Below are 144179 nucleotides of genomic sequence, written 5' to 3' on the forward strand. Positions count from 1 at the left end.
TGCATTGGTCACTGAGTCAATTTTTGTGAGTAACCATGAACAAGTATATTCATTATTTTTTAGGTCTTGAGAGATAACAGTACTTCAAATCCATCCTCAATAAAGGCAGAGTTTCATATACTGAAGTCAAGGAAAGGTTTCTCAAACCCCTCAATGAAACCTGGTCTTAAACTCTTTGACTTACTAAAGAGCAGAATAAAGGAGCATCAGTCCAAGCATGAGCTGGATACTAGGTCTCATTTTCTACGTATGCTGTGTTGTTGCGCCTGAATTTTCTGAAATATATTTTTTGAAAGGGAATTGAGCTGAATAGTTTGATTAATTACTGAAAATTATGCATCAAGTTTACTTGCCAGTGTTTCATTAGTATTTTTCCTGAAGCTCACTTTGAGCTGCAACTGTCTATAAGCATAAAATGGTATCAATAAGGTTGGTTACTATAAAAGTGGAATCGAATCCACTCATGATAAGTTTCCTCCACCTAAGTAATATTTTGAATTGGTTTTGGTTTATTGATATTTTTTTTTAAATATTTAACCTGAGTGCCACTGTCTGTGACACAATGTTTAAATAATTCAGCAAAAAAAATAAACATCTGTTAAAACAGCAATCACCCAGCTGGAGACATTAAAGCACTGTTATGGCACTAGACCTAGGAAAAATAAACAATCCACCTAACTTTTTATCTCAAAAGCTGAAACAGACAGGAGGAGTCTCATGGTCTTTCAGTAATGTATGTGCATTTTTAGGCAAAGGGAAAAAAAGCCCCAAACTGGTAATATTTTGTAGACCCTGTTCTGTAGTGACAGAACAAAAGTTAAAAAGAAAATTGTTCTCTGGGTCTGTCTGAGACCTTGAGCTATCTGAACTCATCCCAGCACCAGCAGCACCAAAGATACCAAAACAGCCATCCAAGGCACTGATACATCTAGTGCTGGCATGTGCCATGCTGCTTTTTTCTAACTGAAGAGACCTCAGTTCAGGGATTGCTAATGATGGACCAAAAGCCCAAAAGGAATTTGTACCCCCAGGACTGTCGGAGACCTTGAGCTGTCTAAGCTGGTGACAACACCAGCAGCACCAAAGGTGCAGAAGCAGCTGTCAACATGTGGCTGGTGCTGGCGTACCCTCATGCTGCTTAGTTCAAGCCCTACCTGAGCTATCTTAAGAAAAAAAATTTCAAGAATGGAATTTTTTTTTTTTAGTCTATAGATGAAGATGATGGCTTTAGCGGGGAGCTTTGCCTCCAGTGCAGCTCCAGTGGACCTAAATGATTGCTTGGATCAGCAAAAACCCTTCAGACAGGTGAGGTATGTTGGTGATGGGAGGAGGAAACAAAACAGAAAAAGCACTTCATATGCTGAGTACTTTTCTAAAGCACTCTGTTACATTAGTCACCTATGGGCTGTACAGAAAGTAAGCTGGGAGTTAAAAACAACACAAAAATAAATCTACTCTAGTAAAGTCCATGTATGATAAATGTATAATAGTTGGATATAGTGGGCTTGAAAGTACTCCTACCTTCAAGGAAGGAAAACCTCTCTGTCCAGCTCTAGCTAAGAGGAATGTGCCATTGTAAAGAAAATAAGTGTGTAAATTCACAGTATCCTGCAGGGAAGAAGAAATGCCTTGTCTGGCACATCTTCCTCTTGCTGCTCAGAGTACTGTCAGTGGGCGGTCAACGCTGTGACCTCTTTGCTGCTGGGGCAGGAGTCTGTGCTGAGCTTCTGGGTAAGGGGATGGGCTTCCCGTGTTCAGCCCAAGGAGAAAGCAGACTGAGCCCCTGAGACCTGCCCTTGTTCACAGCGTTGTCTCCATGCCCCCACTTTGCTGGCAGCCCTGCCAGTCCCCTGGCACAAGAGTGAAGGCTGAGGCTCAAGTGGTGTGGAGCCAACGCACAGCCAAGGTATACAGTCACAAACACCCTGGGGAGGTGAGTGGGAAGGTTTCTGTTGCAATGGACACATTTTAGTTACCTAAGTGAGCGTATCTGGTGCAACCTGAGACACCCTGCCAGGTGCTGATGTTTGGGTGACTGAGTCAAGCTGTAGATCAGTGCATGGGAGATGCTTGCTCAGCAACAGTAAAAGGAGCCAAAATACCTGTAAGATACCTGCAGAAGAACAACAGTTTGCTAAAGTGCGTGTGATCTGCCTTTGGGATCATGGTATGTCTAAACATGCCAGTAAACAAGTGAACAGGAGTGTGATCCCTAATCAGCGCAGGGGCCAGGGGATGTGATGGTGTAACCTCTCCTGTATTCTGGTGTCTACTCTCCTCGTGAGAGGTCTGTCTTTCTACAAAATCTCTGATTCTGCTCTGCAACACAGTTGCAAGAAAATGCCTGACGGAAGTAAGAAGGATTTCGTTCAATGAAATAGTTTGTTCATTGAAATAGTGGAAGGTGTCCTAGTGATTTATCTGGAATTTGAGCCAAGCTGCCTCTGTGATGCTGGTCTAGGGCTGGGAGTGATCAGAAGTGTGTGGTGTCAGACTGTGTGCGAGCATATTTGCTGTTTTCAGGTTTTTCTGCACTTGGAAGGAACCTACAGCTTTTTTTTTTTTTTTTTTCCTCCTGTTATAGTCTTGTAGTCCTTTTTTCATCTATGCAAACAGTTTTGTGAACTTTGAGAACAGTCCTCTGTGCATTAAAATGTATTTGCTGTTGAAACGTTAAATCAAACAGTAGCCTGAATGTTTTTAAAGGTCAGAGTTACTGAGGCAAAATGCACATTGCATACACCTTTTTGAATTGGGTTTTTTTTGGTGGTTTTTTGTTTTGTTTTGTTGTTGTTGTTTGTTCTTTTTTTTTTTTTTTCTTTTTACATGGAATCCTGCAGTATATAGACAAGGTTGCAACTAAAACGTGTAGAGTGAAATCTAGTTTTGTCCTACAGGAATTAACAAGCATGATGAAGTTTGCATCTTCCATATACATTTCATAGGTGATTAAGAAGACTACCAGAAAAAGGGTAATGGTCTTTTCTAGGAAAAACCCAGGACAATTAGTAATTCACCTTTCCAGTATTTTCTGCATCCAGCAGCATGTCTGGGGGAAGCGCACCAATGGTTTAAATGAAAGCTGAGGTAGTGCAATTCTGCAACCAGGGCTGAATGATGCAGCAGCTTCTGCAGCTGTGAGGCTCTAAAAAAATGCTTTGGCTGTTATGGCAATAAAACATATTAAACATATATCAGATAAGCAGGCACACTGCAAACATACGTTATTATCTTACATTGGGATGATTCTGGTTTTAGTTATATTTTGTCGGGGGGCTACAGTTAATATGGTACATAACATCTTAATTTGTCTCTTCTGACTGCAAACTATATGTAGATGTAAGTATTTATAATATTTACAATAATCCTAAGTATACATCTGTTTATAAAACAGTAACCAGTAGAACTGAATGGAATTTGAAACTGATGTTTTGGGTATACTGTGTTCTTACTGTACATTCAGGATACAGAATTGCATGCTCAAAAGGGAAAACTGATTCAGTGATAGCATCAGAGATGCAATTGTCCTAGGTATTGCTACTCCAAGTGACAGATACAAAGGCTGAGAGAGTATCAGAGAATTTAATAGCTTTCGCTCAGGGTCAGGTCTTAGCCTGGTAGAGAGGTGTTCAGCTTTTCAGCATGGGGGCACTGATAGCTGCAGGGCTGGCATTGCTTCTCCTTACTGGAGTTCAATTGTCCTTAGAGTGTCGGTTCATAGGTCCATCATCGTCACAAACGGGGGTGGTGGTGTTTATTCTTCTGTTTAATGACCGTTAGCTCCTAGCTCATCAATTTTAAGACCAATCCATCCATCCATCCTGTGTACATTGTATCACAGATTATTTTTTTTTAATTTTCCTTCTTCCTTTCCCTTATTTGCTAATATAAAACAGAGATGATGGTGCAAGGTAATGAATTTGGAGCTTAATATCATAAAAAAGCACTTATTTGATTTTTCCACTGTAGTGATGCAATTAAAAACTGAATCTTTCCTGTACTTGGGAGGGAGAGGATTCTTATAATTTGCATAAGTTTACATTACCAAAAAACAAGACAAAACCTTTAGAATTTAATGTAGATTAGGATTTGAAAAGGATTCATTTTATTTCTCACAGGGATGAACACAGCATGCCATGCTACATGATCATTCACTATCAGCATCAGCAGAGGTTCCTCCAGTTGCTGCTGTGTGTTACTGATAGTAGAAACTATCCGGTGGAGCCGAGTCCTGCAAAATGCTGGATGTGTTCCAGCTCTCCTTTGCTCCCATTGCAAGAAGTGCTCAGCACCTTATGCATCTCAATCAAATTGCTTGTAATTAAGCACTTAGGTCTGTGTCCCACAAGTATTTTAGTTATTTGCTTGCTTTTATTTTGGTTGTTTCTACCTGAAACAAACACAGTATGAAAGAGCAAAAGTTTAACCCATGCCTAAGAGAAGCTGCATTCTTTCTATTAGCCCCTGAATGCGTTATAACTATCTGCTCATAAGTCTTTTTCTAAACTAATATTTCTTTTTGTGTCTACGAGGAATTCATTAACATCCTTATGCTCTGAATCAAAATCATAAAAGAGGCCAGAACCCACCCCAAAACCACAACAAGGCTTTGTGGTGCCACAAATGACTGAGTTATGATTTATTGATTTGGCAGACTATCATCTAGGCCATGTCCAATTTTGTAATTAGAAGTTCTGCAGTATAAGCATCTGATAAGAGCAGAATGTTGATATGCATATGGCGGTGTGCGCAGGGTGTTTCAGCAATTCAGAAAAAATGGTGTGTAAGTCATCTGTGAGGATTCTGGTGGAAGCAATCAGGAGTAAAACCACCATTTGTTTCTGCAGCTGTGAGGTGGTTCATTCATCAGCATATTTTCGTTCTCTTAAAACACAGAAATAATGCATTCAAATCTGAGTACCTCCTTGACTCTTTTAAGAGTGTTTTGCAGAATTTGGTGCTATGGATGATGTATAGATGCATAAAGAATGATGTGATTTGCATGTTTTATGCATGATTGTGAACAGCAGGACTGGTTAAGAGAAATTAACTGCATGTGTTTTTAAATAGACATGAAACATTGGGAAAGCTTTCTTAGAATACTCATATGCTTCACATGCAAAATTTTTTTCTGAAATGTAATTGAAATTGTAATGATTTAAAATTTCACTGAAAGGAGAATGCTGAACAGCCTTCTTAAAACTGAAAATAATTTGTCATCATGGTGAAATCCATTAACTTGATGAAGTGCTACAATCTGGGCAATGTCAAATTATTGTAATTAGCACTTCTGTGATGTAAGCACCCAGGAACAACTGAGCCTCTGTGTTTTGCCTGTTTCTCTGCATTTTTATTCATTTATTCTGCTGGATGAGACCCTCCAGCTCTTATGAATGTCCACTGTAGCTCAACCCCCTCAAAACATTATTGTGCAATATTTTAAAGTTACATAAAGTCAAAATGATACCCAAACTGTACACCAAAATTTATGAGTGGAGAGCCAGAACCTCTTGTTGTTGAAACTTCGTGTGTCATATGGGGCAGCAAAATGAGTCATGTGAAATGCCTTTCCCCTCTGCCGTGGGTTCTGCACAACCTGTGCTGCTTCTGTCTGCTGGCGGTAAAAGAGAGGTCGTCGGCAAACCAAACCTTGTGGCTTGTCACTGTGGATGAGCAGCTTCCCTCTGTGTATCACAAAGGAGCTGAAACCATTGGTGCTGTGCACCACAGGGCCTTGACTCTTCGTATGCCCGGTGGCCATATTGCACGATCCCAGGGGAATGAACAGACGTTTTAAACCTGTTCACTGTAAAAACATATGGGGTGAGGTGTAATGCAGAAGGCAAAATATTTCAGTTCCAGTTAGCCCTGGATTAAGATTTATGTGTGTTATTAGAGAGCTGCTGAGAGCACACAGCTTTTCTTTGAGGCAGGGGGGCAGCTCTCGTTTTACCATGAATACGTGTTTGCCAAGTGAGGAAGGCAACCCTTGCCTGTTTTTATCAGAGTGGGTTTTGCTGAGCTGAACTGTCCTGAAAGCCTGAATAGGGCAAACGGCAGCTGCTGTGGCTGAAGCCAAAACAGCTCATTCAGGCAGGAAGCACAGGATGTTTTAGAAAACTGAGGGCTTCTTGTAGCGTTTTATTCATGATTAAGAGCTAGCTTGGAGAGGAGGGCAGAGTAAATAGGGTGCTGCTGGTGGGGAAATGGGGAATAATGCGACTGCAGAATCATTAGGAGACAATTTAGAGACCTTTATGTAGGCAGTGGTTCCCCCTCCTTCTCAAGAGATACGTGCACATGTGCCACAACCTTGATTAGCCTTGATGATATCTTGCCTCCTTGGCATCATGCCTTAAAGGGGAACAGAGGCTCTCACCTGGGTGGCTGAGGCACTGGGAGCAGGTTGGAGACATACCCTAGCCCCTCATGACCCATCGCTGTTTGAGCAAGGCACGCACTACGCCCACCAGCACGGCAGGTCTGGGTGTGCTGTGCCCACACGTGCGTGCTGCTCCACGTGTTTCTGCACCCCAGCAGGCTGCCAAGGTGTTGGTGTGAGTTGAGGACCTCAGCCTGGTCATTGCCTCCTGACCAAAGACCCTGGGGCAGAGGCAGAGAGAAGCAGAGGCCAGCCCTTCACAGGTGAGCTTGCTGTCCACCTTCTTAACAAGCTGTCCCCAAAGCCATGGCTGTGACACGGAGAAGTTGTCACCTGACATGCACCCAAACCCCGCAGGGGCACAGAGCACACCCCTCAAACCTCCCCTCACGGAGGAGGATAAATAGATACACAGAGGCGAAAGGATTTTACTAATCTTTAAGAATATCTCAGTGTTCTTGGAATTGTGTGTGTTGTCAGACTTAAAATCTTTAGCAGAGGAATGGGTAGGCAGTAAGATTAGGGTATTCACAGGTTTCCCAGTGGCTTCTGTCAAAATAAACATTATTTTATTAACAGAGCAAGCAGTAATGCCTACGTATTGTATAAAAAAATGACTATATTTTCCCTGTGTATTGCGACAACTTTGAGGTAAGAACGTAATCATTTAATTACATATATATTTCTTACAGTAAATAGGTTACGTTTTAAAAAAATCCTAAGTGACTTATGGATCTAGATTTACTTTTGTAAAACCTTAAGTATTAGAAATGTGAGTTTCTTTGGAAATCAGGGGTATTTAGGCTCCAGAACTACTTACATGCTTCTAAAATTGTATTTAATGATTTGAAAGATAAGTGGTTTACAGATAAACTATTAATTCTGAATTGAACAGCATTTTAGGCTAATGTTAAGATTATTATGAGGTGTCCCTAAATCTAATAAGGTAAATAAGTTTATAATTACACCCATGATTATCTTGATATATTTACATAAATATGTGAAGTATTTTAAATGCCCATTATGGGTTATGTTTCCAGTGTCCTTAAAAAAAATATCTGATATATTCTAACTATGTACTGTCAGAACTACTCTCAAGCACTCATACCCATACACACCATTTCACTAAATGCTTTTAATGCTGTTGTGAAAAGCTTCTTTTTAGGAATTAAATATGTTCTTATTCTTCACAGGAATGAGCCCTTCCCCTTCCTAGGCAAAAGATGAAGCTCGTAATCCGAAGGTTGCTTAGGAGGTTTTTTTTTTTCTGTTAAAAGCCTTTTTTTCAGATCAGGTATGTAAAACACTTTCTCATGGGTGTGGTTAATGCTCTAATCATGGGGACCTTCTCAGGATCTTGGTCATGCTGGCATGGAGAAGCTGAGGGGCCCCCTGTTCTGCAGCTGGATATTCCACTGGGAAACTGCAAAGTCTTTCTCCATGATGAGTGTTACTTAACTTGACATATTTCTAGGAAAAATTTTGGAACAGAAACTTTCAAACAATGCACTGGAGAATCTGCAGCCAGTGTTTGTAGCAGCTGCTGTTACCACAGCATTGCCTGCAAGCCCCACATCACTTCTAACATGCTCAGATGCTCTGCACAGGGGAGAGTCCTTTCCTTGGAGGATCTTTCCAGGGACTGGAGAAACAATCAAAAGGCAGTAGGAGCAGAGCCTGGCAGCAGCTTGGACTGCTGGTGTGTGCCAGGCTTGGACCTTACTTGTTATGTTATCTGCAGAAATTACTTGGGGAGCCATAGGGAGCTTCTCTGCACAGAACTGAGAAGTTTTGTCCTTGCTTTTACAGCACTCACGCATTCCCCTCCTCACCCATACCTTCACAGTGAATATTGCAAAGTCCAAGAGGGGTCTTACAGATTTAACTGTCATTGCAGGGGCCAAGGGCCAACATTTAGACACTGGTGTTGCATTTGTTTTATGCCTGTTGAGCAGACCATAGCTAGGTGGTAGCTAGTATGGTTGTTAAACCAGGTCTACCTTGCTTGTGGAGCTCAGTCTGATGTAAAAGTGAATATTCTTTTCCACCTACAAAAAGTGATCTTAGAACATACTTTCTGAGACTGCAATACTGTATGCATGTGTCCATTAGATCCCCCAAACAAGTGGATAAGGTGCTTCTTGGGCTGGAGGGAAATCTTTTTCCATTCTGCTTGATTTTGCACGAGGAACCGATTTCCGATCTGTCTCCTAGGGAAACGTGACAACTACAGAACTACTGGATACTCTGTAGGGAGCCTCTGAGTCTGTTCTGCAACTGTCCCACTCACTGCAACAAGTATGTGAACATAAATCTGCCACTTCCAAGGTGAGTACTTCAGGCTTTTGAGAGGATCATTTTCATGCCAGAAATGTTTCATGGCAATACAGAAAGAGATACTGTAATTTAGAAAAGACAAGGTGCTATTTAATACAAAATATGTCTGCCTTTAATCACTTTAAAATTGAAATCAGAATAATGGATATTACAACAATATAATATCTGAATATTACAGTAATAGCTCTGTATGTTCTGGGTTATTATCAACTTTCATGAAATACAGAAAAGATAATATATTTATAGATGAAGAAATATAATTTAAAATGCAATTCTAAACAACATTGTGGGGTTGTAAGTTAAAGGAAGACAAACTCAATGGGTTACCAGATCATTATTTTGAAATCGAGCAGAAGTTTCTAAATCTTTTTCATGCTAACTGAACCATCCAGGGTTCAGCAAGTCCAATGTCCACAGGGATTTACACTTGTGACCACCTCTTACATATGCATGAATATCTTAAAAACTTGCAGAAGCTTGCTCATGAGTGGTCACTCTGTGATTGCGAGGTCAGGCTCCATAATGAAGTTAATGGGCTTTTAGCTTGTGTATGAGGCGAACTACACATTACCCAAAGGGTCTGTGCCTTGTTCCGATCCACAGGACTCAAGACCGTTCCTGACAACGATGTGCCCTGCTGGGAAAGGCTTAGGGGGGGATCAAGATCTTAAATGTATCTTTGTGAGTTTCCGTTGCTCTGACTTTTTGTGATAGGGCTCTATGGGTTCCAGGTGGCTGATGGACAGCCTAGTCCTGGGGCTGGGTGGATGATGCCCACCAGAAGTCATAGCCTGTGCAAGGATGTTGTGAAGATGGCCACAGGAAAAAAATCCCTGTCTGGATTCTGATATTTCTAGGTGTTATGGGAATTACATATGAAAACAATGACTTCAAGATGCTGCTGTTCAACAGCAGATGGAATTAGCTTTCATTTATTTATTTTCACTCATAACACTTCATGACAAATAGACTTGCTCCCTCTCCAGGGCAATTTAGAAATAATGGAAAAATCCCACTCCTCATTTTCTTCTTCTTTTGACTGGATATAGGTCTGGTAAGTTAATTTTTGATAGTCACTGTCATTACACTGAACTCATTGTATCAACTCATAGATCAGATTGGATTCTTGTATGTAGATGGCACTCTGCTTTAGTCAAATAGATTTTTTAAAATTTTTTTAAGATAATTTCTGAAGCTATTGCCCAAAGAAACATGTCATATGTGTTTTTTTGGTAAGAAACATTCTAATAAATTGAAACACAGATATATCTTCAGAAAAGGAAACTTGAACAAAACCTTTATCTCACCATGCAGTAAGCCTTCCTTTCAAATGCAAACGTAAGTTCATCAGTTACAAATTAGCTGTTATTGCACAATTTATGAGGTAAATAAACATGAAATTAAATAAAGTACATAGCTTGTCTAAGTTATTGTCAGTACTGTCTTTAATAACTAGCAGAAGAGAGATGCAGTTTGCAAATCATAGATGCTATTCCATTATAGTGTTCGGAAACTGTTTTTTTCTACTCCTCCAGAGGCAAGAAGTTTGGTTCAAAAATAGAAGTGGAAAATTGTTCTATGACAGAGGGCACAAGAACAACTTCCCCTGGCAGGTCCAGCTGATGCTGCAGTGGTTCAGTGCAGGTCCTGCTGCAGGGCGGCTGTGTGTCCCCTGGGAACCCATCCCTTGTCAGGCTGAACAGGGGTAGGGCACTGGGTGGACTAGAACTAAAAGGCTTTGATTGTGTGGTTATGTGAGGTTTGAGGGGATGTACCCCATTGCGATTCTGCAGACAACAGAATATAATATTTTCATCTGGAAGGAACCTACAATGATCATCTGGTCCAACTGCCTGACCAATTCAGGGCTGACCAAAAATTAAAGCCTGTTGTTAAGGGCATTGTCCAAATGGCTTTTAAACACCGACAGGCTTGAGGCATCGACCACACCTCAAAGGAGCCTGTTCCAGTGTTTCACCACCCTTTTAGTAAAGAAATATTTCCTAATATCAAGTCTGAATCAGAACCAGAGTAGCTCTCTGACAAATCCCATGTCATCATTGCCTCTTATGCATCTATAAAAAGGGATTTTGAGTTATAATTCAAGCATACACATGAAATGGCAACTGAAATTCTGCTCCATCAAAGATGACAGGAAAACTCTAGCAGTGAGAAATCACAGACAAAAAGGACTGTTTTCTGAAAGAATGAGATATTGCTCCCAGGTAACTCCATAGGATTGCTTCAGTGGTCTTGCAGGGTTTTTCTGGTAAATATATTTCCTTCTGTGAAAGTGCAGAACAGAGGCCATGGTGTAAATACATATATATATATATATATATATGTATTTTTATTTTTATTTTTTTCCCCCTCCATAGAGACTGGATGCTGGATTTTTTACACTGACAGTGCTTTTTCCCCCGGGGAGTGCCAATTTTATCTTCTGGTATAAGGTGAAACTGTTTTGCATTTTTGAATTAGGCTGAATATGAATCAGCCAATTTCGTGTTTCAAGAAAATTTTGCTTGGTGTTGCCTGCTTGTATTTTAGTCCTTAAGTTGTATATTTGCTTTCTGATGCTTCCTAAGCTTGGAAAACTCCCTTATATACCTTGCCTGTGTCTCCTTTGCATCTAAAGAGCTCATAAGCTTTGATGAGCTCTGTAAGGAAGTTACTGAATGTCACCCTGGGTATTGCAAAATCACCACATATAAGACAAAAGAGTTGAGAAAATCTGTAGATTTGACAAAATGTCCTTTATCTTGCAGCTGTAAGACTCTGTTGTAGATGATGACTGTTGTATGTGTTTGGAGTATGCTTCCCACCCTTTCACTTAGCCACACTCTTGAACCCTATTGCTGTATTCTGGGATCCTCTTTGGGTGGTGTTATATGAAAGCTTGACCTTCTGGATGGACTTTGACCCCTTTTTCTGGGTGCTGTGGCTGTACACAGACCTTTGGGCTTGTGTGAGGTAACTAACAGCTGGAGAGAGCATCTGAGCCCTGGCATCCCACTCCTGTAATTTGCCATCTCCCTGTTGAGCTGGTATCTTACTGTGCTTAATCTGTTTCTCCCTGGACATCAGAGTTTTAGCTCTGGCGCTGGAGGCTGGGTTAACATAGAGGGGTACATCTCATTTCTGTACTTTGAAATCAATCTCGCTACTTGTTTGGGCTTATGAGACCTTTCTCTTACCTGACCTAATATGCCTGCAGCCCTACCCACCAAGTGGCTTGTCTTAAAATAAATTAATTCATATCAAAAGCACTGAGATCTTCCAAATGTGGTAGAGAGCAGCCAGACACACACAAGGGCAAGTAGTGTCTGTCTGGGGGGAAAACCTTCCATATGTGCACTTAACATTCCTTTGGAGAACGGGGTTTCACTTTCAAGGGTGGAAGAGGCTATTTGAATATTTTAAGGATAAATCAGAGAGGTGCAGGTCTGGACCTTATCATCCTAAGTAACTATATCACCAATAAGAGGGGGAGAAAGTTTTCTATCCATGAAACAGTAAAGCAGGGGCTACACTGCCTTGCTATCCTTGATGCTTCCAGTAAGTGTATTATGAGCTTCTGGTAAGGTTATTGCAATATTAATAATGACATTTGTTTAAACATATCCTGGTGCAGTGCTCTGTGCTGATTAATTCTGATCTCTAGTGTTGCTGGAAAAGATCATCACCAAATTTCCTACTTGATCTGACTGAGGAAAGGCTGAGCCAGACAAGTCTATACTTATAAGCTGTAGAAGGACAGTCTTTTCATGTGGAGATTCTTTGGAAACAACAACAAGAGAAAAAGAGAAAAACCACATTTTATCCTCCTTTTTTTAAATACAACAGGAACTTGGTAAAACATTCAATGTTGTGCCCAAACTGATTTTCTGCACTGCTAATCCCCTTCCTTAAGGGGTTGTGTCTAACAAGCACATCATGGCCAAGGAAAGCTCATGAGTATGCAGGATCCAGGTGATGTGAACCAGACACCAGAGTATGAGTGTGTAACCGAGAAGCTCACAGGATAGCCTTGTTTCTGAAAAATAAACACATTACTGGTGCTAAAATGGCCTGACTACACTTCTAGCACGGATAGCTTGGCTGCTTGAAATCTCTACATTTTCATTACTATAAACCCAAAAATTTTCTTAGAGCAGTATGAATTGCCATCCTTTTGCATTTCTCAGTTTCTTCTTCGGAAAGTTGTTCAAACTTTAATTTGACTACGTAATTAAAGCAAGCACTATGGTATTGAAAAGAAACTTTTCATTTGCCTTTAAATTTGAAACTGGAAAACAAGTGAGCATGGAACAAGATTACCCTTTGCAAAGTTAAAGCACTGGTAACTTTCCAAAGGAGTAACAAATTTAAGAACTTTTTGACAGGCAAAGAAATCTAATTTCTTCATTTCAGTCGGTGACTGTTCCCTCATCCTCGGTTTGTTCAGCTCCATTTTTCATCTACTTCTGCCATGCTGTTTGTTGCTAAAAACATTCTTTTATTTGAGAAACACCCTTAAACAGTTCTATGGATCTACCAGTTGTGTTGGGTCTGTCTGAGCCCCTTAGCACCCTCCTAGTGCTGCGCTTGTGTTGGTAGCTGGAAAGGTGGTGATAACGCACCAGTGTCTTGGCTACTGCAGAGCAGCGCTCGCACAGCATCAGGGCTGTCTGCCCAACCTTCCCCCCATCCTCACCAGCAGGCTGGGGGTGGGCAAGATCTCGGGAGGGGACATAGCCAGGACAGCTGGCCCAAAGTGACCAAAGGGCTATGTCACACCATATGATGTCTGCTCAGACATAAAGCTAAGAGAAAGGAGGAGGGGATGGGGGGATGGGGCAGTTGTTATTTATGGTGTTTTTCTTCCAGAGAAACTACTACATGTACTGAAGCCCTGCTTCCCGGGAAGTGGCCAAACATCATCTGAAGATGGGAAGTAGAGAATAACATCTTTTCCTTCACTTCTGCAGACATGACAATTGCTATTGCTTCATTAAACTGACTTTATCTTGTCCTTGAAGGGTTTTTTTCCATCTTATTTTCTCTTCCCCGGTTCTGCTGAGCAGGGGAGTGGTGGAGCATCTTGGTGGGCACCTGGCATTCAGCCAAGGTCAACCCACCACACCAGTGAACATTAAAAGCATGCTGGGACAATCCTCCTATTTGTAGATGTTCAGAGTGTTTTTCTGTGGCATGTACTCTGGTACTGTTTTTCAGGCTTAAGATAAAAGGTCTGCAATTTTCTGCCAAAATAATTCCAATCTATTTCAGTGTAATTGCATCAGGAGTTGGTAGCTTGAGCATAGCTGTCTGCTCAGGCCCTTTTAGCTAGAGCAGATTTTAGAGCAGTGATATTCTTCTGGCCTGAGGGTTATTTCTGGTCTAAAAGACTTCAATAAGTCCTCTGAAAAGACTACAAAACTGTTAAAAAAACCTATCCCACCCTAAAAAACCCAGAACACTGATAATCCCCATGTAGGTATGCATGAATAAGGTAAATAGGAAGGAAATAAAGTTCATCTGAATGAAGGATTAGAATTCAACTTAGTTTTCACCTGTTATAAATTAAAATCGTCATGGTATCAGACCATGGGACGGCAGCTGGATTGTCTTTTAGAGCAGTCAGGTAGTTCTTAGGTTTCAAGAATACTGAGGAACGCTGTTGTTGGGCACTCTTTTTACGTGTCCTTCTCGGTGAAGGTTGGAAGGCAGCAGCTTTGCCAGATGTGCTGGGCTGTGCATCATTGCAGGATTTCCTCCTGTAAGACATTGCTTGCTATGGAAGGACATGACCGCGTGGCAGTGGTCTGCAATAGTTACTCTTCAATAACCTTTCAATAAGTTGACTTTCTTCAATGAAATCAAATAAAGGGGCCATTAGCGTGTCAAACCGGAGTGGAGGCATGGGCAGGGGAGCTTGATACTCATTGCTTAATGTGCTTTTGTTTCACACCTGAGGGCTTTTCTTCTTTCCCCTTGACAATGGTTTCCCTGGGTAGGCAAGCCCCCATTCACTGCCTCGGAGGTGGCTGAGCTGAGCAGCTTTAGGAAGTCTGGTCTCATCTCTCTGATGAGAACTGGGACTGGAAATAGAAAGGAGCTGCTTCAGTGTGCGTGTTAAATAGGTGTCTCTAAAAAACCTTTTCTGTACTGGATACCTCAGTACATGCCTGGAAACTTTATCCCTTACCAGCCCTCCCACCTTCCCCAAGACTGGCACAATATTGAAAAGACTCAACAAATCCTGGGTCCTAGGCCAGCTGCAGGAGCTCTCCCATCCTTTCATCTTAGTGGATTTTTTTACTTTTTTGGGAATGAAAAATGCTTGTGTCTAACTTCGAGTAGGGGAGACTTTGTACATTCTGCCTGTTCATTGTCAGAAGTACTTCTGCCATACCTTGTGACTGCTTTATCCTAATGGATATCATCATGTTGTGTATTGCCTGAAGCTCTTCTATCTTGGTTATCAGCATTGTTATAGTCCCTTTCTTTTGTAACTGTTTTGTTGTTGCTGAAAAATGAAGATGCAGGACAGTGACTGAAAAGTCAGTTGCATTCAGGTCTCCTGATGATTATCTGTCTTCAATTTTGTGACTCAAAAAGTCTTTGCAATCTTGCAGCAAACTGAGCTTCCATGATTTGCACTGTGATCATCTTAACAGAGAAGCATAGTCCATGTTCTCGGTGTGGTCACGGACTCTTTTTACAAGGGCCAGAAAGCAGAAGATAGCTTGTTTTTAAATTGTTTCAGACATGCAGAACAATGAGCCAACTGATTAATAAAGTTCTGGTTTGTCTCTCTGAGACCCCCTGTCCCCACAACAGAAACCCCACACTTGTTCCTCTAAAATGAATCTGGAACAAAAGCTTGAAACGATATTTTATCTCAAAATTGCAAAGGGGTTTTGAAAGCTTGCATTAAAGTCCCTGTGTGTCTCTGGCTTACCAGGCTGTAAAGGCAGCTCTCCAGCCTCCTATATCAAAGTCCTGAAAAAAAGATAATCATAAAGCCTTCCCTCTGCCATCCATAAGTGTTCAAACACATTGAGGGAGCCATCCTAAAATTTCATCATACACTGTTTTGATTGACATGACAGGCTGTTTAAAGTTAACAAAAGTTTGTATGATTTTAATTTTTAAAGGAAGCTGAACTGGTCAAAATCTTTTGAACAATTTTTTGTCCTCCTCCCAAGTTTGGTCAGAAAATGTCTCCCAAAGGGTTTGTGTCTGTGTCTCTGTAGAATAGAATAGGTTAAACTTGTCTCTAAAAGCCTGTAAAATTCAACCTGGAGATCGTGGTCAGGTTCAGGAGAAGATTTACTTGCCCCAGAATAGCAAATAGGACAGTGGGCTGGGGCATCAGCTGTACCTGCAGCCAGCACCGCGGGCTTTTGAGGCAGAAGAAAGGGCTGAGTGTGGGTATTTTGTTTTCAACTTGCTATGATGATGGAGGCAACATTGTTTACGTCTGTTTTAGATTGGGATTCCTGCTCGGGCTGACAAGGCCTGTTTGGTCTGGAAGGGAGAATATGGACCCATCCTGCATGGATTTGGGATAATGTTTTCAGCCCTTCATAATACAGATAAATGGCTCTTAGTCACTTTTGGTTTTCTATCTGAATGTCTGCTGTGGGCCTGCTCTCATACTGCAGTGTGGTGGTTCCCTCACTCACCTGTTCCTTTAGTTATGCTCTGAACAAAATCTCCTTTTAACAATATTTGCCTTGGGCATACTGAGCTTTCATCTCTCCCTACAGTGTAGAATCAAGGGTTTCTCTAGGCTTTAGATATATTACATGCAGAGAGATAATGCTAGCTCCATGACAACACCAAGCATTTACAGTCTCAGAGGAACTGATCTTGGTAATGCATCAACTTGGGCAGACAGCTGCGGCGTTGCAGCAGGAGAAATCCCCCAGGCACACAGCCTCGTCCGTCCCCACAGCTCCAGTGAGACATGCCAGCAGCCTGTGGGTGTTGCAGAGTCAGAGCTTCCCACAGCTGTCTTCCTGCGGTTACAAGCCCACAAATAAGGTCCCCCCAGGGTCTACAGAGCTGCCCCAAGTCTTTCACATGCAGCTCCTCAGTGTGAAGGAAACCATCTCGGTTTTGGAAAACTTCTCTCTAATCATTTCCTTCACACCCTCAGTAAACAGCTTCACATTCAGGTGTCTTCTTAGATGTTTCACTGCCTAATATATTTTCTTTTCTCCCCAGTGGTAGAAAAATTAATGGACTGATGCTGGGATGGTGCTGGTTACTGCTACGCATTGATGGGTGGCCACAGGGGAGAAGCTCTTTTCGTCGGAGACAGATGCTGCCTGTGGGTGCATCCTCAGGGAATAAGGGATGGAGGGGAGCGCAGCGGAAATGCAGTCCTGCTTCTGCTGCATGTTCAGAAATGAAGCATTGAAGTCCTCCCAAATGCTGAGCAGGCATTCTCTGAGCTGTGATGCTGCTTTCTTGCTGAACTGAGAGCAGCAACGTATGTTCATGTGTAGCTCAAAGTGTTGATGCATCTTGCTGGATTAGAGCAAAAGATGTCTCTTGTTTCTGCTTTCTTTTTTTGTCTTTTTCCTTTCAGTTTGTCTTGAATGCCATGGGTGTAAAGACCTGTTGGTTAAGAATGCCATGCGCAATTTTTTCATATTGATTTATTGTTTTCCTTTCTTTGAAGAAAAGTGACAGAAAACCCATGTGAAGAATGAGGTTTCCATATAGCAAAAATTGAATGCTGTTACACTTTTGGAAGCTTTAAATACACAGAATTACGATACTTGCCTGTGTAAGATTTACTGTTGACTCTCTACTCCCTCTCTTATGACACAGAGGCAAAGCCTCATAGACCAAATATCACTGAAACTGTATCCTTGGGTAACTTTGCTGTTTACGTAAGCACATTTTTAAAGACATGCTTCAGACAGTAATGAGCATTACAGTACATCTCAGAGCACAGGATAATTCTATTTTAATTACAGAGGGTAGTTCTTCATTACTGAATGCTCAGAGAAAAGTGCAAAAGAAATCTGATTTTCATGCTGTTATAATTAAAGGAAATACAAAATTAAAACCAAAACCAAACTACATAATCACAAGTTTGAATTAATAGCAAGGGAAATATTTTGCTTATTAAAAATAAAAAAGACTGAAATACCAGAAATGAGACAATGCACCCTGTAAAGAGCTAATATATGAGGAGACAACATGAATGGATGTCCCTAGTTTTGTTTCTTTGTCTCTTTTTTTCTGTTCATCCTGCTTTTCCCTTTCCTTCTCACGTATTTACTATATGAATTGTCTCTTTGTAGTCAAAAGGATTTGGAGTTAAATTGCTTCAACAGCAAAGTCATAAATTGCACTTAAGTTCCTGTGCAGTGGGGGGCGGCTTGCAGAAACAATGTCTAATTTTTGTTCATCACCTTTAGAATGTAAAAGGGACAGTTTATGCAAATAGTGCTTTTAGTTGGTCAAAATACTGCTTTTACTAATGTGCTTTTCTGTTTTCTGCAGTTAAAGCATTGACTGTCCATATGCTAAGTGCACCACTATGTCTGAATGTCCTACTTTTAGAAACAAAAATTTTAGTGCTACAGACTGTAAAGTACAAATTTCTGTTGAAGTATTTCTTAAACTGAATTGATTTTTAATTTTTTGATTAGATCTTATTCTTCTTCAGAATTTAGTAAAAGTTTTTCAGTCAATCGTAAGAACAATACTGACCTAGATACGGTCCTGCTCTTTGATTGGTATCATTGCATGTAGGTGTACAGGGATATTACAGGACTAAATAATTTGTTTTTAACTTAAAGCAAGTGAGCTGAACTTCTAGCAAGAAAAATGACATTGCTCTGTCTTTCAAGTTGTTTTATACTATTCCTTTCTCTAGAAACATTTGGGTGTTTAGTTTGTCTGGTCTTGAATAGGTTGTTTCAGAAGAAACTTAACTCTCTGTCTGGAAGTTGAATTAGACTGTCTGTAGAGCACTTGTGTCTGAATTTTTGCTTATTTTAAAGATAAAGAAAACTTTTCCCACACAGACTTTGCACAACAGAACTTATGGTAGAAATACCACCTATGCAAAAATGTATTAGCAGCGTAGTTCCAGCCAGTCAGACTTATGTAGCACACTTACTGCCCTCAAAGCAATTTCTTCATTGTGTTCACCAAATAAAGCAGGCATCCTGAGGAGAATGCAATTGCATTACTTAAACACATTAATATGGTACCCAGGAGGCTTGCCTGGAGACTATATAGGTCATCTCAATTTTGGCATTTTTGATGTTGAATGATTGGATCTGGAAACTAAAATATTTTTATCTGAATTACTCTATGTGGAGTTATTACTACTATTGTTCTTATTATCTTTAATTTATCAAGGAAAAAAATTCCCAAGGTTGGCTTTTCCCTCTGTTTCACCAAATACATCTGACACTCAGGTAAGTGTAAAAATGTGGTGGGGATGACAAATGGACTGCTCTTACTTTGCATTTTCGAGGGATTTCTAGGAGGGATGGGCTGACTAAGTTTCTTCTCCATGTGATATCCTCAGCTGAGGACACTGGGTATGTGTGCAGGATTTGGTTTCCATCCCTCTTCTCCATCAGGGTGAGCATTATATACACAGAAAATTACTCCTGTTTTATGTATATCATGGCTGCATGTGGTGGTGCTTGGCATTCTGGAAGATCTTCTTCATGATTTAAGTTGCCTGAAATCAACGACTTTCAGGTTTCCCAGGAAAGCTGCACATTTGCTCCCACTGTTCCCTAGATGATAATGGAAGTAAAACAGAGAAAAATCCAATCTTTTCCCAGCGCTCATTTTGCATGGAAAAACTTTATTTCAAAATTCTTGGGAAACCGTGGACACTTTAATTAAAAACAAACCAACCCAAAGCAAAAGCACATATTAGCTTAATTTTTAAGTGTGTTCTTTCTACAGCTGATGGAAAACAGGCTTCCCTGTTGAGGAACTCCGCTGAAGTTATGTTTTTGCACTGAGTTGGCCTTTTTCTTCCTGGTAGAAAAAGACAAGGAAGGTGAGTTGATCTAGACCAAAATCAGTGTTTAGGGTGCTTCCAGGCTAACTGTTTTAATTCAAAATGTTGAAAGCAGTAATCAGAGTTGATTTATTTGTTTAAAAAATGTAACCTACTTGACAAAACTTCTCTATTTTGGGGGTCAGAACAATATTTGGCCTTCTTCCAGGAACATCTTGGAAGCAGAGAAGAAGGGAGAGTTTTTCTCTTCCTCTAAATATTAATGTGTGAATTACTAGTGGTGTGAAAGATCAGTCTGCATGTCTGGTAGTCTTATTACTTCTAAGTGTTCCTGCATGGCAATTAATTTATTAATTGATTTACTGATGCTTTGTGTTTTGGGACCTGTATTGTGAGTAGCAGAGAAAATAAATCTGTTGGTAGCACATGGCCAAGTTGATTTATTTTGTTACCTTAACCTAAAATGCTACTTTAAATGAACTGCCTGCTATCACAGACAGGTATCCAGCCATAGCTGGGTGCTTTTTGGGTTCAAAAGAAAGAGCTTCTGCAGGCTGTGAAGGATTCAAGACTGTCCTTGCCACCTGTGGTGAGTTGACTTCAGTAGATCTAGAGCCTCCAAGCTAATGCTCACTTGAGAGCCGAGTTGTTTGCACCAGGGAAGACCTGAGCAAGGGAACTATCAAATCACTGTGGTACAAGGGTAAGGGTGGTCATTGGTACATGGCTTTGTAACAGCAGTTGTCTCTCCCCTTTGTGCGATATGGAGCTTTTTCCAAGTAAACCTCCTTGAATTTAAACAAACAGCAAAGGATTTACCTGCATCTCCTGCATGTGCCTTCCCTTTTATACTGCTATGATGTGATGCAGGGCCATATTCCCTTGCCACTGGGGCCATGTTCAAACAAAATGTGTATGAAAACATGGGGCTGCATTAGAGCATCTTGCGTTTGGTGAATCTGATCTATCAGCACAACATAGCTTGATTTTTAGAGCAAGAAATCTGAAATTAAAATGGCTTATTGATTCCCTGTGGCTTTCTTAGCCAGGCTAATTCTGATATGCACCACAATTGTCCCCCAGGGGTGATTTTAATTTAGGTCAGAGTACCTACAACTGCAGGACAACACTGTGGTGTTTATGCAGTAGACAGGGATAAGGAAAATCTGGCAATGTCTCAGTAAGCCCCAAGCTGCTGGCTTGGTAGAGAAGTGCTGTACAAAATTAGCTTTGCACCATCCAGGGAATTTTCCTGGGACTTAGTCTTCCAGAATTTTATCCCATCTTAATGAGATAAACCAATATAAATGAATTTAGCATAGAATTTGATCTGACAAACCCTGGCTTGAACAGCTGCTCCAGGTAACAAGCAATGAGGAATCGGAGCGGGGGACTTCTGAATTTGATCTCCCCTCTCTGCTAAGCCATCCCCAACTTGTATATCTGATTGTCCATGAATTATGGCAGTTGATATCTAATGGTCTGGGACAGGCATGGCACAAAAAGCTGCTATTTGTCAAAATCCACAGTCCTTCAAGCTGCGGAACTCCTGTTCTTGTGACAATTCTGAATATGAAAAGATAGATAGGTTCTGCTATAAAAATCTTGGGGCTGGAAAATCTCAGCACTCTGGAAAAAGAGGTTAATTGTCTGTATAGTTGTCACGTCCAGCTTCCCTTTGAACTGGCAAGCTTGAGTGGAAAATTTAATAAACACTTTGAATCCTGACCAGAATTACACATTTTTGTAGGTATCAATAGGAATACTAGCCTTCTGTATTCTTTGAGAATGATAAAATATAAAAATGTCTGTTTAGAATGAACTGTTAAATAAACCAGCCACATTTCTTGAGTCCTTTACAGGTTTCTGAGGTGCACATTCCTGTTCCCAGCCTAGGTACTCATTTACCCAAATAACCAACATTTAAAAATGGATGGTGGGCTTTCTGAAAAATATTTTTGTGAATTTTCTCTGAAGTTGCACGTCATTTACTCCTTTTATTCATCTCATTAGTATAATGGCTTCTCCAAAATACAAGTACATACCCCTGACAAGGGCATACCCCTCACAGAATTTTTTTTTAGATTTGTTTTTAAGGTGCTAAATTTAGAGATAACAAAGACCAGGGGTGGGAGAAGAGTGGGAGGAATAAAACTCAAGAAAAACAAGTGAAGCACAATGCAATCACTCACCACCCAATGACCAACGCTCAGCCAGTCCTCCAGTTTATACACTGAGCATAAGGTTCTATGGTATGGAATATCCCTTTGGCTAGTTCGGGTCAGCTGTCCTGGCTCTGCTCCCTCCCTGCTCCTTGTGCACCTGCTCACTGGCAGAGCATGGGAAACTGAAATGTCCTTGACTTAGAGCTAGTGTGTTATTAACATTATTCTTGTACCAAATCCAAAACACAGCTTTGTACCACCTACCAGGAAGAAAACTAACTCTATCACAACCAAAACCAGGACACTTATTAAAACCAGCTTCAGCTGCTGGGGCTTGCATTTGGTAGACAGGGCAATATCCTGCAGCTGTGCACAGGCTGCACCAGCCGCTCTGCTACTGGTGCCGCAGCCACACAGGGCTGGTGAGGAGCTAACCTCTCACATTGCTGGTGCTTATCTGGAGGTGTCCCCACTCCTAGTTCCTTCCTCCCTGAGTAAAGGGAGGGCTGAGACAAGTTGCCTTGGAGTTGTAGTTTTTTGTTTAGATGTTGTTTTCCATATTGCCTGAGTGACTCTAAATTATACATATACATCTTGTCTGTGAACATGCCTTTTCAAGAGTATGACCAAACACCAGTGTCTGAACCTGCACTGCAGCTGGGCGATTCCCCCCTGGCCACCATGAGTCATGCAGGCTTTAGCTGTGCTTCCCTGCTTGCTGTCTTCATGGACAGTGGTCGTGCCTGGGGTATTTTTTCCTTGATACTGTTCAAATTAATTTTTTTTTTGTATGTGTTAAAGATAAGTGACATGTTGGGAGATCTCAGTCTGATCTGAAGTCCCAAGCAAGATATTTGTAAGGGTTGCAGCACATGCCTGCTGGGTGCAGACTCTAAAGCTACTGTTAGAAACCATTAAAATCTGAAATACTCCAGGCAGTTTTTCTTCAGTGGCATTTCAAGGTGGTTATAATTGTTGTTCTGACATCTGTTGCTGAGATTAGCAGTAATCTTTCTTTCCTGTTTTCTGTATGACATACTAGTACACTCCTTATAAAGTCTGTGTCACTGCGGGAATATCAAGTACTTTAGAAATTATTTGGTAACTGAAGTATTTAATGGTAATCTGTGCATTTGTTAAATTTACAGGTGAGGTGGTACAGTGTAAATAATTAATCTGGGGAGAGAACAATGTTTATCAAGGTTTCCCTTTCCTATTTACAAAAACATGCTTTCCTCAGGAGAATGCAACTCTGTTGGCGAGAGGCATACCAGATACTAAACTCACTTTTGAAGACAGTCCCTGCTCTCCAGGTTCAACTGTAGTGGATGTTTAAGCAGAAACAGTTAATTTTGAATTGCTGCTGAAGTCTTTCTCTTCAGGTTCTTTAGCTTGCTCATATCAAAAATGTGTTGATAATTATTTCAAAATTCTTTTATCATCAATACTCCCGTCAGTAAGTCAGCTTCACTGGGGGCCCAGCTTCAGTGCTTCTATGCAAACACATACTATAGCATGGGGAATAAACAAGAGGAGTTAGGGAAATGTGCATGCCCATAGTGCTATGATCTTACTGGCATCATGGAGATGTGGTGAGATGGTTCCTGTGACTGAAGTGTTGGGTTGGAAGAGTACAGGCTCTTTAAGAAGGACACACAGAGGGGGTGTAGTCCTCTAGGTCAATGACCACCTGGAGTGCGTGGAGCTCAGCCTGGGGATGGATGGGGAGCCAACCAAGAGCTTATGGGTCAGGGTGATCAAACGGACAGCATGGACAAGTGACATTATAGTGGGAGGGGTCTGCTACAGGCTGCCTGACCAGGAAGACCAGGTGCATGAGGCCCTTTTACAAGCCCTGATCCTTATGGGGAAATTCAACCACCCCAGTATCTGTTGGAGGGACAATACAGTGGGGCATAAGCAATCCAGGAGGTTCCTGGGATGTGTTGATGATAATTTCCTTCTTCAAGTGGTAGAGGAGCCAATGCAGAAAGGTGCCTTGTTCTCACCAACAAGGAGGGCTTGGTGGGGAATGTGAAGCTTAAGGGCTGCCTTGGCTGCAGGGACCATGAAACAGTGGAGTTCAAGATCCTTAGGGCAGCAAGGACGGTGCACAGCAAGATCACTACCTTGGATTTCAGGACAGCAGATGCTGGCCTCTTCAGGGATCTGCTTGGTAGAGTATCATGGGATAAAGCCCTGGAGGGAAGAGGGGCCCAAGATAGCTGGTTAATATTCCAGTATCACCTCCTCCAAGCTCAGAGAGATGCATCCCAACAAAGAGGAAGTCGGACAGAAACACCAGGAGGCCTGCATGGATGAACAGGGAGCTCCTGGAAAAACTCAAACACAAAAAGGAAGCCTGCAGAGGGTGGAAGCAAGGACAGGTGGCCTAGGAGGAATACAGAGAAATTGTCCGAGCAGCCATGGATCAGGTTAGAAAAGCGAAAGCCCTGATAGAATTAAATCTATCCGGGGATATAAATGGCAACAAGAAAAGCCTCTATGGGTACCACAGTGATAAAAGGAAGACTAGGGAAAATGTGGGCTCTTTCTGGAAGAAAACAGGACACTGGTTACCTGGAATACAGAGAAGGCTGGATACTCGATGACTTTTTTGCCTCAGTCTTTGCCAGCAAGTGCTCCAGCCACACTGCCCAAGTCACAGAAGGCAGAGGCAGTGACTGAGAAAAGGAAGAACCACCTGCTGTAATAGAAGATGAAGTCTGAGAACATGTAAGGAACCTGAAGGTGCACAAGTCCATGAGAGCTTATGAGATTCATCTGTGGTCCCGAGGGACCTGGCAGATGAAGTGGCTAAGCCACTATCCATTGCATTTGAGAAGTTGTGGCAGTCCGGGCAAGTTCCCACTCATTGGAAAAGGGGAAATGTAACCCCCATTTTTAAAAAGGGAAAAAAGGAAGATCTGGGTCAATCAGTCTCACCTCTGTGCCCAGCAAGATTATAGAGCAGATCCTTCTGGAAACTATGCTAAGGCATATGGAAAATAAGGAGGTGATTTGTGGCAGCCAGCATGGCTTCACTAAGGGCAAATTGTACCTGAAAGATTTGGTGGCCGCCTTTGATGGGGTTACAGTGTTGGTGGATGAGGGAAGAGCGACTGATGTCTTCTACTTGGGCTTGTGAAAAACATTTGACGCTGCCCTACACAACATCCTTGTCTCTAAAGTGGAGAGATTTGGATTTGGTGGATATCCAGGATAAGGAACTGGATGGATGGTTGCACTCAAAGAGTTGTGGTCAACAGCTTGCTGTCTGTGGAGACCAGTGACAAGTGGTGTTCCTCAGGGGTCCATACTGGGACTGGTGCTGTTTAACATCTTTGTTGGTGACATGGACAGTGCAATTGAGTGCACCATCAGCAAGCCCACCACCACCAACAAGCTGTGTGATAGTAGACACACTGGAAGGAAGGGATGCCACCCCGAGGGACCTTGAGCAGTAGACCCATTTGAACCTTGTGAAGTTCAGCAAGCCCAAGCGCAAGGTCCTGCACATGGGTTGGGGCATTCCCAAGCACAGATACAGTCTGGGCGGAGAACGGATTGACAGCAGTCCTGAGGAGAAGGACTTTGGGGGTGTTGGTTGACAAGAACCTCAAGATGTGATCGGGCAATTAATGTTTGTAGCCCAGAAAGCCAACCATATCCTGGCTGCATCAAAAGAAGCATGACAAGCATGTTGAAGGAGGTTGCTCCCCCTGTCTACTTTGCTCTTGGGAGATCCCACCATGAGTACTCTGTGTTCACTTTGGGGCCCCCAACATAAGAAGGACATGGAGCTGTTGGAACAAGCCCAGAGGAGGGCCAGGAAGACGATCAGAGGGCTGGAGCACCTCCCCTGTGAAGACAGACTGAGAGCGTTGGGGTTGTTCAGCCTGGAGAAGAGAAGGCTCTGGGGACACCTTATAGCAGCCTGCCAGTGCCTAAAGGGGCCTGCAAGGAAGCTGGAGAGGGACTTTTATAAGGGCCTGTAGTGACAGGACAAGGCGGGGGATGGTTTAAAACTGAAAGATGGTAGACCTAGATCAGATATTAGGAAGAAATCCTTTACTGTGAGGGTGGTGAGGCACTGGGCCAGGTTTCCCAGAGCAGCTGTGGATGCCCCATCCCTGGAAGTGCTCAAGGCCAGGCTGGATGGGGCTTGGAGCAACCTGGTCTAGTGGGAGGTGTCCCTGCCCATGGCAGGGTGTTGGAACTAGGTGATCTCTAAGGTCCCTTCCAACCCAAACCATTCTATGATTATGTGATTCTATGAATAAGTCTTTGTTGTCATACATTTAAAAACCTTTCTGTGACACCTTAAATTTCAGGATAAAATTGCGTCAGAATAATCTTTTTCCTTTTTATTTTTTTTTCCCAACTCTGGTTGCAGTCCTGTAAAAAAGTTATTGAAATATATTTTTTAAATCCGTGATCATACCCCTCCAACAGTGTAATGACAAGGGCTGATTAAAGGGACTAAATCTCTGTAACCAGATATGTTTTCTCACAGCTCTTGTTTACTGGACCAAGTTTTTTTGCACTTAGCAAGGGTGCAATAATCTATAGTAAGCGAGTTGCTCTGATTTAATTTCCCTGATGATCACTCTGAGTATGCACTAGCTACAAGGCAGCTTCCCCTCTTTTTAAAGGAGAACAAAATCCCTCACATGATGATGCTCTTGGGGTTCACGGGCACAGTCAAACTAATCTGCTTTAACACCCTTTTTTGTCAGTTGAAACCTAGGTGTCTAAAGAAAGTTAGATGCCCAGCCTCTCTTGGTAGCTAATAGAAAGATTCCTCTACCTTTAATTTTTGGAGGACATAATTATTAAATCCTTAAAACTTAGATAATATTTTGATGTTGTGAGATACTCAGGATACTTCTTTTATTTTAGGGGGACATAATTATTGAATCATTAAAGCTTAAGGGAATAATATTGTGATGTTTTAAGGGAAAGTTTATAGTTGTCCTGAAAAAAAAGCAAATATTAAAAGAAACTGAGTATGTACATACATGTGTGACTGAATTTGAATGCAAGATCTAATTTAAATTCAGATATCAACAACACTAACACCTTGCTGCTAATTATAGCTTTTCTGTATTTAAACCTTGTGGTAGCATATGCTACTGATACACTCTGTTTAAATACAGTAAGGTCTGTTGGGAAAGACTCTACTTTTAGGATGTTCATTCTGTTCAAGCTGTAGGAGAAAAAACAGTCTTTGCGATGACCAGATGAAAGTATTATTATTATCATCATCATTATTAGCATCATATCCATCATCATCACATAGTAATTGTGTGAGGGGTCCTGTTTCAATGAACACTTTCCATCAGTTGGGTTCCTGAACACTTCACAGAAAGGCCCGTATCGCAGTCACACCTATAAACCTGGGCACCTTAAGCAAAGTGTGTGGGAAGTGAATCGTGCAAGGCCATTAAGCTGGCAATTAAAATGAGAATTCATACAATTACGGCATTGGATAGTGCGATTGTCCTCAGTCCTGTTTTGATGCAGAAAAGCTACTCAGGGTAGTGCTGTCTGCATAGCATGGTAATGCACCATGTTGTCTCCTCTGTCCAGGAGCTTGTCAGCATTGCAGGTGCAGAAATACAGAAATGAGTTTGAAAATCCACATTTTCTGATGTTTTTCAGTAAATTAGAGAGGATCAGGAAAAGATACCTAAAATAAGGCAGTAGTGCAGACATAATCCTGAGAATGGTGTTTTTGAAGCATAGGCTTGCTCCCTGGTCCCTCTTGCACAGGCAGTGGACGTGCAAGCTGGGTGTCTCAGGAGTAGCAGCAGCACGAGGCAGGGTCGGAGCGGCTGGCTGGCCATGGCAGTGGTTTTGGCTCTTCCTCCTACCTGTCCATCTTTGCTCAGCATTGCTGCCTGCCCAGGCTCTCCCAGCCCAGGAGGGCCCTATTAGTTCAGGAGTTCCTCACCAGAGAAATAACTGATGAGGTCTGTGAGAGCGCAACAATCTATTTTGATTCCGTCATAAGAAAAATACATTTTCTAACAAGATTCAAGGTTTCAGTATGGAGTCTGCTTCTTTAGTTGTCCTTTTCTCTTTTTTTGTTGTTTTCACAAATTGTATTATGTTTAGGTAATTCTCTTATGGGACAGAGAGAAGAGTAGACTTTCAATTTATTCAAATTGAAGTGTAAACTTTGCTTTGTAATGTAGATTTTGTAGTAGTCTTTCACAAACATTCTTGCTTACACAGATACTGAGTGTCATCTCTGTGTCTTCGCACCCTTACAGTAAAGGTGGTGCAGCTCCATGGAAATGAGTGGTGCTCAGCAGTAGAGGGGACAGTCTCCCTTCAGCTCCTCCTCTTAGACCCATAACCTAGAGTCATTTCAGTGACACCAATGAGTCCATGCTTTTTGACTGATCAAATATGTCACATGGAGGATGCTCCTGTGAAACTGCTGAGGTAAGACTAGATATAGCTCATCTGCTTGTAGCATCACATTATTAGCTGTGAGGAACAGTTGTTCCATATTCTGTTTTATATGTATTAGAAACAAATATTCCATATACAGGAAAAAGAAACAAGATGCATTGAACAAATGATTTGCTTAATTATACTTAATAAGTTGTTAATGTGCCTTCTGGGCCAAAGCTTTAGCTAGCTCTTCTGTCCATCTTTATTTCAGTCAGTGAAAATCTGCATCTACCAATAATTACATCCCCAGCATTTGCATTTGAAGCAGTCTAGATAAAACTGACGCATGCAACTAATAAGGGTCACTGAAGGTCACTTGTCTGCCATTAATATTTAGACGGCAGCATTTTCAAGATGAAAAAATTTTACTGCGTGATGGTAACAGGCACATACTCTAGTATTTATGTTGTATATTTACGATTACTTTTATTGTGGACCTAAGTTTACAAGCAAATGTTGTACAAAGGGAAAATGTCCTAATGCTCAGTGCAGTGGGCTGCTTGTTCCGCGCACAGCAGTAACCAGGTGACAGAAAGGGAACATACTATTTTTGAAACAAAAAAGCAGCAGAATTATCTGCAGGATGTTAATAGAGAATAGGCGGATCATCAAATCTTTCCTAATAGATGCAGAATCCTTCCCAGTGAGAGAAGGCTCCAGGAAGATCTAAGTGCAAACAGTCTCACTGGAGCTTAATCATTCAACAGGTCAAAGAAGATTAAAGCAGATGCTGAATATAAAAGGTAAAATCTCCCTTCCTCCGTGCAACATCTGCTCTTTTTTTTTTTTTTTTTTTTTTTTTTTTTTTGCCAGAGGTGGCTACTCTGCTGCTTCCCCCAGCTAATAAAATTAGCTAAATCAATTGAAAAAGTTTGCTGCAATTTTTTCAAATATATGTATTTTAAAAAATTAAAACTGTATGTGAATGACATGCTGAGAATGAATTTCTGAGTACATATTTATTTGGAGGCTCAAATTTAACATTTCCTGTATAAAACCTTGTTTGCAAAGATGAATGTGGAGGATCAGCAGGTAGATGAGGAGAAGAGCAGATAATAAATAACAATTTAAAAGAAAATTGCTTGATGAATTAAGCTTACTGAATTAACTGTAGTGAGTGGTCCACAAAATAGTGGTGTTGCCCTTCTTTCAGTATTTATACTCATTTGGGTATAAATACTTTTTCCCTCACTTTTTACAGGATTGTATGTAGAAATGTGTCTTTACATCTTTCAATCAAAGTTGATTGAAATTGCCAGATGTGTTCCCTAGTTATTACAATGGACTGACCCAACACAAGGCTCAGGAATGTGTTTCTAAGAAACTCAGTCTTGGCCAGGAAATCTTCACCAATTCCAGGTTACAAAACCTGGAGGGGATTTGTACGTTTGTAATACCAAAGATATAGCACTTGTACAGTGTTTCTAAACTGGAGACCTCTAGAAGAAGCTTCAGATGGGAGGACACTGTAGTTTTTCTGATTCATAGCACTGGAAGTGAAGGAAAATGAAGGAATGGGTTGAACTGAGACAACAGGGAATTCAGCCACAGGACACTGGATTACAGTGAAATTTTGAAGTATACAGCAACTCTGAATGCTAATCCCATGCATCTTTCTACAAAAAAGTTTTAAGAAATATCTATCTATATGCGCACATATATACATACCCCTTAAATTTATATAACAATCATTGTTTATTAATTATTAGGATTTACATAAATATTATGTATAGTATATCAAAATTATCTTCCACTCTGTGTGTATATTTATAGAAATATCTAAAAGTGTAATTGAGGAATAAACTCCCAAAATTTGGGAGGTAAAGGAGGAAAACTGATAATATTCTTTCTGTCAAAGAAACATGAGACCTAATAAAAGCGAGGACACAAGCTAATAACAAAAATACTTTTTTTTTTTTATTATTGCTCCCTAACCTTCTGGGTTTATTGCACTCAGAGATGCAATGTTTCTAGGGCAACAGCAGCATTTTCCAGTTCAACCCTGTTAGTGTCGTAGCATGTCAGGACAGAAGCCTGACCCTTTCCTTTTCTTTTCTTTTTTTTCCCCTCTCCAGAAACATGGCAACTGTATTAACATTAAATAAAGCTATAGCTATATTTTTCCCCTAAAGTATTTGGTTTATTCATGGGAAATGTATCCCTTCCTCCAGAAAGGTTCCTCTGAAAACCATGAACCACTTCTGGGCGAAAGTACTGATTCACTATATTCAATCCCATCAGAAAAAAAATAATTTTTTTTTTTGGAAAATGACTCCGTGTTCATGAAGTCCTGTTACTCACTTCCTTGCTGTATTGCTTTTAATTTCTTTCCCAGCAGTTTCCAGTTCTCACTGAGATAGGATAGTAGGATGGATAGACGGTGGACACTCTACTTTTGAAGGGTGTAAGGAGTGATCTGTGGAGAGACTGACTCTTTTCACTTCTGCCCTCCCCCGCCTTGTGTCTAATAATGGAATGTCTTACTGTATTTTTTTATTAACCTGAAAACAGAGACATGCATGTACAGCTGGCCAGACTAAATAAATCTGCAGTTAGCAACATCTCTCTCAGTGCCACTTTCCATTGCATGCAGCCTTTGTATACTTTTGCTCAAGATGGGAAGAAACAGATTAATGCAAATCTTGAGCTTCCTCCAGAAGATGGTTGCTATTTGAGAAGCTGGCTTGTGTGGAGGAATCTACACAGCCTTCCCTTGAAACCCTGAGCCTGTCAGACAGCTGCAAGACAGGCTGGTGAGCTGAAAGGAATAGATACAACTCAAAGGGAAACTGTTGACCTTAAATGTAATTTTTCCAAACTAGCAGTAGATGGACACAAGATCTGCTGGAGTCCAATGGTGACTAGATAAAATCATGGCAAGAGGACTGAGGAAATATCCAACTGGATGCCAAACCATCAGTCATTCAGAAGAGCAAAAGTTAGGGGGTCATGGTTGGGGAGGTTCCTTCAGACACCCTTCGTGGTATGCCCAAGGAAGAGAAGTGACAGGCACAAACCCTGGTCAAATAAGTTGCCCTGGATCAGAGTTTGTCACCTACCATCACTGGCACGAGTACCTTCCATAGCCACCACCAGGGTGGTGGGCCCAAACAGGACTTCCCAGGGTGCTTCCCTGTGGAGCTGGAAATGGAAGAAAAAGCGGTGGGCTATGTGCCAACAGGTAGTTTAGTGTATGCAGTTGGTGTTTGGATGGTTGCACATGCCATTGCTGTGTTAGGTCACAGAATTGTTCAGGTTGGAAGGAACCTCCTGATCATCTACTCCAACCTTCCCCACTCAGCCTGTTTCTTCATAAGCAGGAGTCTGAAAAATGTGCATGTGGGAAGAATAGTGCATTTATGAAGGGGAATTTGGGTGGCATTTTGTGCTTTCCCACAGTTAAATGGGGTACATTGGCAGTAAAAGGGAACAAGCTCGCTGATACCTGCTAGTTGCACACCAGGCTTTTGTGTTTGATCAGGGCAGCTAATGCCCAGCATGTCTAAAAGCTGGGTCCTGCAGTGTGGTAAATGGTGAGCGTGATCGCCGTGCTTTTAGTGTTGAATTTTCAGTGTTGCTCCAGCACACCTTGGAGAAAACCACTACAGTGCAGAATGGCTTGGAGCTGGGCATGGGACAGGAGGGTACCTGCTCCCATACTAAGCGGAGGTTGAGCAGGAAGTTCATTGTATGGGGAGATGACTGCAGTAAGCTCTGTGCATCACCTGATACTCAGAAATTGATGCCTTGCTCCCTGGAGACAAGATATTTCTGCAAACACACACTTGGAAATGTGTTTGTCATAAGATGAATACATTTTATTTATTGAGCAGGTTCTATATAAGCTAACATTTTTACAGTAACATTGATTTTTCCAGATTCCAGCTTAGATTCTCGGAGTAAATCACTGTCATTTCAAAGGAGCTACCTACACTATAGCTTCACTTGCCTTCAAATGAGCAACTTCAGTTTATACCAGCTCTAGAATAGGCTAGGAAGTTAGGAATTCTCAGTGCTATTAATGTAAATTTACTTGATTGTTGTGCTTTCTCTTTTAAGTGGGAAGAATGATCTTAATTACCTTATCTCCTGCCTTTCAGCATTCTTCTGGGAAGAAGCAAGCAGCAATAGCTCTGCAGAAGTGGTAGACCTAGAGCTAAAATTGAATGCTGTATTCAGGAATAACAAAGGTGGAAGCATTGGACTGACTAGTGGAAAAATGGACTGACTAATGGATTAAGTAGGCTGGAAAAGATCTTTAAGATTATCTAGTCCAACTGTAAACCTAACACTGCCACGTCCACCACTAAACCATGTCCCATATAGCAACAACCAATCTTTCAGCAATAATCGATATAACAGCAACAACCAGGTAGGTGTATACTATTGCAGGTTAGTACAAACTTACCATTAGGGCGGGAACTTACCCTCAAAACAGCAGCAGATATACTGATGATAAGTTACTTATTTGGCTATATAATACCAGTATAAAGTGAATATGTATGTATATCTTGGTTATGTAGCTTCTTGAAGCCGTCTTTGTGGGTGAGGAATAATCAACTTACCACAAATAACGCCACCTTATAAAATATTTGTAATGAATTCTAAATAACACACTATGCCTAACAGTGTGAGAACAGTTAATTTCCATTGACAGAGTTAATAACTAACGACACTGGAGATACTTGTTCAAAAGCTCCATGTTTCCTCATCTTCCTGAAGCCTATTTGAATAGTCACAGCCCAAAAAGGTGCCCCAATACCCTGTGATCAGGCTGTTCAGGGGGGCATTCGTTGAGAACTGGAGCTCCTGAAGGTGCTATGGGCTGAGTTTGTTTGAAGCTCTGCTCAGCCCAGAGCAGATGGGTTTGCTATGGGTTTGGGAGCCTGGCTGGGTGATGTGTTTGCCTGCAGCATGCCTGACCTGCTGTGAGCCCCTGTGCTGGACACGGGACTCTGCTACACGAGCCCCTGTGGAGGACATGGAGAAAACATGTTTTCTGTGGCCAACAGTATCAATCCAGTCACGAAATGGGAAATGCAGCACTGACTTTATCTTGTGAGAAGGCAGAAAGATGCAGCAGAAATCCATACAAAATAAATTCACACTGACCCAAGGCCTAAGCACCAGCTTATGTGACTGAAAGCTGAGGTGACACAGCTAAAGTGATACTTTTATAAACTAGTTCCATAGCCTCCAAACACATTTGGTTGCTTTAAAATCCCTTTTCCAACTGAAATGATACATTAATTGTGTTACGGGAGAACTTTACGTTCAAGACTTGTGGAAGATGTCAGAATGATAGTACTAAACCTTGGAGTCTGCTTCCCTTACCAAGCTTCACTTTTTGTATTTTTTTTTAAATTTAATATATGCATATATATATATATAAAATCAGCTCATATGTGGAACATACAGATATTTTGGAAATTATAGTATGTTCACAACGCATCCTCAGGAGTAACAGCCTGCAAAAGCCATACAGATCAAAACAATAACTCTGTGCTAGCTAGACAGATTTGACTTGGAGATAAAACACTCTAAAAATCACATGCAAATTGAAAAAATGCAAATTAGGGTGGAAGGGAGGTTGGAAAGTTCCATACAAGGCACAAACCTTGAAAAATATATCAAAAAAACTCAGGGTGACAGTGGGCAGCAGATTAGCTATCGATGGTGACATTTGTAACCCTTTGTAATCCTGTGACAATTGCTTATGACAAACCATATAAATACAGAGGAAAACCAGACAGGTTTCTGCTGGTCTTCAGGTACAGGAAAATACTATCAAGGGATGTGGATGTTTTCACCACTAACCAGATCTGGAAATGCAGTATGCTTGACTGTCCCAAAGAGTATTTTTTAGAAAACAGGACGGAAGGAAGGACTAATTTGCAAGTACAAGCCATCTTCATTATTACATGTACAGCAAAACTTGTTCTTCAACCTTGTGGTAGCTTTATTTCAATTAAAATTGGATGGGTTTTTCTGAAGGTAAAAATGCAGATGCCATCTGTGGTTTGACTGCTTATGCACTTCATTATCTGTAATAGAGTTTGATGATTATTTTAGTTTAGGCTACAGCATGTTTTTAGCTTTTGTTTGGTCTTAGGTGCTTGTGATGGCAGCACAGATGTACCATCAGAGACGTGAAATGCCTGCTTCAGAGAGATTGTCTTCTAAACCTTATAGAGATTTTTTCCTGGGTCTTAGCAGTGCCAGGGGTGCCTGGGCAAAGAGCAATTAATTAGTATTGTGCCTCCAGGGAAGCAACATTTCCAGTGAACAGGAAGGAGGCCAGAGATACTGCATTCATTAATTTGACCCTTGGGATGTCTGGAGTTGGAGAGTAGGTTCTGTGGGTGGAAACCTCTCTGAGCACCAAGGAAAGCTATGGAGTAGCTCCAAGACACAAACCCATTGGTTTCATGATTATATGTGGGTGTAAATAAGAGCGGTAAGCTGTTTTGCACTAAAAGAAAAAAATGTATGCTGGATCTCAAAAGAGCTGTGTATGGTGGAAATTGCACTGTTCAGACTTCTATAATCAGAGCAGGGAAATATTCCAGAAAACTATCCTGCATCAAGAACTGTGTTGGGTGTATAGACTATTGCTTGATTCATTTTGCAAATAAAGAGGCAGTTGTTCAGATTAAATGCAGGTTCTACACTAAAAAAGAGAAACTTGAGTGGTACTGAAACAAATCAATAGAAATCAGGAACTAGAGTCTTGTTATCATTGTAATAGCAACACAGCAGGTCATTTGAGAGGTTTGGACATACAAGTTGCATAGCAAGAGTAATGCTGAGTGATGAGATATGCTATTCTCTTCCAAGGAGGTCATCAAGTTTGTAACACCATGATACCAGTTTGCCCTTGCAGATGAGAGAATAAAAGCCTTGGAACTAGGAATTTGGAATGAGATCTCTGCTTGGCATGAAATTTTGACATATACAGTCAGAGCTACTTATTTTTAAAGCCCTAAATTCATCATGTTTATTTTAACAGGAGCTGAAGCTATGTGTGGGTGTGAATGCTCATTTCTCTGCTTTAGTCCCATATCCAGGTATTGACTTGGGCAGGATTCTTCTCCCCAGGTAAGGCTGACAGGGACCTTTAAAGAGGGGGTGGGGGCACTATCTTCTGAAGCTTGGGGACTGGTAAGATCATGGAGCTAAATGCGTTTTTGAAAGAAAGGCCTGAACATCGGAAGCAGCATGCTCTCTAGCTGTATTAGGTGTTCGTTTGGAGGACTGGAATATCTGGTGATTCCTAATAACCACTGACGTACAGAAACTTAGATTACCCAAGTTATCTTTATACACATTTATAGAATATCTAAAGACATGTGTCTGCACTATCACAGGAGCATGCATATCATCACTATGTAGTGCTTTCAAAACTTATGCGCAGAAAGCTTGCTACTGCTCTGCTGTGAAATCAGGAGGCATCCATGTGTTTCAACAGTGATTGACTGACACAGTCATCGACCTCTGTAACTAGTGATCTGATGTTTCCTGTGATTAATCCCTTTTGGCCAAGCATAACTGCTATTCTTATAGTGCTGTTGTTGATTTGGCACTTATACTTCATCGACAGCTGCAGATGCAACCATAGATATTTTCTTTTTCCTTTAATTTGCTGTGGAAAATTGGCAATTTAAAGTCTGAAGACCAGTAGTAGAAATAGCCCAACTATTCCATAGGGTTCAGGCTAATATTTCTTTCTCTTCTGTTTTTCAGTGGTCTTTTATAGTTTTTGATTCCCTATACTGGTCTCCCATGGATTATTGGTCACTCTTCTCTCTTTCTTGTCTGAATGTGTGTTTTATTGTTTTAGAGCTGTGAACACTAACAGGGTCTGGCACAATGTAAATAGTCTCATGTGAAAAGAGCAAGTCTGTTTAATTTGATTTTTCTCTTTCTGTGACATCTGCAAGATGCATATACTCAGGGAAGAAACCTCAGTTAGGAAAAAAAACTTTCCATCAGACTGGGAGAGCCAAAGGTCCAGCATGGTCAACAGAAGTGTGTTAATTCCTTGCTTGGCAGAGAGGTGTTTCCCTGGCACTGCCAGGCCCTAGAAACTGGTTGGGGGTTTGGGCTCAGACAGTGGTTGTTAATGAGTCATACTCTAACTAAAGGCTGGTGAGAAGCAGAGCACCACAGGGCTCTATCCTGGGGACCTCTTGTTTTATACCTTTACCAATAACCTGGAGGAGGTGACATTACACACTCATCAGATGAGCAGATAACACCTGAGGGGACCAGTCAATATGCTGAAAGGCAGAGCTGACCCATCCAGAGGGACCTGGACAGGCCAACACTGAACTTACGAAATTCAGTAAGGGCAACTGCAAAATCCAGGCCCTGGGAAGGAAGAAAGGCTGGCAGTGATGTAGGATGAGGACAGACTGGTGGGACAGCAGCTCTGTTGAAGAGTTCCCGGGGATCATAGCAGACAGTCAGTGGCCCATGAGCCCAGTGTGCCCTGTTGGAAAGAAGGCCAACGGCATCCTGGGTGCTGTCGGCAGCAGCACAGACCGTAGGTTTAGGGAAATGATGGTTCCCTTTCACTCAACACTCTTTAGGCCATGTCAAGATTCTGCATTCAGTTTTGGGTCACCCAGCAAAAAAAACAAAGACATCGATCAACTGGAGCAGGTTCAGCAGAAGGCTGTTGAGGTTGTCAGGGACTGAAGCACTGTACCTGTGAGGAGAGGCTGAGGGGATGGGGTCTTGTTTGGCCTGGAGAGGAGGCAGCTTTGGGGGCACCTAACAGCAGACCCCCAGTAGCTATGGGGAGGTCATCAAGAAGAGGGAACCAGGCTCTTCACAACAATGCATGGTGGGAGGAGAAGATAGAACAGGCACAAACTGAAACAAGAGAGGTTCAAACTGCATACAAGGAAAACCTTTTCTCCATGAGGACAGTCAGACAGTTGTACAGTTCCCATCCTTGGGGTTTTTCAGGACCTGGCTGGATGAAGCCCTTAGCAATGTGAGCTGACCTCATGGCTCAGCCTAGTCTGAGCAGGTGGTTGGACCCCTGCAGATCCTTCTAACCTGAATTTTCCTGTGATTCTCTGGAGAGATGGTGTCTGTCACACAGCAATTTGCAATCTAAATCGAGACCAAAGATGACCACAGGGGAACACAAAAGATGTAAAAATACTATAAAGCATTCTGGATCAGTGGGAAACAGTAGCTTTGGCATCCAGTGGTTTTACTGTTTTGAAAATTTAGACTAAATGTGGTGTGGTAATGTCAAAAAATTGTGGTAACTATGACCCATAAAGACTGTGCATGACCTTTTCTTGACAAAACTCTGTCAAACCAGTCCTGTCTGAAGGAGCATTGACTATAAACACTGGTGCCTCCGATGTGTTCCAGTATAGGGATGACTTTCTATCTGGAAGAGGTCAGTGAGAAAAATGAGTCACAGTTGCTTTCTTGGGAGCTTGCCAGTTTCAGACCAGGAGGAAAATCCAACATGGAATATATCTATTTTTCAGTTCACCCTTTTCCTGATTTTTCTTTTTTTATGCAGATCAGACTGGGCTGCTTAACATAATGATGAGAAATCTGAATTACTCTTGTGTCTGGATTTTGTATTACTATGTCTGAGTTTTCTAGTCCTGTGGACTCTGGTTTAAGTGTTCTGTTTAAAAGTATGCTTCCTAGATAAACAATGACTGCATACAGCCTACAAAGTGAATGTGACTTTTATAAGCCCTTCATAGAATGCTTTAAAGATCAAAAAAAGAAAATGATCTGTTTGTATATGTGGTATTTGTGTACACAAAATTGCAACCCATCTTTTCAGTCAGAAAGGTTTTGTCCATTTAGGAGGATTAAAAATTATACTTTTTCTTTCTATCATAACTCTCAGTCAAGATTTCCATTTAAAATAGCAATTTGCAAAATTTCACGTTCTTATTATCTCATTGCTTGTCATCTGCCTCTCTCCAAACATATTTTACACTTCCTCAAGCAGAAAGTGCAAAAGATGTGCCCAAATCTGTTAACAATAAATGTACAAATCTCTTTTGCCTGTGTGAAATGTATTCACTGTCATAAAGATCAATTGATGTTTAATTCATACCTTAAGTTTTTAATCTGCTCATTTGACCTTTTTGATATACTGTCAATAACACTGGTGCCTGAATAATGAATTTTATCTGTTCTAAGCACTAGACTGCTTTACTGCCTTCACAGCAGGTTTTGAAAAGTGTCATGTCATTCAAGTGTTACTAAAAGTGAACGATGCAGTGTTATGGAAGAAAATGGTAAATATGGCCTTTAGCAAATATTGGAGGTATTGGAGCATGCAATTTGCAAGAAGATTAATGAAATATTTCTCTCTTTCCTATATAGGGAATTCTTCAACAGCTTTTTCCAAGGACTCCACACCTTTTTAGGAATATTGTTTCTTTTCTCATTGTTTCTCATGTATGCAGTGGAGTCTGAGGTGCCCCAAAGTTTTGATGTGTTCATACCAATGGCCTAGTGTGAACCAGTATTCAGAGTCAAAAAGATGCAAGAAAGCCTATGAGACTGTATTTATGTGTCAAGGTTTTGGTATGGAGAGAGGCTGCAGGGATGGTCTCTGTGAGAAGAGATCAAAAGCTGTCCCCATGTCAGAGCCACTTTCAGGTGGTTCCAGCATGCCCCCACTGCTGCCCAAAGCTGCACCCATCAGCTGGCAGTGCCTCTGTAAAAGATATTGAAGAAAGGGTAAAAAATGCTGTACAGAAGCTGTGAGAGAGGAGTGAGAAAATGCGAGAGAAACAGCCCTGCAAAGAGTAAGGTCAGTGCAGAAAGAGGGAGAGGAGGTGCTCCAGGTGGCAGAACAGAGAGTCCCCTGCAGCCCGTAGTGCAGACCATGGGGAAGCAGATTGTCCCCCTGCAGCCCATGGAGGACCGCAGCAGAGCAGGTAGCCACACTGCAGTTTGTGGAGGATCCTGCACTGCAGCAGGTGGATGTGTCCCCTGCAGCCCACGGAGAATATGTGCAGGAGCAGGCTCCTGGCAGGACCTGCAGCCTGTGGGAAGGAGTCCACACAGGAGCAGGTTTTCTGGCAGGAACTGCAGCCTTTGGTAAGCAATCTCCCTGTCCTTACCTCAACCCATGAACTTTCCCATCTCATTTTCTCCTTCTGTGCTGCTGAGGATGGGGAGCGAGAGAACAGCTGGGTGGGCACTTCGTGGTCAGTGAAGGTCAGCCCACCACAGAGACACATGGCATACAGACACCATTTAAGAACCAGTTGGGGGTAGGGGTGAAGATGAAAATTTAGAAAATAAAGGTAATTTCAGCCTGGTTCTGGACTGAGGGATTTCTCATCTGAGCAAGGCCGGAAGTGAGTGGATGTTGAATGGATGATCAATGTATATGATTTGTTCATCTTTTTTCCTAACCATGGAGATAAGTAATTGTGATAGTTGGTAAATTAGTCTGCAATGAGAGGCACAGGCTTTATGTATTTATATGTACCCCAAGCTCAGAGTGGAGAGCAGTATTGCTACACAGCCCATACAACCTCTTATTTCCACTCAGGCTTGAATTAAGACTTTATTTCCTTTTACAGCTTTTCAGTTGTAAGAAAATGCTTACATGTAGCAAGATGCTATTTAATTCAACCTTAATGTGTCATTGTGAGGTTGAGGAATATTGCTGCCTTCTTAACAAATCTAATACCCGGCATGACTTGTTCAAGATGACAAAGAAATTTGCGGTTGAGATTGAATTGGAACTTGAACTCATGCAGGATCCCACAGCTGCAACAACAGCATTGGGGTGCTCTTGGCACCAGCTCACACTAATCATGACAAATAAAGCTGTACAGATCTTTTCACTACATCTCTCTGCTGAATGTGTTCCCTGCATGAGGCAGAAATCCTGAATGTAACAAAACAGTTAATCTCCTTTAAAATCTCCATGGTAATGCCTATGCACATGATGGACAGTTGCGCAGATGAAATCAAGTTAAAACCAAGCATTCTTCACTCTGCCTTTTCTGCTCCTTCCATGCCCAGCCTGGGGACCTTCCCACACTGAAAATGTTGCACTTATATAAGTAAACTTCAACCATGGTCATTAAAGATAAATATTATTTCCTCAGTAATCTGAAAAATTAAAGCGGACATAAACACAGCACAAGTTATCTTTAAAGATTTAAATCAACTGTTATAGTTGTGACTCTGCATATTTATGTTTATACCTATGTATACATATATATCTGCGATAAAAAATATTAAAGTTTAGATCAGAATTAAGGATCTTTGAGATGAAACTTTTTTTTGGTGTTCATTACAAATATGTATGGACACTACAAAATACACAACATCCTTCATGTTCTACTACTTTGTTTTTTGGTGTTTGGATTGAATGAATGCTGTGGTAAGGTTTTGTGACAAATGTTTATTCAAGCATTTGTTCAAATTGAAATTGTTTTGTATAAGACACAAACCGGAAATGTTTAGCATTTGTATAAGACACAAACATTTTAAGGACAAGTTAGTCTTCAGTCTGGACTTGATTTTTGATTCCCAGTGAGATTTCAAGAATAAACCAAATAACTGCAGAAAACGGGTTGGCTAGGTTTGGAGGTATTTGTGTAATGGTAATAGCACTGACAGATATACATAGTGTCCTGCTGGACCAGTGTCTTACCTGTTTTATGCCAATAAGTTGTGGTTGATAGGAATTCTGGTTTTTAATGTAAATGTCAGATGATAGATGGCACTATTGGTGGTAAAGTTTAAAAACATTGAGATAAAATCCCTCTTAAACCCTTTGTGTTCATTCTCAGGATTTTGGGGTTGGTTTTTTTTTTGGATACCTGGTGAGCTTTGCAACATTGGTGTTTGTGTAACTTGGTCTCCGTAGCATATGGAAGTAAAAGTCACACTTCTGTTCCCTGAAGCAGCACAGGGCTAAGGCAGTGCACGGTGCTGGGCTGTGCTGGCAGGGGTCTTGCTGACCACAGCGAGGGAAAACATGCTGCAGACCATGAAGGCTTCAGCATGCTGACAGCAGGGGAATGAATGCTCCCACTGGCATTACAGACACAGTACAGTGGTCAAGATTTTACAGTCCTTGTGTATCTAAATCATCTTTTATATTTTTTTTTTATGTAGGTGCAAAACATTTTCATTTTAAGTCCTAGCCTACAACCAGCTGGATACTAAAGAGCAGCATGAAGTTTGTTGGTGCTACAGATACCTTGTTTACAAGGTTTAAAAGCATAGCTGGGTTATATCAAAGAGAAGACATTTATATAGTCTCACCAGAGAACATTCTCCTGAAGCTCCTGTAGCTGCTTGGAAAACTGCAGCCTGGATTCCTCACACCCTTTTGCTCTTACTAAGCTGAGACAGTGTCAGAAATGACAGGCTACAGCTGACAATTTTGGATACAATCAGACTGGGTTTAGTGAGGCTAGACTTTCAACCTCAGGCTTTCTTACAAGGAAGAAAACGTCTGTTAATTAAAACAATCTAATTTAAAGCATATTAAAAACTGTCTTGCCCTTGCCTTAGATAATGGCAACTGTAGGGAAACAAATTAGCTGTTTATAATTACCTGTTTTATCATCCTCAGAAATTCCCTGTTAGAAAACCCAGGGACTCCTAGGGTAAACCTTGATCAGATGAAACAACCTTTTGATGATGTTTGAAAGCTTGACTGTTCTCATTGAAGCAAAGCCACAGTTGGTGTCACACCAAAGAAATACCAGCTGGTATGATATGCACCCTCTGCTGAAGGAGATGATGAGCTGATGCATCTTGCTGTACAAGGTGTGATAGTGTTACAGCTGTCTCCAAAAAACAGGTGATAAAGACATTGCAGTTGCTGAAATATAAGCAAGGGTAAGATTTTGTCTACAGAATGTTTATTCCTGGTCATAATGGGAAAATAAAAAAAATCATAAAATCCTCCTAATCTCCTACTTTGTGTTGTCTCTGAGGTGCGGATGGTTAGAAGGCTGCCTTTGTATTGCTAAATTGATATGTACTTTATTGAGACACATCAATGATGTCGCTCTTGCAGTACCCTATGGGCTGGAGTAGTACTCCAAATACAATGAAAGGAAGTAACTGTGTAGATATTTTATATTTTTTATCTCCTAGGGACAAAAATGATTTTAATTTAAAATTCTCCTTTTTACATTCAAGTGTAGATATGTACTGACACAATAGAGGAATAAAATGTTAAGCAATTTCAAAGTAAATTTTGTATCTAAAGATGAATTTTCAAAGAAGGATAATCAGAAGCAAGAAATAAAAGGTCCACACAGTTAAGTAAGTAAAATAAGAGTGGAATTTAGTACAATAATCACAGTCAACTTTAGGTCAGGAGACCTTCCTTCATTGTCTCCAGATGAAATATAATCCCACCAGAGAAGGGAAAAAAATAGCTGTCTGTGAAACTCCAATGATTTTTTCATGTCTCTGTAGGATTATAATCTCCTTAGAGCAGCAAAGATGTTCTGAACTTCTCGTATGTAACACCGGAGTCTAACATGTATGAATCAATTTGAATTTCTTTGGGATGGGGGGTGGAATTCTCAAGAATTTTCCTTCTGTATTAAAGAATAACTTTCATATCATGCTAGAGAATAACAGTAGGAGAATTTTTAGGCATGAAGTATTTATCTAATCAAATGGCACAAACCATTTGAACTATGTGGTTGTAAAAACTATTAACATTTTAAATGAAGCAAGGAATAAAGCCTGCTTACAGTGGCTGTAGACTAATTTATTCATCAAGACTTAATAGCAATTTCAAAGCTAATGACTCATTTTATTGACCTCTTAGCAACAGAAGTAACGTCAAGCATTCTTTGGAGAACATTGTAGTAGAAATTTGGGGTTAGCAACAATACTTTCTTTTAGAAGAGTTAGTAATTCTGTTTGTAGCTATGAGTATGATTTGGGCTTTTCTTCAAACTGATTTAACGCTTGGACTGATTTCACCTCCGAAGCACACCCTGGAAATGAATGACATGATTTGAGATACTCATTTTTTGTTGTTTTGGATTTAAGAGCAATAATCTGTGACAACCTGATCTAGTGGCCACCCTCAGCACAAGCTCAGCCCAGCCTCACTGGTGCCCACACCAGGTGTGGTGAGTCTCTTCCACAAACCGTAGAGAAAACTTGGAGGACTAACTCTGAGCAGACAGCAAATGCTTGGTGCTCTGAAGGGAAGCCCCAGCCCTGCGGGTGGGCTGCCTGGTCTTTCTGGTGTGTAAGCAATTTGAAGCAAACAAAACCTGCCACTGTCTGCGTGTAGGAAGCTTGTTAATAAAGGATCTTAATTTGGGGTTGTGCTAAGCATGCCGCTAACAAGCACCAATGCTACAATGGATATGGAATAGGGACCTGGCGATGGGCAATGTTCATAATGCTGCTGTGAACGCAGCCCATTAAGCTCTTCTCAGTGCAGGGATTGTCTTGGCTGTGGGTACCAAAACTTGGTATGACTGTGAGCTGCTACCTGCCCTGAGCCTCTTATAGCACTCCTGTCTTGCAGGAGACAGGCCTTGGTATTTCTATCCCATTTGGAACTAAAATTTGGGATTTATTTAATTCCTTTGTGTTGGGGAGGTGGTGACTTAGTGACTACTGAAGTAGTGTATGCTAAGCAGAGATAACGAGTTTTCTTGCTGTCTGTGTAACGGCAGCAGTGTGAATCCCTATGGATATTAAATGCCTCCCATTGCATTTATCTTTTAATTGAAAATTTACAATATTGAAGACAGGTTAGCACAAAGTAATTTTGGAAGCTCCTGGCACATACATGTTAGATGAGAGATCTAAAATGTTAGAGAGACCTTGATTTAAAAATAAAAATAATGCAAGAAGAGCTGTGTGATAAAGTCATACTTTGAGGAAATAATACAGTGGATAGCTAGGTTAGCAGAAGGAATGCTCCCATCATTTACCCAGTTGGCTCTAATGTGTCTCTTACCACCAAGAGCAGCAAAAGTAGTTTGTGGGTAGATGAGTATTCTTCATTTTCCCTTTAACTTCTGATACAGTAATTAAAGTCATGCTGTAGCAGATGCCAAACATGAAGGCATCTAAATATAAGGTCACTATAAGGTTTTTTCTACCCACTTTAGGGCAGCATTATTTCCCATGTCAGAACTATCTGCAAGCTGTTGTGCCTGGCTAAACGTTCCTTCTGCCAGGCTCATGGGCATCCCATAGGCATTTTCCTTCAGGGCCTCCTAAGCTGTGCTCCTGCCCCACGCACGGGCAAGCGGGCAGGACTCTGACCAGTGCTGGCCATGGCAGAGGGATGTCTCCAGGGTCTCCATTTCTCTGGGAGCCCCAGGTGACCACATCTAGCAGAGCTGTGAGAACTTTCCAGGCTCTTTAATCCAGCTACTCAAGAATAAAATTGGTTGCCTCAGGACCAGGTGTGCCTGATTCAAGGATCAAAGTGTCCTGAGTTAATTTCAGCAATTTCCTTTTTGGAGAAATTTGCCTTACTTCACAGCTTATGTTAAGGACCAAGATCTCTCATTATAATTTTCTTTCCAGAATATTTTGTAGGATATATTTGCTCTGTTTTCTTTTGCATACATTACCCTTTACAAAGAAAAATTTCAGTGCAAGTCTACTATCATTCATGAGGATTACTCCCTTTCCCCTGTGATTTAAGAATGTCCCAAGATTTCTGCCTGCTTTTGAAATGTGTTTTTCTAAAAACACTTCAGTCTATATTAATTTCCATAACTAGAAAAATTCTGTAACTAATCTACCCTGTTACTGATTAAAGTTTTATGAGTGCTGTACAAAGAAAAAACCAGTAATCTACTTTTGCCAAAATTATTTCTCTGTTTCAAACCTTTGTTTCCTGTTTCCTACGGATCTTGAAACTTATTTTTTCAAAGTCTTTATTACATTTTGTAAATCTTTTGCAAGCCTTTCAGAGATTTAGTAAAAATAATGTATGATAAATGTGACTAAAATAAAAAGTCAATTGCAAGCTTAGTCCAAGTACTACTGATCCTCTCAACTGTAGAAATACAAAGTATGCAAAACTAATGAAGTTGGATCAATGTTAACTTACATAAAAAAACCCAACATGATGTTGATTACTTAGAGTTTAAACAAAGAGGCAACTATAAAATAATTATTGAACTTAAAGGAATCGACATCATGCTGTTTTGTGAAGATATGATATTTTAATCTGCAGCCAAAATTAAAAGTTGTAAGCTGCCTCCTTGGTTTCCACACACAGCTTTTATTCAAACCACCAACTTTGTAAGTGCTAATCCAGCCAGTAGATAACTAACAATATAACGCACCTACCAAGGTATGACAAGCTTTGCAAATTCAACTTCTTTCATTGGTAGCTTAAATGGTAGTCCAAATAAGAGACTGATGGAGAAATGAGTTTATACATGCTTATCTATCTGTCTATCTATTTATGCACTTTGGTGGCTTACTTCTACATAAAATAGATGAAAATTCTGGCCTCAGAAACGTCTGTGTGGTAATCAGGGTCTCGTTCTTCTGTCTTTAAAATAAGGGAAAGGCTCCTTGTTTTGCTTTCTCATCTATTTCAAATCATTTGGCTACGTGTCATGGACCGTTGCATTTCCCAACTGCAGAGACCACAAGCATTGTTATTGTTGCACTTCCTTCTCCTAATCACCAATCTTCTTCCAGGAAAAAAAACCCAAAACCAACACCAAAACCCAAAATCCATTTATTTCTAAACCCCTGGTATTTTCCACTCTTAATGTTTACTTTCTACCTAATTTTGACCTTTTCAGTATGAGCCAGCATGCCTGTTCCTTCACTAAATGAGCTTTGGCTGTGCTTCAATGACTGTGCCTCATGGCAATGTAGCTGCAATATCCGAGGAAAGGATCTCTTTCTCTAGTAACCACAGATGACACTGGGGTTCTGAAACCCCTTTCTTCCTGATAAAGACTTTCATTTTTATGAACAATGCTTGTAGTTTTCTTCCTTTCTTCTGGAAACTGATTTTTCTAAACAGATTGTTGTTCATATTGATTTTCATTGATTACAGGTAGCATGTTTTAATCTTATAAACCTTGGATAATACATTTGATTCATATTGAACAAGCAGGTTTCATTATTAAATTAGACTTAGATGGGATAAAAAGTATAGAATCATAGGATGGTTTGTATTGGAAGGCACTTCTAATGATCATCTAGTTCCAACCCCACTGCCATGGGTGGCAGGGACACCTTCCACTAGATCAGGTTGCTCAAAGCCCCATCCAGCCTGGCCTTGAACACTTCCAGGGATGGGGCATCCACAGCTTCTCTGGTCAGCCTGGTCCAGTGTCTTACCACCCTCACCATAAAAAATTTCTTCCTTGTGTCCAATCTAAACCTACTATCTTTCAGTTTAAAGCTGTTGCCCCTTGTTCTGTCACTATGGGTTTTGGTGAAAAGCCTTTCTCTATCTTTCTTATAAGCCTCTTCTAAGTATGGAAAGGCTGCAGTAAGGTCCCCTCCAGCCCTCTCGTCTGCAGGCTGAACAACCCTAATTCTCCCAGCCTTTCTCCATAACAGAGATGTTCCATCCCCCTGATCATTTTCATGGTCCTCCTCTGGACCTGCTCTAACAGGTCCATGTCTTTAAAAAAATTCCTGTTATGGATTTTTTGTCATGTATAGGGTTTTTTTTGTTGACTTTTTTCTTGTAACTGAGCTCATATTCAAAGCCTTTATTCATTCCATGGTGTTTTTTTTTTTCTTTTCCTCCGTGACTCTCCCTTTCCATTTTCCTTGCTTCGTCATTCTTCATCTTCTGTGGCAGCTAATGTCATCTTCCTCTTCTGGCAGACGGAAGCAGTGGATCAGAAATCATGTTGCCACCTTCGTCATTACTTTGTACCTATCCAGAAAATAGATTAGATGCTCCTTGCTGGAAGACAGTTCTTTCCTTCTGCTGTTGCTACAATCCAGATCTTCTGTGCATTCCACCATAAGGGCTCATTTTTCTGCATCACATTTATCTTGAAACAGGAGAAATTTCTATGCATCTTTAACTTCTCTGAGGTCAGTTCCTACTTATAAAGTATCACCTTCACTGGAACTGGAGGGCAGGACAATACTGCTTTCAGAATGCTCTTATATTAATCTCCAACCATAGAAAATTTGTTAATTTTGAAGTGAAGGTATGCTGTGACTGGCAGTGCCAGAGTCTTATTGTGCTGCATACAGAATGCCTACAATTCAGAAGGTATCAAATTACATTACTTGTGTTTAGGTAAAAAGAACAAAACTAAATGTCACATGTATCTTTTGGTCTGTCTCTCCTAATGGATTTTAAAATCATTGGTTAATTTTAACCCAGCTTGTCAAAAGAATAATCAAAAGGATTTAATACATGTGAGATGAGTTTAGCAAAATGGTAACATTGGATGGAGAAGAGAGTGCACATTGGAACCCCATATGAGGGAGAGGCTGAAGAAGGCGTTTTTAACTAGGACAGGAATTGTTCCAGTACTGCTAGGAAAACTTACTTTATTTTTAAAGCATTTACGAGTTCTTAAAGGTCTCCATGATGACCACTGACCTGGCTTGGCTTAGATAAGTTGTCTGGGGCACAGTGCCCTGTTTTATTATTTATATCAGGAAAGTTGAAACAGACAGAAGTAATGTACACCTAATTCCTTCCAAAGCAAGTACACTTAAAAACGTACTATATGATGAAGTGTTTAATAACTTTGTGTTTTCCAGACGTCAGTGTGAGCATCATTTATCCACTAGAAACAGTACATTTTTGCCAATCCATTATTATGTCTATGTCTGTGATCGAGTGGTCCTCTGGATATAGCATATTGATTAATGTCAGCAACAACACGTTCTTAATTTTGTTCTAGACTGGAAGCGTTTCATCTCTGTAGAACGTATACAAACTAGATAGACTATCATGTTGGTTTATAGCTTGCATTCTAGATTAGCCTTGAAGATTACATTAACCTCACTGCAAAATAAATGTTTGTTATCTGTACATTTTTTTCTAGTATTAAAAAATACCACTTGATATTCATCCTCTTTCAAATATTAAATACTTTAACCACGTTCATAATCAAAACAGGCTTGACAATTAGAAAAAAAATGCTTTCATACTAAATTAATGTTGTTTTCCTTAGACACTTATGCAAGATGATAAATTTATGTAGATTTGTTTAGAAGCACTTAAATGCCAGCTTAAATATCCTTCCAAATTCAGATTTGTTTATTAACAACAAAGAAGCAATTCACCAAATTCTTCTTGTGACAACTTACATGCAGAGTTTTCTGTGTAAGAGCTAGGCGAAAAACTGTCTAAAGATTTTTTTAAAAGGCAGGAAATGGAGTTAGGAAGAATTCAGTGTAGAAAATTTCTGTCTTTCATGTACTCAAAATTTCCTTTTTTATTTTTTCTAAAACCCATAAGTACTGGAAATTGCAAGTACAGTCTTGACAGTGAGGTAGTCAATGAATGTTTTTCTTTTGACTGGAAAATGGTCAGGATTTTCTCTCTATTTTTACTCTAGCTTTTATTGCCTCAGTTTTATTAGTCCTATTGGCTACTGAAGTACCTAGCTGGTTTGTGGAGTAATGTCTGTTTTTTTTCCTCCAAATACATTCTTGGACCAAAGGGTTTGGAGGGGAGAAAACTGAAAGGGAAAGACAGCGGAAGGGGAATTAAGCCTTTAACCCAGGGCAGATTTTCTGCTGTTTTGAGCAAATCTTTGTTTTCCTAATACCAAAAAAGAAGCTAATTTCATAGTGGTGGAGCTGAAGACATTCACAAGCAACAAATATTTATCAAACTGATGGTCCTGCCTGAGACAGTGTACTCTCATGACTGCAGAAGGTTCTTCGTATCAGACTACAGAAAAGCAGGTAACAAGTGGGGTAACAAAATGACCCCACCAGGTAACACGGATAGTACTGGTTGCACTACAGAGTACCTGCAGGCAGCAGGGCAGTGAAATCACTGAGAAGCGCAGGACTTCAGAGGATCCTTATTTTCAAGACTAATTTTAGTTTATTTGGGTGATTTATTTCCAAACATCTTTTTTTAATAGACTTATTAAATATGATTGTAAAACAGGTTAATTTTTTCATCCACCTTATGATAAGGTGGAAAAGAAGTAGTTTTATGGTATTTCCTATGGAGTCCTGAAGTAAATAGGCAACATGGAGGAAAGCATGAAAATAATTATTGAATGTTTTTGCCTGGGAGTTGCCCTGGTGGACATTGCTTGTAGAAGAAAAGGATAAGCAGTAAGTAGTAATTCCCTATAGTAACAGTTCCCATCTGACTTGGAGAGCCTTGAGACCTGGGTTTCCTCCAGGCCAGATGAACCAAAGCTTCTGAAAGTTACTGGCTGTGTTTTGGAAAATTGTGGGGAGTTATCATTCAAATCTTTGCATTTTCAGCTGGATTTATTCTATGCTATTCATTTTTTTGTGTGCTGACTGGATATATTATGAAAGAAATGCTGAAGTGGAACAAGTAGAAAAAAGCATTCAAGTGACCAAAACTATAATGTTTAGTGTCTCTATTCACAAGCTAAAAAATAGTCACAGGCTATTTTCCTAGACTGCACTGTCCCTGCAGAGATTAGAATTAAAAATCAGTTTTTCTGTGTATTTTCTACAGTTCTTATGTCTTATTCTAAGTAAAAGCCGTAGGCAAACAGCCAGCTGCTTTGCCCACCTCTACTTTTTCTTTGTCCAGTCTCTCTGGCCTTATAATCCTCCTCTCCTTCCTTTCCCTCTGTGCCTCTCTTTCTTTTCCTCTTCACTGCTTCAACACTAGGGTGAGATCTGATGAACGGAGATTGTTGTGTTCAGTTGGAGTCAACCTGCTCAGGGTGAGCAGGCTATGGACGTGTTGCTTTCCTATGGTCTGACAAGTCTCCTCAAGGCACTTACTAAATGAGATTATTCAAAAGCTTTCAACGTGGCACTATTTGGGAAATTTCCATATGAACAGTGCTCCCATAGTTCAAGGTGATTCTGTTCTGAAAAATAGGGAACCTTTCCACTAAGATGTGTTAGTACCAGAGGGCCTCAGCAAAAACACAAACTTGTTCTTGTTTTGCTGTAACTAAACTGCCTAATCTTCTTCTCCGGAGTTGTTGAATGGTTTTCTTCTTTGCCGATTTCTCTCAAAATCATTAAGATAAAAGATGAAAGTTAACATGAAGAAAAAACCCCACAGATCCAGTATTAAAAGTTTGTCTGAAAACTGAAAAATAGTGTCTTTTGTGAATTTGATGATTTTTAACTATTGACAATTTGACTGCACATGAAAAGGGGAATGAGTGTTGGTAAAACGGTATAAAACTCTCACGAGGTGTTTAATGTCACGTATCAGTGATTTTGTTTATATATAACTATTTATGCTGCATAAATTAAATACTTGACAAGTGTAGAAAATATTTTTTTTTTATTGAGGAAAAGTCACTAAACTCATCAGATTAGGACAAATTTGGTAATCCAGAAGGTAAAAAATCCAAATTTGAACCAGGGAAGCTACTATCCTACTTTATCTCATGTTGCATCTTCTACATGTGTCTACGTCTGTATCTCAAAAGGCAAATAGGCATATAATGGAAATTTAGTTTGCATCTCATGGTGATAATATTAGTAGTTATATGTTCAGAATTTAATTGCAGCAGAACTGATTGGAAAGGAAATATTTCTTTTCTGCTGAGTGTAAAATGAAGAAAGACAAAAGAAAAATCTTGCTTAAAAATAAGAGTGGCAAGGGTTTAATACCAGTGCAGTCTGGGGACATGATCATAGGAAGAATATACACATATATTTTATAGTATTTATATATAGTATTTTAGGAGAAAAAATATGTGCATCTTGTATTGTAGAAGGAGAGCTATGGAGCCAAATATCTAACACTGATAACTCTCCATCCTCTTTGGTTCCTAAAAGCTGGTCCTGTATTTTTGGTATTTCTAATAATGGAGGGAAAGTTAAGGACAAGAGGTATCCTGCATTGTTCTGAAAAGCATAAAGAAGAGCACCTTATCATGATCCTTTGCACTCAATAGACCTGCTTATAGAACCCAGACCCTTGTTTTTTTTGAACCAGGATTCATCCCTGCTATCATCTAAGATGACCTCTGAAACTCTCTTCTGAGATGACATGTGTACATTGTGATTTCTGAAACAGTACGGTGTGGGTCACTGCCATACAGCATGATAAGGATACGTATTTTGCAATGGTACAATACATATTTTAATCCTGTTGCACTCACCTGACTATTCCAGAACAGCAGAACTTCATTCGTCTTGAGGAAGTTTTTCTTTATAACTTTTAACCTCTTCCATATCAATTTTAACATCATAAATAATAAACCTATCTTGCTAGAGGACCCATAGTTCTGTCTGGATTTATTGCTGAGTGCTGACACAATAAATTTAACCTGAATATTTTTTGAGACTTTCCTAACTCTTCATTAAATTTAGGGGTGGATTAAGCATTCTACAAGCATTGTGTGGCTTTAAACTGCACATCACATAAATACTTGGCAAAATTCAAGGTAAATATAATTCAAAATCTGCACTCACAAATTCAGATTTGAATGACTGAAGTAAGACACTCAGATTCACACCTAAAAATATAATGAAGTGATTTTATCAATTATGTTGAAATATTTAAGTTTAATTACCAGAATTTTCAGGTTAAATTGCTATTGGCAATTTAAATGTGAATGCTCTGGATGAAACCAAACACATTACTGGTGGAACCCAGTAAGGACAGGCTCACTTGACCAGCATGTCTAGCAAGCATTTAGGCTACTAGACTAGAGAGCAATCTGTCTTTGAATATTTCTTTATCTACAGTGGACTGGCTCCAAGGGGAAAGGCTAAAGCCTAAAGATGGGTTGTTTCTGTAACCCCGACTACCAACCCATCTGCCAGCCTCAGCTGCTGGAGCTCCCTCTCGCCCTCACTCTCCCTGTGTCTGTATATATGCAACCGTATTCCTTCTTCAGCAGTAATAAAGTGGCATTGAAATAAGTAATTTCTACAAAAATTGTGTTCAGGAATGGGTTATTTGCAGACCTTGAGCTTTTCTGGCTTGAGGAAGACCTGCTGTACTAGACAGTGTCTTTGCCAGCTGGTCACAGGACAGTCTCAGGGAATTTGTCTGTTTGTGGTGCAAAATTACTTAGAGCCATTGGATGGCACACCTATAAAAAGCATTTACATTCTGGTTACCTGTAAGTAAATTTTAGGAGTAACATTGGTTTTTTGTTATGATGCAGATTTTCTTAGAAATTGCATACCTACTTAAGAAGCTGGTTGCCAGGCTTGGTCCCTGTAAGGTGAATATTTTTTAGGATAGTTTCTGTCTGGAGGATGCAAATGAGCCAAAGGTTACGTGTTGTCGGGAGAGTTACAGGCTGTATGCATGTCTCATGTCTTCTAAAGCTAATGAAGGATTTGTTTGTGTCATATGAAGTAAGCACTTCTGTGCATGCTAATGCCATGTCCTTTAATAGCCTGTGATAAAAGCCTTTCATAAAACTCAGACTGGTCTGACTTTAACAGCCAGCTGTGTCAAATACCTGACTGGCCGACTCTCCCTACTGGCAGAAAGCAGCAGTTTCTGCCACTTTGCATGACAGAGCAAGTAAAGTCACAGGCAGTAAAGACACACTGGTGTCTTCACTGAAAGCATGCTACTGAAACAATGCAAATAAAACCTTTGGGCACTCAAATACGTTCTGTTCTTGAGGTTTCAAAGCATCTTTGCATTTACTGAAAAAAGAAAATATCCTTCAGTACATAGAGCAATTAGCAGCCTAAAGCAATTAGTAATCTTCTTTTGCCACAATTGAAAAGCGCTTTGGAAAAATAGCTGGTATGGGATTCTAATTTATTCAAATACAAAAAGAACTGCCTTGGTGCAATTTACGTTATGAATATGCTGATATTTTGTAATAATAGGCAGTTATACTAACAGTAAGAGAGGTGAAATCAGAAAAAAGGTGAAGACAGCCTAGCTGAGGGGTATGCTTTAGTGTGGTATCTAAGCCTTTGATGATTTCCTGTGTTCCCCTGCCAAAATCTTAATTACACTTGATGTTTCTTTTTGATGCCACTTGCTCGCACTAATGATACCTAGTCAACACTTCCTTCTTCTGTAGGTTTTGTTCAGCTTGGGTTGCTCTTGCAGTTTTCTGTGTTACTTCTGGTGATTCTCTTTTCCTTCCCCTCCTTCCTGTCTTCTAGAAATGAGATTTTTAGGCTGGTATTTTTACTCCATGAGCAGTATTACTGAATTTAGTGGCACTACATGCAGTAAGTAACGGCCATAAAATTGGACTTTGGTATTTTATGTGACCCACTTAGTACCCTTCTAAGCAAGGCACTAGTCTTCCAGCTTGATACCCAGCTTGGCTGTAAGCAATTGACAAATCGATCCTCAGTCATTTTCTTCTTGCATAATTTATTTAAACAAATGCCTCAAAGGGCCCACTTCCATGTGGTGCAAAACATCAGCACAGAGTTTTCAGATTCATTTTCCCACCCGGTAACCTGCAATTTAGCAATAGCACCGAACAACACAGGGTAAAATGCCCGTTTGTCCTCTTTGTGACATTTTATACGTGAGCTTATACATCTGTCTTCATCCTCTCACAGCTGTCGCCATTTCAGCAAATGGCTGCAAAAGGCTTAAAATACCTGCCGTCCCGTTGTGATGCTGCAGAGTAATTATAAATATAACCAAGGGAAATAAAATATCGGAGTGGGGGGAAGCTGGCAGCGCCAGGCAGAGGGGAGACGGCTGCGGGGGCATCACCCCAGGCCGCGCCTCGCCCTCCCCCTCGGCCGGGGCTCCTCGGCGGGGCCGGGCTCGGGCGGCGCTGCGGGAAGCGCTGCGGGGAGCGGCACCCTCTGCCGCTCCTGCGGGAAACAGCGCGGCGGGGGCGGGGGTGCCGGCTGCCCCCTCCCGTGGGTGCTCGGTCCCCGTCCCACACGGGGCACGTGTTTTTTTTCCCGGCGGTGCTCTGGCTACACGGGCTTTTTGTGCGGGGTGAGCGATTCTGGGCTTCCAAGCCTGACCCTTGTGTTTGGGTAACTGCTTGCCAGTTCTTAACCCGTTGTTCGGCGGTGCTCAAATAAACCCAGAACACCTCCGGTAAATCGGGGTTTGCTTTGCGAGCACCACTGGTGGAAGTGGCTGTAAATGATCCCTCTTTCACCTCGCTCCTGCTCCTGCACTGAGGAAAGCTTTGTCCTCTGTGCCTGATTTTTCTGGATAATCTTTGCTCTCAGCATCGCTATTAATGTGCGGTTCACACCTGCGGCTCATGCAGGTTCTCTGTGGCCCTAACTGAGCAAGTAATAGGGCTCAGTTGGTGGGGAAGAGGGAAGGGGGAAGAGCGAAGGGAGCTGTAGCCTTCCCCACTCCATCCTGGAGTCAGTGGAGACGGGCTTAGTCAGCTGGTGCAGGCACAACCCCTTTTTCAGAGCCCTAAATTCACCCCTCTCTTCATCACAACACGGCTGTGTTTACACCATTAACCATATATGAATGGAGGTGTCAAAAACAGGAGGCAGAGGAGATGGGAGGGGCAAGGTTTAGGGGTTGTGTGTGTAAAATTTACTTTTCTCCATCTTCAGCTTCATCATTTTTCAGTCTGATTCTTATTTCTGCCAGGCATCAGAAAAAGGCAACAAATGATTCTAAATCTTAAGGCAAGGAGATTAGGATTTAGGTATTGTTGGCATATAATCAACACAGTTCTTACCTCCTGGAAATGAATCATCTTTCTTTTGTCAAAAAGGTAAAGAGACGGCTCTGCAGGAGCTTGAGTTCTTTGGGGAGAAGTCAGTACTTATCCCACACAATCCACTGGGATCATCCTAAAAAGAAACAACGAGGCTAATCTTGAAGTGGCTTTATTTATTCCCATAAAACCTATTAATGGCATCAACAGCGTTCTGCGCCTCAGAGCTGAAGCTGGGTGGATGTCTGGCTTGTGTCAGCTCATTCCCTCCCTGGGGCAGTGTACCAGCTACCAGCAGAACTGTGCTTCCACATGCTGGGAAGCCAGCTTGCTGTGGAAGATAACTGATAGTGCCCCACAGGAGAAGTAGTTGTAAACAATAATTAGAGATGCTTAGTTTCTTTGTTTTGGTGTTTTTTTTTTAAAGTTGAAAAACCTGACCAACTGTATCGGATGGGCTGGTTCTGTAGACCAGATATGTGTGTCTGTTTTACAGATATCTGAAGAATGCTACGATTTTCTTTTAAAGAGAAGTGCTAAAAATTGTTCTTTAGCTCACATTCGGCTGCTGTCAGGAACCGTGTGTCTCTGGGAGTCACAGCTGTAGTCTGGTCCAGAAAAGTGGGAAGTTACGGAACTTTCATATGAGGACCTCAATGAAATGAAATGCAGGGAAGATGGCAAAGTGGTGACCTGCTTTGACAGCTCTGTCCCTGCTCCGAGGTGCTGGCCTGGGTGCCACAGCTGTCTGCAGTGGTAGTGCTGCTGAGGGGAGGCAGGGCCACAGCAGGACAGAGCAGAAGGCCTCCTGTTATGACCTAGTGAACTCCTTAATCCAGCCACTGACTTCCTCACTGCCAGTTAGCTCTTGTCTGTGTGACACTCTTCCGTGCTAAAGTCCTAGGGCCAGAAACCTTTCAACACCTGCCCAATACCTCCCTGCAGCTGGCAGTTAGAGGGTGGCTGGTCTCTCCATACCGTCCCAAGGACTTTCCTGTGGAAGGTGGATGTTCTTGAGACAGGCCACAGAGGCTGTCCTGGTGCTCAGGGTTTCATTGGGTTGGTTTCTGAAGGTGACAATGGAGATCTGTACTAGTAATTTATTTTAAAATGTAAAGCAAACTTCTGTCATCTACAAGTGAAAACCAAAGCACGAGTCTTATGCTGCATATTTAGTCTGCTGTGACCAAAATATGTGTACAAAAACTGTTTAGGAAGTATTACATATACTTTCCTGCCTCTCTTTTCCCTCTTCCTCTCCCTTGCTGATCTTCGAAGAGATAAAATACACCATTTCCCGAGAGCTTCGTTCACACGGAGAGCTAACATTTGTGGATGCAGAGAGACAGGAGAACTTTGTTTCCCTGGCAACAGGAGCCACCAGAAAGTGTTTCCAGCATTTCCTCCCTTTACCCAGGCTCGCTATTATTATAGCCTTTGGTCATTCAGGTAGTAAAAACAATTACGAACTAAAAAAAGCATCTTGATAGTGTGCTTTACTTAACTCACCTGGCCTCCTTCCTTACCTCTAGAATAAGAAGTGACCTCTGCAAATGATCCTGTACCAAAGCATCCAGTGTTACAATTCATGGTTGAATTTTAAGGTCTGCCCTACCCCACAGATCTAACTTAAACCTAGAAAGTGTCAAGGTCTTCTGGGAAATGTCAGCAACTAAGCAGCTTTCACTCAAAAGCTGCATGTGCTGGAGGGACGGAGCTGGCACTCTGCTGTGGCATGGTGAGCGGGTGTCGCACAGAGTCGTGCCTGTGATTCAGCGCGGTTCATTCTTACCTCTGAGTCAGGCTGAATTAGTGTCCTAGCGCATTGTTAAGGTTTTGAAGCAGTGTGCTGATGGGGGCAGCTCTTTACTTTAGCTTTTGGTAATAAAAAAGACAATGTTGAAGCCCTTTCCCACCTGCTATTGTTAAATAGCACATATCTTCCTCCCCCCATAATCCTTATTCATTCAAAGAATTTCACTAGGTTTGCAAAAGAAAACAGTTTACAGATAAAAATTACCAACTCATGGTTTTCCTTCTACTTAAATGTAGTAATATTGTGTAGCTGATCTGAGAATGAGGCAGAGATCCTGGGGAAAAAAAAGGTTGCGTAAATGCATATGTATTGTAGTGCCTAGGTATGGGATGGCTGCATGTGGTATTTTTTTGCCTTTGAGGGCTGAAATTCACAGCTTAAACAATGTTCCCTAATTTGATACATAGTTTTGTATTATTAAATGAAAAAAGTCTAGGTGAGTTCTGTTGAGTGTCTCAAAGTCCAGTGAGGTGAACACTGGCTCTACAGTATTATAGTGGAAAATATCGGTGGGCATGTGAGCCACAGGTTTGTAACAAGAGTGCTGGGGGAAAGTTGTAGCTGCATCGTGAGACTGTGCTTTTATGCTGTCTTTCTTTTCTAAATCTTTCCTTGATTGTCTTTCTTTCCTAGGTCTTTCCTTGCTTTCCCTTGCATGAACCGGGCCTTTTGCCTAATGTGAGCCCTCAGAGGGAACAGGGACTTCTTGGCATCGGCGGGTGGACAGTCTGGGTTAGGTCAGCTGCAAGCCCCTTCTTTCTTTTCCCTTGTGCCTTCAGGAGACTCCTGTCCATTTCTACAGGACTATTGGGAAGGGCACAGAGGCACTGAGTAGTTACGTGTTGAAGGAGAAGATGATGCTGATGGAGCGTGGTTCTCCCTCTGCCCTTGTTCTTTTCTTTTGATATTATTGCAGATGTTTTCAGTGCCTGCAGTGAGACCTTACTGCTGAAAATCCAGATATTAAGGTTTTCATCAAGAAAACAAACACAAGAAAGGAAAATATAATTTTTAACAGTTTATACTAGATTGATGTGACTTTCAGAAGAAAAAGGCATTTCTCTAGGCCAAGTACTTGCTTTCTACTGAATCGCAAAGGCCTACTGCAACTAAGAGCCAGAGTTGAGCCTCCAACATGGAGCACACATAGACAGAAAACACTTGCCTCTGGCTCACTCTGTAATTTGCAGTGTTGTGGTCAAACTCCGCCTCACTCTACCACACCTCCCATGTAGCTGCAATGCACACTCCACTAAGGGTCAGTGACTGTAGCTGTGACCACATCTTTTTTGTGCTAAGATCACTGGAGAGTTTCAACACATAATTTGCTAGAGAAAGAGTAGCTTGCTGCCCAACTGAGTGGTGCTTGAAAAAGCTTTGATTCTGCTATTAATCTTCCTGAGCTTTTTACATCGTCCATGTTTTAGATTTATGCAGAGTGATAATAGACTTTTCCTCCCCATGTGGAAGTTTCTTATCCACCTGTAGCAGTTGCAGAGTGACAAACTGTTGCTTCTTTCTCCCTCACTTCAGCCTAACCATTAGAATCCACTTTACTGATCATTTTGTGGCTGTATATGCTCATATTTAAATCACTTATCCAAACAAAATGATTGCTTGTAAGAGATAAATTGCCAATGAATACTGAAATACTGCTATCTTAAAGCTCTCCTGTATATTTTAATTCCAGAATATGGAGAAGTCTGGGGAAGATATTAAGAAGACATTGAAAATTGCCAAGTAAACCTATGTATGAGAAGATATAGCAGTAGTAATTCCCTTCAGTAAGTCTGCAAGAGCCCATGGATTGCAGAGGATAAAAACAGGACTGGGGTACATTTTATGTTAGGATCTTACCTTACCTTCTAAAAAATTATTGTCCCAGGTCTGTGTTCCATCCTTCAAATGCATTTGGCTCGGGGGTGTTTTTATCACGTGTTTGCTATTTTGCGTTTTTATCCATCTTAATAAAGGGTGAAACTTTTAGTCAGCCCTATACAGATGATAGTGAGCAGATGCTGATGTTCTGGAGAAAGCAGTGATTGCAGCCAAAGCCATCACCACATCTGCACAACCCTACACTTCTAACAGAGGGGATTCTGTACCTTTTAAATCTCCTACCTGACTTTTGACTTTACATCTGACATAATTTCTCATCTAGATGGTAAAATTGTTTTAGAAGTAGAAATTGCAGCCCCATCACTCTCAACAAGAGCATCACGAGGCAAAGTTTCAACATGGGAAAAGGATGAAGGAAACCCACAGCCCCTTTCCTAGCCATCTAAGCTTCACCCAATGCCCAGAGAGGCACGGCAGCCTGCTGTTCCCTGCTGAAGCCTGCTTTCTTGCTGCACACTTTTTGATGCAGCCAGCCTGGCTGTTCCCCACCTCTTCCAAGGGAGTGGAAACAACTCAGGGTCTTACCTCACCTCTCCCAATTTGCCATTTAAAGGGATTCCTGCTGGGAATTTCAAGGTCTATATGTAAATAAAGGGATATCCTGAACACAGGTTGGTGTTTTACCAACTCCTGCTTGATGGAGTATATTAGGGATAAGCTCTGAGGGACGTGGTTTCTGCGCATACCATCTCTCCATCCCTGACTGCAGCTGGAACTTGAGGGGAGCAGAGCTCTGACAGTGCTACAGGGAATCCTTGGCTTCTCACATGGTGTGGGACAGTTTGAATAAATTAAGGACAGTAATTGGGGTGCCTCTCTCTGCTTTTATAGCCAGCTTCTGACTTTCCTCCAGGTTGCAGGTGTAAAAGAGCAGGGGCACAGCCACCCAGGAGAAGTGTTTTGAACGCACAGTTATGGAGCTGAGGCATGAAAGATCTGATGATCAGGCAAGGCACCTAAACTGAAAATTCCTGTTTTACTCAGCATCTACTAGTCCATAAAAGCCTGTGGGATTCAATAAGGTAGAGAGGATCATTACCCGAGGCCTGGGATTGCAGGGGGAATGAGGAAAAGCAACTCAGGAAAGTGTATTTAAACAAGCATTCATTCTTTGCAGAACTTATTTCTCGCTTTTAATTTATCTGCCTCTCAGTGTTTAGACAGAAGTCATGTGAGCTTCTGAGCTGCAAGGACAGAGGAGAACGTGTGCATCAGTGCAGAGTGCTGCTGGAGCCCTGACAGTGAGAGGGAGGCAGAGGGAGCCTGAGAGGGAAAAGTGGTGGGAGCTGGAACAGCAGCAACTGCTGCTACCACGTTTCAGCTCATGCCTGGGAATCGACTCCGCTGCCAGCACTCCCCTCTGAAGGTGTAGGTGCCTCAGGTTCAAAAGTCCTAGAAGGTCGGTGGCACTTCCAGAAGCCAAGCAGACCTGCATTATTTTTTCCTTTTCCTGCTTAGAACATCTGTTTGAGGACTCTGCTCCTTTTCCTGGACTGAAAGAGGTAATTTGTGTCATTAATGTGTCTCTTCTTTGAAAGCAGGTATGGGATCAGGAAAAAAAATAACTCAGGGCAGAATGTCAGGGCAGATATGGGTGGTGGGTTTCTCTATCCCTCCTTTATAGCAGAGCTTAGGCATTAAGGAGCCCCTGTCATTAGGATACAGTCTGACTTAAAATATGGAGGATGGGAGAGACAGGGTTAAAGTGTGGGGGTGGATCTGAGCTGTTTCCCATCTGATTTGTTTCTCTGTGCAATCTCTGAAAGCAGAGGGAAACTTTCCTTGTGCACCTGGAAGGGACAGCACTTTCCCATTACATAGTGCGATGTAAACCTTGTAATTATTTAATATGAATGCAGTTTGCTTAAATCTCTGCTTGGCAAATTACAGTTCCCATCACAGCAGAGCTCCCCTTAACACACAAGTTTCAGAGGTCTTAATGTCCGGCGACTGTGATAGCACTTTTGTTTCTTTCCCTCTCTCTTTCCAGCCTACTTGCCTCCTACTGTCTGCACTCCTCCTGGTGTTCCTCCTGCCCGTGGGAGCTGAGTCCCTATGGATGCCCCCGTACAGATTTTCCGGGAGGAGACAGAATCCACCTGCTCCCCGGTGCCCTGTCGTGCCCCCAGCACCAGCGGCAGCTGGCTCCTGGGCTGGGTGGACTACGACAGCAATGCCACCGGGGCCTTCGGTGGCACCCAGCACAACCACACCAGCATCTCCCCTGCCATCCCCATCATCATCACTGCTGTCTACTCGGTGGTCTTCGTTGTTGGTTTGGTGGGAAATTCTCTGGTCATGTTTGTCATCATAAGGTAAGGGGTTTTTGAGTTGAAAGAGGTGCAAATAGCCATCCCTAAATTTGGGAGGATGGGGGAGGGGGTAGTTTATGGGAAGCTCTCTGGGTGTGTATACATGAGGAACTGAGAGAAGGCAACTGGAACGACCCAAACCTTTTCAGTCACAGAGGTTTGCCTGAATGTGCAGGTCGAGGCAGGAGGGAGAAGCCGGTTCAAAATGGTAAATTCTGCAGCCTGCGCGAAGGTGCTCTGTGCCCCAGCCGCGTTCATCGGGTGCCCTCTAGGGATGAGAGGCTGCTCTCATCCCAGGGAAAACGCAAGTGGAAGGAAGACATTCCTGCAAGGCAGCACTTTTCCCCTGTGAGGCGAGCCGTGGACACTGATACATTGCTGCCTTGCCACCTAGCTGCTTGTTTAAGAAGGTGGGGGAAAAAGGAGACGAAGGTGGAAATGCTTAATGTAAAGCATGGGATGTTTGTCTCTGTCTAGTGGTGTTTAACTCCAGTTGTTGGTGTTGGACTGAAGAAAGCAAAAGCAGATGCTGAAATATCTGTCTTATTGTTTCTCAGGAAAGAGGAGAAAGCTATGTTCATTACTTTTTCATACTAAACCACTTAGTGAAATGCACCAATACTTACACTTGCAATTACACTTGTGTATTGGTGTATATTTTAGCTTGCATTATGATTTCTCTCTTTTTGTCCTTTTCATTTGCATTTGATACAAATGTTTGTACAGTACAGATCAGTACATGCTCATCAGATAGTAAGCAACCAAGGGAACAGAAATCATAGAATCATTTAGGTTGGAAAAGACCTTTGAGAGCAAGCCGAACCATTAACCCAGAACTGCCAAGTCCATCACTAAACCATGCCTCCAAGCACCACATCTATGGGTTTTTTAAACACCTCCAGGGACGGTAATTCCCTCACCTCCCTGGGCAGCTGTTCCAATGCTTGACCACCTTTTCAGTGAAGAAATTTTTCCTAATATCCAATCTAAACCTTCCCTGGAATAACTTGAGGCTCTTTTGTCTTCTCCTGTTGCTTGTTATCTGGAAGAGACCTACCCACAATCATGCAACCTTTTGGAGTCTTTCTTCATAGTCCATTTGCATCCAGCAAAAAAATGCTAAAAAAGAGTAATTGTGGAGCGTTCGTTGCTCAAATGAAATCAGATTGTACACAGAAAGAAAGATGGAGGTATTGGAAGGGATCTTGTTAGTAAAGCACGCATGTTAAGTGTCAAGCAATTGTGGGATGGTGAAATAACTGTCAGACTTGATATAGGAGGAAGTTAACTCGAATGATGAGGTACTTTACAAAAAATGAGTTATAACCAGGTGAATACTCTTGAAAAATGGAAATAAAAATCCCCTATGATAGTCGATGCAATAAATAAAGATGCCTGTGGTCAGTTTGGGGAAGCTAGTTGGCTGCAGCTTTGTGATGTTATGATTTTTATACCCCTGCATGCCCTTTTGCCCTTCATTCAGAGTAGAGATTTCATTTCTTTTTGTATTCCTCTTGCAAGAAGAGAGTCTCCATACCTGACACACATAGAGCTGCAAAAGCAGAGATTTTCTAAGCCATCAGTCACTAACAATGATAGTCATTTAACTGGCCTGGTCAGTGGAAATAAATTCAAACTTAGCCAGAGCCCTAAAAGTTAGCACATATTGATTATACTGGCGCATATGTATTTCCTTTTTTCTCTCCTGTTACCCTCCTAAAATTATTTTTGTGATGGCCTAGCTAGCTATGGCTCACTCCTACTAGTTCCTACATTAGCCTTTTGCTTCAGTTTCCTCTTGGTCCATCTTTGATTACATGATCAAAAACATAAATTAGTATGACAAAACACCTGTTAGTTTTTTTCTTTTTTCTTTTTCTTTTTTTTTCCCAGTATCCTCATGTCCTGGGTTTTATCTGTGGCAAGTGCTTTAACCACTGCTAGAATCATTAGCTGAATTGCATGTATACACACACGTACAGTTTCAAACGTTTCTTACGAATTTGAAATATTCCAAGGGTTTGTGCAAGAGGTGCATTTTCTTTATTTTTGTCCTAACTTATCATCCCCTTGTCTCTTTCCCTAACATCCACTCTGCATGATTGCATCTCAAGATGGATTTTCATGACCCATTGAAAAATGTAGCCAACAGTGATGTCCTTTCGTGTGGAAAGTGAAGGTCTGTGGAAGTTTGTGAAATAAGGTGGCAAGGGAGGAGGGGATTTTGTCCCCCGGCCACCCCATGTTGCCTCTCCTCCAGCTGTCACAAGTTTAATGGAGGATGGGGACAGACTGTGCTCTTCTTTACTCTCCAGCTGAGCACAGAGTTTGTGTGAGGCCCCTCATTGCTGTTCTTCATCTCTCTGAATTCCAGATCTGCTCTCCTCCTCCTAACTTGCTCTGGACTGGCAGGCAAGGCAGGCACAGCTGCTACTCCCTTTGCTCTTTTAAACAACATCTAATATTGTTAGAATGGTTTGGTTGAAAGTGGCCTACAATGATTATCTTGTCCAACTGCCTGACCACTTCAGGGCTGACACTGAGTCACCTTTTGGGTGACACAAACAAGATCCCTTATGTTCTGATATTTTCAGTGAAACTGTTGAAGTGCCAATGCTGCAGTAGATTCAGGAGACTCCAACTAGTCTTGAGATGCCTCAGAAACAGGCTCAAATTCAGCCATAAGCTGTGGCATAGGCAGGCTTTGCCCAGTTCCTTGCTTTAATACCCCCACAAGAGTGTTTTTTCTACTTCTGCTCAAGGGCTGCTAAAGAAGCTCATGGAGCCCAGCAAGTCAGCATCTCAGCAGCTTGTGTGTAGAGTGCTGCGTGTCCGAGATCTCCTTCAGGTGTGGTGGGATGTGTTTCTGCTGAGAGGGAAAACCCTCTCAGAGTTCCCTCAGAGGGAAAAAGAAACCCTCAGGAGAATGGAACTTCAATCACATTTACAAGGTCCTGAAAGAAAAATAGCTGAGTTTGATACAGCTCCTGTAAACAGAGATTTGTGTTAAAGGCTGAGCAGGAATGGTACTTTAGTATGGTGGTGGCATCATGCCTGTTGAACCATGTCTCAGGAGACCTGGACTCTTCTCTTGGTTTTGCTACCAGGCATCAACACTTTTTCCTGTTCTGGCAAGGTCATTTCATGGCCTTGTGGCTTGGTTTCCTCACATGCAAAATGGAGATGCTGGTATTCACTGTCTTTGAATGCACAGAGACCGTTAGATTTAAAAGCCAAAGCCCTATCATTAAAAATCCTATCAGAGCAAGGCCAGGACTATTGTAAGCCCCCCAGGCTCCTCGGGAACAATGAGGGTGGTTATTTTTAACGTGCAGAAAGAGCTCTGTGTTGAGTACTCAGTGCAACCTGCACTCTGCACGCCCATTGTGGTGTGGATGGTTTGTGGGACCTCTCCTCATGTCTGAATCAGCTGTGAGGCATGTGCACCAGCCCCAGGGGGTCTGCTGTCAGGTCAGCAGCCGGCCGGGTGGCTGGCAGCGCCTCACTCACGCTGAGCCATGGCATGCGGGATGTGATGCTCTCCTGTGACTGCTGCTTTTCCTGCGGAGGGAGTAGGAGAGAAAGAGGTCGTCACACTGCCTCTTGCACTGGTGGGAACTGCAGATACTGTGTGTGAGAAGCACAGTCCTTCTCTTGTGGAAGAGGAGAGGAGGCATGAAATGAATGTAAAGAAACCAGGTGAAGTTGTCTGACCTCACCTGAATAAAGTTATAGAGCTATGTGTGTCTTGGCATGATCAAAATCTATCTCAGCCCCAATCCTTTTTCCTTTGAGATTGGGTTTACCTCTGAAGTAAACGTTTCTGGAGGTGAACTGGCTGGCTGAAGCTGATAAATAAAATTACTTGTCCTTGGAAGCAAAAAGTCTTCTTCCTCTCCTCCTTCTCCCTCCTGACCTTATTCCTCTAAAATTTAGGGCTGGCTTTAAAGAAAATGGTACTTTCTTGTGATAGCTGGAGGGTAAGAAAAGTCACCTGACTAAAGTTACAACTTTAAATACGGATTTGCCTTTATCAAAACCATAAACATACTATGGTAAAACCTCTGGTAGATGCTGTCTCTTACCCACTCCAGATTCACTTTTTCTATATATGTGCCTTACTCTCATTGTTCCTGAAGTCATTTGCTGAGAGCAGCTGCTATCATCAGGATCCTAAATAGTCAATCCTGCATTTATTTTAAAATTCTCTTTCAAGTTTCCAGTGAACAGAATAATTTCCTACATTCAAATTCAGCTTTAACAAGAGGCTGTGTCACAGATATGTAGATTGATTCCTAGGGGAAAAGAGAAAGCTTGTATTCCTCTGCTTAGTCTAATGTTGAAGAAAAAATGTAACTGGTAATACATGTTTGTTCTTATATTCATCGAACTGAGTGGCAACTTATGTAACAGGAAGAGTCTATTAAGAAATGTCATATAAAATCGACTCATTTCCAGTCTGTTTTTAAATCTTCTCCATCATTATTTCCAAACAAGAATGAAATTATAGAAGAAAATTCTGCAAAAAATAAATTGATTCAATATATTGGTTTAAATCAAGAACAGATTTTGATAATATCAAAAGATTACTTGTTAATTTGCTTTAAATTATTGTTCTAATTTTATTAAGTTATATTTGGAAAGAATATTGCTCTGAAATAAAAAAATGAAGGTCCAGAAGATTCAGCCTAACTGAACTACCTGTTCCCTATTACTTGCAGTTGGTATGATTTCATTCTTCTATGGAATCAAAGGTTTGGCTTCTAAAAATAAAGGCCAAGCTGTACTATACTTTAGTGAAGTTTACGGCTTTTTACCTTTTCTTACCCGATCAAAAATTTGCTATCTTACTATTATCAGTACAGAGGTGTCAAAAGGATTGATAGTAATTTATCACAGGACCTCAAAGAGCATCTGCCCTTACCTCACTGAACGGAGGTAATTTTGATAGGTTCTGCAGGGTTTGGCCAAACTAGGCATAATTTTCATCACAGCTTTGAAGACTGATCGCTACCAACAGCTTTTACAGATGGCACAAAGACCAGGGTAACAGGGAAAATGGAAGACGACAGGTTTATGAAAGAGTATTGGTAGTTCAACAAGCATAGCACATTTATATGATGTTTCTAAAACTTTTAATATCCTACTAGACAATGACTAAGTGAGACCTGGGGTTTATAAGCTGACAAGAAACTCAACATGAGTTCCTGGTATGATGCTGTGATAAGAAGAGCTAATACTGAAAAAGCAGAGAGAGCAGAGGGAAAGGTTGGAAGGAATATTTACTAGAGGCAATATTAGAGAGAGGCTATAGCTTATAGTGAGTAATCTGTTTGGCTTCTGAAAAGTAATTTGGTATCCATCCAGACACTTCCGCTGGGCTAGCAGCCAGGTTGTCATTTATTTCAGAGAAAGGCATAACTGGAATCCGTGTAGGGAAGCAGGACGAATTACAGGGATCCCTTTTGAAATGGCAGAAAGTGAAGACTTACAAGAACTTTTGAGTTTGGCTACTGGCAAGGCAGAAAGCTTGAGAAAGCTTACCTGGCCTGTCCTCAGCCGGGAGAGCGGTGGGGAAGCTCACGCTCCTGGATGAAGTGTGGGGAGGAAGTGCAGTGGGGAGATGGTGCTGGGGAGGACAGGCTGGCTGAGCCCTGCTGGTAAAGGGGACAGAGTGAGCTAAGAGTGGGGACCCTTCATTTCATTCTTCCTGCAAGGGGATTCTGAATTTGCTGAAAGGGTGTTGTCCCTTTGAGCAATAAGATTTGTTCTCTTTGCCAGGCAGCCTCCGTCCTACTCGCTTCCCTCTCCCACAAACACACAGGAAACACTTTGCTAAGGGAGCTCATGCCCTTCATGAAAAAAACCAGTCCTTCCAGGAGATAAGAACAATGGGAAAAGTGTATGTTACCAGAGACAGAGACTCGGCACTCACCAGGGCAATGCACCTGTAGCAAGTAAGAAGGATTAGAATGAGCAGTGTAACAGCCTGGGAGCTCCCCACAGCATGACTGGTCACTGGAACACATCTGCAGCAGTGTACAGTTTCTCAAGAGGCAGTCAGCTGCTTGACAAGGTCTAGATTCATTTTAATAACAGAGGCAAACAATCAGGTACATAGTCTAAGCTAATTGTCTAGGCTCTCTAATAATAATAATATTAGGCATACTGGTTTTAGATAAAATACTTATTTCATAAAATTCTTCATTCTCACTATTTTAGTCTAAGCCACAATTAATCACAGCACCTTGACAATTCTCTGAGCTCTCCTACCAAAATCATGCAAGCAAAAATTTTGCAGTATTGCTGTTTCTGACATTAAGAATTTTTCTTCAAAAAAAGGCTCTTAAGCTCACATAAAAATATTAAAAGTCCTTATCACAGAGGGAGGAAAAAGTTCATTTTTGTAAGTAGTGTGAATTTTTCATTTTGACCAGGTTATATGTAGACTTGAATCTCTTTTCTTTAATTTGGAAACTGGTTCTCTAGCTCAAGAAGGAAAGCTTCCGCTTCTGATTTAAATCTGCAAGATCTTGTTCAATCTCAGTTTATGGCTAGTTCAGAGGAGTAATAGTAGTGGTAAATTGTAAGGATTTTAATGATACCTTCTAGCATTCAGGTAGATTATCCTTCCTGAGGGGAGAATAAAAGACAAGATCATGCCTTTCTTCTTTAAGCTGTTTGAAAATAGGTACCTACAGGTGCTCTTTAATAAAGAAAATTCCACTTTAGGATACTATTTTGTAGGCAGCATGTGCAATTTTTTGTAGGCTCCTAACAATTTTAAAGACAGGTGATCTTCGAATATGTGCAGTAACAATGTTTATATTTAAAGTGTTTTCTAAGGTCCTATGTACTGCTAAATTCTGGCTGTCATTTGAAAGGTGATAATGACATATAACCCAACATGAACATGGAATCACAGGATATTGATTTTTATATTCTTTAAATGACCTCCAATCTTAGTTTCATACTGGCAATAAGTCTTTTATACTGAATTACAAAGATCCAGAAGGTAGATGAGCCACCATTTTTACCTGGTATGTGTTTGGAATAGATCCTCCTGGGTTGTATTTTTTTATTTATTTTTATTTTATTTTAATTTTATTTATTTTCATTTTTTCCACTTGTTCTGATGCAGGATGATACTGAGTGTGCCCTGAAAATAGCATTGAGACTTAGAGCTTTCCTGACTAAACTTTTCAGCTGCTTAATCTCTATATACTTCATTCAGAGGAACCTAGTGGAACAGAACCTGCATCCTGCTGATAGGTGTTATTGTAATTTGGTTTTAGATGTGCTTTAGCTTTCATTTTCATTCTCTGACTCAGGTAACTACCGCAAATATTTGTTTGCTATATCTCGTATTTCATGCTTTTGTACTTTCACTCTGCTACTGGAGAATGTTGTTGTAGTGTGTCTGTTAGTCTCGCTCCCTTCCTCATCCCTCATTTCATACTGCAGGGAACATTTCAGTCTATTACAATTACGTGAAAAAAATTTGACCAAAGCCTCCTTCTCAGCTTTTATTAGCTTTACTAATGTTACAGTGCACATCAGAATCATGCTCCTCTCCTCTGCTTGAGATAATAACTTTAAGGGGCTCTACTAGCAGATTTAGTAATGCATTTCAATTATTTTCTGAAATCATACCAACTCTTTAGTAATATGCTTCCTTCTATTACCACAATTTTGTTGATAAGCTTAGGCTGGAGGTATGATTTCTTCCTATTTACTGTCTTAAAAAACTGTTCAAATTAAGTTCTGCTCCAGAAGGAAAAGTACAGTAATGATGAATCAACTGAGAAATGGGGAAAATTTTCTAAGGGTCAGTCTAAAGTTAATCTCAAAGAACTTTCCACTTTTGGGAAGTGGACTTAGCCTAAATTGTGATAGTTTTGAGAATTTAACTTTTGACGTTATTTAAAACATGCTCCTTACAAACTCTCATCATGTATTCATAAAAAAAATACACCCAAACCAAAGTTTTATTTTTCATCTTGACTATTTTTCTGCAGTTTCCATATATCTTCCAATTATCTAAATTCTACAGAGGCTCGAGGCCTGCTTATAGCTTGACAAGCAGTCTCAAGATCCACCAACCAGCTTAAGTCACCAGAGGTTTTTCTGCCTCTTGAAATTAGATTCTAGCACCTGATTTGAGACAAGGACCTTCCATTTCTAATACTACATAGCTGTCACCTTGTTGTCGTAACAAGTTGTCACCTTGTTATGAAATCCCAGTATTTAACAAACCAATTTCTACACATGGGATTTGCCATAAGCAGTTTATGCAACAATGGTTTATAAATATTTTAATGGTCTTTGAAAGTTGTATCTCAAAGACAGTAAGAAAATGTTTGTAATTAATTACCAGTGTGTCATCTACGCGATAGCTATGTCCAGGCTTCCCCTATCTGTTCTGCTAGTCTAACTAAAGGAGATAGCAGGATTTTTTCCTTAAATGAAATTCAGGTATTTGATCAATAATTTTAATTTCACAAAGGAAGATGATTCCCTTACTTGATCACTGTTTTGACCTTGTTCAAGGGCAGATTTGGGTGAATGGAGGGCATGGTGGGAAAACCCCGAACCACATAATATAATAAATATTTTGGTGCAATTGAACAAATTGTAGAAAAGCACTTAAACCCCTTGTCTCATGTTTGAGTCAAGACTCTGTCAGGGTCCACTTCAAAGTATCTGACAACCACAGCAGCCAATCCGTTACTTTAACTGGACTTTTGATTAAGCCTGCAAGCACATATCCTCAGAGGCATGTAGGCATTTAATAATTTTTAGGTGTTCAGTTAAATATGTTGAAAGGAGTTTGGATGATTGAGTCCAGATTCTCAAAGGCATTTCTGAATTTTATGAACTTCTAAAAGAATGTATGGTTTAATCTATATTGCCTAACAGCTTTAAAGGCTACCATCTCATTTAGATGGAGGCCAACACTTCCACATGAAAGAAATCAAGCTCTTTACATTACTAGTATGAGATCAATGACTTTTAAGGTTGCATCAGTAAAATGTGCTTGTATATAACATTGCTGAGGTTAACCAGCACACCCTTCACCCCTGAGTTAGGTACGCATGATCCCTTTGCAGTGCCTGGGAGAACTGATTGCCTAAATGTAACAAAGCATTTATTGGAGCAGTTTTTATTGGTCTCCCACTTTCTTGTTTAAAGTCTGGCAAAAGAGAGGTCAGGTGCCTATTCTGGCTCAGAATGAGTGGAGCAAGGAGGCATCTGTGGTCAGTGAACTGGGGTCGATTTGGGCAAGGCCAGCTAGTCATGGGATTGCCAGGCTGGTGAGCTACAGCAAAGCATTAGATGCACGTCAGCTAAAGTTGTCAAGGCTGGGATAGTTATGTGCATATGTGCCCCTGAAATAAGCCAAATCTTTCACAAAGAAAGATTTATGGCGGGAATGGCACACTGTAGTTTTTTCTCCCCTTTATATTTTCACTCCCATATACAGCTTTGATTTGTTTACATTGGAAGTTGTCCAAATGCTGATGCTGGAATGACTCTGTATTTCTTACTACCTGTGAATGACAAGACATCCTTCACGTTGGATCAACAGTAGTGAGCGAAATTAATTTTCTTAGATTTGCATCAGTTCCATCGGCCAAAAAATCAAAATTGCTCACTTTACATATCTAACATAAGCATCACGTATACAGAGAACATGCTTTATGTTGCAGCTTCAAAATTTTGAATATTGAAGCTACCTGAAAAACTAGTTCTGTTTTGCAAAGGGTCTTTCCTATTCTACCACTGGAAGACTGGGGGAGGAAAGAAAGGTTTGGTGGAAAAATATGGTATATATGGTCACAGCATCACACACAAGAAAGAATTGAATTAAAGTTGCAAGGAACAGGAAATACTGCATATAAAGACTTTCAAATATTTGAGTTTTCAAGGCTAATAAAATCCTTTTAGTTGTTTTTCACTAATTTTCTGATTTTCTTCAAGCAAAATGGGTCAAACTAATTCTTCCATATGTAAAAACAAACTTTCACTATCCAAACCCTGGGGGAAGTTTTTAAATATCTACAGAAGTAGTTCATAAGATCTGTTAGTTACTTCATCTCTGCTTATCACAGGGCACTTCATTCATTTAATTATTCTTGTATCAAGTATCAAGTCCAATAAATTGCATTGGACTGAAGCACACACTTTGTGAGGCAGCAGACATTGATGATATCAAAAGGAGGAAAAATTAATCCTTTCTTATGTAATTTGTTCCCAATAATAGTCATTTTAGCTGTTAGGAAAAATCTGTCATTGTTCCTAAGCTGAGTTTGTCTGGCTTTGACTTTTATGTATTTGTCATTGTTATACTTTTTTTTTTTAGTCTGAAAGAGCTCTTCAGTACCTGCTTTTTTCTCCCTGTGGAGGTCTTTAGACACTGTAATCAAGTCACCTCTTGGTGTTCTTTCAGATCAACTAAATGTGTTGAGCTCTTTAAGCTACTTACAGTAAGAATTTTCTGCAGTCCTTTTACTTATTTTGTGGCAATTTTTATGCATCCATTCCAACTTTTCATAGTCTTTTTTGCAATGTGAGCAAGACAACAATTCCAAATATCATCAGTGATGTCCATAAAAGTAAAATCCCCTTTCTACTACTCCTTTTCAGACATTTAATGGAAATGAGTCTATTTTAGCACAGATTTGCAATCTGTTTAGTGAATTTTTATTTAGTCTTACAGCTGAGATGCACTTGGAGCAGGTTGGGGTTTTCTTACTAGAAGGAAAGTTACTAGTCTGTTAATATGTCTTATATTTGTTTCTCCTGGCTATATATTCTTGTATTTGCGTTTGAGCAGTGCTTTTTGGGCTATAAGGTGACCAGGCAGGCTGCCTCCTCTGCTGGAGGGCCTGTTGAGGAGATTGATCTGGGAGGGGGCAGGAGCCCAGCTCTGACTGGCAGGTGCCTCCTTGCTCTGCCTTTGATCTTGGAGAAGCTCAGACTGGGACAGAGGGAGTCTGGACCATGGGGGTCATACCATCGGTGTAGAGCTTTTCTTGCTGATTCCTTTTGGCTCTCTTTGCTCAGAGATTTCTAATGCTTCACTGGCTGTGGCTTTGTTCAGGATGTGAGCCTGGGCATGGTATCCTGGTGGGAAGGCTTTACTTTCTTTTCTCTTCCACTTCTCTTCTCTGTGCTGCGAACCACTGCTTGGTGTCATTTTGTCAGTAAGTAGTTATTAGAGTGTTTTAGAAAAAATGCTATTTTTAACATTTCATGTTGGTCATAAAATGACATTTCTGCCCATATTTTAATTAATAGCTAATTTACATATTGGGCACATTTTGTCAACACTACTCATCATCTTTTTAAAGTTATTTTTTAATTTACACATCAAAGTTTAAAAGGCAAATAGACACATTGCCCCACATGTTCATTAGCTGAATTGATTGAATATGATATTGCTGCTCTAAATTATTAATGACATACAGCAAAATCTAGCTAGATGTATTTCTGTGTGTGTTACACGTGCACATTTTAGTTTAGGCACACATTCAAAATATGGGGCTGAAACAGTTTTGAGAAATAAAACCTGTCATTGAATCTGATAATAAATTAGCAACAACGAGCAAAAGTAACTAACTGGGGGAAATAATTTCAGAAAGGAGTGTTAGGTATACCCCTGTGTTAACAGGCTTTCCTTCATCCTTTGTGTCCATAACAGAACTGGAAGCAGTCTTTTACACCCTGGAGCACGGGCTGTCCCCCCCCAGCTGTCACCAGAGCAGAGCTAAGCAAAAACCCAGATCCTATTCTTCTGTGTAGGCTGAGGTTCTTTCTGCTGGACAGAACAAGTGCTCCATTTCGATGAAATTAAAGGATGCAGAAAAAATATTGCTTTGATTGGGTTCCGCCCCCCCCCCCCCCCCCCCCCCCCCCCGGTATCCAACTTAAAGAATAATCTTTTACATTAGCAGTCATGAAAGAAAGGACTGGCAAAAGCTGATGAGAAGAAAGGAGGAGAAATTGGAAATGAAGCAAAAAAGAAGGAAAAGTACTAAAACTTGTATAAGCTGGCATCACTGTAGTGAATTCAAGGAAGAGAAACTACCATCTAAGAGGCAATGTGGCCCAGCAGATGTCACAGTTAACATGGGTTCTTACTGGAGAATGGCATAACTCTTCCTTCCACAAAACAAACCCAGAAAGCTCACGATCATTGACAGTTAGCTATAAGAAAAGGAAACACAAAACATTTTGATCACTTGCAAATGTAACAATGACATTTTCTTGTAGAAAGATCTGAGAAATTGAAAGGGAAACCAGCATTTGGCTAATTAGCTCAAATGTATTCATATACCTGGTTTTGCTTGCGGTGAATAGTTCTAACTGCTAATGCGGGTGCTGAGAGACTGAAATGTGTTTATAATTATCCCAAGGGTCTCACTTTTGTATGCACTGCCATCATAAATTAGGAATGACAGAAAAACCCCAACTATGGCAAAGACTGACTAATAAACTGTTACATATCTGAATGTGCATAATCATATTTTGAAATAATACAGCCTTACTGTTTTTGTTCTCCAGATACACAAAGATGAAGACAGCAACCAACATCTACATTTTCAATCTGGCTATGGCAGATGCACTAGTTACCACGACTATGCCTTTCCAAAGCACTGAGTACCTGATGAACTCTTGGCCCTTTGGTGATGTGCTCTGTAAAATAGTTATTTCAATTGACTATTATAACATGTTTACCAGCATATTCACACTGACCATGATGAGTGTTGATCGATACATTGCCGTGTGTCACCCTGTGAAGGCTCTGGACTTCCGTACACCTCTCAAGGCGAAGATAATCAACATCTGTATCTGGCTATTGTCCTCATCTGTTGGTATATCTGCAATAGTTCTTGGAGGTACCAAAGTCAGGGAAGGTGAGTGTGAGCTTTCAAAATTCAATCTTTCTGCTTCTCAAATGACATAAGATGTAGGTTCTAATATTGATTAAACCTGATTGATTCCTTGTTCAAAAATTATGTCTAAATTTCTGACATTTTGAAATACATTGTGGAACATTACAGTATGACACAAATCATTTAAGCTTAGATGCCCTGGCCAACTAAAAGAACAAAATGCACTTTGAAGCATTGTCTGTGCTAGAATGAGACCATCAAAAACTACTGGCAGACAGCAGGGGAAAATAATCAGGAATTTGATCACAGTGGACTGATCAAAGATCAGTTTAGGATGAAACTTGAAATGTGGGCTTAAGGTGCTTTTTGTAGGTGTTGTGAGAGTTGTTCTGATGAACTTCCAAAAGCAGAAACTAGATTGCCTGTCTTCAGTATAAATATTAAAGCTATCGTTAGCACTGAGACTGGGGAGCTTATTATCAACAGCCGTTTCAGAGAACTTGAAGGCATGGTGAAGAAAGGAAAAGTCTGGAGAAAGAAAATCAAGCTAAATGATACATGACAGTATTTCAAATTCTTGTTTAAAAGGGGACGGGGATGTATATGGAGGCTTGGGAAAGCTGAGAATAAGGATCAGCAGAGGAACTGGGAATGCAGATCATGGCAGGGAAGCAACTACAAGAACACGGAAATCTTTGAGATCTGTATGCAGACCCCTGTGGGCTCTGCTTGAAATTTATAATCCATGAAGGACTGTGGATTGAGCCCCTGTAACTGGTGACTCGTTACCAAAACTGCCCTGCTATGGGGTTAATCTTACTTTGAAATCCTCCTTGAGAAAGAAAGGGGAGAAGCATTCTAACACACATATACTTCATACCCACAGGCATGACTGCAATGCAGGACCACCTCAGTGTCTTCAAAAGGTTTGAAGCCTCTAATGATGTCCTTGGGTTGGGGCCATCTTTTTAATGGATGGCTCAATAAAATACAAGACAAGCATATTTATGTGGTGGTAGTCTTTTGTTTGAGAAGTAAATAATTTTTTACAAAATGATAATAATTTCCTGAATTAATAACCTTTTCTATTAGAAAGGTTTAACTCCTCTGAAGAGAAACAGCAAATTTTACATAAGGACACTGTTTTATCTGGCAGAGACAATAAATGCTGTGCTTTAAACTATTTGGCACAGATCAATGCAAACAAAACATTTCAGTAACAGCTGCTCAAGGGCTGACTGATTTGACTGAAGATGTATAGATTTTGTTCTTGTTGTTGGTCTTCTGGTGAGTAGATGACAGAAGAAGCCTCTGGAAACTCTTCTTTCAGCCCTTTGGGGAATCAAGTGTCGTGGTCTGCAGTGCTGTAACTCTTCTCCCCAGTACAGTTTTGACAGGGTCTATAAAACAATGTCTAGCTCAGGAAACATTAACTTTCAGGCATCTTCATTTGGGAAGAATGATCGTCTCGCTGTGTATGAGATCTTGAAGGCCATGGGACATTGGCTTGGTCTGGTGTTTTGTTGGAGCATGCTTAACTAGCACAATATTTCTATATTATAGTTTCTATCTATATATTCACTATGAGCATCACACATCAAGGGGCTGCTCTGAGGCCAGCAATGTTTAAATGCCTTTCCCATGCCACGTGGCAGGAAGCCTGTTGGTTTTTTTCCTCTGAAACAGAGACTAGTAATACACAGCTCAGCTGGGCCAAAGAGGTTGGAAATTATTGACAAATGCTTGTTGGCCCCTACTGTTCAGTGCTGCTTGTCTGCTTTAAGGTCTCTCTTGAGCATTTAGCACCAATTATCTTGTCTGCTGTGTTCATAAATTGTGCTGATAAATGCTGAAGGGGAAAAGCAAGGATCCTCCCTTTGCCTGACAGCTGGAGCTCAGGTCCAAAACTTTATCTTATGTTCATCAAAAATGTTGTTGTTTATATGCTACAGGGCCTCTGTTGGATTTAGATTTAAACAACAACTGAACATCAAATGGAAAGTGATTATATTTAAAGAACCCACCCCATGCTCAGTTAGTCCCTTTTGTTCTCACAGTACAGGATGGCTGCCAGTGATGTCCTTCTGGGTACGTTTTCCCTGCAGAATAAACTTTACATCTGTGTAAATATTCCCTCTCTGGCCTTAATGCTGAAGAATTGTTCACTTAAAAGAAATTTGAAAATTGGAGGTACTATTAGTATTGCCAGCAATAGTATGAAGGCTCCTTTTGAGTGCAGAGGAGTATGATGCCTGAAGGTAACACAATTAATGTATCTAACAGGAATGTATTTACTATGTCAAGATTAAGATTAACGTTAAATGGTACCTTGTCATACACATTTAAAGATATATTTACACTGAAATACCATCTAGAATGCAGTATTTGTCCTTAAATATATCAATGTATTTGGAATATTTGGCTTTCAGAGTGGAAAAGGTCAGTATGAAATATTAAGTACTTAGTTTGTGACAATGTACTTCTGCTTAGTTCTGTTCTTAGTTTCCAGTAAACTGTAATGAGATGTAAGACATCATTAAATTTGTATTTGATAATCTGGAATTCTAGAATACCATTGCCAACTACAAATTCTATTAAAATGTAGCAAGCATGACCTGATTATTTTGATAAATATATGAAATTATGTCAGTAGATCTGAAAAGGCAGTTTCCTCTAGGAAGGGGTTTCAGTGAGTAGCTGGATGTGGTCCGGAGCTGTCATCCCTGATCACACTTCATTTTTATCTAGAACTGCACATCTAGATGCATCTTTACTGATCTAAATATCATACCTGCAATAATCACCATGAAAACTATTTTGAAGACAATTGTTGACATTTCTAGAATAAAATTAAGGAAAAGTACAATTATGAAAAACAAAGGATTTAGATAAGCTGATTGAGTGAAAAGACCCTGTTATGTCATACTTGTGCTTTCAGCTTAGCATCCTCCTCCAGGTTTAAAAGGTATGTCTTTTCACTTTTCAGTTTTCAGAATCATCCGTTAGTTGTTATATTATTTAAAATAAAACCTCAAAATATTTAGCTTTGTCTTCAACTTTTTTATTTGAATGTTTTAGTATTCAATATCATTCAGTAACAGCTTTCTGATAATCTAACTGTGAAAATGTTTGTATGATACCATAATGATATCTTCCTCCCCAATTGTTTTTCAAAACAAATTCTCTGCAATGTCACCTTGATTTTTGAAGCATTTTGATATCAGGGTAATATGGCTTGGTGGAATTTTTCTGACTAGTGCTGCTGGAGACAGATATGAAAACGTGAAGTGCAAGAGTATATTGAATCATTCTACCCTTAGATCTGATTCAATAAGAGCCAATACATAATAATTTGTAGAGGAATAACATATTCAGGAGGGAAAAAGAAGAAAATCCGAAGAATAATGCAGTGCTCAAGAGGATAAAATCTGAGCTAAAATTCAGAGTGAAAAATCCCTGTGTTACCTTGACTTGTCTTCAGTAGAATTTAAATGCTGATAAATTGTAAATTTATCCCTTCTCTTGCCTTGCCATTTATCTTGTTTCTTGGTTTTTCATACGTTTTATATGCTGGAAGGCTCCACTGAGGTCAGAAAATGAAACCTCAAATATTTCATTATTTGCTGCCTCCTGTCAGATGGAATATTTCTGGGATGTAAAATCAAATGACAGCCAGTGACTCTGAATCCTGGCATGGGCAATGAGGAAGGGAGTGGGCTGGTGTTAGTGGCCCAGGTCCTGCAGTCTCCGTGCAGGCTGAATTTTCAGTGGCATAATCTACAAAAAGAGCAGCCTCCATTTTACTCCACACACACACATATTTTATTTGCTTCTATTTAACTGAAAAGAAACTGTTGCCAGGAAATAAGTTTTTCTGAATGCAAGCACTCCATTTGCACTGAAGAAGGCACGTGGGAAAAGATTATTACACAATTATCATGTATTGGCAAAATCTTCCTATGATCAAAAGCTTATTTAGCTCCCATCGTTCACAATTCCAAAAATCTGTCTCCACTCACAGACAAAAACATATGTAGTTTGATAATAATTATGAGATTTCTATCCATTGAACATTGTACTCATTCTGTCTTTAAATCTCAGCGAGATTCAAATGGAAGCACCTTTACAAATTTTTTAGTTTTGTGCTCTGCATTTTTAGATCTTCCCATGGGAAGCAAATTTTACACAATATCATACATTTTAAAAAGATCAATCTCTCTAAGAAATTTCTAGACACAGCTGCATAAAGCCAGTGCAATGGTAATTGAAAGCTTTCCTTGGAGAGATTTAAAGATAACTCTGTTTATTAATATCACATTACATGATAATCACTTTTTTCTAGCTTATGCTATGATAATTACATTATTTAGAATATCTAATAATAAAGCAATTTTCTTCTTGGTTCTTTCATTCCTAGACACTGCTAGCACTGAATGTTCCTTGCAGTTTCCAGACAGAGATTACGTATGGTGGGACATCTTCATGAAAATCTGTGTCTTTGTCTTTGCATTTGTTATTCCAGTTCTCATTATAATTATTTGCTATACTCTGATGATCCTACGCCTTAAAAGTGTACGCCTTCTCTCTGGTTCTCGAGAAAAAGATCGAAACCTGCGCCGTATCACCAGGTTGGTTCTTGTGGTTGTGGCAGTTTTTATTATCTGTTGGACTCCTATTCATATTTTTGTGCTGGTTGAAGCATTAGGGGATGTGTCCCACAGTACTGCTGCTATATCCAGCTATTACTTCTGTATTGCTTTGGGTTATACCAACAGCAGCCTCAATCCAATCCTTTACGCTTTTTTGGATGAAAACTTCAAGAGATGTTTCAAGGACTTCTGCTTCCCCTTTAAGATGAGGCTAGACAGGCAGAGCACTAGCAGAGTCAGAAACACTGTTCAAGACCCAGCTTATACGAGGGAAGCAGATGGGACAAACAAACCTGTATGACTAGTCGTGGAAATGTCGTCTTACTGTCCTCAAGAAAGAGAAGAGTCCAACGACCTAGGACTGACGCAGATTACCACTGCAGTTTGAATGGGACTGACCTAGACAGATGTTTCTGGAATATTTTAGAAACCCAAGTAGTTCAAACTAAAGCAAGTTTATTATCAACAAACAAGAACATCCTGAAAATAAACTCAAATGAAACGCACCTGGTCAGGTTTTGGCACCATGCTTGTTGTGCTTGAGCTGGTACCAGCACACACGTTTGGGGAAGACAGGAGATAATGCTGTACCAGCTGATTCCAGATAAGGAAAGTTCTGGCTTGCAACATTTGGTCATAACACTGAGTTATGCCACAGACTTCTGTCCCGATAGTGATTGCTTCTGAACTATGTAGTTTGATAACTTGATCTGTCATACTCTTTTACAGTGAAGGGTGTTGCAGAACAATGCCAGAGCTATAATCAATATTGTCCTCAACTAGTATATCTGTAACATTTGTCTGCACTGTGGAAACCAATTTAAGCATGATCTATCTGCCTACACACAAAGTGATTTAGTGTCTGTGTATGGTAAAATATTTTGGCATTTACAAATACTGGAATTTAAGGAGGATCGTTAGTATATTTTTAGCACGTGTTTAATCACCTGTGTGTAATGTTTTCTATGTGTGATTTTCCAAGATGATTGTGTACATATTGATCGTGAATAATATAATATGCATTTTCAGAATGTATTTTGAACCAGAGGCTAGAAAACTTTAAATACTTCATGTGTTACAAAACTGATGAAAAGCCATGCCACATTCATTACATGGGGGAAAAGAATCTCATCCCATTTTCATTAAAGGGGACAAATGGGCACACTTAAAAATAACGCTGTACTCGTTTTCCTGGACAATTTGTCAGCAGACTTAAATAAATATTTGATGAGTTAGAAACTGGTGAATTAGCACATGGATTAGCTGGATTGATACAAAGGAAATGAATAAATATACTGGATTCTTTAATGGCACTTGAATGGAAAAGTTTGTGTTTTATTGATGATGATACATTTTCTTTGATATGGTCCTATGAATTCAGTAAATTTCTCTATATTCCGGAGATGGCAAGGCACAGCTACACAAATTGCTGTCTTGCTGAAGGTAAGTTTATGGCAAAACTGAGACTAAACTTCAATCTGTAGTCTTTTGTCTTCCTAATTGGTATATATTACTATCCCTGCTTCTGCTGTTGCTGAAGTTTAGAGGAATGCTCTAATTATCTTCACTGGGAACAGATCTGCTCATTGGACATCTTCCTGGTAACTTTGTCTTTATGCAAAATGATGAACAAGGTGTGTGCCTTCATTGCATGGCATATTTTCTCAGAAACACAGTCTGGTTTGGTCATACTGGACCCAAAATCATTTATGCATGCCAGTATATATCATGGGATTTGCCCCTGCAGCTGGCAGTACCAGTTCCTGTGAAAATGCTGTAGATTCAGCCCTCTGCATAACTGCCACATCCTTTATTGTTAGCACACTCATTTATGTCGAATATTTTTGATATCAGGTCGATAAATGCAGTGCTCCTACATTCATCTTGCAGTACCAAACCAATCCTGAACAGTCAGAGGTGGTCACAGCCTTTCAGTGGCACTGCCATGTGGAGCAGAGCTGTGAGATTCAGGCCATGGAGTTTGGTACTTGAGAACTAGCTGATCTAATACAAATATCTTTCTTAATGAAAATATTAAAGATAATCCTTTCCAGACAAATCTAGCACTTTGTCATTGTTTCTACATGATGAGTGAATAGCTGGTCTCAGGATGCTTGATTATGCTTGATTTACCTGTGGAGATGAATAATGCTCACACAACTGATTGAGTGAGTCTAACTTCTTGCTTTCTCCCTTTTTCTATTTTTTTACATGCATACACCTCTCTAAATAAAGTTATGACTTTTAAACAGTCACAGAACCAGAATGTTTAAGGTAAAAAATGACAATCTAAGGTATTTATCAAGTTAGGAACAAATAAACTGTGAAAGATCTAGGGCCTAATGAATTTTTTTCATTCCAAATAACCTGTGCTCTTGTTCGAGATTTACCATTTGCATATATGTGTACCTGTGTTTCAATACAGTTATTACTTTATACATTACGTGCAGTGATCCACATTGTAATGAAAAATCAGTGTTCTTAATTTGTAAAAAGGAGCTTTACAATAATTTTTATTTTTTGTCATTATGATTTTAGTAAGAGGACATCTTCCCTATCATAGTTGGAGGAAAATATGAGTTCCTAGCAATTTTTCTGTGGTATGGAAATATTAGTGTTGAAAAGTGATGTAAGAATGTGTTCTAAAGATTTATTTAGTTCATGGAACATTAACAGCCAAATTAGTCTGGATGCAGTAGAAAGGAGTCTTAGAGGTTTTCTTGTCAAATTAGGCAGCTTACCATGTTTCGTTGAACAACAGAGGAAAGTTGGCTGAGATTTTTTTTATAGCTGAGAAAGTATATTAAAAAAAAATATTATATATTTGCTCACAGAATCTTCTTCCAGACGGTTAAATTCCCACTGTTTGTTCAGCAGTTCCCAGACTGGAATGACTAACAGGCCAACCAATTATTCTCACAGGAACATGCATGCTGACTTTGACAACCTGTATTTAAGCCTTGTAAAGCACCTCACTTTCTGTGTAACTCCAGACAAATGACTTGTCTTTCCTCTTGTGTAGCTGCCTGTCTCCAGGAGGCAGTGAGGGGTGAAGGAAGGGGTAAGAGCTGCCTGGTCCAGCCATCGTAGTGCTGGGTAGAGGATGGGACAGCAGGGACAGGCTGGGCTGTCCCATGGGTCCTGGAGGAAGGCAACATGGGACAAGTATGTGCACAAAGCCTGGGAACCAGCCATACTTTCTGCAGCCAGCCTCACCTCTCTTCCTTTTGGGAGGTTCCAAAAATTCAGTATTGCAAAAGTATGGCCCGTGGTCATTTAACCTGCTTGTGGGGTTAATTTCCAATCAACTAGTGTGGATATTAAGGTGTCACCTTCTGTGTTCCCTCTTTCTTTTCATTTAGAAATCTTTTGCATGGGAAGCATGCCAGGTGTTCTGGTTCAGTGCTTTTTTCTCTGCTTTGGAGAGCAGAGCAGAAAAGCACTACCATGGAGTTAATGAAGTCTGCAGATCAAGTACCTTCTCTGAAATCTCAGATTTTTGCAGTGTAGAGGTACCAGATTAACTAGAGAGTGGAGGGCTCTTTCAGTCTCAGCTGTCTCTCCACGATAAATTTAATTATCCTTAACATTTAAATATTCTACAGCTGCCACTGGATGACCCCTGTAGCTAATCTGGTGTACTTTCTAATGTGGATTGCAAGAGAACAATTAGGTGTAAAAAATAAGTAGAAAACCTTATTCAAATCTCTCTGTTCCTAGGGACTTAACTCAATGTACATGTTTGTGTATTAGAATTGCATCACAAGGAGTAATAATGATTTTGTTTTTCTTTTTTTTTTTTTTTTAGTTGGGGAAAAAAAACAGTGATATCCATGTGTGTCAATGTCCTGCGCTTTCTTTATTGCTAAATGTAATCTACATGGTGAAAGTGTTTTTCTTCAAACAAGAAAACTATTGCCTAGGTTTGACATTGCCCTCTAAAACCCAAGGTGGCCACAAGGTGTTCCTTTTGCCTTCAGCTAAGTTCTGCAATGCATTGTTTCTTATTGTCCAAGACAACATTATACTAGATTTTTTTTTAATTTATTTTTTATTTATTGGCAGTCATGGTTTCTTCCTAACGTAATGAAAACAAATAAGCATTGAAAAAGAGACAATTTACATAACTAATTGCCATGACAGAGACAGCCTAGAAACAGAAAGAAAATACAATTGGAGTAATGCAAAAGCAGAACATCTCACCTGTGGTGCTGAGAATGTGAGGTTGGTTGTGTGCATGAGAAACAACTTTTCTTTTGGTGCATGTGGAAAACTGTTCAGTGCCTCAGTGCTAGTACATTCAGAATGCATTAAATTGGAGAGAAAACAAATACTCAGCATTATGTTTTCTAGCTACATTGATAAATAAAATATTAAAGGAAGGTTATGCATCTTAACTCAAATGTAAAAGATATGTTCTGCTAGGGTTGTGAATAGGAAGAGCTAAGTTTTCAGGTAGCTTCACCTAGTTTGGGGAAATTAGTGCTGAGAGATGCTGTCTTGTTTTGGATTGGACAAATATTTTTGATTTAGCATCTGGCAAAGCAGCTACTCATACTGTCTCACATTGAAAAACTGGACACAGAAGGAATCTTTAGACCGATACAAAATACCTTTCCTTTCCATGTTTTTCTGTGCTGATACCAGCTGGGACCGAAAGAGCAAGTTTCACATACTGTGTGAGCAGTCAGATTTTGTATAGTTTCCAGCTAACTACAAGAAAAACTTGTGATCTGTGTTACACAGTATGTGATACTTAAGGTGCTTCAGGGAAAATATATGACTTTTAAGGGTCATAGGGGAAAAACGATTTCACACAAACATCATATATATGCCTTATAATCAGTAATAATGAGTTTTCAATAGGAAGTCTAAAGATGGAAAAGAATTTTTTTTCAAAAAGATGTTTTCAATTCCATATTTTGCCTAATATTTTTTCAGACTGGAGTATCACTCTCAACTTTTCAACTGTGACATTCAAAAAGAATTTACGTCCCAAAGGGCAAAGAAGCTACATTTAATGGTACACATGCAACGTTATATACAGTTTTTAGTAGGCCTTGGGTGTTGTTCCTTTTGAAGATCTCTCCCACACATCCATATAGCTCTTTATTTTAAAGCCAGGCTCTGGTAATATATTCAAGGAAAGACAGGGATCATTAGTGTTTTTAAAAGAATCTTAGCCTTAAAAAATGCACGTCAAAGAAGTGATGCTATTTTACTGCAGATGAAGAGGCAGCCCCTGAGGTGTTGCCCCATGTCCAAAACTGCTTTACATGTTCAAAGAGCAAGCCCATTACAAGCAGTGATCTCTGAGTAAACAGAACCTTCCCTAAAAATGCAGACCTCCTTAGTTCTGTCAAGGTATGGTCAGTGTAAACAGATCATTACTGAAAGAGTATACTTGCTTGTTAAAACATGTTTGATAGTCAGACTTCATGTTAAATGTTGAAATGCCCTTGTTTTTTCTGCTTGCAGCTGTTGTAATCAGCTAGAAAACTTCTAGCCTATCTGTTGATAGAGACTGGCTTGCTCTTAAGCAACTCTGTACGATAGGAATAGCTGTAACATTTTTGAGAGATTATGAACTAGTGAAGCAAAGCTGATTTACCTCACAGAAAGATGATGACTGCTCAAAAAAAAAAAAAAAAAAAAAAAAAAGATACAGTTCATCTTTCCTTACTACATTCTTTTTGTGAAAGAATGCATATTTTTTTCTTTTCTTTTTTCTCCTCTCCCTCCCCAAAAGGTACATGTGGGACATTGCCAAGAAAGAACAAATTATTCTAGACTATGGATTTCAAAGTATTGCTTTGAAGGCTGATTGCTCTCTGATAAGGTTTGGTTACTCGTCATGCACACTAATAAAAGGCTCAATGGAGACAGAAATGACCATCAGTGAGAATACCCTTGTTTCTCCTGTCTCATCTCCTCACAGAAATGTGGTAATTTTTAATTGCTAGCATTTTGCTCCAGCTTTAAATACTTCTATGGCTGCTGAAAAGACAGAGCTCTAAGGTGAAAGCTGTGCAGTAATTTGGCACAGCACAAGTAAAAATCTGTTTGAAATGTATGAAATGGTGGGATCAGGAGATGACAGAGAAATGATGCTCAGATGCTGAGAAAATCCAAGCTTAGTGATTGAGCAATATCTCAACATACCGATAAATTTGGAAAAGAATTTAAAGGGAAAATTTTATCCTGTGAATGACAAAGGGAAAAGTCTCACTGATCTGAGCCAGTGTTCCTCTTGGTGCTGATAAATGAATATAGTCCTTGCAAAGAAGACAGTCAGGGTGATTGTGCTGGGATTTTTTTAAAAATTGCTTATGAATTCTTAATCAAACACAACTCTTGTAAATCTGTTTTGTTTTTTTTGATGGGAGTATTTTGTTCAGAAAAATGTGGTTTCTGCAAAACTGGTTGATTTTGTGATAACTTACCTAATCTGTCAAATACAGAAATTAATTTTGCCTGGATAATATCAAAGGGCTTAATTCTTAAGTGTACTTTGCAGGTGTGTAGTACAATATAGCGAGTACACCTATTAATTGCCACAGTGATAGACTGGAAGGAGATGTTTCAACTGTCTGAATCATTTTGGCTTGTTTTGTTTCTTGAAAAATCCTGGAAGTTTGATTTCTTGTCTTGATTCAGAACCAAATGGAAAGTTTCAGATTTTCTCACAGAACAGGGAATTTGCTTGTTAAATATACTCTGCATTACCTCTACCACTCAGGAAAAGGACCTGATGGCCACGTGTGTGATTGCAGCCATCAGCAGAAGAAAATGGGGGAATGTGGGGAGGAGAAGACCTCCCTGAGCAGATAGTACCCTGCCTGTCTAGGTATAAAACCAGGGCAGCAGTGGCTGTACAATGCTGCCCAAAACACAGAGCTTACTGCAGGAGTGGCACAGGTCAGTCGACTCAATACAGGTGCAGGATGTGACTTTGCACTATGTGAATTTTTCAGCGTGGAGTTCCATTAGGTAAGTTCAGGTTACTAAGGAAGGGAGCTGGGTGTGCCACACCACACACAGATGAAAATGGACATTGAGAGGGGGTAAAGATGACCTGTCACCATAGCAGAAGAATAAAGAAACAGCTTTTGAAATTGAAAACAAGTTGAAAACTCATACATGAAAGTACTTTTATACATAGAGCATGTATCGCTAGCACATGAAATTAAAGGTTGTGGCTCAGTGATAGTCCAAAAGAATTATTTATGTAGCTGAATCTGAGTTAGGAGGATGAAAAGCTTGCAACCACCACTTCAGGCATTAAAACCAACCCTAACCTTGCCAGGAGCATAACACAAATTCCAGGTATTTAGGACACATGATGTCCAGCTTTGTTCCAAGCCTCTGCTCAACACAGCAGGGCATTTTGGTAGAGGGAAGGATACCCAGCAATTTTAGGCTGAACTAGTGTCTGATGGGAAGGGAAACTAGTTGTAAGAAGCAGTTTTTCCTTAGGACTGAGAAATGACAATGTTAAAATGGAATCTAAAATAAGAGCTGTTGCTCAGGAAAGGAATAGCTGATGATGTACTTTGGTGTATGTGCCAAGGCATTCTGTATCTGCTGGAGAGTAGAGAAGTGTTATTTTGGGGAAGTAAAGAAAGAAAAGATGGACATTTTCATAAAGTAGATTCTGAAGAATAAAGAAACACTGCAGTTTTTGACCAACCAGCTAATTTTAACAACTAATATTTTCTTTCAATGTTTATATTCTGTGCTACATTTTGATCTATACATAACTTTTAAAAACCTTGTTACCATAAAGCCAATGCTCTATTATGTGTGAAATGACTTATTTGTGAAAAATAAGAGGTAAAAACCATGTTTTCTGCTTTGGTATCGGCAACAGTGCTGTGACATAGGGATAATTGACAAAATAATCCTGTTTCCAAAAAGCACACAATTTGTCCCCATCTTCCAAATCAATACAAATATTTATCACAAATTAGTCACGTGATTGATTATAATGTAACTGGGAAAATAAACAGTTTCCTCCCTCCTGCTGTGTTTGTATCACGTGCAAACAGCAAGGTGCACTGCTCAGCATTACTTGACACCATATGTGATGAAGGTATCTCAAGAGGTGAAGCTTTTGAGTTATGATTGCAAGTAAAATGCTAAGACTGAAACTTTCTTAGAAAGCCTGTAGTTAGATATGAATACATCAAGGAGGTAAAAGATCAAGATATTTTTTCCTGTATGATTTATCATGTTTCCAGGCCTAATTGGAAATTCTGGGGCCCTTGCCCCCTATGCTTCCTAAATGGAAGTTTGATGGTTTTGAGCATGTCCTTGGGGTAGATCAGGACTGTGAGGCAACTGATAATTAGAAAGCTAAGATTTAGCACCAGCTAAAGGGACAAGAAGGTAGCAGAGGGACTGGCATGAAGAGTATGTTGGTATGAGATCATAAAAGACCTTGTTGCAGCCAGCTAGTTTGGAGAGTGCTGTGACAACTTACTACTGCTGACTGCATTTTGTCCCAGACTGTCTCCTGTCAAAGAAAATACTTAGCTGTCTTCAAAAAAGCCGTGACTATTCTTAAAATATTTTGACGTACAAGAAGGGTTTCAGAAAGGCAAGACTAGGAAGAACCATAAAGATGCTCTTTAGTTATTGCTTAGTATGGGCAAGAAACCTGTTGACTGTATTTACTTTCTATTTCTAAAAATGTGAAATTCTGCATCTGCTGGACAATTGGTTGTTCTGTGAAAATACTTGTCTGTGAAGTTGTAATGTACCCGGCAACACCACTGTTAATTAGCCAAGGAAATGGCAGGACACATTTTAGGGATACACACCTCTCCTCTGTCTTCCCTTTCTTCTAGAAGAATAATTTTGTATGGCCAAAATTGCCCTTTTTCAAAAACGTCTTTATTCAGCTCAAAACCAGCATTCATGTACTGCCCTCTGTGGTAGGTAAGCTGGTATTTCATGCTTTCAGAGCACTTTTTTCCTCAGTCTGGTGACGTTTCATATCTCTGCTTTGTGTCACAGTGTAAGAAGTGTCCAGGGCAGGATAGGGAAAAACATGAATGATACGATGCTCAGCAATGGCCTATGGTACCAGCTGAGGAAGGAGGTGCTGCTGGTGTTGCCACAGGTAGCACAACTCTTGCACGGGTATTAGGCTTACCTGGTGTATCATGCCCCCCTTTTCTTGCCAGTCCTGCTCCAACTCCTCTCTTCTTGGCTGAAAAAAGGACTTAGAAATTTTATATGTAGGCATAAAACTGTTATCTGTATATCAATTTTTTAAATTCATTTTAGTAACTCCTATGTATCTCTAAAACTCAGTGATTACCTCCAGCTATATGAATTATACTAAAAATAAAGTGCTTTAGCCTTATGTGAACTGTGACAGTTCTGCCCCATATGTAAGTATATGAGTATAGTGTTCCCTGGCAGCTGTTTCTGGGTATAGAGTTTCTTATCTGACAGGTCCAAGTGAAATTTAGCCACTCTAGTGCACCCTGGAGATATTACCAGCATATGATGTTATAGATCTTAATTGCGTTTATGTTTGTGCAGTTTAAAAATGTTTTGCTGCTGATTATGCCATTACCCAGAGGTACATATAAATTGATTCATCAGTATGGAAGCAATAAAAGGGAGCAATAATAATAGTAATAATAAATGGATCGTATAAAATGTTATGAAAGTAATTGAAATATTTTTCTTGACAAAATGAGACATTTGAGACATTTTATTCATTTAATGAAAAAAATGCATCTAGTGTCTCTGGAATCAGGGGGAGAACAGAAGCCCTTCTCATCCCAGAACACTTCAGTTAAGGCCAATGGGATTTATTTGTTTTTATATGGTGGAAACCTTTTTTTTTCCCACCATATAAAACTCTCTGCAACTTCCATTTTCAACAAACCTTCTGCAACCCAGAAAAGTTCCCATGTGCATTTACAGGGTGCTTTCAGCTGAGCGATGATACAAGTTTGAACCTCACATAGTAGGTTTCAGAGCTGCATTTGAACATGGTGTAGAGTGATGTCCCCAAGTTAATGCTGTTATTGCAGTGTTATTTTCACCTGCTTGCAAGCCCAATGGTGGCAGCTGCAACTGCACTTTATTGAAGCCCAAGAGACATGTGGGAGAGCTTTCCAAGTCACAGCTGTCAGGCAAAAGCACGACCTAGGCAAGGGGTTGCTTGAGTTGAGCACAGGCTCAGCATACACAAAGCAAAAATTTGGACATGTGGAAAACTTTAGGAACACGTATATGCCTATAGGTTTCTGTAGTGATTAATGGCAGCTGGGCAAGACATAGAAAGTATGCTGCTGGTGTACAAAATTCTGTTAAATTCTACCTATTCTTTAAAGAGAAGCAGACCTTTCTCTTCACAGGCTTTGTACTGAAAGTAATTGTTCTGTGTGTCACAGAAACCACATTTCTGATTTCACTCTGGTAAATGAATTTTAAACAGAAAATAAAACACAGCTAAATCACATAGACCTAATGATAACATCACATCTGCAACTCAAACACCATTAAGATCAGATGACTAATATAGAGCTCTTTGTATGAACTTACAAGCTTAACTCTTTGTATGAGTTCTGGCCAGGAGCACACAAACTGCAAATCCTACCTATTAAAGTACTATTAACTGGTGTCACATGTGCAATGTGTTAGATTAGATGCCCTCATACAACCACTGTACAACACATGTATTACATCTTTGTTCATTTCTTAACCAGTATTGGAAAAGGTAGAAAGGTTTTATAAAGGGATATTTCTTGTTTATATGGCTTAAAAAAAATTGGATTATATCAGGACAAGCATCATGCTGTTCTGTAGGAAGCATTTTGGTCTCATCAAACAGCACAGAGCTTACAAATAAATTGAAATAATAAAACTCTATCTTTTTATAGCCCTTTTCATTTGGAGGGATCCCAAGGTACTTTACAAAATGCATACAATGAATAGAAATTTCTTTCCTGCTGAAGAAATGCAGCAAGCTATTTGATTATTGAGAGCAGTGAAAAGATCTTTTTGTTTAAATGTAAAGTCAGAGAATTTCAGGTAGGTGAATGACCAGGCTTATAACTAGCCCGCCCCTTTGAAGAAATGCTATAGTTTTGCAAAAAAACAAGCGATAGGATTTTCAGCCAGTCTGATAGTCACCGGAGATGTCCCCAGAGGGCCAACAGTGGCTCATGACAAGGGAAAGGTATTGGTTTGACTAAGTACGGGGAACCAGGCTGGAGACAGGACTGGTTAGATAAAAAGGCATGAAAAAGGCTCATGGAGAGGAATTGCTGGCAGCACCTGCAATTCTGAAGCAGGACTTTTATTCAGTTTCTCCTGTCTGACCAGCAAAAGCTGTTTCCAGAAAATATTTAGTCCCCAAGATGGTACTTTGAGGACCTCCTGTTTTACAAAATAACTGTATCTTGTTAAGGCAGTTCAAAGGCTGAAGCACCTACAGAGGTGTTGCTGAAGTGTCATCTTCTGGCCTTCTACCCATAACAAGAAATGCAGCTGAAAGCCTTGGTTTGTACATCTTCCTACTCAAAAGCTTTGATTCCTATGCTCCGTACCAATAAGGATGAGTTTCAGTGCTGGATATTGCTGATTAAGAAGCAGATATAGGTCAGAGTACCTTGGGTATGAGATGCTGCCATTCTCAGGTAAGGAGATAGAGTAACGCCATTTGCATCCTAACAATCATCAAGTTTTTAGGGCAGGCTTTTGCTATAGTTGTAATACATTAATCCACCTTAGCTTGTCCTTCACCACCATATTGTTCAGATGCTATAAAGCTGCTGTTAAGCTTATTTAATTACTAGAATTAAGATTTTTTTGTTTGTTTACTAAAGAACTATAGTGAAGTAATAGAGTTCACTTTTTCATCTTATCCAGCCTGTCAGTATTGGCTCTAGTCACAAGTAGTTGGACATTACATATCCCTGGAATTCTTACTTTACTATTTTTATTTCATTTAATTCTATCTTATTGCAGTCTAAAAGGGTTTGTGGCATCTAATGGCAAAATACAAATTACATGTAAACATGCACAGAAAAGACTATGCTGTCTCAACATGTACTGTGAGCAATTCAGCCAGCTAAACTGAAAAACATTCCTCACAAACTAAATATTGTTACACTACTCTTTATTTCAAAAACTGCTTTTTTAGCAAACAGAAGACACTTCTTGGAAATTGTCTTACTCTTTTCACCTTTTATCTGGTTTCCTCCCAAAACAAGTGATATGTGGCAATAGTTTTGCAATAATGTATTGAAAGAAAACATCTTTTTCACAAATTTATTTTCTAATTTCTGTCATTTCTGCAATGAGGGGTTAAAAAGTGCTGCCTTTTAAGCGATTTTAGCTCCTTCCAGAGCCAGACAGCACTGATATTGATGAGGACATGTATTTGGTTTGTATGGCCAGTTTTTTTGGTTTTTGGGGGTTTTTTTTTGGTTGTGTGTGTGTGGGTGGGTGCTACTGTGGTGGCTTCTGTGAGAACTTCTAGAAGCTTCCCCTGTGTCTGCCAAAACAAACACCAGCCGGCTCCAAGACAGACCCGCCGCTGGCCCAGGCTAAGCCCATCAGCAACGGTGGTACCGCCTCTGGGACAGCGTATTTAGCCAGGGGGGGAAGCCCTGCACATCAGCAGTTGTAGCAGGAGAGGAGTGAGACTGTGCGAGCAACAGCCCTGCAGACCCCCAGACCAGCGCAGAGGGAGGCAGGAGGTGCCCCAGCCCCCAGCGCAGCGGTTCCCCGGCAGCCCGCGGTGAAGCCCCTGGCGAGGCAGGCTGTGCCCCTCAGCCCGCGGAGGGCCGCGGTGGAGCAGATCCCCACCTGCAGCCCACGGGGACCCCAGGCCGGGGCAGGGCGATGCCCCGAGGAGGCTGTGCCCCGCGGGCAGCCGGCGCTGGAGCAGCTCCTGGCAGGGCCTGTGGCCCCGTGCAGAGGAGCCCGGGCGGGAGCGGGTTTGCTGGCCGGGCCTGTGCCCCCGCGGGGACCCGCGCTGGAGCCGCTGTGCCCGAGGGGCTGCGCCCGGGGGGGGACCCGGCTGGGGCGGGCTGGGAAGGGCTGCTGCCCTGGGCAGGGCTCGCGTTGGAGAAGGCCACGGAGGACCGTGTCCGTGGGAGGGACCCCAGGCTGGAGCAGGGCCCGAGTGTGGGGAGGAAGAAGCAGCAGAAAAATGTGATGAACTGACTGTGACCCTCATTCCCTGTTCCCCTGTGCCAGTCGGGAGGAGGAAGAGGAGGTAGAGAAATTGGTAATTAAGTTAAGCCCAGGAAGAACAGGTGTGTGTGTGGGGGAGGTGGTTATTTTTCTGATTTGAATGGTTATTGAACTAATTTCCCCGAGTCGAGCCTGTTTTTCCTGTGATGGTAATTGTTGAGTGATCTCCGTCACAAGCTTTTTGTTATATTTTCACTCCCCTGTGCAGCTGGGGAGGGTGGTGACAGAGTGGCTTTGGTGGGCACCTGGTGTCCAGCCAGGGTCAACCCACTGCAGAGCACTTGGCTGTTTGCCAGCTATGGCACTGCATGGTGGGGAGCATGTGCCATGCTAGAAGATGCTATAGGAAAGATTAGGGCAGGCCACTTTGTTCACATATCTGGTCTGTTGCTGCCTATCCACTCTTTGCTAAACATTTATTTTCAGAATAAAACACAAAGTGTGCTCTATTCTAGCTCCACCACCTACGTTTATTACTCTTAAAGGCTTGGAAGAAACTCAGGCAGGGTCTAGAGAGTCATATTTTTGAAGTGAAAGGGGTCTTCACAAGATGAGCATTGTGGAATGAGCTTTCTTCCCCCTGCAAACACCAACAGGCATCAAAATCTGTCAGTGAGATAAGTGCTTGTGGATTACTATGACTTTAATGGCTTTTTATGAATTTGTAAACTGTCTTGTGGCTTGGTTTAATATGAACATTTCACACATCCTGGGTGCTTCACCCTTACAGGAACTCTCTGAGGTATAATATGAGTCACAGCTTTAGTAATTGGAGGAAAGAAATGGAAATTTGCTTCTTAGCATGAAGGAGTTGGTAGATGGGGAAAGCTGCCTTGTTTATTAACACAGCTGATCTGACAATGGAATTCCTTTCAGAAAAGCGTTATGATGGATGGAGGGAAAAAAAGAGGATAGGAAAACAGAGTATTTTTTTCTTCTTTTCTGGGGAAAAATAGCATATTGCTGGTGGCCTAGCATTCTGATCCCCAGCCTCTGAGGAGTAGTGGGTGGATGGAACATTCCAGGGAAGGAACAGCTCGGGAGCTAAGTTATTCAAGGAGCTAAACTGGCATCCTGAACAGCTTTCTGCTTGTGGAATGTCGCTGTGGCCTATGGGCACAGGCGTGTTAGTTATCTCACTGGTAAAACTTAGGTAAGGAGCTTTAATTTTAAAATGTGTGGCTCTTGGAAAGAGCAAGATAAGGTAAATAAGAAAACACTAAGCTTTATTTGTATTCTGTATTAGTTTCTACATTGCATTATAAGAGAGACATGGACAAACTGGAGAGTCCAATGAAGTGCCACAAAGGTGATTAAGGGGCTGGAACACCTTTCCTATGAAGAAAGGCTGGGAGAGCAGGGACTGCTTAGCCTAAAGGTGAGAAGGGTCAGAGGGATCTTATCAAGGTATATAAATACCTGAAGGGAGGGTGCAAAGAGGATGGAGCAAGGCCCTTTTCTGTGGTGCCCAGTGCCAAGACTAGAGGCAATGGGCACAATATAAAACACAGGAGGTTCCCTCTGCACATCAGCAAACACATTTTTACTATGACCACTGGCAAGAGTTGCCTGTAGAGGTTGTGGAGTCTTCACCATTATTCAACAGCCATCTGGACACAGTCCTGGGCAACCTGCTCTGGGTGGTTGTGCTTGAGCAGAGCGGTTTGACCAGATGACCTACAGAGGTCCCTTCTAACCTCAACCATTCTGTGATACCATCTTTTTCTGGAGACTTGAGTCTATGGTTGTTGCAAGCAGAGCATTTTCGCTTTTAATACTAAAATCAAAATGTGATACATGGTAGAGACACTTGGTACCATGGTGTTAGTATATATAAATAAAATGAATCAACTCTTAACATCTTAAGTTCAAACTCTTAAAAGGTGGTGATTTAATTAAAGTTAAGCAAGACATTTTTGTAATATAAAAGATGGCACTGTTAAGTCTACTTTTTTGTCTTGTGATTTTAACTTGTAGTTTTAAATTTTTTTCTGCTTCTAATTACAGTAAGCATTATCACAAATTTTAGTTTTGAAATCCCTTCTTTATTCATATGTTCATAAACATTTTTTCCTACTCTTGAAACATATTTAACTACCTGGTAGCCTCCGATCACTTTAAATTTTTTTTAAGCTGTCATTCATCCCTACCTCTGACTGTCTATAAACCTTTCCCTATCTTCTTCTGGACCTTTTTACCCTTGGTGACAGAGTGGGAGATTCATCAAATGAGACACTTGCTAGCAGGCCATGTGTCTACTGGAAACAACAATGTCACAGTGGTATCTACTTATTCTCATGCATATAGTTGTGAAAAACTCTTTATTCAGTATTTGAATAGCAAACTTTGTCCCAAAAATAAGATAATACCTTTGATAATGTCTCCCAGACTACATACATAGCTTTAGATATCTTATTAAAGGGAAATGATTCAGGTTAGTCCCAAATTGGGTCTTTGCAAGACTAGATGCAAGATGAGGTCTGTCCTTTTTATTGTGGAAAATGGGTTACATCAGAAATGTACTTCTGAAGTGTGGTAAGCAGCTCATAAAAGCTGTTAGAGTAATCATACCACCTTTTAAAAAAATATCTTGCTGATATATATTTCAATATATAATCTCCAAATACCTCATCTTGCATGTATCTGAAATGGGACACTGTCTCCATTTCCTGACCTCGCCCTTCTGTACTCATCTGGCACCCCTTCTCCCTCATCTCAGGGCAGGCATGTCTTGTCCTGTTCCTTGTTATGGCCCTGCCAGGAATAAAAAGAGAGTTTTTATTATTCCTGTGTAGCCCTGAAGTGGTCTTAGAATTCTTTCATCTGGATTGTTATTTGTAAGCCTTGCATACATTCCTAACATGTCACATACACTCCATGTGAAGGCTCTTTATAGCTGTTTTCCTCAGTAACATATTCTTGCTGTAGTTATCTATGCTAGAAAAATAGTATGCAATATCATGCTTCAAAATTTCAGTGATGTTAAAAGTCAGTGAGAAGTTAGGAGGTTAAAGGTTGTTCCATTAAATCTGGGTTCAGGTGTGTTGCGTTTTTCCTTCTGCCAAGTCATTTGTCACTGCCTCTGTGGTAGAAGTACAATGATCTTGCTAGAGCAACAGTTCAATTTGATATGATAAATCCTACAAACCTTTGTGGCTTTTTGGCTAAGTCTTTTCCAGTCCAGCATTATTCATTGTCCTCAGCGGGGATAGGAACACTTGTATGGCAATTGTGTAAGGTGAATTCCCTCAGCAGATATGCAAAAATGGGCAGATAAGGAATGGTTTCTACTTTGAGCTGTATCCAGAAATTTTCATCTTAGTAAACAAGATAAACTGAATGCTTTAGATCTTCCTGCAAACTCCCACAACGCTTTTCCCTTTGTCAGCTAATCTCTTCCTTTCCTTCTTTTCTCAACAGATACCTGTTTCTGTTTGTTTCCACTCCACACAGATCAGCTGTAGGCAGTGAAACCAAGCCTTGCATTAAGCATGCTTAAATGCTACACTTGTTTTTCAAGTCTGATAAATGTTCTCTTTCTGATTTTCAATTTTCAGGTTGACAACTTGCCAGAGACTTTCTTCAGTGAACACTAGCTTATTGGTAATTATGACAGCTGACAGAAAGAGTTCCTGCCTATGGTTTCATTTTGTAAACAGCGAACAAAGCTCACCACATCCCAGTAATTTGCATACATTGATGCACTGGGATGCAACTGTGAGAGCTGTACTTGTCACTAGGAAGTATTGTTTTGTCAAAACTGAAATTCTTTTAAAATGTATTTTCTCTGATAAAACTTTTCTAGGGGAGGTTTCTTAGGGAAAGGTGTTATTTTTGCTGAAAACAAACAACAGTCTCCATGAGGGTTGTTCAGGTGCTGTGTGCTTACTAGGGATGCAGGAGACAGAGTTTAGTATGGTTGAAAAGGAGCATTCAGGGAATGTGGATCTCCCATGTCCTGGGTAGTGGATTCATCCCTGGACTAAATGAAAACTGCTGGCAGTAACCTGCCAGTTGTGCAGACCTCTCCTCTGGAGAGATGTGAGACCCGGGAATGGCTCATGCCATGGGAGAGATCACCTGCATGGGTGCCTTCAGACAAGATACATTACCACAAGGGTCTGTGAAGGCAGGACACAGCCTTTTAGCTGGGCTTCCTGGAAAGCAGGCCCTGCCCAGGCAGTGCCAGACCTGCTGTGTTAGACCCAGATACCCACAACCATGTCTAGCACAGAGCAGGAGAGAGGCCATGACACTGCATTGCAAAGAAATGGGACACGGCTGTGCTCGAGGAGAGGCGCCAGACGGGAGCCAGCTGCATGAGTGTCTCACCAAGCGTGGGAGGCTTGTCAGGTCTGCATTTGAGGATTTTTCTCTCTCTCCCTGAACATTTTCAAGTGGTCTCAGTGTTGTTGCTACAAATTGAATTCTCAGCCTGGGCAGCTGCTTCCAGTTGAAAAGAGAGTTATCTTCTTTTTACAGCTTTTTATTTCCTAACTCTCTGCTTTGTTGGTAAGGGTTCAGGTAGGCAATGCTTTGATTGAGCTGAGATCTGATAATATAAGAATTCATGTTTTTGTGTATCATATGCCAGAGTACAGGGTGCTGGGCATAAGTGAATGTTCAGATGCTAGCTCTATTCCATGTCATATTGTTAATTTGCTTTCAACAAGTGAAGCTAAGTAATATCCATGGGAAACTTGCATTGTTGGAAACTGGCTGTGAATTCCAGATTTCCTTTTAACAGAAGCTATTTGTATATTTGTGGCACTTGTCAAAAAAAGACCCCCCCCCAAAAAAAAAAAAAGTGGTAATGCTTTGTCCCTTACAAAACTTTTAGTTTAGCTCTTCAATTAGAAGATCCAGGAGTGGAAAGGTGATCCTGCAGGTATCCTGAACAAGCATTTGGAAAACTGGAGCTTAATCTTACTGTCACAGATACTTGTTGGATGATCAAAGAAATCAGGTCAGTAAAATTTGCAAGGCAGTTTCAAACAAGGTTAATTTGGAAATGCTAAAGCAGCTGACTCCCTGAAGGAGTTGGGTGCCAGTATGTTTTAAAAGTAACACTGGAGGTGTATCTACATTTTCAGAGACCTTTACAAAGATGGTCTATAGGTAATTTCACAGCTGTAATGGTACCACCTCTTGTTGGCTAAAGAAACTGTCTTGCTATAGGTCTGACTGTGATGAGCAGGTTGGACCAGGAGCCCTCTGCCTGGGGTATGTGGCTGCAGACAGAGCTGGTTGGGAGCACAAACCAAGACCTAATATATGAGAGAACATAGAGACTGAACTGTGAAAAAGCCTGTTTCTACATATGATAATCTCGCATGACTTAGGTACTGCAGTGATGGGGTGGGTTCCTAGGAAATAGATCTGATGATGTAAAATCTGATTTTTTAAGTAACCCAGTTAACACTGGAAGTGAGTGTGAGAATATAGGTAGCATATGATGGGATAAAAATTGGTGAATGGTGTGTTTGCATAACCTTAATTCTGCCCAGAAAACCCATGGAGCGTGAATTCCCTGTGTAGGACAAGTTGTGGTTCAAAAGCATTTAAAATACAACAGAAATTATCTTCTATAGTTCATGCTGGGACAGAAATTGTGCTTGAAAATAACATAGCAACCTATTCAATTTCAGTAATTGTTTGAGATAAAAAAATAACTTTTTATTCCTTTTAAGAAATTACTGAAATCAAATGACAGTGTATTTATCATGCAAGTTAACTACCTTGATATTTGTTTAAAATGCAGTAAGACACACGTCTCCTTGAGGGCTCCTTCTGGTGTTTATTCTCCCAAAAGCTGATGTGTTATTTAGTTCTTTTTTTACAGAGCTTCAAAACTGCATAATTTTATCCACTTTTTTAGCTTCTTTGGAAGAGTTTCTGCTATATGTTGTAGGTACGTGCAACAGTTTAGATGGGCCATATGTGTAACCTCTGACCTTTCCAAGCACTGAGGTGGCTTTAGATATATTTTGGGTAACCCTGAAGTCTTCTGTAGGCATGCTATGAATCTTCACTCTTTAGCTTTATACCATCTCTCACACTTGTCTTACCCTGCATACGGTATATGAGAATTTTGAGATAAGAGTCAGAAGGTAGCACTAGAAATTGTTCACAGTTTTTTACAGAAATCTTCCTTCACTGAGGGTTTCAAAACATGTCTTATACTCCCTACCTCACCATCAAGATGGGTGGATGCAAGCGTGGAGATAAAGATACAGGTCAGCTGATGAAAATCATATGGTTTAGACTTGTAGAAACACCTATACTTGCAGCTGAACACCTTCTTTTCATTAAAAAATAAATCTCTGTAGGCTCTGTACACTACTGAACTTTGACATAAGAATATAGGGATTAATGCTTCTCAAAGATAGGAAATGCACTCTTTTGAAGCACAATGCTGTCTTTACACTTATAATGAGTAGTTTCCAAATATCCCATACAGAAGCTACTCTGCTGTACCCCATGCGGAAACTACTCTGCTTTCTTTTTTATTGATTACTTAGTTGTAAATACTATACCCAACTGGGGAACCAAAGTATTGTCAAACAGAGATTGGCAAACTCTCAGGACAGCTTGTCAGTTGAACAGACCAAAGACAACAGCTGCTAAGAAACACCTTCAACTTGTGGCTCAGCAGCAGAACAGAGGATACTAGATTTCTTTTTCTGTATCAGCTTATACCATCAGGATACCCCAGTCATGAAACTGAAGTTAAAGTAATATGTGACATGCTAATAAATTAAATTAAAAAACAATTAATTAATTAAAAAACAATTTAAACCCACTTGCCTATTTTTGTGCTGCCTGTTATGGGTTTCTGTGATATATCAGAGTTAGAGGCATGTCAAAAGTTACTTCCAGAAGCTGATATTTAACTATAGAATAATTGTTTATTTTTTCAGTTCTGCAACCCAGATTTTACATTCATCAACAACTTATGCTGAATACTAGAAAAAAAAGTTATCCTGGTAATTTTTTTCAGTCTTCTGTCTTCCAAATGGTATACTACCCTGAATTATATAAATATATATGTATCGTGACTGTAATGACATTGACTCATTCCTTTATTCAGCTCCTGTGCCAGAAAGTTTTTCATCTTTTTCCATTATGGTAATTTGTATCTCCTGACAAACATTCCTTACTCAAACATTTATTTCTAATTTGGTGTAGAATTTTTTTTTTTTTTTTTTTTTTTTTTGCTAAACTTGCTGCTGTTTACTATAACCTTTCCTGTCTATTCCCTACTCCATCTTGGGCACTGTTTCTTCCATGAACTGCACCATCAAAGTTCTTGGAATGCTGGTCTGATGGAGGGAATAGGAAAGGAAATGTTTCTCTTAACCTTGTCATGCTTTTTAGTTAAAAAATTCCTGTTCTTCACAAGTACAAATGTAAGACCTCACCAAATCCAAAATGGGGCCTCCAAATAGGCAAAGGGAGTGGAATATGAAAGAGCAATATGGTTAACATAAAAGACTATCACAGAAGACAAAGTCATAGGCATATCTCCAAGGATTTTTTATTTTGGGGCATTAGAGCTTACCACTATGCTTGTGATACTGTTTGTGTTTATTTGCGGGATCAAAATGTCACTTGAATTTCTATGAATTATTAGTCTGTTATTTAAAAGTCCTGGTGTGAAAGAACAACGCTCAGACTTACAAGAATATTGTCAACCTAATTCAGGCTCTAAACATTTTGTCCAGGATTTGAGAAAGTTTGCTGATTTTTTTTCCAATAAAATACGGAATCTAATTGAATTTAGTATCTCCTAAGAGGAACTGAATTTTAATCTCTATTCTGTAGGGTAATTCATCTTAGATTGCTGCAATTCAGTACTGTAATTTTTTAATTTCAATTTATGTGGGATTTATCTTGACTGTGCGTAATGAATGGCAATTTAATAATGGAAATTAAAAATGCAAATGTAACCACTTATAGCTGGGGTTTACTTTGAGAGTAGACTACAGCCACAGTGCTTTTTTGGGGTTGTTTTTCCATGCATTCTACTTACCATCCATTTTCTACTTACCATGCATGACCTGGACAGGAAGGTCGTTGATGAGCTTGCACTCACCACTTCCAGGGGAAGGAAGCGGTTGGAGGAACCAACCGGACCTTATGAATACTCTCTGTCATATTTCCCATCATGTAAACTGGGAACAGAGAGGCTCAGAGATATCCCTTCAGCACTGAATACTGAGCTAACAAAATGTTATGTTGTTTGTGTCATTCACTTTTAAGCTTATTTAGTATGGATATTTTAAAAAATAACAATTTTTTAATTGTTAATACGCTAACTCAGCAAGATAAGTTTTTCATAGGGAAAACCATGATCTGTTGAGTGCGCAAAAAGCTTATGCCATATACTTTTGCCTATAATGTTAAGCTAGAGCCTAGAAGGGCTAAAAGTCATCTGCTGCAGTAGACCTATTCATTTCTCAGGTAGTTTACATTTTTATTAATTCTTGGTTTTGCATGGCTATAAACCACTTAAAATATTTATATTTTCTTAATATATATTTAATATATACTTATATATTAAAGCTAGGGAGTTTGTTGCAAAATGCCAGTTAGTTTAGATCTAAAATTGTTTATGGAAAAGGATTTTTCTCATTGACACTTCTTCCTTTTTGAGCTATGAAATTTTCTTATGAATTATGAAATCATATATAATTTCAGTTTTTAAAAATGAAATCCAGTTGGGAATAAAAGGGCTTTGTGCTATGAAATATAGGTCTTGGTTCACCTTTTCTAGCTGCATGTATTTAAATATTATTTTTGTAATCCAAATTGAACTTCTCAGCCCCTTCAGTAACCGGTAGAGTAGATCTTCAGGGAGTAATCTATCCTATCCTACAACCAGCATTTGAGAATAGTGGGATAAATCACCATCTCAAGCATGTGTTTCTGAAAGCAATCTATCTTTTATACAGTTAAAAATAAATGAGCTGTCTCATTCACTATTTCTAACATATAGAAAGAAACCCCAAACCCTCCCACAGAAAACATCCTCAACCAAACCCAAGACTGAAATATTTTATTTAGATAATTTCAAATGTAAATAAAAGATGAGTGGAAATAGTTTAAAGGATCTAAATAGCATGGATGACAATAACTTTCAATGATTTTTGATAGATCTTTCAGGATCACGGGGTTTCTTTTAATATGAGACAAGACATTCTTCCACATCTGGTTCTAGAGATAGCTATGTCTGCATTAGCAAACAGTGTGGCTCAGTACCACTGGATTTATAGGGTGGAACAGTTGGTGCTGAGAACCCAATGTTCACAGCATATGCCTTTCAGGGGCATTTTCCTTTGCTTTCACCCTGGGGCACTTAGCTGTAGTCCCTGTGCCAGTTAGCAGCTGGAGCACAGGGGGGATTTGCTTCTGGAGCCATCTGCCAGGCTGGTTGCCAGACGCATCTTTGCAAGCCTGAGAGCTCTGTGATGTCTCTGTGAGGTGAAGCAGAGGTGTGACAACAGTGATACTTGCTTAGAAAAGTACAGTCCTTTCAGGAACTGAAATGCAGGGTAGTCATACTGGAAGTGTTTTTTTACAGGTCTTATCCTTAAGACCCATATCGGGGTCTAGATACCCTCTGTTTAGCCCTGGGCACATCCCACAGCGTTGGCTATATAGGGATCCTAAGATAACACAGTTATGTGCCTTCAGTTAAGCCTGTTAGATCTAGGTGTATAGATTGTTTTATTCTAGACACTGTTGGTGAAAAGAGCACAATCACAGGAAACAAGACAGGTTTGAGCAGCAGAGGAGGGCTGTGCCGGGCCTGTGGAAATCTTTCTAAAGATGCCAGCACCACCAAGTATTCCTCCCTCTCAAAACATAAAAATCTACCGTTTTTTCACATCTAAATCTCTGAAGTCACCCAAAGTAAAGTGCAATTCATTAGACCTTTTTCAAAAGCTGGGTCCATCTCACATTTCTGTGGCAAAGGCAAATCAGAAAATTATTAGTTTTAAGAAGCAGCTGCTTGGTGGGCATTCTTCTGTGTTATAAAACCTCATGCAATTGTTAGCAGAGTGGGTTCTGATAAGCTATCAGATTCTTATTTTGAGAAAAGGGATTTGTTTTGACCTGGAATCTGAAGGATGAGTTTGAGGGACCTGCTAGATCCTGTTTCTAACTCCAGTAGTTCGCTCTGCTGTGCAATCCTGCTTTTACCGAATCTGTGTTCACCATTGACTGAATTCAAGGGGAGTTTCTCTGTGCACAAAAGGCCCTCTCAATCCATCTGTTTCTCAGTTTCTCCATCTGCAGAGCTGAAATAAAACCTCTTTGAGATTCTGGGTCTTGTTTTAAAATATCTGTCTTCTCTGGAATTGGCAAGCTTTCCTTCCTTCTTTGCTATGAATTTCCCAAATGTAGGAGGTAAACTAAATCAGCAAATTAAGCAACTACAATTTGAGAGAAATTGGAAAAAGCTCTGTTTCACATAAGAACCAGGGTGTCTGCAAGTTTGCTATTCAGCCATCTGTCATGTCTCTTGGCTATGAAATTCTCAAAGATCTTGGTGATGTTCAGTTGGTTTGTTGATTTCTCATGTCTCTCCATATTGTGTTATGACTATGGTAGGGTTTCGGGGTGTGGATTCCTTTTTGTAAAAAATTACTTTTACTGATTGTTAGCAGCATCCTTACATTAATTCAATTTAATTCAAATTAATTCAATATCTACCTTACTTTGCCATAATTTGCTTCTTTTTAATTTTTATCACCAGCCTTCAAAGAAACATAAATTCACAAGCAGATATTTGTTCTTTTTCATCTTTCCTAGCCTTCCTCCTGCTGAGTGAAGTTTCTGAAGTTTTTAAAAATGATTTATGCATTGTAATTTACTTTCTATGGTAAGATTTTAAGTTTCTGTAATAGTAAAATGGTAATTTCCTCAGGAAATGCTTTAAAAACCGACTGAACAACATATGAAAGGATTTATTTTAAAACTCTTTAAAATCAATAGGAGTCTTCCCATAGGTTTAGTGGGTTTTAGATCAGACTCCATGTTGATCCCCTTTTCCAAGTACATGTTGATTTTCCAAGGACACCTCTGGTATAAAAATGTAAATATAGCAGCTGGTTGGGCAATCCTGATTATCTGCATTTATAGACATGTATACCCATTTTTCCAGTATGCACTGGCATCAAATACAGAAGTAGGCTTGATCCTGCCTCCAGTTAAAAATAGCTGTGAATCAGAGTACAATGGTGAGGTGGAAGGACAAGATGGTGAAACAAGAAATATTCTACTGACTTTCTAAAAATGAGCAGGGCATAAGGCACCCAAGACCCTCCTGAACTGGAACAACAAGCAACTCTTCGCTTTACATCACAGGAGAAACTCCTGCAGAGTGACTTCACCAGTGGAGAAAAAGCCAGGCTTGTGGAAGGGCTTGTGGATGAGTGTAAGCATGCCATGCATACAAAATGGAGCAAAGGCATAAAAAAGCAATGTATGAAAATTACAAAAAGGCTTGCCAAAGACAGGAGCAAGGTGAATAGGTAGGAACATGGCCAAAACCTTGATATGGGTAATTGGAAACTATTGTGACTCAATATATAGATTCATGTCTTTTTATTGTCTTCAATTGATTTTTTTTTTTTAGTATTGTTAAGACTATAACACTTCATTAAATACCTGCAGCTACTGTGTGTATGTGTTACTGTTAGCCGTTTGTGGTGTGGTGTGATTTCTTCTAGCTTAGTTTTTAAAGTTGTCAGAAGATTATAGATTATACAGAATTTGTTGAAAGCCGTAGATCTGCAATAAGAAATAGGAATCTCTTCACTGCTTTCTTTCTAGGGGAAACATCTTGAAAGTCCAAGCGCAAAAACATTTCTGTATTTCTAGCCTTTTGGAAAAGCAAAGTGCTTAAAGCTGTGTGAGAATCATTATTTGCTTTTGTGGATTTTGAATGGGGCAACTCAGACTTGGGGATTTTCAGGACTTACATTCAGCTATGAAAAGCCAGCTGGCAATGGCCCCACAGAACCGGCTCTGGGGCAGAGTGCCTTGCTGGAGAGGCTGCTGCCACCTGTCATCTGGGCTTAGGGGCATTCCAGGTTTTGCTCACTTTCCCTGAAAACATGGAAATGGACTACTGTATTGTCAGTGTTATGCAAGCCCATTATGAAGAAAATTCTGGAGAAAAAATGAGAAAAACAAGCTCTCTGCTCTAAGTCTAGTGCTTAGTGCACTGTGCTCTCAACAGTGTTAAAAGCTTGCTGTTCTTTCTTCAAGGCTGGAACAGAAGCTGAGGGTCTTAAACAATTGACCGTAATTTTTTTCTCAGATGGGTTCAGGGCCAAGCTGAATCGAGAGATGATTAAAAACCAAAGTTACAAAACTGAAAACATATGAAGGCAACTGTTGGTGGATGAAGACACTGGTCCTGAAGATGTATATAATCCTATTTCTGTGTGCATTTATATCCATATTTTGCTCTCTGTGACATCTTCTAATGTTACAATGGTAACACTATAACTATCTGGTCAATTCTCTCTAGAGCTTCTTCATTGAGCTGCATTCTGGATTTAAGTCATTCAACACCTTTGCATGACAGTCCGTCTCACCCAGCCTAAATTATGGCCCAACCCATAAAACTAACTTTGAGAAAGGCATATTTACCAGATCTTTTTAGGAGGAGATCCTTTGAATAGAGTTACTGCATGATCCCTTTATTTTTGGGAGAAGGCAGCACAGAAGTCTGACCTACCACATCTGATTTATAACCTAACTGAGGTTATTTTTTAGGGTTTTTTTTCATATGTTATCTCCTGGGCTTCTAAAAAGGGGCTTGGGTATTGCAAAGCTGATCCTTGCATCCATTATTCTTAGGTACTTGCGCAGTGAAATCTCAGATCCTGCAGAGGGTACTTATACATTAGATGGTGTATGGAAAGTAGAGTAGGGAAGACCAGCCACAAGAAATCCCTTTGGTGTTTGGAATGAGTTTGAAGTCCTTCCTATATAGAGTGCAAATATCTAAACCTGGAATCCATGGAGTGGTATCTTTCTTCAGTAAGGACTTTCAAGTCGAAGGTCCACGTCAATTCACTTTTAGGAAAGAATTGAAGTGTTTCACCCCGCTTCTACCAGGAATGTAGGATTCCCTGTTTCAGGTTTTGTCTTTGCCTTATGGGTCTGAAACAGCTCTCAGCTCTCAAGTTCATGCAATAAGCATGAATAAGATATACACTGGGGATGCTTTGGGTATGTTTTTACTCCAAGGACTGCATGTTCAATATATGGATGGAAGGAAAATGGGGTTTGCATTTTCCCAAGAGAGCTGCCTAATCAGTAATAATAGTCATGTTGTTTTTTCTTTTATTCTTACTGGCCCTTTCTGACTGAATCTTTAGAAGCCAATAGTTTTAGATTTCTTGGGGTGGAAAAAAGTCCATCTGCCTCTGAGTTCTCTGATCAGAAGGCTATTGAAGGAAAAATTGTGGGAAGAGTGCTCTTCTGTGTGAAAATGAGTATTTCTGCTCTCTTTGAAGACAACAGTCACAACCTGGTTTCCAGAGGAACTTCTGAGCTTGTTTGGTAAACTGGACCCTTTACAGTAGAAGGTGCAATTAGAGTCATGAAGTAGCTGCTGAGCAGTGAAAATTGGAAATCTTCTGGTTATGTACACAAGCAGAGCTTACATACTTAAGTGACTTACCTGGTTAAAATACAGGTGCTTATGAGTCAGAAGCTTGGAGGATCATGCTGGTTCATCCTTTAGTGTCTACACGATACCTACATTAATTATTGGAATTTTTCTGTGAACCTTAGAGCTCATCTACTATGCAAATCCTGGTAAAGTGATATAAACACTAATAAATTCAAGATACAGATTTTATCTTGGTGATTTTTCTTTACCAGCTGCCTTACCTCATGAAATTTGTGGGAACTTCACACTTTTGAGAAGCCAGTCCTTCTGTCATACTTGATTGATATTTGATTACCAGGTTTAAAAGCCATTAGGAAGAAATGTCATTCAGAGGTACATGGACATAGACAATTATTTAATCCCTTTTCCTGACACGTACTGGTCTCTCTTGTAAGAAATGAATCATGGCACACCACTGAGTTTTGCAAAGTTACCAAAAGTCTTTCAACAGCAAGTGCAAAGCTTAGCACAGGAAGCATTTGTAAATATGGAAGATGCTTTGCAGAATTAGTTGACCATTAAATGCAGGTTTCTTCAGATGCAGAGGTTTTGTTACAAAGGAAGAGGTTTCAGCTACATGCTCAGTGCCTGGTTGTGTTAATTACAGCATTTAAGACCGTCTGGGCTCCACGTAAAATAGGGTGATTGGCAACTAATGAAGGGGTGAAGGCAGTAAGAAGAAGAGTCTACAGTCTAGGAATAATGGAGGGCTGAAATGAGCAACACATGACAGTGATGAAAGGAGTAATGTTCCTCTCCTAAAACAGACACAAAAGAGTGACTTCAGATCTGGCAGAAATTATTTCAGCTGCATTCTGAACTTAGCATCTTATCTTTTGTTTGGAAAATGTCTTCATATAAGAATAGATGTGATAGTAATGAAAAAGGTTCCAGGCAGGAAGAAAATAGTTCCTTGTACATTAATGAACAGACAAAATTACAGTTAATAACTAAAAATATTAGCCTGTTGAATTCCTGATAGGATTTTGAGTATTGGCAAGATGGGCTGTGAATAGGAAAAGAAAGAAAGAAAAAAATCCCACATTTTAAATACATGTAAGGAAAATACAGTATATTTCTGTGATTCGCTTGTAAAATGAGACAAATTATTTCCCTCACGCTAACAGATTAGACCTCAAATAAGTACTTTTGGGAAGCCAATGCTTTACAGAACGTGATGCTGGAAATGAAAGGAAGGAAAATATGAAATCTGACTTCTGTCCTTGGTAGATGGCACTGTGGGATTGAATTCTCCCAGCCAAAGCGCTGTCCCTCAGAGGGATATATGTCTTGTGGTGTTTCATTTAAATTTGAAAATTCTGAATGTTGATGAAGGTTCTCTGAGTTACTAGCTGGAGATGCCATTGCCTTCATGAGAACCAGGCTTGGGAGTCAGCACCTGCCCCTCAGCAGTTGTAGAGTATGATGGCAGAAGCAAAGGAAATGAAACAAAATGTGAAATCTGATTTCTTGCCTTAGTAGACAGGTGCCCTGACTTCTGAGTATCTTCTGCCACATTTCAGCTGGAGCAATTACTTTTTCTGAGAAAGACATTTTCTAAAGTGGTATACTCAGAAATAATAGACTTACACAAGCTCTGATCTATACGTGTGTGTGTGTGTGTGCATATATAAAAAAAAATATTTCTAGATTTATTACTATGTTTTTGTGAAAGGTCATCTCTGCTAAGAATTGGTAGGATCAGATAAATGGATCCTGGCATACTTGGTATAGAAATGCAGAATGTCAAAGTTCAATAACAATAACATTCAATTTCTGATGTATTTCATAACAAATTACCACCTTGCAAGTTTCCAGGCTCTGGACTCACTCAAAAAGCAGTTGCATTTCTGCTATGATTATTCTTTAGCAACTATAATTTTATATAGAGGACTCCAGTTGAAATGGGTTATTTGTAACTACTTAACAATTTACATAGAGTAAAGACAGAACATGATTAGCAAGAACTTTTTCAAAGCTGTTAAGAAATTAGACTATAATTTTTCAACAACTCAGTAGAGAAGTCCATGGTAAAGAGGATTTAGAAAAAAATTATTTTGATAATTGGATGTTGAAACAGATTATTACTCTGTTGCACATAATTTATTTAAAATAATTTTAATGATGGTTTCAGTTGGTGTACAGTGTTGTGATTGGTACTTAACACATTCTTCCCTAAAGATTAGACTACCCCTAACAGAAATGCTTTGAGGTAGAGGAATTGTCCAAGAAACACACTGAAGAATACCCATTCCAGTTTGTCATAAATTTTCATATACCCTTGCATTTTATGGCTTCTATTATGCAGTCTGTTCGGCTCCAAGGTCTGTCCTTTCCTCAAAACAAGTTGATGAGCGAGCTGCAGAGGCTGTAGCTCCTCTAAGAACATGGGATTATGTGGGCACCAACATAGGCATGTTCTGCATGTGGTGATGGGAATGAACATGGCAGTTCCCTAGAAGCATGTCCCAGCTCCTTTGGGCAGTAAAGGCATTAACAGGTTTGTTAAATCTCTGTGTATTAAAATATGCCTCTTAAATTTTCAGAGACAAAACTTGCTTGATGGACATATTTTTATTTTTGTCTGCTTCACAGTTTAATACCATCATGAATGAAAGACTGTTCATGTTAGAGTGTTCTTGATATGCTGAAAGCAATCACATCTGGCCTTCCATCTCTCTTGGGGTAGGTGTGAGGAGCAGATAGATGATCAGGGTCACAACAGTTCCATGAGATTGCTGTAAAGAGAAGAAGAGGATGAAGTGCAGTGGAAGCCCCAAGGCAGCTTTGCAGCTCAGTATCAATCTCACAGGTTTTGTCAGTGCCATTTCTGTCCTCCTACTCGGAGCGGTTCAGGCCTACCCACACACTGTTGGCTACAATTAAATATATATACCAGGCATGACAAACAGGATTTAGCACACTATGTGAGAAACAGATTTTGTGTACTTGCTTCAAGTGACTGAGTTACTGGAGGCACAAAAAGCCATATAATACTGTAGTCTGATGTAAATAAATTAAGTCTCTTACAAAGCAATAAAGATGGGGGCTAATTTTATATCAGTGCATCTTAAAACCTCTGATAAGCTGGGTCCTGACATGTAGGGTGCCACAGATGAGGAATGAAAAAACTAATTTCTGATGTGTTTCATAAAAGTCGTGATTGTCTCAAGTTTTCAGGCTTAGGCTTGCCTCCAAATGCAGTCCAGTAGGTTGGAAGTTGCAGGATTTTGTCATTTTAAGAAACCAGGCCTGGTAAGAAAAATCAATGATGTCCTTTTCATTTGATGCCATCTTGGTGAAATCACGTTAAGAAAACAAATTTTAAATCCCTCATTTCATAAGTCATATTGAATATAACAAAAAAAGCAGTTGATAGAAGTTGTTTCTATAACCTCCCTGTTTTTGGAGTGAGATATCTGAAGGAGGTTCTTACACTCCGAAGGAACCAAACAACTTTTGCTGTGAGATAAATAAATAGTTTAGACTAAAGCCCTAGATTTGCTATGTTTTATTATTATTATGTTATTATATATATTATATATACTATGTCGGAAGTGAACCCATATCTAAATCAGAAGCACAGACAAGTCTTTTTAAAGCTGATTCAAAAGTGTCAAGCTCTTGGACCTTGTTTCTGGAATGAGACTGGAAAAAGAATCTTACCATGCAGCAGAAAAATATGGCCAAAAAGAAATCCTGCCTGCTGCAAACTTATCTGCATCAAGAGGACATGGAGGATAAGAAGCTACTTCCTTCTGTTTATTATTTATTCAATAGCAAGAATAAAAAAATAATCCTGAAATATCCAGAGTTAGGAAGGAATTGAATGATTTTTAGAAATTACATTTAATAAAAATGGTCATGTGCCGTCAATTTCTGTAATGAAAAACTATATACCATTGAATTGGAAGGACAAACTTTGCACAGCAAATTACCTTAGCAATTTCAAGAGAGGGAGTTAGTATGGTATTCTACCAAATGCTTCAAATGAGAAAAGAACCTTCCACAGATGTTCTATGTTTTTCTTCTGGCAAAGAAGTTCTGCAGTGAGAAATCTTAACATTGCATACCTTCTGTTTCCAATGATTTAAAGAGGCGCTCTCAGAAACATGTTTTCTGTGTATTATAATTATCCTGAAGTTTATGCAATCTAAGAGCTAAAAGACCTCAATTTGTAGATTCAAGCCCATTTCAAAGTTAAAGCTATGGTGGTGCTAAGTATGAATAGGAGAGTTGAACAATCCTGCAAAAGCCAGGTATGAGGTACCCACAAGTTATTATTCTCTTTGAGGACAAACACTGTGTCAGCTTTAGGTTTGGTCGGTTTTTGGTTTTTTTTTGGTGATGATCATACACCACAGAATAAGTTGTTGCAGTCTGATTGAAAGGTAGCTGAACTAGAAAAGTCACTGAGTAGACCTGGACTTAATGGGAACAAATTGCTTACATGTGTAATGAATAAAATGATACCTATGGATATGGCCTGTCTTGTCATTTTTCTTGCTGTCCTTTAAGTTAGTGACATTAGTAAAGTTTGAAGAGTCTGTTATTGTTTTCTATACTGGTAACATGATTTTGTTTTCTCTAATTAAATCTCCATTTACAAGCTCATCTCATCCACAAAATAGGAAAGACCCAATGTTTTTAGAATCTGAGGTATTGCAAATGTACCAAAATCAAACCAGTAAATTTGCCTTGGCTTTTGGCAAAATGAAATATTTTATTTTCCCCTTATTATTTATGTACTTTTCAAAAGAGATCAGAGATTTAGAAAAGGTTCTTGAGACAAGAAAAAGAAATGAATTAAATGAATTTTAAATGCTGCTTTTCTAAAATGTAAAGTTCTCGTAAGGTGAAGAGACACTACAGAGAAGAAAAGAGAAACAAAACAGAAGCACAGAGAGGAGATGGTTGCCCTAAAAGCTGTGGGAAAAAAACCCAACAAATCAAAACTAAAGCTCATAAGTAGCATTGTCAGAAAAATAAAAAGTAATCTTGGTGAGCATAAGAGGAATGTATTGGTATTTTGTACAAATAAAAAATTAAATGCTGCTAAAATGAAACAAAAAACCCTCAAAACAACTGAAACAACACAACATGTTGAGATACCCTTTTACTGAAATAGGAAAACGTATTTCAAAGTGAATCACAGAAGGAAAAGACTTAGAAGAGAATCCTTAATTCTCTGCATGGGAAATTATTAAAGGAATTCTACTGATAGTGAAGGGGCTACTCAATGGGTCATAAAGTTATTAGTGGAAAATTATTTGAAAAATCTAACAATTTTTGTATCAATTGAAAATGTTATGGGTTTCTTCCTCCTTTGTATTCTTTAATTAAGTAGAAATGCTTAATTTTCTTGCATTCCAGTGTAAAAAGTGTTGTGCACAGCTAAGTAACTTCAAATGAAAAAACCTCATTTGTAGAAACATCTTTAATATTAAGTTATTTAAGAACAGCTCTTTTGTGAATGCAACACCTTATTTGCTAATACTGGGATAGCATTAAGTGACATGAAACTGAAATGGTTTCTGTCTCAAAATATAATAGTTTCTTGTGCCTGGGAGGGGTCAGCACGTTCTGTCAAAGGTTCATCTTCTACAGCTGTAGAACAAAATGTTTTGCTGAAGTTCAAGAGTTCTTGCAAGGATCAAATGGCATTACTAAAGGCAGAGGAACTATATGCTTTAGATCCATTTCCATTAATTCTCCTTCCGTCCTACTTCTCACTTCTTTTAGAAAAAACTTCAACTCCTATTGTGTTTTAAACCCTGCTTACGTGTTATCCATTCAGGAGTTTGACTTCCTTGCTCTCCTTCTCCTATCTGTTTCTCAAGCCTTTTTGACTTCCACTTGTTTCTCTCTTATCAGGTGGATGGTTTACTTGGCCTACTCTTCCAAGAGGAACATCTCCTTAGCATAGTCTTCCTTTCTTCCCTTCAGGAAGTCCAAGTCCTATCAGTGTTTGAGCATTCTTTGTCTTCTAACTACTTCTCTCTGTGTTTCAGGAAAAGAAGTGTTGCTACTGCTATGGGTAATTAAAAATTGCCATTAACTAATGCCTTCCCATGTAGTAATCCCAGATCCTTAGTCCAGAAAGACATTTGCTGCAATGAAAACTTTCCACAAGTGAATAAAAACTGCTGGGTAGGGAGTGAAGCATATCGCAAGATCTGTTAACAAGCAAATCCTTTTACATTTTATTCAAATGCAGAGAGAACCTCTATGCCCATTTGCAATGGGCAATTGTTTTTAGGCATATATTACTCCGATTTGGAATTTAAAAGTTTAAGATGTTCTCTGCTACATTTTTATTGGAAGGACAGCCGAGATAGCCTGAAGCTAATACAGGTGATATAGGTGGCAGTTTTACCTAATATTGCTGATATAAAAATCCATTCAGCAATTTCAGGATCACAGTTTATTAAGCTTGCTTGCAGCATGCTGAGATGATACAGTGCAATATGCTATTCATTTCAAATAAAGCAATTTGAAACCATAATTTGTTGAAGTCTGGAAAGCCATTGCTTATCAGAGAGAAGGTAATTTTTTGTGGGGAATTGTTTATGATCATATCACTTACCAGGAGTTGAGAAATAATTATTTAAAACTACGTTACCAGACCACACACATCTTTAGTGTAATTTTGCTGTACCGATAGAAGCATATCTGAAACACATTTGGCTATAATGTTCAATATTTAACATAACTGCGAAAAAAGGTTAGTTGTCACAATTTTAAAGTAAACACTTTTAAATAAATATTTTGCTTAGTTTCTATGTAGTCTTCTAAATTAGACACTTAGGAGTCTAGGTTGTTCATAATGAAGGGGTAGGTTTGAGCTCTGGATTGAGATACTTTGAATCACCTTTGGAGCCTTGTTAACCATATTAGTTCAACTTCCAAAATTAATTTTTCTGAAAGTTTCCTCCCTCCTCCTACTTATTTTCCCTTTCCTGCTATTGCCTAATAACACTACCTTCCTTAAGCCATTACTCTTTCCCCTTACCCTTAGTATAACGCACATATTTTACCAAAGCTTCATTCTCTATAACCTTTTAAAATAAAAGCAAGTAATGATAAAGAGATTAAATCTTTTTAATACACATCTTTTAATATTCAATGAGTTCACTGAAGGGCAAGCTGTTCTGGCCCCTTAGGTTAAGACTGAAGTAACACCTTGTGGGCAGGAAGAACAATAAAAGACTGCAATGTTTCAAACCAATTAGTAAATAAAAAACTTTATCAGCATCTGTTAAACAGCTATTAGCTTTTTAACACCTTTGGAGGCAGTAATTGTTTTCAGGAGAGGTGGTGACTGAGGAGATATATATTGCCTGCTGGGAGTGTTGATACCCAATCAATTTCAGGCTGTCTGTAACAAAGTATTCCCCACAAGGTAAGTACAGAGTAAACAAATAAGATTTTCTGCTCAGAATATTTATTTTAAGGCAAAAGACTGACTAGGTCATGATAGTGTAAAAAGTTTTGTCCTACCTGTGTAAAGACACACTGTTAAAAAAGAAAAAGGGGGTGAAAAAGTTTAAGTAGCAAATACAAAGATAGTTATGGCATTTTTTTGGTCAGAAAATGAAGGGAAAATAAAAAAGGCAGTGCATAGAAAGTGACAAGGAATACTCAAGGTTAAAAGTGCCACAGCAAAGCAGCTGCAGTTTGTTGGAAGTTCATATAGGTGATATTGGCTAACATCAGTAATACAGAGTTGGAGTAACTTACACCTGGATCTATGGGGATTATTATGGACCTAATTCTCATTGAAATTCAGTTAGAGAGGGATGTTTATTGTGTTTTCTTTTTTAAAACATATTTTCTTTCCATCTTGGTAGCTAAATGGTGGATTTTCTTTTCCTGTTGTGAAAACAGCCTAGTCCTCGAGAAAAGGACCAGTTATTATTAAAATAAGTATTTAAGAAGAGATTGTAAAAAGGGACTTTTAGGGGCTATGACAAATTATCCCAGCTGTGGAAATACTGCTTCCATTAACTTCAAGTGACTGCTATCACTGTGCAAAGCATCGCAGTCCTAAATGACTGGGATTTCTAAAAATTGTGCTCTCTTTTCCTCTTTAAGCCCTGTTGAGGAAATATTTTAAAATTGGGGAGAAATAGGGCTTACAGAAAGGACAGGACACTAAACTGGATCATGTCAGGTAGGTGTTAAGAGAAACTTAACGAGAATCACATTTTTCTTATGACTAATAATAAAATGTGCAACTTCCACAGTTACGTGAAAGAGACTTTTCTGAGAGAAAAAAAGGAATACTGACAGAAGGAAACATCCAGACGCTAGGCTTTACAAACATATCTCTTAAACCCATCTTAAACTAGTACCCCAAAATAAGTAGCAGACACAATGATACATGACTGGGATCAGCACACTGGCTGATGCAGTAACTGAGCTGAAGTCTATCACCAAGCACCTGCCTTAGGTTTCTGTGCTTGTGGAGGGTCTCCGCTACTGGTAGTGACTATGCTGCTGGCTGTGGGGTCAGGAGGCTTACCATCCTACCTGTCAGTATGGCATCTCATGTGCTAGTCTTGCTTTTCCCCCTGGTAATATTACCCAGGTAACAGTACACTGTAAGGGATGTTTGCAGCTTGTGTCGCCAAGGTGGAAGGAGTAAGGAATTTTAATGCAATTTATATTACTGTTATGTGCATCTATTTATGATGACAGACTTTGAAACATCAGCAGAGATGGATGAATCAGTTGCTTCCAATTAGAAACTGTTATTTTTTGCTGAATGCATGACCCTTTCCAAAAGACCCAAGCCTTTCCCTTCTCTTACGCTCTCTGTGAACAAGCAACAGACAATGAGAAGATGGGGCAGCAACACATTCAGGCTTTATTTATGCAGGGGAATAATAATGATGGCAGAAGTCAGAGAACAGAAAGCCCACCCCAGTACAGGGCTGCCTGGCTGTGTCATGCAGTTTGAAAGACAAAAATGACCCAAGGGCTCAATTTTGCAGTCACGCCTTATTCAGTAATAGCAAAAGATGAATCCAGCAGTTTTGCTAATAGACTCCAGCAGTTTCCAGCCTCAAAAGACAAACAGAAAGCAAGGATAGATTTAGGGGGGGGGGGGGGGGGGGGGGGAGATGGGGACAGCTAAAATTATGTCCTTTAGCTTCCTCTGCCGGTTAACAGGAGCAGCCATGCCTTGCTGCTGCTACCCCCAAGCACCTTTTCTATTGCAGTCAGGTAAAAGTAGCATCTTCTTCTGAGGATGGAGTTGGGATTTTGTTAAAAGAGAGAGCTACTTTCAGCTTAATAGGTTAAAACAATTGTTAAACTTTGTCTTCTAAACACATCAGTTTGGGAGAGCAAATCAGCTACAAAATAAAAATGCAATAGAAAAGGCAACATCACAAAACCCAACTATTTCATTAAACCAGGGGACAGCCAACAGTGTTAATCAAGATTAATATTGTGAAACAGTGAATTCAGTCCACAATGAGCTGTGAATTCTGGCTGTAATAACTTCAGTTGAGTTAGTGTTTCTAATCAATCTTAATAACGGCTTTATTTAGAAAATGGACAGAAAGGGGAATGTATTTTAATTGTTAACAAGTTGATTTATGTGATGATCCCAGTGATGTTTACTTCTTTATTTCACTTGCCAAGTATTTTCTGATTGGAACTATACAAAAATGTGAAATTTTGTGGTATTTTGTTACTGAAAATGAGAAAAATAAGTGGGTTAAATGTGCTATCCTAACTGAAACTAAACACTGTAATAAATTTTCTGGTTGGATAGACACTGCCATTATTTTTTTTTTTTAAGATTTACAAATATTTAGATTATCTTAAAGGAAAAAAACCCTAAACTTTTCATAAACTATTCAGGGTTTAGATATTTTTTGCTCCTTTTTTATGAGCTGAAATGGTTTGATTAAGGCAGTGTGAATTCACTCTAATTTCTAGTCATTGTGGATATACGTTACTGGTGAATTTATTTTTTCTCAGCTATATTATTATATGGAATGTTGAGAGAAAATTAAAACTCTCTGTTACTAGAGGGGTTAAATATCCTCAGTAACACTGTAAAGCTCGTTTGAAATAGATCCTTTCAGCTGGGGAAGGAAGTGGGAAGCCCTAAAACCAGCTCTCTGTGCGTGTGTGCGTGCCTGATACGTTGGGTCAAATAAAGAAATCAATGAGGTTGACCTAAGATGTGAGTTTAGCTCAGTGCATTCCAAATTCTCAATGTAAATACAGCAGTGTGGTGTATCCTGGCCTAAACCTGCAAGTTATGCCCCCAGTGGAGAAGATGAGGAGCACCTTGAAAAGCTCAGCAGGTAAGCATGTGGGAGTACTGAGAAGGTTCAATGGAAAGAGTGTGCAGCAGAGGCAAGAGAGCACAGGAGGATAAAATTGTCATCACGCCTTCCTTCAGCCACCAGTGCCGTTTCCCCAAGTCCCTGCTGTTGCATGACATAGCCAGCTATTGCTTCAAAGCAGTGATTTCACAGGTAGCAGAAGCTTCTAGGCATGGGAAAAGGAGAAACATTCTTGGCCGAGAAATGGGAATAGTATCTTTTCTGCCAAAATACAAAGTGTTGGAATAAAGCTATGGCAGAGATGAAAGGGAAACATGTGTGTCTTGCCGTGGGCCAACACTTTCAACAGATGCTTTAGCAACAGGCCAGAATATGTGAAAGATCGTACCAAAAGATGAGTTTCTGGGACATTTTTGCACTGAAGTGGGATTAGAAAAGTTAAGTGAGAAAATAAATAAAATTAGAAAAGCACTGATGTGCTGTTATATATATGGAAATCTAGCAATCTGTCAGCATTGACCCAGTAAATACTATGAGTTCAGGACTACTCATTATAAACTATGAGTGCTTACTTTAATGACTGTCAAATATCCGTCTAGGAGATAAAGTATAGCTGAATTTTGAGTGGAGAGATTATGGTATCCTTATGTAGATCAATGATAATTTTATTCTGCAGGGAGTTAGACTGATTTCAATAGCGCTTAATCTCCAGAGCCTTTCAGTGTATTTCCCTCTGCTCTAGTAGAGCTATTTTATATCATGACATTGTAAAGCAATAATGTAATCAAAATATGGGTAAAATTGCGTTCCACTTTGATTTAGATTATATCAATATTTATTGACATTAATCTGAATATTATTACTCCTAATAAGAAGCAAGTGTTAAGATTGGTGCTTGTGTCAATGTAACTACATTGCTTCAAATATAAAGATTATACCTTTCAAGAGTCCACCTTAATTTAAGACAGAGCAAATGGGAGAAAGGATTTTTTCTCCTGGTCTTGTGTCTAATCTTGGAGGTTGTTAATAGTTTGGTTTTTCTAATATGCTTTACTTAATAATTTATCAAATATCCTGCTAGCACATTGGCAGACATGAGGTTTAGCTCCAGTTCTATCTGGATGCTACAGAAAATCGAAGAAAAGATTTGCCTGCTTGCTTTGTGAAGGTGATGAATTTGTTGTAAACAACTTATTAGTTTCAAAAACACCAAACTGGATGAATCTTCTGGTTTGTCCAGCCTGGTGTGGTTTGGGCTAAATGGTTGTTGTAGCTGATGAAGAGCAACTTCCTTCTGTCAAGGGCAGTGTCCTGAGCACAGAGGCATTTCTAGGCATAGGTAGAGACATTAGATTTTGACCACCGTGTTCCTGAAATTACCTGCTGCTGAATCCTACAAGAAGTTTTAGGGCTGCAGTTCTGAGCAGCAGAGCCTGAAATGAAGTTTAAATGCAATGTTGGTAACACAATATCTGCACTGGCAACCAGTAAGCAAATAATAAAGTGAAATGGCACTGAGGAACCAGTGCCTACACTGTATGCACTGTACACAGTCTAGCTCTAGAATGATAAACTGCACTGAACACACATTACCACTTCTAGGTGCACTCCTGAGCTCACCCTCATTCTAGTTTCATCTGAAGGGAATGCAACTCACACATGCTGAGATTGCAAACTAAAGATAAAAATGGTAAGTGGGCACAACTGGGAGATTAGCTTCAAAACTGAAACCTTGATTTGAACTAAATGTTAAATACATGTACACTATATACTTTATTTTTGACTCCTGTTGCTTTTGGAAGAACCTTGGGGCTCTTCCATTGCAAGAAGTATGCTTGTGGGACATGATTCCTATGCTCGCTGGGTTATATGACAGCTGATGCTATTGCTTGGCATGTTTGAAAACATATTTTCTTTTCACGAACTATTTCCTTTTGGTCTAGGATTAGTTTGCATGTTTAAAGCCATATGGACTAATCAGGTAGAAATATGCAGGTGGTAGGGAAACAAACTATCCATTCTTCCTTTCGTCATCTTCCTTTCCTGCACTGCAACCTTGAAAAGTCTTTCTTCTTAGCAAACTTTATTTTACCTCTGACTCTAGCTAATCATTGCATTAAGTTTGTGTTTGGCCAGATGAAGAATGATTTAACTTAGGATATTTTTCACTTTACTTTGAGTTTTGAGGATTAGACACAAATTGATGAAAACTCTTTTCTTAGACTGCATCAGCTGGTAGATGTCAGTTTCACTACCAAACTGTCTTCACAGTCATTCATGGTGAAATAGACTTTTGCATGGCATCTGCTTTATTTGGAATGTACTTCCCTATTACTACATAGAAAGTAGAAATATGCAAGCAAAAATAACAAGACCAGATCCTACTTGTACTTCAATAACTTGTTCATACTTCTTTGTGCAAAAGGAGTAAATCTTTCTCTTGCAAGGAGTGGGCAGACAAATGTCCTGGTTGAAAAAGAACCACTTGAAGTAATTGGGATAAAAATGTAAACTGTTTTGAAGCATTCCTGAGCTGTATGTGTAAGTCCTATTTCTATATATAAAAACAAAGCCAAAATGGTTGGCAGGAGCAACCTTTGATCCCCAGACTGAGAGGCTTGCTCCAGCTAGTCACTGTTTCAGGTGCAAAGTTCTCATGTAACCTGCATGACTGCAGGTATTTAATTGTAGTCACTGAGCTCCACCTTATGACATGACAAAGATATCTCAAAGGCACTGGGCTTTTGATGTCTCTGACCAGTAACTGCAGAGAAAAGAATTCTTTCAGGGTGGTATACTTGTCCTTAATTGCTGTAAACACAGAGCTCCACAGTATTTTAAACATACTGAGGTAGAATGAAATTTTGGGGGCTCAGCTTGTAATTGCTCTCTTTAAGAGGTTAGAAATTATATGTGGTTTTGGAACAAAAATAAGAGAAGAAAACAAAATTATTCATTAGCCATTAATTAAACTTGTGAGCAGAGACAAAACACTTCATAGGCTAAATGTTCCTTCACAGGCCAAATTTTGTAGTCCTTTGGGCAAGCCCCCAACTAAAATGGGAAATCTCATGGAAGGATGAATACTTTGCCTAGAATTTGCAGGCAAAAGACTCATTTGTTGACTACTGTGGGCTGTGTTGAAACCTGTCAAGTTTTTATGATATGACATAAACTGAATACACAGTAATGGATAACTTTGCTATTTTAGTCACACAAAATTTGTTGTTCATTGCCAAGACCTTACAAAAACTGCTGAAGCTGTGGAAAAGTTTCTTTAAAGCTGGCTAGGTGAGAAAACCTTCTCAGTGAGGCTTTTGAGTCTGAGTTTTCCCTACAGATGACTCACAGAAGCACTTAAGTACCTTTATTTTGAACTTTCAGTATATACAGGGTTGGTTTTGTGTGTTTTTGTTGGTTTTGTTTTGTTTATTTTGGGATTTTTTTGTTATGTCAGAGATGGTTTTCCAAAGGAATACAGCAGTTCATCACATAATAAGCTAATACTTCTGCTGTCTCGTGTTACTGGCAAAATTGCCTGTATGAAAAAGGTTTCATAATTGCACATTTTTCCCTGTTAAATTTGCTGGAGTTTTTTCTTTCCTTTTTTTTGTTTTTTTTTTTTTTTTCTTCCCAATGTCTATTAGTAGTTCATACTTGGAAACAGATCAGTGAGTAGAAATGCCAGCTGTCTGTAAACCCTGAAAAATTGGTCCTGTGATAATATTTAGTGGTTTCAACACACTAAATGAGGTTTCCTTTGGGATTAGAGCAAAATAGTTTGAAGTGCTAGAGAAAAATTTCAGATGTGGGGCTTTAAAGTATTAAATCTTTCCAACACTTCACATCAGGGCGCTTGGTTGGAGCTGTAGTCTGTGAAGAAGACTCTCACCTGGATGAACCCTGAAGGTCCCTCTTCTTGCTACAGGACTGATGAACTCCTGTGATGGCAAAAGGGATTTCCTAGTCATTCTCACATCAGGTTCGTAGTATGTGCATTACACATTATGTACATCAATCCTTGCTGTTTGCCCCAGCAGGCAGTCTGAGGCGAACCTCATGGTTTTCCTTGGTGTTTAGCAGATGGGGAATGAAACTGACAGGACACACACCCTGAAGACGTGGCACTGCCAGTCTGACACTTTCATAAGGGTAAATTTAACACACAGCTGGACTGTGCTCCATTTTCTGCACAGTGATTGTGAACATGTAGCTCAGGAGTGGCCATCTACACCACTAAAGGTGGACTATGTTTCCTTTCCAGCTGAATAGTTTGGGCATCGCTGGTCATTGTAAATCTTTTCTCTTTTGCTCGCTTGTCTCACAGCTGGAGAACTTGGAGCTTGTATGAGTTGTGATGCAATATGCCAACCTGTATGCAGCTTATCCAGGACAGAAGGGAGCTCTGTGCAGGCCACAAGTGGTCGAAATAGTTGCATGAAGACTCTCGTGAGTAGCTTGTGCAGAGCAAGAGCTTATGCTGAGGAAACACCAGGGTTTTGTGATTTTGTTTTGTTTTTTGAGCTAGTGTGATGTTATCTACCTCCACAGCAGTGTGGTTTAGATGTGTGTGGAATTCCTGGAAGAAACCGGAGAACAAATGCAGCCTTCTTGGAGGCTGGAGGGTTTCTTGCCTTTGGAAATGTGTGAAGAACTGTAGGGACAAGCATTTTGCTAGAAACCATTTCAATTTGACAACGTGTGCATCTTTTCCTTGCTCCTTCAGAAAAGAGTTGTGCAAATGGGTGTCTGAGGATAAACTTGTCTTTGAATGACACATGTATTCATGTATAAACATGAATTTATATATATCTGCAAGTCATACAAGGGGCGTGCACTGATAATATCTAGCAGTTCTAAAACCATCTTCCGTGAGGGGGAGAGGTGAAAAGAATCAATTGAAAATTCTCCAACCTCTTGTCTGTGGCAAGTGGCTGTCCGTTCTCTGCAGTGAGGCTGAACTACTGGCTTTTCAGCAGGGTCAGTGTCAAGGGTTTAGGCTCTGTAGTGATTCTCTTGAAGTCCCATTTCCCCTGTGTAGAGGAGCGGTATGCCTTTACCTTAGAACAAAGGTGGTGGGATGTGGGGAACACAAACAGCAGACTTCTTTGGAGTGACTTTGTGCAGGACCGTCCAGTGGTGAGATGTGGTGTTGGGACATCTCTCTCACAAGTAACTCTCTGATTTTTCCCTGACAACTCATGCAGCAGATGTCAGAAGTAGCATGAACTGCAGATGCTGGAAGTGCATCAGGCTTGGGATGCCTTTGTCCAGTTTGTGCCCATGTTCTTTGGGATATATATCTGTGGACTGTGGAATGCATGTCAATGCCTTGCAGAAGAACAGAGAGGCAAAGGAATGTATCACCTGTCTTTACAAAAAGACTGAAGTCCTTCTAGAGATCTGGAGAGGATATGCACCCCATCTTTTCATATTCCATTTGTTGTAGTGCTTGGTAGGTCTTGTGGCATAGATTTGAAATGGTCAGTATGAAGAACTGGGAAAATGGAGCTCCTACTTTTCTTTGAACCTTGCTGCCAGATCCAAATGACTACTAAAGACTCCTTGGGCAGTGGCAAGCGGACTATGGGGTTTTACTGTGACTTTTGAGATGTGTGGTCCCTGCTGTTTGAACTAGTTCTTCCCTTTTCATGCAGGAGATCATTCTCTTACTAAAGGAGAGAAACTTCACCAACCCCAGAAACTGGCACAATATTGATCCTCAGAGGAGATTATGAGATTGCAGGAAAGACCATCTTGCTGAAGAATGTATATGTGCTGTGAACATAATTCTCTCAGATCAGACCTATGAATTTTGGCACTGGAGCACCTCTAACAACTTTTTTTTTGATCTGTAGCTTCTTCCACTGGATGTATAAGGACTGTCTGCTGCTTGTCTTTTTGTCCGTTGATCAAGAAAGTGGTCTGACAAGTTGGATCATAGATAATCTCATGGGTACTGTAGAGGTGCTTGGTTTGCATTCCTACTTAACCTGGTTCTTCCAGGTTCTCTGTGTTGCTGCAGGGTACTTGGTGAAGCTGGGTCCTGTGCGGGCCTGTTGATGAGGTGTGTGCCAGGACCATCCTTTGCCTGGCCAACTTTATTTCACAACTACTAAGTCCTTCCTTTTCCTCCTGTGTTGGGAGTTGAGGGTGTTACTGCTCACTTTACTGAACTGACAGATTGTCCCTTTGGCTTGAGCTAGCAGTCTCACATGGAACATCCTGGAAAGCACCTTCTTTTGCCACTTCTGTGGGCTGTGACATGACTGGCACATCCTTTGATTTGAAGGGTCTCCCCAGAGGCACCCCTTAGATTCCAGTCTTTTGCCAAGACCTCAGTGTTCTTAGGAGAAACCATGACTCTTCTGGCCCCAGACTGAGTGGATGTCCTAGCAGAGACCCTGTTGCAAAACTTCCCTGTCTTACCACAGATAGGTGGAGATCCACTGGTGAAGTGGGGGCGATGCTGATGTGCACTGACAAAATTGCAGACTCCTACAGATGGCAGAAAAGGTAGACCCTACATGGCTTGCCCAGTGCATGGGATGAGCCAGCCGCCTTATTCCATTTGGCTCCAGAAGTGAAGTCCACTTTGAAACCACACAATTCTCCCTGTCCAACCCACACACCAGCTTGGCAGATCTGCCTAAGCCTTTCGGAGCCTCTCTGTGCTCAGCTCCACTCCTGTACACCATTCTTGTAGGCTGTGTGACAGTCTTTTGGACAACCCTCAAATAGCACCTCTAGCACATACTCATGCTCTGGTAGCTCCATTACCAATTTTTTTTAATGTCTTGGCAGGATATCTTAATGTCACAGGAGGATGATGAAACATGGTTGTCCATCTTGTACCTTGAGCTAATCCCACTGTACTCTGGGTGCATAACCTGAAAAATCCTTCATGGAGCACTGAGTGCAACTGCATTTGTAGTGTGTTTCATGAGGTCCTCAGACTTGTGTTACTTTTGTGATGAGAGGAGGATCCTGGAGCACATGGCCATTGGACATGTATAGTTGCACTTCACCTGCTTTCTCCTTAAAGACCTCTTGTCGAGGCCTTTCCCTCTTGTCTCCTATTTATATCCTCCACATCTGAGGCATGACCAAGTCACAGTACCTACCTGCCAACTTCCCACTGGCCACGGGACCAGGAGAAGAAAATTTCAAACTGTTGACCCTTTCCACTTATCTCCTTCCCGACTGTTGCCCTTCAAGTCTGATGTTGGTTAGTGCGTTTGGTGGATTTGATTTCAGAACAGTGCTCGAGAGTAGGTGCTCACCATAATCAGGAAGCTGAGCATCAGCATCAGGCATGGAGGAAGAGAGACAAACCTGTATGTTGAATATTCATAAGAAAGGCTAGTTTACCTCTGGATAATGGGGGGAATATAAAAAAAAAACCACAGAATGAATTAAATCAGTGCAACTTCTCTGCATTTCCTCACTCAAGGCATGCATGCTTTTCTTTGCCTTAGAAGTGAGCAGTTAAACTGCTTGAGCAGTTCAGTCTCTTTTTTTCCCAACTGAAATTGCCATAAATGATGATACAAACAATTATCATTTTCTCACTATGTAACATATGTCCTAAGATTTCTGATGTCCTTATCACTACTGTTCCCAGATGCTAATGGTAGTTAGCTTCACTGTGTGTGCTTCTTTAAGGTCTTGGTCATTAGACAATTATGATAGGTAGCTCTTAGCAACAGAAAAATGACAACAATTTACTCTCAGATGGTGTTATGAAATGATAATTTTTGATTTATAAATTGGTGTGAATATTCTTAGTTTAATGAACTTCAAGAATTTTAGTAATTTGTGGGTGAGGTGGAGGGAAGCTTAAACTGACTCATTTCTGGTTCTACTTCATATCTTCTACCTTCTGCTGTCAGGAACCACAGTCAAGGGCAACAGTGGGGGTGTGGAAAGTTAGAATTTTCCGAGCTTCTGAAATGAGTTGGTTGTTTTGTTCAGAACATCGTGAGATATAGCAGCCTTGATACTATGAAAATAAGATCTTGGATGTCCATACTGAGGAGAATGTTCATTGAATTAATGAAAGACTCATCCTATTAATGACTGTAAGATAAAGATTAATGTCACAGAAATTACTTAAGTATCCATGTCTTCTTGAATTTCTCCTTTACCATCTACGTGCAAAGCTATCATGATGTAGAAAAGAAAAAAGAATTTCAGTTGTTGACTAATCGTAGGACACCTATGTTCCTTGAACTCCCCAGTTTCAGTTTCAGCTTCTGAGTAGGCCCAGGGCTACCTAAAGATTCAACTCCTCAGTATCTGCTTTGTCGAACATGGATTGACGGGGTGTACTGACAAAGTGCTTCAGTATATATACTTCTTTAAGGAAGGTCTTGATCCAGGAGGCATGTCTAAATGATCCATTTGGTTGTCCAAAAAGTAATGATCCTATATTGAAAGAGCAAGCAATATTATCAGCTTCCTCCAGTAAAATGCTGCATTACAGCGTAAAACTTACATACGGTATGTGAGACCTGACTTTAAGACTTTCTCTGCCTCAGGAGATGCAAATGTATAACATCAGGGTAAGTGCTATAACCAATAAGCTGTATGTTACTTGGGCTACGCATCATTCTGTGAGGTTAGGTTGGTGTTGGTCCCTACCAGTCAGGCAGTCTTATTTTCCTAGAATACTTAAAGTCCCAGCGAGACAAGGGACATAATTTTCCAGGCTGGTTATCAGAGGTTTCACCTACAGGGGAAATGGATGTCCCAGTCTCTCTTTCAGTGACACTTTTAGGACCTTTCTGCCTCCAATCTCTGGCTGTACAAGGCTATGAAGCTCTGTGTGGAGAAGCTGTAAGAAACTAAAGTTACCCTAAATCAATGGTTATTCCCTTTGGCACAAGGAAGGATTGTTAGGTTCACAAGCAGTGAAAAACCTTGGACAGGAGGAAAGGCACATTTGAAATTTTACAAGGAACATGGGGAATTGGATGCTGCATCTCTTGTTGATGGGGTGAGGGGGAAAGTCACTGCTGGGCTGATGGATTGGCGGTGACAGAGCGTTACAGTCTTCTTTGGAAGAAAGTGTCTGGACCAGAATAAGCACCGCCTTCTCTTCAAAGGCTTATGCTAGTGTCTCCCTCCCACCAGCTGCATATTGCTTGATCTGACCGAATGCATAGGGAGCCCCAGTGCATTTCCTGTAGGCTGCAATATGTAAAGGCCAACTGTAGCAGTAATGAGTCCCTTAAAGACCCAACATAAGGCCTGTTCAAAGACCATTGGCGTCAGTAAGATTTGATCAAAAGCTTCAGGTGTGCCTCTTTGAATTCATGAGAGTGTGGTGGATTAAATCAATAGTCCCACTGAGGCAAATATATCACAGGATCAGGCTACCAGTATATGAGGAGACAGGGTTGGCTCTTCAAGTGTTGTGGTAGTGTTGAGGCATCTCTGTTTATTTATCTCTAGTTTTGCCTGGCTTTCATAAACTGTACTTATTAACATATAAATATGTTCTCTAAGCCACAAAAAGTTGAACTTTATTTTATTATCTGACAGTTAAGCCTGCAAAAACTTGAGTCTGGAAACATTAAACTCACTTATCCTTCAATACAGTTAGTTCAATTTTCCTGTCACACTGAAGCAATTATTTTCCTTGGAGAGTCAAACATTTTTTTTTTTCACTCTTGACTTTCAGTTTTTTTAAAAAAAGACAAGATGCTGTTCTCCTGTGATTTTTGGGAAAATGCATTAATGCCAATTAAGCTGTAATTTTAACTCACAGCTGTCTTTCAATGCCACTGAACTAGGTAATATCAAAAACACTCCATGGAGTTTAGTTGTCTTGAAATTTTGAATTATGTGTAGAACCTGTTTACTTTACTCTGCATAGCTGGTCTACATGCCATATTTGGTTGAAAATGAGCTAAATGTAAGTTGTTTCAATCTGTGTTTTTTCTAAGCCCTTTGCAAACAAAATTATACACTGCTTCACAATATCATGAGAGACTTTCAGGACAATTTTAATCACGATTTTAGCCTTATGTTCTGGTTTATAAACAGTTTTTCTAATCTCCCAAAATGCAAAAGAGATTTATATATGTAAATGTCACATTTAGCAACAGATTGTGTGCATTGGCTGGGCCAGGCACATATTTAACATTTATCTATTGGCTTGAATCCAAGAGCTCACTTAAGTTACTCATGTGCTTATGACTGGATAAGTGTTCAATGTATTGGGGCCTAGAAAGGGAAGCCTTTTTTTCCCCGATCCTAAACTTGTATGTAATGTTTGCCTAGCTTTTATAGCTCTGAAAGTTGTGCCATGAAATGCAATTTACCTTCTAATTCCTTTCTTTTTTTCCCAATGGAGCAGGACAGAGAGAGTGGTAAAAAGAACATGGTATAAAGAGTTAAGATCAAGCTAAATTAGTTACGAAAAATACAGTTCAGCTAGTTAGGAGGCATTTTTGTGAGTTTGAAGAAAAAAAAAAAAGGAAAAGAAAAAGGCAAAAGTGGTCAGGTTCTCTCAACTTCCCTATATAGGACTCATTTAATGCAACATGAATTGTGGAGTAATGTAGTTTGAATCTTCCAGTCTACTTCATCCTTCTATAAGCAGCCATTAGAAAGCTCTTAGCTGCAAGATCATTTCTGAAGAAGTCATTGTTCAGCATGTGTTAAGTGTATTTTAATTTTAAACAGGTAAAATAAAACCCAGGAACAATTCTAAAGTCCCCTACCTCCTCTTTCTCTCCTACAGCTTTCTCTTTATATACACACAATGCTATTTTCAACTTTTTTCCAAATTTGCAAATATATTTTATTTGTATAGGCATATTTTAATCTCCCAAAGGGATGTGAGAAAATTTAAAGGCTGGAGCTAGCCATGTACTTTGTTATATGAAAGTCCATTGTTATACATTGCTCTTTTTACAATCTCATTTCCTTATTCTGCATTGACGCTTTCTTTTCAGATGGCTGTTTTGAGGCAGAGACATATATGCCTGGTGTCTTCTTAGAGAGCTACCAGTGTTGAAACGATCCCCAAACATCTTAGCTTACAAACAGGAGTAAACTCCAAATGCTGTGTCAGTGTGTGAGAACACAATGCAGAACTAGAGTCAAGGAACGATGTGACTCTTCTATTGGCAGATTACACCAGTTCAACAGAACAGAACAAATGGAATTCATTGATGGGCATCTTGCACTGAGTGTTCTCAGCTGAAGTGGGACAGTGTTTGCTGATGCCCTTTGCCTCGGGGTGACCTTGGCTTGAAGGGCTGACAATAAGCTGAGGTCCCTTCTGCTGAGGGTCCTTTCTCCCTCAGGGTGAAAAAGTCTCAGCAACAGGGCCTCCTGCCATTTTGTGTAATTTCTCTTTTTTTGGTGAAAGTAAATTATGTATATGTGGATGAACTCAGTAATTCCTCTCCATTTCTGTAGCCATGCTGATGGTTTCCATAGCAACTTGCCTAGAGTTTGGAAGGAGGCACACTGCCTGCAGGAGGGAGAAGGCAGAAAGGTGATGGGGCTTCTTAGCATGAATATGGCTTCAATGCTAGCAGGAACTCTCAGCACATCTTTTTTTTTAATATATATACATATTTTATTTTATTTTTTTACTGTCATAGTCATCTCTGTTATGTGAAACACAGAGCATGAAGCCAAGGGTATGGTTTGAATGTGATATGCCAAGATCTTTTGAAAATACTCCTTACTTTTCTTAGGCTTTTAATTTTCCCCTTTTCCCTCTAGTCTGCAGTGCAGGAAGACTTCTCATCCCCTTTCATTGTCGCTCAGGTTCTGGGGGCTGCTGCTCCACCTCCAGGTCCTGGGGTGTCCTAGTGACCCTTCTTCTCCTCTTCCTGAACAAGTTTTGAGGGTTCTCGAGAGGTGGCACTCCAGCCAACAGAATGTCCAAATGATTTAAGCAACTGCTGACACAACTGTTCGGCTGTACTTCATGGTAGTTGTCTCCTTTGTCAAAAAGGTCAGGTAGAGCAAGGCATGGATGAATAGCAGAGTGGCGGTGCGAGGTGCTCTGGAGTGCAAGCCCAGAGGGCAAGGTCTGAGAAGAACTGTGAGTTTACACAGCTGAGATGGCAGAAGATATTTGCCGGAGAACAGTACGATGTTAATTCTGCTGTCCAACTTTATCCACACTGATTAGTCACTGAAAGAAAAAATATATTTTAAAGGCAGGAATTCAAAACCATGGCCCCTTGAAGAGGAGACAATGCTGCTAGGAGCAACTAGGTAACTTACTCCTCCACTGTAGTCTCCACCCTTATTTATGAAAAAAACCCAATTCCAAACAGTGATTGCTTGGCATTTGTGATACACAACCCTTTCCGCTCTGTATAAATTTTGGTTATGAGGGCTTTTTTCCCACTCCTACTCATACTAGCTGGGTTTCAGTGCTGTTCATTTTGAACTTAGACCTCATGGACTTTGTTTCAAGATTTTAGGTGGAAACTATTGACCAAATGCACTACTGAAGCTTTTAAAAAGGGTAGGTTTCCTAACTGGGAAAACCAAGCTAGAAAAAAGAGAACAGAAAATCCTCCCTGGAGTTAACTGAAAAAGCCAAGTTTCTCTTCATCATGAAGAAGCAGTTGCTGATTGTCATGAGGTTACAAATGACCTAGTACTTTTTTTAAAAATAGAGAAATTAAGAGCTTTAGAATGTTAGATCTGTCTTGTAGAACAGGATCTGCACAATGCAATTAATAAGTTGAAAATACCCTTCTGAGTGGAGAGAGTGACTGTAATTTTGTTCATTTGCCTTGTTTGCAGGACTGATATTTCAGGGTGGGCAATATAATAGACCGTAGCCTGTACCTTGGTGAGGTAAGAAGCTCTAAATAGAGACTAATTATTGAATCTCAGTCTCAAAAAGAATCACTAGTGCTGGCTGTGCTACAAGGGAAAGCTTAATACCAGCTACGGTCTCCACAGCGCAATAAAAGGAATTGTAGGCTATGTGCTCATAGCCAAGGGTATGGTTTGAATGTGATATGCCAAAGTCCTTTGAAAATACTATGTGTCCTCATACTGACATGTAATTACACTATTAAGGAACTGGGAAAATGGCATTTCTCATTGATTGTTCAGTGTGTATATTGTCTAACAAATTCATTCTCGGAACCTGAAGCCAAGATACCTGCGTGGAGTGATTATTTTACACTTACGCTATATGAGATGTTGCAAAGGACTCTGGTAGGATCATGAAGTAAAGACTCTAAAAGGTAGCACAGCAGCTCAAGAGAAGATAGTTTATTTTCTTTTAATCCTATTTTGATATTAAAATTGGATTGTGAAAATCCACCCTAAATTCTAGAGGGTCAGACTTCGAAGTGAGAAGGCAATCAAATGTGGACGTAGTAGGAATGCTTCCAAGGAAGTCAAATCTTATAGAAACCAAAATGGAAGGAGTAAAATTACCTATCAGTACCTCAGATAAGGCATACTTACAAATTTGTCTAATTCAAATTAATAGTGAATATGCAGATCTATTTTATCAAGGTATAAAAAGATAGTAGAAAGTTATCTGCTGCAGAAAGGTATTTTGAAGATATTTCAGCTAACAGTGTTCCCATCTCCTGATCTTATGTTTATTCATCTTCATCCATGCTGAAGCAGCTTTTGAATTCAATTGCTGAAGTCAGTTGATGAGTATTTCAGATCAAGCCAAATATTGGTTGTCTTTCAAAGTCAGTAATCTTTCCTTTTCCTTTTTAGGTTTTGGCTTTCTGAGCTTTGAACAGTTCAGTTCTGACTCAAAGCAGAAAAGTTGCAGCTCAAGTTTGCACGTGAACCAGAACAGTGCTGATGATCTGAAGGAGATGTGTCTTAGGAAAACAGACCTTGGTGACTGACCCCAAATGGCTGTCTCTATCAGAAAATTTTCAGAGGTGTAATTAATTCTTTTAGCCTCACACTTAAAGAAACATTGCTTTATTGAGCTGTTTTGCTCCATAATGAAGCTTGCACCAGAATGAGACACTCAAACCTTTTCCCAGAAGATATCTTTTCATTAATGCAATCAAGACAGCTAAAGCCTCCCCGAGCTGTCAACATCCATGCTGCATTAAAAATCTTATTTCTATATCTTAACACTATTGATTCCTGTTCCTTTTCTATCCCTGTAACAACCAGTGAAAAATACTTCAACTTTATAAACTTTAGGCTGGCTGGTAGAGATTCTCACAAATGCTGTTGCAAGAAAATCTGAATTCTGTATTCTGAATAGCTCATTAGCTCAGCTCCCCTTCTCTCTGAAGGGCAAGGACCTGTACTGTGAAGGTATAGTTCACCTGGAGGTCAGCCTGACAAAGCTCTCATCAACCATTTCTGTGCCTGAGTTAATATAGGACAAAGTCTTCATCTTCACTGAGTGACTGAAATCTTAAGATAGCTTTCTACTTTTCAGCTGCACCTGACAATGTGATGGGTTCTTAATTACAGTGAAGTATCAGAAATTCTAGCTTACACATATTGACTTTAATTTTGGCATCACAGTATTATTAAAACAAAGCAGTTGAATCAATCTGGACCTGGTGGGGATTCTGTTTGCTGTCTTGTCAGTTTGCTGAAATGGTTAGTCTTCCAATAATTCAGTTTGGGATTGATGCTGTTGGCATTTTTTTTTTTAATTGACAAGGTTTTAAAAGGAAGAGTTAATTTCTTTCTCTCCCTCATATTTTTCTTGGAGCTGTGATCTCATCCACCTGCTGCTTGCAGTCCATGGCCAAAGGTGGTTCCATGTTATTACATGAGGAAGAAGAGTTTCAGACAACACGCTGTGCAGAACTAGAGGAACTCTTCATACTATCACCTCCAGTTTTGCTTCTTTTGAGGGACACCACGTTTTTTCATCTGCATTTTGGCCAGTTCTTGTGTGTAGAAATCAGTGGGAGAGCTGAAACTGCCCACTGAAGATGGCGATAAAACTCCCAGTAACTTGCAGATACACTGACTTGTTTTTTAAATTTTTACCCCAGTGACACTTTATGTATTCTGCATAACAAGTCACCATGTAAAATTTATTTTGCCTGTATTCTCTTTACCACTATATCGATATGAAGGTCTTCATGTGTACAGAAGTGGAGAAATCAGTGAAAAAAACCCAAGGCCATTGGTGACACAGTAATTCTTATTGGGAAATGGACGAAGTGCTGAAGCTGGCGAAGAGTCTCGCAGGACACATGGACAAGTATGGCTGAAGAGGGCAGCAGCACCCTGCTGCCAGGGCTTGGGTAAAACTCAGCATGCATTTGTGTTTGCTCTGAAGTGCAAATCCCACTCTCTCACCTGATCCCACAAACAGAGCTGTGCTTCCAGACACCACCCCTGGTAATTGGTGCCATTAGACTAAAAGCTCCCTTTGGTGCCTTTGTTCTTGGTCACTGACATTTGTTGCCTGACAAAGAATATACTACTAATTTGTTTTCAAGGATTTTTTTTTTTTCTTCATCTTCTGGGTTAGAAACTCTTTCAAAACAGAGTATTCCCATTATAAAAGTACAGCCAAACATATGCCTGGGATCTTAAATACCTGAGATCATTTGTGTGTAGAAGTGGGAGGAACAGAAGTGTCATTGTACTTTAGAAAACCCCAAAATGACATTCACATTTGTTCCTTCCAGGCACCAAGGCTCCAGCAGTCTCTTGACCACCTCCATTGGCTCTAGCAAGTGTGCTTGCTGTGCTTCTGCTGCACCATCCTTGTGCCAGAGCAGAGAATCCTTCTCTGCTACGTGAGGGATCCTGCTTTTAGCTCACCCCAGCGTAGCACTGCTGGCAGCCGCTGGCTGCTTGCAGGGCCCACTCACATGTTTATTCATCTCTCTCCCATCATCCGTGTCACTGGGCTCTGCCCCTCAGTGCTGCTTGTTATTGCTTTGAGAGTGCAATCCCCTCTCAGTAGTGCTATTTCTGGTACACTGGTAAAGAATAGGGTTCTCTGTGGGTTAGAGGCATTCATTACAATGCTGCACTCTGGGCTGCTTCGTTTATCGTCTTGGCAATTCTTCTGTAATTAATAGAGTGAGACTATCTGAGATTGCACTTCCTACAATTTCAATTCCCATTAGTACTGAACATTAGAGAGATGAAGCAGCACCCTATATGTGCACAGGCAAAAATTTCCTGTGCTTACACTGTTATTTCTGCATCATTATAGCTTTTTATTTGAACTAAATCCAATAACAGAAATAAGTACCATCTTTTAGATGAATTAATCCTTATGGAAATTGATCTTTTTCTTTTCATGCAGGATTTTTTGATCCTGCATGAAAAAGCATCATCAAAAATAAATATGTCTATTTTATAGGCAGAAGTAGCCCTCTAGCTTGTAGTAGTGACAATAAACAGGGCTTTGAAGGACGGTCAGGTCTGTGGAAGGAAAAGAGACATCAGAATCATCCTGAAGTGTGGAACAGCAAAGAACGTGAAATAGAAGATAGCATATAATGAGAGCTCATAGATTACTGTATATGAAATTCAGTTGCTAAAAAGTTATAGATCAATGTAATAAATATAAAAAATCTATTTTTGAACTACTGGAAAAACTCCCACAGAAGTCAATGCCATTCCATTTAAAATAAGGCATTGTTTTGCAGGTCTTTTTTGTGTGTTTGGATAGTCTCGTCTCTTTCATTGAGATAGTGTGTAATTACACAGGATTATTGATTGGACTACTGGTCTAATCTATAGGCCTACTAACTGTGGGATGATATAACCTGGATGAAAATATGTATATTGCCTGTATCCTACAAAACAGTAGGAACTATTAAAATGTCAATGGTATTTACTTTGAACAAGGCATCATTAGTTTTTCCATAAAGAAAACCTGTTTCCAGCACTCAGCTGCTGGGATAAAATGCTGTCTCTTGGAAGCTTCAATGAAAAAATAGTTCCTTTTGAAGGTGAACATACTGACACAAATGGTGAGTAATCTACTTGTAACAGCCATAATGTTACCTTAAATGACTTTCTGACAGTGCAAAGACCATTTTTCCTACTTAGGGTTTTTGAACACTAGATGACTACTTGGGTTTTACTTTAGAAAAGTACAGTCAAAGATCTTTCCATCTTCAGCTCAGCTAAAGAAGGTTGCCAGAATCTGCTCAGATCACTGTATTTTCAGTCAGGCAGAGTTCCCTCCTGAGGAACTAGTTGGCAGAAGATAGCAAAAACAGGCTCAAAAAATTGGACATACCTCGATCAAAGCAAGTTAGCAGTCCTTTTTATTTATTTATTCCCACTTTGTCAACCCTGAACAACAGTTCTTTGAAATATACTCCACTGTAGATATAATTTTACAACATGCTGCATTAGATTTTTGGCACGTATATCTCCATTCTCAGCTCATTGATTTTTGAGCAGGTATTTCTTGTAAGAGGTGTAATAAAAATCAGCTGTTAGATCACATTCTCAGAACTATTCCTTTGTGTTATATCTCCAATGTAGCATATTTTAAAAGTGGAGGAAAAAATCAATACTCTCCTTGACTAGGATTTCTCTGGGAAATAGAAAGGTGTGTAAGATTGCTTTCAGACGGCAATGTTTTTTTCTTTTTAGGGACTTCAAAATGATTTCAAAGTCCTGGTTAATTTCTTCCAAACTACATTTCATTTTAAAGGATGAAATGTACTGAACAGGGTTGATTTAATTTTTATAGGACTGAGGCACTCTAGGAAGCTTTCAGAAACTTACTTTGTTTAAAAAATTATTATTACATTAAAACTTTTGTGATTGATTGACTATTATTTTCGCATCTGAAAGCTTTTATGAGCTGTGTAGATCTTTACTGATGACCCCAGTGATTTTCTGAATCATGGAGTTTTTTGTTTTAAATCACTCCATATGCTTACTGCTGAGTATAACAAGCGCATATAAACAGATCCTGGAAATTTATTTGCTTGCAAAACAAATAGTAAAGCTCTAGAAAAATCCTCACCTTGTATTTTTCCTACTAACTTGTTATGAAACATGAAATAAATCATTTAAGAGAAAGCAATATTTAAAATAAAGGGGAAGAAAATGAAAAGCTTTCCCCTTATTAAAAAGTCTATAATTGTATTTCTAGCACTTTGTAATTACACAGTGCATAAATTTCTCAGGCACCTGCAATTACTTTTACTTTTGGTAAGCAGATTTCTAAATATACAAAAGATTCATTCTTATCCGTGGTTTTCTACCTAGCCTATTACAGCTACAGTTTAAAAACACATAACATGCAATACAAACACAAAACCTACAATCATATTTTTTGTTTATAAACAATAGTAGCTGCAAAGTATTTTGTGGTTAAAGTTTTGGTTAGATAGTGAATAAAAATGGAGTACAAACTCCTCAGTTTAACTAAGGAACAATTTAATGAACTGTAGTATGAATAGTGCTGGAAGCACAGTTGTTGGACCCATTCATTGCAATAAAGTTGGATAGAAAGTGATTGAAAATTTTATATAAGATTTGGATGATTTTCATTAGTTCAGGAAACTAAAGTTGGTTGATTACGTGTACAAATTAGTGTTATAACATTTAGCACTTAGCCACATTTTTCTGTTCATAGGATTCTTCTCTACAATTTTGTAAAAAAAGAAACAATATGATTAAGTCCATAATTTCCTATCTAATGTTTAAATTGCTTTATTTATTTAAGTTTTTGGTAGTGATTTTTTTAAGGACAAGGAAGGCGAGAGTTGGTAGCACATAGTTATGCTTGCAAAATACGTAGAAACACTTCTCATTTTATTAGGCAGATGCCTTTTACCAACACTTAATTGTTCATGAAATTGCTAAAGGTAACATAATACGCATTTTGAGCCACATATATTTGCAAGTATAGCATCTGGTAATTTTATTATTGCATGTTAAGGCTTATATCCCTTGCCCAAGAGTTGCGATGGGTCCCTTAAACTGTGTGCATCATTGCCAGCATGGGAGCATCTGAGAAAAATTCGTCTCCCCATTCCTGTTAACTTCTGCAAACTTTGGGTCAGTTTCTCTTTTGACAGTTGCAAGATTTTTTTCTGAGTATAAAAACATTTTAACAGTAAAGGAAGCAGAACTTCTTAATTTATGCCACATTTTCTTTTTCCATCCTTGAAGAATTAGCATTTCTGCTGCCTTGCTTTGCTTTTCTTCATGGCCCCTGACATGTGCTTCTTAGTAGGTAGATGACAATTCCTAAAAGCTTTTGCAGCACATCATAAATGACAAATTCCCCTTGCAGAATCAGTGGGAGGCATCATTATGCAGATAGTGTTGGAGTCTCCTAACAGCAGACAATGGAGGAACAGAACAGCTGACACTACAATAAAGAACACTTTCCTTGATCCCATTTTAGTGGTAGCATAAACTTGATTGAGGGAGCTCAGAAGAGAAGAGGACATTGGAAGGAATGTACAGTGAAGTCTGACTGTCTAATGTGGACATCATAATGACCCTGAAAGGTGGAAGAAATCAGTTTTGCAGAGCATCTGTGAGCTTGTGAAGAGAAATTGATAGGGTATGGCTGATGGGGCAGAGATAAGGACACAAGGAAAAGAAGGTCCTGACCTAACATCTTCAATGAACGATGTCTGGACCTGATAAACAGCACCAGAATGTGGACTCCCCCACAGCAGTACATGAAATGTATTTAATTGTAGTATTGCTTATTTGTGGCAGATGTAGACTTAATTGCTTATTTGTGGCAGATGTAGAGTTAATTTAATGTAGCATGTAGGTGCTGATAATAAAGTCACATATTGGGTGTCTAATGGCATTGTATATCACTCTTACTTATCTTTCCAGTGTTATGGTAAACCAGAATAGGTATTCACCCTTGCTGTAGGGATTTCCTTGCCCATCTCCCTTGAATCAGCTGGTGAATGGATGGAAAACATCGCCTCTGCTGGCAGCTCTGCCTGGTGAATGGGATGGGGCTCTCTTGACATGCAGCAGGTAGGGTAATACTGTCACCTATTCTAGCATGCTAGAGAGCTGCTTCTGTTCTCTTCTGTAAACTTCCTTCTGAATGTTCAGACCATCATTTGGAAAGAAATCTAGGTTCATCCACAGTTTCAGGGATGATCAAGCTTTGCAATTCCTGTATTTACTTTGCTTTTCCTACCCTTATGATGCTTTAAAACTTCTTTTTTCCACACATTACTTCATCTTAAAGAGACTAGATTTAATTTTATTAATGGTCAAACGTTTTTAGTCAGTGTTTTGCAGAATGGCCAGCTCAGCAGAACCCTATTTGGGCCACTGTATGCTGTAATCATACAAATAATAAAAACAATTGTAAAAGGTTTCCATTTCTGCCTTGCCAGATTTAATTCTGACAGGTAGTGATGTATGCAACCAGCCCACACACAAGGAAGGTATAATGATGTCCTTGGAAACAGTTATATGTCACCATATCAAGCAATATAATGTAAAACCTGTTGGAAACAGACTACTTGGCTAAACAGGTTGTTGGTTTGGTCCAGAATGGTAATTCTGAAATAGTTAATTTGTTCTGGTAATCCAGCATTTTACAATGGATTATTTTTTCTTTAATACTTTTAGTTAATGTGACTCAATGGTAGCGGTTCAAAACACAAAAAATCTAACTATATGGCATACCCACTGAGTGCCACTTCATTTCTTACTTAGTCACAGAGGGATGGAAATCGGCCACCCCAGATTTAACCAGCCTTGAACGACAGTCCAGTAACCAATACAGCAAAAATTCAAAGGATCATCACTAGCAGCAACAGGGCCTGTTAGAGTGATTTCTGCATTGACCCTTCTGTCTTATATTCTGGCTTGTCCTGGTTTATTTAACTGTGTTCTAAGTTATCTATAGCAAGATTAGTTTCTCTGGATAATATTTCTTGATGCCTTTTTTTATTTTAGTGGAGATTAAGAGTCAGCAGAAAGCTTCATCACACTAAAAAAAGTTGTCATCAGGGTTGAAGCTTGTTCTAAGCTTTTTGAGAACTGCTGTTTTTGAGAAGACTTCTAACATTTTGGTGTTTTCTTTACCAGCCATTGCCTATGTGAATGAACAAATATATCAGGTGAGTATCAAAGCCTTACAAGAAGGGAAAGACCACCGTACTCTTTTGAACCTTTTCCTTTTAATCCTGCAGTGCTGCTTAGAAGATAGATTTGTTGGGGTTTTTTGTTGTGTTTTTTTTTTTTTTTTTTCCCCAAACAGGTCAAGGTATCCCCAAAAGATGACAGCTAGCTACATTCTCCCATTATTTGAGATATTCATATTTAGTTGTCCAAACTTCCCATTGCATTTTTCAGCATCAGAAACCAAAAAAGACCTATCACACCAGCTCTTGCTGATACTTGGGTAGCTTTAGCTCATTGCAGAGAACAAATGTCATCGGTAAGGCCCATCAAATATGAAGACAATAGCTTCTATAGGTACCTAATGCAGAGCACATGAAAGTTTTATATAGTATATTGCTGCTCTGTCACTATGCCAACCAGAAATTAGCCTTGTTATTTTCTTAGCTGAAGATCCATTTTATAACGACTCAGTGGCTGAGGCATAAAAGCCCATGTGCAATTTCTCACATTCAGTTTTAAGGTGGATTTAATGCAGAAGTAAAATGTAGACCTTGGAAAATACAGGGCTCTTTTGAGGCATGGAGAGGAACAGGCTCACACTTCTCTCAGGCTTTCAGAACACCAGCGTCCCTAGGAAAGCAAGACAGCATTTGTCTCTTTTAAATTGCAAATCCTCTTGTGCAGCTTTTAATTTTCTGTAGGTGGTTAAGTGCCTATCACAATAACCCAGGCTGGTTAGCATCTCAGTGCACCCACAGTATCAGCAGTAAATAACAACAACGAAACAATGGTTCCACTATGTTAGATTTTTTTCTACTTATTTGTCTATGCCTCAGTAGACAGTGATGTAACGCAGAAGTAATGCTCCTCAGAGCTAGAGCCGAGAAGTCCTTACTCCGCAGGTGCCAGGTAGCATAGTCTAGATTTCTCTCTGTAGAAAAGGGAACTGTGACAACACAGGCATATTGTAGAAATTTCATCCAATAAGAAACATAAATACACATTACAGTATTTAAGGAGACTATAGTAACATCTGAGCCTGTAAGAATTTATAGAGGCAGATTACACTGTTGGCTATTCATATATAAAAATTATACTAATGGTATCCAAGCCCATTGTACTGTTTACAGCTCCCCAGAATTTTCCCAGGTATTTAAATGATTATAACCCATGCTCCTTATTAGAAACATATAGATTTTTTTCCTTAATATACACCTTAAAAAAGAATCAAAAAAACATTTGGAACACATTTCTTCTAAAGAAAATCACCATTTTTCTTTAAGGACTTCAGAGTTTTGGTTGAGAATCTCTTGCCTTACTGATCTGCCTAGTGTCTGAACTAAGAATTTAAATCTGGGAGCAAAAAGGATTTTTAATCCAGGTTTAAACTAAACTACTACAATTCCAGCGGACTTTGTTCAGCCAATATCTGTTTAAAAGTACTTCAAAATTTTTAAATGCATATGGATTCATGCCATTTTACACAGAGTTTACAATAAAGATCCCAGTACTTTCTTGTTTCCCCTGGCTAATTGGTATTAGTTCTGGAAGCAGTGATGGCTTGTTAGTGAAGAACCAGTGCCACCCAGGGGCTGAAAGCTGAGAGAAGGTGAAGTGTCCAAACCACTAAATACAGCCTGGGGATAATAGGAACTAGACAGGAAAATGGGAAATAATGGAAGCAAAATCCAGCTAATGAAAATGTTAGGAAGCAGAGTACAGAGACACCCAAATCCTCTCCCACATACAGCTTGAGCTCCCCAGGGCTGCCTTGGCTTGGGGAACGGTGGGGAGGAAAGGTGGGCTCTGCCTGCTGGCGCTGCCTCTGCTTCCCATCGCTGGCACCGGCCCAGTGCTCCCCCAAACCAGTGACTGGGAGTGGAAATGTGCGGGAGGTGGGTCCTCAGCTGTATCCAGACAGCAGGACTCTTGGTATTTAAGAGTACTATACATTTGAAGAGGGTGCTTGTAAATAGAGAAACACCAAACAGCTTTGGGATTGATTGCACCTTTAGAAAATACTGACCTAAACTCTGTTTTATATATGTGTGTGTGTACATATAAAAATCCTTTCTTAAAACTAGTTTAATATCTTCTACTTACCATACTTTCGTGGAGTAAAATTTGAGAAGACACCTTACATAGCAAATGCATGCTCCGTGTCCGGTGTGACAGCAGGAACTCGTTTCCACACCCGACATTTGCTGAATAAGTTGTCTTCGAACTCCATCTGCTGGTATAAAGGTTTTGTAAGTAGAAAAAGGTTTTGGAAGCACTTGTGGAGCTTCAAATTCCATAGTTTTAGCAAGGAGTTGATTGTGATTTTTTCTTCACACTTCCTAAAAACGGATGTGGAAGAAGATGGGGAAAATGGTAACGATATGTAAAATTTATGCAGACTTTAACTGTTTTTATTTTGTAATGCAGGAACGGAAGGTGATTTTCTTTCACTTGAGATACAAATGTGTAGAGTTACCTTCAGCTGCAATCGTACTTTATGTTGGTAAAACAGTACAATTATGAAACTTTCTCTATTGTCTACAATGGAACCACCTGGAAACAGAAAGAGGCCAGCCAAGCCCAGGGGGCCAGAACCACTGTAATTGGAATGGGGTGGTCTGCAAGATCCTTACTCAGACAGGATTAATTAAGGAATCATTTCCTTGGCATGATGGGATTGCTCATGTAAGCAGCTGCTTAGCAGAATGAGCAAAAGAATCACAATTTTCTGCTTTTTTTTTTTTTTTTTTAAATGAAAATGTCTACATTGCACATGTGAACATACGTGGGGGTTGCCAGTTGCATGTTGAGCTACATATGTTAGACAACAATATCAATATTAGACCAAATGTTGGTGTGTTAAATTCAAGTCTGTAAACTTCTGCTTCATATGCTGCCCGACCTTGGTGAATACCAGATCCTTTTGCTCTTTGATTAATTAGCAATTAATTAAGTATGTTTTATTTCTAAGCCTTTGGATGTTATTTGTTGAATTATTTATATAGTTGAAATTGCTGGGACCCCATAGCAATGTTCTCTGGAAATGCTATTTTTCTGTATTTCCAGGCTGTGGAAATTCCAGAATTTCAGAACTCATTGAGGAAAACTCCATCCGCTCAAATATAACTAGATAAAACTCAGCACATTCTTCATTAAAGGAGTGTTTATGGCAAAAATGTTTCTAAAAATATTGGACCAAAAATAAGGTAACAATCTGCTTATAGAAATGGGAATACCTAGTTCGACTAAGTACAAAAAAACTGTGGAAGACTTTGCTCTAAAGAAGTTTTATTAGGAAAAAATTACCTTTTAGTTGATTAAAAAGAGCAGAAAGTGAAAAAATTCTTGGGAGAGAAATAAGATAAAGTGATTCTTAGAGACTTCCAAGAATTAAGAAAATATTTTAAGTGGGTTTAGTTTAGTTTGCAGAATCAATCTAAACAAAATATTATTTCATGGAATAAAATGCTCCTTTCTGAGGACACACTTTTTCTTGCCAGATGTGCCCAACAAGAGACACCTGCAGGGAACCATCCAGATATACTGCAGGGATCACAAATCTGCCCATGTCACAGTTGTGTGCATGAGGAGTGTTTTTAAGACCTCGGCTTGTTATGCCAGTGACAGGCAGCCCAAACAGCAAGTCAGGAAAGAATCGCATGATGTTTCATGTCTCATTGAGTACCACATAGTTCTGTAATAGAATCAACATATATGCTCTAAGCCTTTGTATTTGGCCTGTTATCAACTATTCAGAACTAGGAATTACGGGGCAGGTCCTGGACTTCCCAGTACTGCTCAGAGTGAGAACTTCTTAAACCTGGATTGTGCAATTTGGTGATGCTGTGGGGATGTGTCTGTGTCAGCACCTCAGGCCAGGAAAGTGCTTTTGAAGTAAATTTTCTGATCATTCCCCCTTACCAACGTCTGCTCCATTCTGCAGAGAAGCCTATAAATGTGCCAGCCAAAGTCCTTTTGGATGAAATTAAAGCAGCACCCGCAATCCAGGAGCACAGCTAATGTGTTGCAACTGCTAATGCATCTGTGCAGTCAGACCTCAGCTAGTCCAGGGTAGAAACTCCTGAAATACAATCAGCATTGACATGGGCGCTTGACACCAGTCATGAGGACAGATCTGTTCTTACTGCACTTAGCGTTAATATAGATAGAGCCCAAGATCTCCTTCCCGTACCCAAATGCAGAGATCATTCTAGCCTGACAGCATATGATTTTCCTCTGATGCTGTGTACTCCCTCATATGTCTGCCTGCTCCCCACCAATGTGCTGCTCCTGACTTCAGGGCAGCTTTATGCTGTGGAACAAATATTTGCAGGGATACTTGGAAGCCACTAAAATACAACTGATAGAGGTGCAAAACTTAGTGGGTAAATGATTTAGAGATGACAGAGAGGTGTGTGTTTTGAGGGCTGCTTTGGCCACCCAGTGCTGCAGAAAAATGTGCAACGTGAAAAATAGCATGGTGTGATGTATCCCTTCCATTAAGCCAGCTTTCAGGGCTAGAGGTGCTGCAAAAGCCCATGTGAAGATCAATACCTTGCTTGAGCTGAGCATAAATCCTTCCTCTGGAAGAGAAGTAGAAAAGTTTAAGGAGAGCAAATTTCTTGAGATAATATCCTCTATTGCTGCGCTGGGAGCTGAAGTTTAGCTTTGTACCAGATTGTCCTTGCTCACCAGCAGTGCTGAAGATCAGACTTCTCCCTCTCCTGCTGAATGCTGGTTGTGGTCACATTTGGACTCTCCCAGAATGTTCTGTTTCCCAAACAAAAAGAGCATATGGTGGAAGGTGAAGTATATATTGTCTATTTTAATGCCGAAGGTCTGCAAGATCAGAGGGGGCCTTATCGTTCAGCACTCTTCCCAGGCTGTCCAGGCTCAACCTCCTCCTCCACATAGACACCCATTTGCAGGACAGACTCCAGTCCCACTTCCCAGGCACGTCACAGACACTGCAGACAACACAGCCATGCAAGGGGAGTCCTGCCCAATGCATGAATTTAAGCTGAGCTCGCAACAGCCCATGTCAGAGCTGGGCTGTTGCTCAAATCTTAGCCTGTTCTGTGACTAACAACCATGGGAAAACTCCAGACACTTTAGGAAACACTGAATTCTTCTCAGATATTCATCCTGCTATGAAAAGCTGTGGCTTCAGAATGAGAAAGAATTTAGAGAAGGATTGTGTCTACCACAGGCGATGTTCTGTTTGTATTTTTATGTTTCTAATACAAAAGAAGACAAGCATCACAAAATATTTTGAAGTGAAATCTGCTAATGGATAGCACTTATCATATTTTCCCCTATGGACAACAGGAATTGAGTATGGGAAAGAGAAAGGGATGAGATACTGAGTGTGAGGAAAGGCATGCTTTAAATGCTTTCCTATTTCCTAAGAAATATGGAGATTTTAAAGAAATCTCTTTACACTGATCTAGATTAGAAAGTAGATCGTTTGCTTGTTTGTTTGTTTGCTTAAATCTTGAACCAGACTAAATTTTGTTATTTTAAATTAGATAAAAATGAAATACAAGTCAGACTGTTCTTATAACCTACTGTTAATATCAGTCAAGTATCTCAGAAATGCATTTGATGTATTGGTCCAGGCCAGGTACTGCAGAAGCACAGTAAAGCTACCTAAGCGTCAATAACGTTTCTGGGTAAATAGAAGCCCCAACAGGTGATAAGACAAATGTGACTGCATAGCAGCTTGATCAAAATATTCAGTTGGTCACTGTCAGAAGCAGTGCTCAGATCTGTGTGACTCTATAAGGTGGTTGTTTGGCAGAGAACTGTATTTTACCTGCATTCTTCAGTCTTCAGGGAAGGATCAGCAACCAACAAGAGCACAGCAATCTTGAAAATGTCTTTTTTTTGGGGAATAATACTGTTTACTTTTAAAACTGTATGCAGTCTTTGTACAAGTAACATTGTTGTAGACATGATGGCTTAAATGACACAAGAGAGGTGGTGTGTGTGTACAGATTAGCAGTCTAAACAAGCACAGACTTTGCTAGTTGACCCATACAGAGTAACATCTTTCTCCACAGCACTTAACTGACCACAGAGAAGCGTCATTACAATTAACAAGCCTAGCTGAAACAGCAAGTAGCTGGTGGGAAAAGTTAATTACCTTTTGTTTCAGGCAGAAAGATGAGGTGAGGGACACCCGTTCCATTCCTGCAGCATGCTTTTGTGTGTGGTGTGTAAATGGACCCTCAGCATCTTTCAGGCTTGCTCTTTCAAAGGCTGACTTCTGCGTCTGATGGAAGTCACTCACTCAGCCTCCAATGAAGCAGAATTAGACACTGTTGTCACCCAAAGGCATCCTTTCATTTCCATGACACCTAGACTGGATGCTGAAATTAGCACTGACTGCCTCAAACAACATTGATGGCTTATAAGGAGAAATGATTTAAATATCAACCCAGTTATATGGCATAATAATGTTCCAGGGTTTGCGTAATTGCTAAAATCTGCAAGTAAAATTTTTATTTGGAGTTTCTCAGAAGGATTTAGCAAAATAAACTTTCCGCATGCCCATGTCAGAACTTTAGATTGCAGCAGTGGGAAGGGACCTGGTGCAAGGGTTCTCAGGAGGCACCTACAAACCTGAGCACGTGTCACAAGAATCCTTATGCACCTTCTGAAACTCATCATCCCTTCCTCTGTAGGTGGAAATGCAATTCCTTAGCCACATTTCCCTATATCTCTGTATTCAGTGGAGGGGGGAAATAATGTAACAAAAATCGTGTTACACTGATTTAGCATCTGCTGCAGGGAAGAACAAGCAACACCAATAAGATGAGAAGTCAAATGATTACAAATATTTTCCCAGTTTTCCACATTTTCCAGTTTTTCCCTAGAGGGTTGAAAGAGGAGAGAAGAGGAAAAAAACCTTCCTCATGCAGTTATGGGACATGTGAGTTCTGGTGAAACTTTCACTGACCCTCTCCCCCCTCCTCCACATAAAATTAACCTAATATTTTCTTGGTTTACTTCCTTTGTCCTCATTAAGAGAAATATTAAATCTCACCAGCAAGCAGAGTACAGGTGTGTGAGAGACTGTTAAAAGTAACCTAATCACTGCATATGTTATTTATGCTGTGTAGGGAAGAAGTCAGAATATTTCCCACACTTCAGCAACTCCTTTTCAAACCCTTAGAGGCTTAGTTGTTGTGAAAATACCTTCCAATTC

The 144179-nt window shown here is 39.9% G+C and overlaps 2 protein-coding genes across 2 annotated transcripts in view; one reads left to right on the top strand and one right to left on the bottom strand.

Moving 5' to 3' along the window:
• The first annotated feature begins 1165 nt into the window (after positions 1-1165).
• On the top strand, positions 1166-79305 carry OPRK1 (opioid receptor kappa 1). Its single transcript, XM_080379442.1, has 3 exons — positions 1166-61143; positions 73708-74060; positions 78457-79305. The coding sequence occupies exons 1-3, from the start codon at positions 60884-60886 to the stop codon at positions 78987-78989; spliced, it is 1146 nt and encodes a 381-aa protein (XP_080235568.1). The 5' UTR covers positions 1166-60883; the 3' UTR covers positions 78990-79305.
• A 49590-nt stretch (positions 79306-128895) lies between these two features.
• NPBWR1 (neuropeptides B and W receptor 1) overlaps positions 128896-144179 on the bottom strand; it is a 20177-nt gene continuing 4893 nt past the window's right edge. The window contains 1 exon segment of the mRNA XM_080381514.1: positions 128896-144179. This exon segment is cut by the window's right edge and continues 971 nt beyond it. The gene's annotated coding sequence lies outside the window, so the exon portion shown is untranslated.

This window comes from Falco punctatus (genome assembly GCF_963210335.1).
Source record: "Falco punctatus genome assembly, chromosome: 3".
NCBI lineage: Eukaryota > Metazoa > Chordata > Aves > Falconiformes > Falconidae > Falco > Falco punctatus.

Coding starts and splice junctions, on each gene's coding strand:
- OPRK1 (XM_080379442.1), top strand. CDS start 60,884: ATGGATGCCCCCGTACAGATTTTCCGGGAGGAGACAGAATCCACCTGC. Junction 61,144..73,707: donor GTCATGTTTGTCATCATAAG/GTAAGGGGTTTT, acceptor TTTGTTCTCCAG/ATACACAAAGATGAAGACAG. Junction 74,061..78,456: donor AGGTACCAAAGTCAGGGAAG/GTGAGTGTGAGC, acceptor TTTCATTCCTAG/ACACTGCTAGCACTGAATGT.